The sequence below is a fragment of the Phascolarctos cinereus genome, unplaced genomic scaffold, assembly GCF_003287225.1.
Source record: "Phascolarctos cinereus isolate Bilbo 61053 unplaced genomic scaffold, phaCin_HiC Scaffold_9;HRSCAF=440, whole genome shotgun sequence".
NCBI classification, from domain to species: domain Eukaryota; kingdom Metazoa; phylum Chordata; class Mammalia; order Diprotodontia; family Phascolarctidae; genus Phascolarctos; species Phascolarctos cinereus.
This window is the reverse complement of record NW_027556402.1, coordinates 104,357,337-104,501,515: the sequence shown is the minus strand read 5'-3', so window position 1 is coordinate 104,501,515 and position 144,179 is coordinate 104,357,337. Positions and strand designations below refer to the sequence as shown.

The 144,179-nt window shown below is 35.9% G+C and overlaps 1 protein-coding gene across 1 annotated transcript; it reads right to left on the bottom strand.

Annotated features, from left to right (window-relative positions):
* Positions 1-34,016: 34,016 nt before the first annotated feature.
* FBXW7 (F-box and WD repeat domain containing 7) lies at positions 34,017-140,679 on the bottom strand. Its single transcript, XM_020994034.2, is given in 12 exon segments — positions 34,017-35,691; positions 35,694-35,879; positions 37,183-37,393; positions 39,344-39,569; positions 41,872-42,053; positions 43,268-43,381; positions 44,930-45,066; positions 46,775-46,898; positions 60,562-60,696; positions 67,419-67,560; positions 71,613-71,695; positions 140,110-140,679. Coding segments are annotated over 12 exon segments (2,124 nt in total). The 5' UTR covers positions 140,614-140,679; the 3' UTR covers positions 34,017-35,611.
* Positions 140,680-144,179: the final 3,500 nt, after the last annotated feature.

Sequence of the window (144,179 nt, the reverse complement as noted above, 5' to 3'; positions counted from 1 at the left end):
AAGGAAATTTGAGCCCAGATCGAGTTGCCCTAGGTCACACAAATGAAGAGCTAGCTATTGGTTCACTGCTTCTCAGGCTAGAGCAGCCATATATGGCAACTTTCTGTAGTTTTGCCCAGAAAAGAAGAAGCAATCAGGAGGCTAGATGATAATGATGAGTAAAGAAATGAGGGGAATGTGGGGAACCCTCTACCCAGCTGTACACCAGTGACAGAGACTATTTTTGGAATCCATCTTCTGACCTTGTACTTTTACTCTTCTCTGAGGTACAACCTTGTACATGCTCAATATGGTGCATGAGCCAGGAAAGGGCCAGCAGGAAACAGGATATATCATTCTCCCTACTGCAGCAGCGTTAACATGAAAATATAATACCAAGTAATGGCAAAGAAGTCAATTCACTCTCACCCTATAAATATTTAAAATATGCATTATACTTTACAGCTTGCAAAATGCTTGGCTATCATTCTTATGATTCTTGCCTGTGATAGGAATAAGTGCTTTGATTCCCACATGTATTAGTAGAAAAACTAAGGCACAGAGAGGTCATAGGGTCACTTAACAGACCCCCCCCTACAAGAGTTAGATGTACTCCGGACCTCTGGCTCAGTTCTTAGATTACACATTGTTATCCTGTCTCTGAGAACGTGGGCCTCTTTAACCAGCCATTCTGGGAAATGGCGGCATGGGGGCAGTGTAGACAAGCTCACATGGTAAGCATCTTGGATGGTCCAGGATTCATGGCTTGGGAGAGTTTGTCCTAACAGCACGAGTGTGTGCCCACCTCTGCCGGGTTGTTGTTGTCCTTTGTTCTTGAAGAGGACCACAATGACATCACTGTTATAGCCAAGATACAGTGTGCCCAACTGTGGTTGCTCAGACCAATACAAGCTTGGAATGCTCTACCATAGGTCAGGACAAATAATTCATGTGAATATTTGGGATGGATTCTCTAAATTTGCTCATCTTGCATTTTTTTTACCTATTTCAATTCTGGTTTGCTTATAGAGTGCAGCACCTTCTTTGATTTGGGCATGCCATGCTGGGTGGTCCTGTGCCATTGTCTCCCATGTCACACAATCCAATCCAAAGTTCTTAAGAGAGACCTTGAGAGTGTCCTTGTATCACTTTTTCTGACCACCATGTGAGTGCTTGCCCTGTGTGAGTTCTTTATAAAATAATCTTTTTGGCAAGCATACACTGGGCATTCTAACAACATGGCCAGCCCATCAGAGTTGTGCCCTCTGCAGTAGAGTTTGAATGCCTAGCAGTTTAGTTTTAAAAAAGACCTCAGTATCTGGTATCTTATCCTGCCAGGTAACTTTCAGAATCTTTCCAAGACAATTTAAATGGAAGCAGTTCAGTTTCCCGGCATGACACTGATATGCTGTCAGCACAATGGCTCTGTAGACCTTCAGTTTAGTAATCAATCTAATACCCCTTCTCTCTCACACTTTCCTTGAGAGGCTCCCAAAGAATGAGCTAGCTCTGGCAATACATGCATCAACCCCATTATCAATGTGTACATCCCTGGAAAGTATAGTGCCAAGGTAAGTGAACTTATCCACAACATTCAAAATTTCTCCATTCTACTTCTGGCTATATGCTCAACAGCAGAAATACCTTTACTGTAAACCAGACTTTAATCTAATCAACCAATAAATCAGTATTTATTAAGTGCCTACTGTGTCCTAGGCACTGGAGGTGCAGCTACAAAGAAGAGCTCTGTATCTGGAGTAAAAGGATGTGGGTTTGAATTTTACCTCTGCCACTTACTACTTATGTGACCTTGGGCAAGTCATTTGACTTTTCCAGATCTTGGTTTGTCCATCTGTAAAATTAGGAAATTATTAGGAAATTATAGTAATTATTTTTATTGAATTTTTCAGTAAAATTGGCCTTTGATGGTCCTCTCAGTTCTGTTTCTATATCTCTACATATGGACATAGATCTCTCCAGTTCTATATCTAGCTATGTGTAATAGAATTCTATAATTCTGTTATGCATCTACTATGTACAATAGGAACTAGATGCTCAGAGACACAGATTAAAATGGCAAGGAACTTACATTCTGCTCCAGCCGATGTGACATTTACATATAAGTATAATACAAGGTAATAAGTGTTGGGGGCAAACTGTAGATCCAGATGAAGTAAGTGCTCCAGGCAGAGTGAGAAGAGAGACAATACTTTCAGGTAGGGAAAAGACTTGAATCTGTTCTTTTCTTTTGGGCTAGAAACTCGTGCTCAAGTATGAGACTGCTACCAGAGTGATGCTTCACTCTTCCATTTGGGAAATCATTTGGTTTAAACTCATGCTTCTGATATGACCTCTTAACAAAGTTGCAGCCAAAGGGTAAAGTCCCTACTCTCAAGAATGTCCAGGGTTCAGGACACTTTCTGAGAGCAGTGGCAGGGGTTCAGAAAGGTTGACTTTCCTGAGCACTGAAGCCTACTTGAGTCATTGTTACCTCCTGGAGTCTTTGTGAGAGGACTTCCAGAACATGCCCTCAGGAGGAAATCACTTTCTAATTTATCCATGCTTCTGGTTCTTGGCCTCCCCAACCCATCCTTTCCCTAGCTTCCAAAAGAATCTTCCTAAAGCACCAATTTAACAAGATCATTGCCTTTCATAGCTCTCTTTTGCTTCTAGGATAAAGCACATGCTCCTCAGATTGGAGTTTAAAGTGCTTCCCAAATTGACTTCCTATGGTCACATCTGCTGTAGCAGAATGTAAGCTCTTTGAGGGAACCCTTCACTGTTGCAGTCAAAGCGGATTATTTGTTGTTTCTGTAAATAATAGTCTCGTTTTTGACTTTGTGCTTATTTACAGGCTATCTTCTGAAATAACTTCTCTTCTCTACCCTGCCTCTTAATATCCTCAGTTTCCTTTGAGACTCAGCTCCCACGCTCCTGATTCCTTAGCTCGTAGTACTCTCTCTCTACTTCCTCAAGTTATCATGTATATTTTATCTGCTTACATATTGCACATAAACATACACATACACAGACCTTAGAGTTTAAGCTTTATGAGAGGAAGGACTATATATATGTATGTATATATATATATATATATATAATATATATATATATATATATGGACACATGCATATATACATATATAAATATACATACATAAATATGTATGTATACACACATACAAATACATACATCATACACACATACATGTGTGTATGTATGTATGTGTGTATCTATACATGTCCTAGGGCCTAACATAGTACCTGGTACCTTGTAGGCTCTTAATAAATATTTGTTAGATCATAAAAGAAGTGCTCAAAGGGGGCTATTTAAGAAGGTTTTTTTAATGAAAAACTGAACTCTTGACATGGTATGATAGAGGAGAGAGACAGGGCCATAGACAAGAGAGAGAGAAAGAGAACACATTTTTCAGCACTTACTATGTGCTAGGCGCTGTGTGCTAAGTGTTAAGAATACAATTACAAGCAAAACTGAGTCTCTGTCTTCAAAGAATTTGCATAATAGGGGAAGAAAGTATGAAAGTAAAGAGGTGATGGAAAAAGTGTGGTGGATGAAGGTATCAGAAGTGGCCAGGAAATAATGTAGAGGCTTGGATCCTGCTAAGATGAGGTGAAAACTCTCCTATCAGAGCCCAGGGTGGTTCCAGGAGTCCAAGCTGCTAGCAGGGAGAGGGTGAGGATGACGACCTGAGAGCAGCCAGCATGGTTTGGAGATGGCCAGTAAGATCACCTCACCCGAGCCTGGGCATCAGGCAGTTACCACCCTCTCCCAAACACAGCCTATGCATTATTTCCTCTTGGCCTTAACTTTCAACCTTTCACACTGTCCAGTGCAGACCAACAGGAGAAGGGAAGTGGGATGGAGGCAGGGTGGTAGGAAAGGAAATCAGACATGTGTCAGCTCTGCCAACTCAAACACAGTCCCCAAAGGATTTGAGTTCAGCCTCCCTGAAAATGGAATTCTGTGGAGGACTCAACAATGGGCATTTCATTATTTACAAACATCCTCTTGAGACTGAAGTTCAGTGCTATGATATGTCTGATCAGATTTAGTTTCCATTGGGGATTTCATTTCTTTTCATCCCTCCATTTGGGCTCAGAACATGGGATAGGCTGTAAAGCAGACACCAGATTATACAGCTGCTCTTAGAAGCCACATTCATTTAGAAGGCTGAGTTTTGGGGACAGGATGCAAAGCTGATCTATTTGTTTCCCCTCTTCATTTTGATAAGGAATAATATCATGAGGCTGTACCATTTCATAGTTTCATAGATTTCAAGTGGGAAGGGACCACAAAGGTCTTCTAGTCCAACCCCTGCATCTTACAGAAGAGGAAACTGAGTCTCAGTTTCACTTTTATTAAGGGGGCTACTGAAAGGCATACAGGCAATAAGTGGCAGAGATGAAACTTGAACTCAGGGTCTATGACTCCAAACCCAGATCTTTTCCACTGGACCACAGTAATCTCCAGAGCTCATAGAAGGTTCTCTTGCCTTGACCAGCAATTCCACTTGAGCTTGATTTTTAAAAAATAATCTTATATTTATTAACTAGCCAAGCATCCCATTTCTCCAAACTGCTCCTGGTTCCTCCAGAGACAAAATGGAGGCAAAGCCCCAAAGGAAAATTGCATCCTTAATGCAGGGGTGTAGGCAGACTTTGGCTTGATTTTATTGCCAATTGAGTGGAATAAAACCCTGCAACGGCAGCCCACAAAAAGCTCCTCTGTCATTTCCTTTTGTACTTGGAATGAATGCGGAGGTATCAGGCTTCTGCCCCCACCTAAGGGAAGTCTAAGTACGGTGCTTGGACTCCCCTAGACTAATTAGATCTTTTCTATCACAGAATTGAACTCTGATTTGTTCACAGTTTAATGAACGTCACTTTGGTGCTGTAGAAGAGCTAAGTACCTGGGAGACGGACGACCGGGCCAGTCCAAAGCTCATATAGCCCAATGTGCATCTGAAAAGAGCTCATTCCCCCAACCGACTGGACTTTTTGAGTAGAGAGGCTCTTCAAGGCATGCCAACCACTTTCGGGCAGCAGTAACCATACGCTTAAATTAAAAGCCATAATCTGGCAAGAGACTTCACGCGACGCTAAAAAAAGGCTTTCCTTGTTTAGAGATGAGGGATGAACTGCCAATTTCTATCTTCATCTGATGTGAGAGCCATAAACTTTATGGCCGGTTATTTTCTGGCCTTCGGGTCTATCCAGCAATCTATCCCTAGTGAGGCTGGGTTGCTCTCATCTGATGACTCGGATGCTTCCCTAACAGGAGACAGTAAAATGAAAAGCAGGAAGAGGTAGAGGGGAGAACTGGAAGCTATGGTCAGGATTCCCATCCATTTTCAACGTCTGACATTTCAGAACTTCCCCCCCACCCTCACTCTAGGTGACTGAACTCAGTTTGCATTGGTTATGATTGGATCTCACTTGATGTAATAAATATGTTTTTGAAAATTGGTATATTTAATTTAACTTTAAAAATTAAATCAAAATGTAAAAATTTGAACCTTAATCATTGTAAGGACCTTGAGGGTTGGGGTTGAATCATTTTTGTAGTTTTGGTGTCTGAGAAATAACATTTAGTAATGGACATAGAACAGACCTAAGAATCAGGAAGACCTGGGTTCAAGAGCTGCCTTTTGACTTGTACTATGTGGCCTCCGGCAAGTCACAAGTTCTTAATTCTCCAGGCAGCTCTCTTAAGACCTATAAATCTGAGAGTAGTTGCTACCTGGATTGGTAGTGGGAATTTCTTCATCAGGAGCTCCTTCTATAAATGAATTCTTGGGTCCACTTAAAAAAATCCTCAAGCCTAACACAGTATCTTGCACATAGCAGGTAGCTAATAAATGATTGTCAAATACATCACCCCCATCCTCCTCATCAAATATATCCTAGAGAGTTTATTACTTAAAAGAATATTATCAAGAATGATTTTTTGCATAGAACTGTTAGAAAATGAAATAAAATGAAGATCTTAGGATCAGTGTAACACCCCCTCTTCTAGAAAATCATAAAAACAAAAGCTGGGTGACCATTTGCCCAATATATTATTATAGCAGCTAGGTGGCTCAGTGGATAGAGTGCCAGGCCTGAAATCAGGGAGACTTCTCTCCTGAGTGCAAATCTGGCCTCAGACACCACCTGTGTGACCCTGGGCAAGTCACTTCACACTGTCTGCCTCAGTTTCCTCATCTGTAAAATGAGCTGGAAATGGCAAACCACTCCAGTATCTTTGCTAAGAAAACCCCAAATGGGTTCATGGAGAATCAGACATGACTAAACAACATTATTATGGGAATTCTTTTTCAAGTAAGAGTTAGACCAAATGACTACTGCAATGTCTTTTTAAAAATTCCCTGGTGCTATTTTATAAATCTAGGTTTTTAGATCCTAAGATTATTTAGGTATAGCTGTGTTCCCATTTATCTGTCACAGTAACTTCTGTAGGTTTGTTTGTTTGTTTGTTTGTTTTTAGCACCTTCTATATATCTAGCCCTGAGCTAGGCACTAATTACTTCGAGGGCAAAGATGGAGGTGATGAGAAAGCCCTCTGATCGAAACTACAAATCCCTTTGGGCAGCTCAGACAAAACTATTCACTTTCCAATGACTTCAGCCCCAGGTGTTTTTCCACAGCTATCATTTCTACACTTAAATCTAACTAGGAGAAGTATATAACATAATAGATAGAAAGCCCACTTCAAAGTCGAGAAGACCTGGGTTCAGTTCTCACTTCTGACACATCCTGCCTGAGTTACCCTGGGCAATTAATTCATTTAATTTCTCAGTGCCTTGGTCAACTCTCTAAGACTGTGAATTCCAGAACAGTTTCTGCCTGCATTAAGTGTTTTCTCCCCAGGAGCTTCCTATACATCCCTACACAGAAAAAAAAATAGAATTATACTCGGAAATGGGCAACAGTGCATATGAGCGCCTCTGCCGATCAATGGAAAAAACACAAGTGGCAACTGTATCCATGATTCCTTCCCCTCTGTAAGAGTCAGTGTACAGTCGCAGAGAAGGTTCTGGGCCAGATCAATGGAGGTGTTTGATACCTACTAAAACAAGGTGATCTGGTTCCACATTTTGCAGGAATTAAGCTGCATTGGTTTTTCTGTCATCTTGTATTACCTACCCATGTCCTGTATCTCCACCATCATCCACCCCTAACAGGGAATTGCATCTTGCCTCTAATCATGGATTATATGTTTTCTCTGTAATTCTCAGAAATATTTAAAGCTACTTCACCATAATTGTTGATAGATGGATGATAGATATAAAGATATGGTAGGTGTAAATGGATGATAGATAGAAAAAATAAATTAACATAGAGCATTTATTAAGTGTTTACTACGTGCCAGGCACTGAGCTGAACACTGGGGTCGCAAAAAACAAGGAAACAAGCTTCCTCAAGGAGCTTGCCTCCTAATAAAGATGGGACAGCTCATTACCAGATACTGGAAAACAGGGAAGAGGGGGAGGGGGAAGAAGAGTGGCCAGGAGACTTCAGAAGTGGCATGGAAGCTGGGCTTGGGGAGAAAGACAATGGCCATAGGTTGGGACAATGCCTAGAGAAATAGACAACAATCTGCAGCCAGTTACACAATTGAAAACATACTTGCACAAGTGTGGATGCAGTGCTTAAAAAGAAACAGAGAGAGTAAAAACTATTCTCTCCCGCCCCCCCCCCAAAGAAGGGAAAAGATAGGATCTTATGTGATAGGAAACTCCTTCATTAAGCTTCTGTTTAGGCTTCTGTTCTTGAGGGCAATTATTGAAAGCAAGGTTTCCTGTCTCCAAGACTTGAAAAGTACTGGCTGAGCCTAGATCCCAGTTATAAAATGCAAGATAGTGAAATTTAAACATATTTGTGAAATGCAAACATATTTTCATTTACTAAGAGCCCAGTAATTAAGACAGAAGCTATTATTGGAATATAATTAATCTCAGGAATCATGAATTTGTTAATTGGTCTTTTCTGCTACTGATAACTAGGCCAAGTTGTTCTCCTCTGCTGATCATTTTGAAGAGCGTTTTCTCATTTGGATTTCTCCAGGGTAAGGGAAGAAAATGAACAAAACAGATATTTTAACAATGTGGAAATGAAATTCTGTAAATGAATTTTTTTTTCTTGGAAAACGCCCACCTTGGGTCAAGTCAATATTCAACTTACCAAATCCTGACCCTTGTCTAGAATTCCATTCCCTGGGGTTTATTAGCCAGACCACCTCTTATTAATACAGGAGCTCACACACACACACACACACACACACACACACACACACACACACACACACTCTCATGTGTACCCTGCCCACCCTCAGGCAGTAGAGACATAAAACACCCAATAATGCTTATCTGTAGTCATGCTTCTTGGACTCTGCATCTCAATCTAATTGAGTTCTAATTTATTTTCCCTAATGCAATGAGTCTTTTAGCCAAGCAAATATAAACAGCAACATTGATGTGTTTCTAGGTTCAAGTTTCTCATGAGTGAAAAGTACAAGACTATCTGTACTCCTCTCTAGAACTCAAGGGAAGAGCTTCCTGAAAAGATGGAATGAAGCTTTATCTCTTCTTAGTATTTATTTTCTGATAATGCTGGGGCTCAGACACAGGGAAATAATATTAGCAAATTCATTAGCATTATACTTACAGTTTTATCTTGAAGAATAATCATTTATTAACTTTAAGAACTGAGACCTTCAGACATACACCCTTCAGAAAAAATATATTGAAGGTGGTATATGGAGATAGATAGAAGGCCTGGGATATTCACATATACCTGTGAAACCCTTGTCTATTTCCTCTAACCAACAGGCAGCAATGACTGCAATCATTTCAGGAGACTCCCATTTTAACAAACAAATGAATTCAGTTCATGGATCACATTGCTCATCACTTCTCTGCTCAAACACCTTCAATGATTCCCCGTTGCCTATCAGGTAAAGTTCAATTGCTGAGTTGGCATTTAAGACCTTCCATAGTCTATGGTTACATATCCCTAAACATCCAGGTTTGTCTGATACTACTATTCTCTCTGTCTTCTGTGCTTCAACTGAAGTTGAATGGGATGGTTGTGAGAAATATGAAAGGAGAACCAGTAAGACTTGGTGACTGTAAATATATCTTGTCCCCCATGCTTGGAATGTGCTCATCCTTTATACTCAAATACTTGCGCCTCTATGAAACTTTCACTAGCCTCTTTCAAATTTCCCATAGTGTTTTGCCAGCACCTTCTATGCATATTTGTGTAGTATTTGTATATCTCCTGTCCTCTCCACTAAACTATAAATTCCATGAGAACAGGGTCTGTGTCTTATCTAAATTTTGTATCTCCCTGAAGCCTTCCATAGCTCTCTGCTCACAGAATTAGTTCAATTCAATTCAATAATCATTTATTAATTATGAGAGGCAGTGTGGCATCAGAGTTAGGATGTTCTAATCTTATCTCTGACACATACTAGCTAGAGGACTCTGGTCAAATCACTTAGCCTCTCAATACCCCCAGGAATTTGTCTAAGACTCTAAGTTGCAAAATAGTTGCTGATTTGCTTTATTAGAGGGAGAGAGATGCCTCACCAGGGATTCTATACATGAGGAAATCAAAGTTCCAAACTCACACTGTCTCCTTATCCCCCTCCCCAAAGTTTAGGTACTGTTCTAGATTAATCACCTCAGGGTGAACAGAACCCTAACAGAACATGCAGCTATCTCATGCCTTGCATGAAAAGAGGCTTGGTCACAATTAGGAAACCCATTCCAAGCAAACAGAAAGCCAGAGGTCCACTGAAGAGTCTCACTAAATGAGCAGAGCTTAGACTTAGACATGGTTTCACTGGTTAGACATGGTTAGACTTAGACATTGTTTCATTGCCGTCTTCTGGCTTAAGATTTCATAAGATCATGGATTTAGAACTGGAAGGAGACCTTAGAGGTAATCTAGCCCAGCCCTCCCATTTTACAGAAGAACTGAGGTTCAGAGAGATCAAGGGAGTTGTCCAAGCTAATAACATGGGTCCTCTGTCTCCAAAGTGTTTTCCACTGCACAGTGCTGATTTGTTACCTGACCCAACGCACACACACACACACACACACACACACACACACACACACACAGCCTTCTCTAATGTGAATCTACCAAGAATTCTCATGGAAATGTGTACTTTTGTTCTGCCATTTAGACCTTGGAGTAATCTTAACAACTCACATTTCTTCAATGCTTCAAGGTTTCCAAGGCTGACAACAAGAGATACATGCATTGGTAGCCTACCTAGATCCCAGCAACTTTAAAGAGCATTGTCAATGCAGATTAAGAGCTAGCAAACATGGGGCAGCTAGGTGGCCCAGTGGATAGAGTACCAGCCCTGAAGTCAGGAGGAGCTCAGTTCAAATCCGGCCTCAGACCCAACACTTGACACTTACTAGCTGTGTAACCCTGGGCAAGTCACTTAACCTCAACTGCCTTTAAAAAAAAAAGTTAGCAAACAGTATGTATGTGCCATTTGAGACAGATTGGGTATATTATTTCTAATGCACACTGACAGCTGACCTCACTTCAGCTTGGATGTGTATCAATATGGACTTGGCCAGATATATTATATGTATGTGTGTGTGTGTGTGTGTGTGTGTGTGTGTATACATATATACATATATATGTATATATGTATACACACACACATGTATTTGTATATATACTTTTATTTTTAAAAATGAAATGTAAAATAAAATATTTTATAAAATTTACATTTATATGTATATATCATATACATATATTTGTGTGTTATATAATATACTTATTATATATTGTGTTATATACCATATATCATTTGTTTAATATATTATATATGATATACTTATTATATATAATATGTAGCTCACATTCTAGAGTGTGTTAGGGTTGACAAAGCATTTTCCTCAGAACTGTCACCATTTGAATGAGGTTGCACAAGCCTTATTGTCCACATTTTATAGTAGGGCAGAGCTAACTGTGAGGAGTTAAAAGACTTACCTATTAGTATATCCTAATGAATGCCAGTAGTGAAATTTGAAACCAGGTTTTCTGATTCTAATTGCAGGCCTTCTTTCTGCAATCCTGGAGCCAGTGTCCACAGAATAGGGGAAATGGGGGAAAACCTGTTGTAATAAAGGAGATAATGAGGTCAACTTCCTGGCTCTAGGTAGAAATGGGGAATACAGACTGCAAGAGAGCTTTTCCCCTTTCTCATTTACCTTTATTTCTAAGGTTTCCATTTTGTTTCTCATCATAAACTTTTACTTAAAAGGATATGCCCATCAATTGGAGAATAGCTGAACACGTTATAGTATATAAATGTAATAGAATGCTCTTGTGCCATAAGAAATGACAAAAGGGTTGGTTTCAGAGGACCTTGGGAAGACTCATGTGAATTGATACAGAATGACATGAGCAAAAATGACAACAGACAAAAGAGCAACTCTGAAAGCCTTACCACATGTTCAACACAATGACCAACTAGTAATCCCAAGGACTGATGGTAAATCCTGTTCCTCATCTACTGACAGGCAGGTAATGGACTCAGGGTGCAGAATGAGTGAAATGGTCCATTAGATACCATCTAATCCTTTTACTCATCTAGCCATTAGAACCTTTCTTAGTTAAGAACCAAAGCTTAGAAAATTCATGGCTCATCCAAAGAGGCTTCTTGATCAGTTGTGTCCAATGTGGATAACTGAAAGCTGGATATGTACATTTTCTTTAAGACTCAGGTCTCTTCTGTTGTCTTTTCTTCTCTGTTACGTGATCCATTACTTTATAGAGACATGATGGCTGGGCTCGCAGTAGCAGTGATGGAAAGTTGTATATTTCTGCCTTTTGACTCCACCTCAGTTCCTAAATGTCTCTAAATGCCAATATTAACAACCTTTACTACTGCATTTGTATTTTTGTTGTTTTCAATGAAGAAAAATGTATTTTCTTTTCCTCCTACTTCCTTCTCTCTATTGAAGAAGAAAAACAAAACACATGTACCACACATGCATAGTCAAGCAAAACAAATTCCCACTTTGGTTATGTTCAAAAATATCTGCCTCATTCTGCATTTTGAATATATTACCTCTCTCCGCTAGGAGGTGGGTAGCAAGCTTTATCACATGTCTTTTGGAGTCATGGTTGGTCATTGCATTGATTTGTTACTAAGTCTTTCAAAGTTATTTATTTTTACAGTGTTGCTGTCATTGTACACATCAGTCTCCTGGTTCTGCTCACTTTATTCTGTATCAGTTCCCACAAGTCTTCCCAGGTTTCTCTGAAACTCTGTTTATTATCATTCTTATAATGAGCAGTCAGGTGGTAAAATGGATAGAGTGCCTGGCCTGGAGTAAAAAAGACTCATCTACCTCAGTTCAAATCTGGCCTCAAACACTTATAAGTAGTGTGACCTTGGGCAAATAACTTAACTCTGTTTCTTCATCTGTAAAATGAGTTGGAGAAAGAAATAGTAAACCATTCCAGTATCTTTGCCAAGAAACCACCAAATGGGGTCACAAAGAGTCAGACACAACTGAATCGACCCAAGAACAACATGGCATAATAGTATTGTTTAGCTATTCTTCAATTGTTGGACACCTTCCACTTAGTTTTAAGTTTTTTGCCCCTCCCCCCCCAAAAGATCCTTTTTTTTTAAAATTTCTTTGGAGAATGGGCCTAGCATTGGTATTACTGGATCAAAGTTTAATAACTTTGGGGGTATAGTTCCAAATCAATGTCCAGAATGAAGAATGGAGGGGGAAAACCCATTTCCCTGACCACTAAGGTATTAATAATTAAATTTATTTCTGTCCTGAGTAAGCTAAAAGGTTAGGTGATATTGTGTCTGCAACATTTTCCGTGGTATTTAAATTCACTCATGCTAGTCTGGTACTGGAAAGAGAATCAGCTTAGAAATCAGAGGACCTGGATTCAAATCCCACATGTAATGCTTATAGAATCTTGGCCATATCACTTAACCTCTCTAGGCCCCAGTTCCTTGTATAATTAGTGGGTCAAAGAAGATAGCCTCTGAGGTTCCTCTCAGCTCTAGTCTAGGATCCTAGGATCTAAGCAGCTAAGTGAAAATATGTTGTTAATACATCACCAAAGACTTTAGCTTGGCTGCACATGCATTTACCTATCAAAGCTAGAATAAATGAACAATGAACTCTGCTACATATGCAATGTAAACCCTTCGTTGAGATGGATTCTAGAGGAGTGAGGAAGGTTTTCTTGTTAAAATCCATGAGATTCACCCTACAGGAAAATAGGGGGAGAAGGGGACAAGAGAGCAGGGGGATGATAGAGAGGAGGGCAGATTTGGAAATGGGGTAATCAGAAGCAAATACTTTTGAGGAGGGACAGGGTCAAAAGAAAGAATAGAATAAATGGGAGGGCAGAATAGGATTAAGGGAAATAGAGTTAGTTTTTCACAACATGTCTACTATGGAAGTGTTTTGCATAACTGCACATGTATAACCTACATTGAGTTGCTTGCCTTTTCAATGAGGGAGGGTAGGGAGGAAGGGAGAATATTAGAAACCTAAAGTTTTAAAAACATATGTTTAAAAGAAATGTTTTCACATGCTACTGGGAAATAAGAAATCAGGAAATAGGGTACAGACATCTATCTTGCCCTACAGGAAAATAGAAGGGGAAGGGGATATGAGAAGGGGAGGAGAGATAGAAGAGAGGACAGACTAGGGGAAGGGATATTCAGAATGCATGCCATGCCATCTTGGGGTGGGGGGAGGGGTGAGATGGGGTGAAAATTTGGAACTCAAAATCTTGTGGAAGTAAATATTGAAAACTGAAAATAAATAAATTTATATTTTAAAAAAAGAAAGATCAAAAAAAATCCATGAGATTCTCTAGAGTACACCATCATATTGTGGCTTGAGGTAGAGGCTGTTGCAAATATGGTAGGAGAGACAGACAACCGTGGGTAGACTGTTTCTTTTGGAGTGAAGGGATCTCCAAAGGAAACACATCTTCTTGATGTCACCCCATTGTTAGCATCCAGGAACTTGTCTCCTTGCAGCAGGTACTTCCGCAGTGAGCCGGTTTTATCCATTAAATATAGTTTCTGCCTCTAAAGCTTGGGAAAGTCACGAGGGTCTAGGGTCTCTGTTGAATGAGATGGCTGAACTAGATTATCTCTGAGGTCCATTCAAACTACAGATTTATGATACCATAATCTGAGAGACAGCACTTGTCTCTCACAAGCATTGAGTTATTCCTAAAACAAGCCCACTTAATGAGTTTACAGGAGTATGGCATATAATCACAGCTCATATGTTTACATGATTTAAGGTTCACATCTTGAGATGTAAGTTTTCATTGTCTCTTTTAATAATTCTGGAGGAAGGTGTTATTATCATCCCCATCTTACAGATGATAAAACCGAGGCTGAAAGGGGTTAATTGACTTGCCCAAGGTCACATATTTAGTGAACAAAATGGAATTAAAACACAGGTCTTAATAGCCCTAAATCCAGTACTCTACGCAATATGGCAAACTGCCTCTAACAATGAGTCATGTTTACTGAGGCATATGAAACACTTCAACAACAATATGTATATAGTGTTTTAAGGGGGGCAAAGTGCTTTACATGCCTAGGTGGCCAGTCAACATGCTTTTAGCAAGCATTTAATGGAGTGTGGTATGTAAGGAACTACAAACAGGTCAGTGTTTCTGGATAGTAGGGTACACAGAGGGAAATAAAGTTTAATAAGACCAAGAGGATAGGGAAGGATCATGTTGTAAAGGGCTTTAAAAGACAGAATAGAAGACTGTATGTTTGATCCAGGAGATGATAGGGTGCCACTAGAGTTTATAGGGTAAGAGAGTGACATGATCAGACCTGAGCTTTAGGAAAAATCACTTTGGAAGCTGAGTGGAGGCTGGATTAGAATGACGAGAGACTTGAGGTAGGAAAATAAATTAGGAGTCTGTTGTAACAAATCCAGGTGGGAAGTTACCAGGGCCTGCCCCAGATGGATGGCTGTGCAAGTGAAGAGAAATTGTGTTATGATATTTCACAACAGAATGACTGTGGCAAGGGTTGGTGTGCCTGGGTGCCTGGGAGAATGATGATATCCTTGACACTAATAGGGAAATAGAGAAGAGGGGAGAGTTGGCCAGGGGAGGAAGATAATAAATTTTGTTAAATGAATTTGAGGTGTTTACCTGATTTCCAATGCAAGATATTTACAAGGTAATTTGTCACGTGGGACTGGAGCTCAGGAGAGACATTAGGACTGGATATCAAGATTTTGGAATCCTCTTCATGGAGATGATCGTGGAATTCAGACAAGCTGATGAAATCATGAGCAAGATAGCACAGAACGGAAAGAGAAGAGAGCAAAGGATAGAACCCTGGGGGACAGCTATGGTTAGGGGGTGTGACCTGGATGATGAAGGAATGATGAGTCACACAGGACGAGATCCAGAAAGGCCTGGTCACAGAAACCTAGAGAGCAGAGAGAATCAGGGAGCATAGTGGTCAAGAAGGACATTCATTCATTTGATCCCCACAACAGAATTTAACCCCCTGCCCAGGAAAAAACCTTCCATATACAAAGTAGAACACAAAAGAAGATGGCATATATGGCTATTCAACCTTGCAAATTTTTTCTAAAGCATATAATAAATTCAACCCGCTGATTTAAAAATGATCTTATTTGTTTGTGCTTTCTTCTGAACTTCCTTCTATATTTTTCTGTGCACTTTAAAAATGTTTACATGGCACTCATTTTCTTCCTTCCTTCCTTCCTTCCTTCCTTCCTTCCTTCCTTCCTTCTTCCTTCCTTCCTTCCTCCCTTCCTTTCTTCCTTCCTGCCTGCCCTCTGACCCTAATAGATCTGGGCAATTTTCCTTTATGATTTTTTGAAATATAGTGGCCAAGCTTTTTATTTTTAAATCACAGTTTTTAGGAAATCCTATGATTCTTAAATGAGCTCTTCTTGACCTGTTTTCCAGGTCAGTTGTTTTTCATGGTAGGCACTTGATTTTTTTTTTTCGATCATCCTTTGTTTATTTTTTCTAACATTTCTTGCTGTTTTGCAGAATCATTGATTTCTACTTAGTTTAACTTTTAGGGGGTCCATTACTTGAATAAAGTTTACTACTGTTCTAAGCTATTCATTCTCCTTCCAAATATTTCCTCTTCAGCTTTTATTTAATTAAAAAATACTGTTACTTTATTTCTTCTAGGCATTCAGGTATCTCTGATGGAAAATTCATTTTTTTTTTTGCCTTTGAGGCTTTGCCACACATTTGCTATGTAGGTGGATTTTAGAGTATGTCTGGATCTATTACACTTTTTTATAGTGGTCTGTATTTTTTTGTGTTTACTCATGTCTCTAGCTGTAGCTCCTGAATTTGGGCTTTGTACCAGGGCAATGCTCTACCCTCTATTAGATGGGGTTCTGCTTGGTCTACACCTGGTTCACTTGGTTTCCTGTGCTGACCTTTCCCCCCTGAGGTTATGTCACCCCCCTTCCTTCTCTGTCTCCCCCCCTTCCCCAACTCCAGCTTAGCTCTTGGATCTTTCAAAGTAGTGGATCTTTGGGACCCTCTGTGGTGTCTTAAGATAGAGTGATAGGAACTTTGGAGACCTAGAATATTTTACTCTGAACACTGTCATACTCAGACAGGCTGTTGCTAACCACTTTCAACCACTTGCTATCAGTTTCTGACCACCCTGGGCCTTTTTTTTTGTGGGGGGGGGGGTTCTGCTCTGATTGTTTTGCTTTGGAATACAGAGCATTGATAGCTATGTATGTATCTGGCCAGTCTCTGGTCAATCTGGGAGGCTCCCCTTTCATTTGCTTGTATTAGCTTTTCTGGTAGACTCCATTCCTGTTGCTCATGCATATGGCTGACTTTTTGTGCAGTTCTGAAATGCAAAAAGGCACTATAGTTTCTCATTGCATTTATCAGTCATCATTTGGTCTGGTATGATGTCTAGGTTTTTGCTGAACTAGTTTGTGGGAGCTGGGCTGCCTACTACTACTATGCCTTCTATTCAGGCAGCCATGGAATATGATTTTTGAAAGATATACCTTATTCAAAAGACATAGGATGAGTAAGAGGTACATGTGCAGTAGGACGGAAGGTTGAGTAACTTTTTATATTAAGAGAAGGTATTGAAAATATGAGAAATTCCAGCAGCCAGAAAGGGGAATGGTGGATAGCATTAGAATAAAGAACAGAGAGGCAGAGACAGAAGTGATACTATCATTAGAGTATATTACAGACCACCGGGCCAGAAAGAATAAATAGGTGAAGAGTTTGAGAAACAGATAGCACAGAGTACTATAACATCATAGTGATGGAAGATTTCAACTACCTAGACATCTGCTGGAATTATTCTGCCGAGGACAGAGAAGCTAATAATTTTATGATTTGCCTCAAAGATAATTTCATTCTTCAAAAGTTGGATGTACCAACAAGGACAAAATCTATTTTAGATCTGATTCTCAGTAAGAAGGTGGTACTTGTTCCTGGGTTGAAAATGATGTGAACCTTGTGGAGAAGTGACTGCTCTATCCTGGGGGAGAGGAAAACCAGGCAGAGTCTGGTATGTGTCCTAGGTTTTGGGAAAGTAGATTTCAAAAGTTTCAGTAAAATATAATGGACTAAAATTTTATAGGAAAAGTCAATTCTGTTGGGATATAAAGCTCTCAAGAATGAAGGTGTAAAGATGCAATGAGAAAGAAATCCCAGGAAAAGGAATAATAGAAGTTCTCAAAAAAGAATGATGTGGATGCATTGGAAATTCACCAAATTACTTAAATTCTTTTATTTTTTTCCAAATTATATTTTAAAAAGACATTTACAGAAGAAAGAAGCAAGGTTCAGTTAGTGAAGGATAAACAGAAAAGAATGTCAGGGATAAAAATATTTGTAAGAATGATAAAAATGAGGCATTCAAGGAAAGCTATGGCTAGTGCATGTGTGTGTGTGTGTGTGTGTGTGTGTGTGTGTGTGTGTGTGTGTATTAGTTTTATTTTGGGGGGGAAAGGCATAGTGGAGTTGGGATGGATTGGTCAATAATAACTGATGATGGAAAGAAGGTAAAGATCCATAAATCTTCTTTTGCCTTTTTCCTCTGCTAAAGAGAGTTATTTTTTGATTGAAAAGGACAAAACAAAAATAGCCAATAGGGAGTTAATACCCAAATAGCAAAGTATGAGAGCCTCTGGCTGCCTTTGATCAACTCAACATACCTGGCTCAGATGAACAGAATCATGTGGTATAGAAAGAACCAGCAGATATGATTGTTGAATCCCTTTTAGGGACCTCTTAAGATTGCAGAGAATGGGAGATTATATTGCACTCTTCACAAATGGCAAATGTCCTGATATTTAAAGAAGGAAAAAGAATGGAGTCTAATTTATAAGACTGTGAGATTGCTTTTGATTTCTGACAAATTCTAGAATATGCTATCAAAGGGATGATTAATGAACTTTTAAAAACATAAGTGGTGATCCCAAAGATCACTTCATCAAAAACAGAGGATGCATGTTTATTTCCCTCCCCGCCCTTTCTTTTTTTTTAAAGCAGGGTTACTAGACGGAAGTAACAAAGAAATGTTATACATATAATTTACATGGATTTTAACAAAGCATTTGATAAAGTCCTTTGTACTATTCTTATAGAAAATATAGAATAATTTAGACTAGATAATCATGCAGTTAGGTGGCTTTGAAACTGGTTGAATAGTCAGACCCAAAGTGTCATCACTACTCATTCAATGTCAACTCAGAAATCTTCAGAGGATTGTCACAGGAATCTATGCTTGGCTTTGTATAGTTTTATATTTTTATCAATGAATTAGATAAAGGCATAAATTCTATGCTGAACAACTTTGTGGAAGACACAAAGTAAGGAGTGTTAGATAATAAAGACAATCTGGATTTAAAAAAAACATCTCAATATGCTAGATCATTAGGCCAAAAAGAACAAGATGATAAAGGGATAAGAACAAGGGATGAAAATAAAGTCTTACAGTTGGGTTCAAAATAATCACAAGGGCATCATGGGTGAGATGTGCCTAGACAACAGCTCATCTGAGAAAGCTCTGGAGATTTTTGTGGATTTTTAAAAGTTTAATGTGCATCAACAGTGTCATATGGCAATCAAGAAAGATGTGATCTAAAGCTACATTAACTGCCTAATAAATACTTGTTGAATAAATAATATTCAAAACTGGGGAAGTGGTAGTCCCACTGTAGACCATCTTTGATATATTAAGCTCCTTGCTGGGCACATTGTAGAAAGGATTTTTATAAGCTAGAGTGTGTCCTGAGGGTGATCAAGATGGAGAAGAGCTTTGTATTCATGCCATATAAAGATTAGCTAAAGGGACTAGGCTATATTTATCCTGAGGAAGAGAAGACTTGGAACAAGGAATGGGGAAGATGAGATAAGCTGTCTTTAAGAATTTGAAGAAGAAATTGACTTATTCTGCTTGGTCCCAGAAAACAGCAATAGTAGCAATTGGTGGAAATTGCAAAAGGGAAAATTTTAGCTTGAGGTAAGGAAAAGTTTCCAGACAATTAGAACTGTCCAAAAAATTAGGGTCTACTCACTGAAGATCTATTAGCAAAAGTCAGATGACCACTTATCAGGAATATTGAATGGAGGGTTCTGGTTTAGGTCTGAGTTGAACTAGATGGCCTCTGAGGTTTCTTTAACTCCTGAGATGTCTTGAAAACAGCCTTGTAACAATGGAAACAGAAGGGGTAAAAACACTGAATTTGGAGTGAAAGCACCGGAGTTCAGATTTCAGCTCTGAAACTCAATACCTGTATAACCTAGGACAAATTACTTAAACTGTCTCAGGCTAAGTTTCATCATCTGTAAAATGAAAGGGCTGGAGCACATGAACTTGAAAGTCCATTCTAGTTCTAAATCTGATCCGTAGGGTGAGTGGTAGCTCTGAATGGATGAACAGTAAACAATGCTGCTTTCTCTTCTTCCCAACCCTCACTGGATTGAAAAAAAATGGATTGGCAATATTGTTTCTGTTGGCAGGTATATTCTGATATGATGGCATGATGTAAAAAATAGAATTAAGGGATGAGAACAAGGAATTCACTGGAAGGGGAAGGGAAAGGTAGAATGAGGTAAACTCTTACATAAAAGAGAAATAATGATTGCTTCTTAATGCTAGAAGGGTCCCTAAAACCATAGCTATGCAGTTCAGAGGTAAAGGGGTATTGCAGAAAGAGCACTGAGTTGGAGTGCTTCCCTATTAACCTTGGGGAAAGGGAAGGGAAAGAGAAACAAACATTTATATAGTGCCTACCATGTGACAGGTACTATGCTTCTGGCTACTGTTGCACCAAATCTGCACTTCCTTCTATCAGTGCAACCTCTCTTCTCTTATACCTCTCCCCTGCTACTTTCCTGTAAGATAAATAGGTTTTAATACCAACTGAGTGTGTATGTTATTCCCTCTTTGAGCCAATTCCAATGAAAGTAAGGTTGAAGTGCTCCCACCTACTTTCCCCATCTTCCTCTCCACTATAAAAACTCTTTTGTGCCTCTTTTATGTGAGATACTTTACCGTAGGGGTGGGGAACCTGTGGCCTTGAGGCCACATGTAGTCTTCTAGCTTTTGCAAGTGTGGCCCCTTAACTGAATCCAAACTTCATAGAACAAATCCCTATAATAAAAGGATTTGTCCAATAAAATTTGGACTCAGTCAAAAGGCTTCACCAAGGACCACATGTGGCCTTAAGGCTGCAGGTTCCCCATGCCTGTTTTACCCCATTTGACCTCTCCCTTTCTCCTTCTCCCGGTGCATTCCTCTTTCTCATCTCTTAATTTTATTTATTTATTTATTTTTGGATATCATTGCATCACATTCAATTCACACTCATGGCCTTTGCCTATACTTACTTTTTCTAACTGCCCTAATAATGAGAAAGTTCTTACGAGTTACAAGTATCATCTTCTCATGTAGGAAGGTAAATAGTTTAACCTTATTAAATCCCTTATGATTTATCTTTCCTGTCTATCTTTTTATGCTTCTCTTGAATCTTGTATTTGAAAATCAAACTTTCAGCTCTGGTCTTTTTGTCAGGAAGGCGTGAAAGTCCTCTATTTTATTGAATATCCATTTTTTCCTCTTGAAGGATTATACTCTGTTTTGCTGCATAGGTGATTGTTGGTTGTAACCCTAGCTCTTTTGACCTCTGGACTATCATATTCTAAGCCCTCTGAATCTCTAATATAGAAGCTGCTAAATCTTATGCTATCCTGATTGTGTCTCCATGGTTTTTGAATTGTTTCTTCCTGGCTGCTTCCTGGATCTATTTTTCAGGTCAGTTGTGAGGTATTTCACATTTTCTTCTACACTGTCAATTTTTGATTTTGTTTTATTACTTCTTTTTTTGTGAGAGATTCACTAATTTATTTATTTTTAGTTTTCAACATTCACTTCCACAAGATTTTGAGTTCCAAATTTTCTCCCCATCTCATCCCTCCCTCAACCCCAAGACAGCATGCATTCTGAATACCCTTTCCCCCTAATCTGCCTTCCCTTCTATCTCTCATCCCCCCTTCTCTTATTCCCTTCCTCTTCTATTTTCCTGTAGGGCAGGATAGATTTTATACCCCATTACCTGTACATCTTATTTCCCAGTTGCATGTGAAAACAATTTTTTAACATTTGTTTTAAAACTTTGGGTTCTAAATTTTCTCCCTTCCTTCCTCCCCACCCACCCTCATTGAGAACGCAAGCAACTCGATACAGTTTATACATGTGTAGTCATGCAAAACACTTCCACAGTAGTCATGCTGTGGAAAACTAACTATATTTCCCTTCATCCTATCCCACTCCCCACTTATTCTATTCTCTCTTTTGACCCTGTCCCTCCTCAGAAGTGTCTGCTTTTGATTACCCCCTCTCCCAATCTGCCCTCCCCTCTATCTTCCCCCCACTCTCTTATTCCTTTCCTCCCTATTTTCCTGTAGGGTAAGATAGATTTCCATACCCAGTTGAATGTGTATGTTATTCCCTCCTTAAGCCAAATCCGATGAGAATAAGATTAGTTCATTCCCTCTCACCTTCCCCCACTTCCCCTCCACTGTAAAAGCCTCTTCTTGTCTGTCTTATGTGAGATGTTTTCCCCCCATTCTACCTCTCCCTTTCTCCTTCTCCCGGTATAATCCTCTCTCACCCCTTAATTTTATTCTCCAGATAGCACTCAGCATCTTCAACTCATGCTGTGCCCTCTATCAATCTATCTATACATATAATTTTTCCCCCCTCCAACTACCCTAATACTGACAAAGGTCTCATGAGTTACAAATATCATCTTTCCATGTAGGAATGTAAATAGTTCAATTTTAATAAGTGTCTTATGATTTCTCTTTCCTGCTTACCTCTTCATGCTTCTCGTGAGTCTTGTATTTGAAAGTCAAATTTTCTTTTTAGCTCTGGTCTTTTCAGCAAGAATGCTTGAAAGTCCTCTATTTCACTGAATGTCCATTTTTCCCCTGAAGGATTATACTCAATTTTGCTGGGTAGGTGATTCTTGGCTATAATCCTATCTCCTTTGCCCTCCAGAATATCATATTCCAAGCCCTTTGGTCCCTTAATGTAGAGGCTGTCAAATCTCATGTTATCCCGATTGTGTTTCCATAATACTTGAATTGTTTCTTTCTGGCTGTTTGCAATATTTTCTCCTTGACCTGGGAACTCTGGAATTTGGCTACAATATTCCTAGGAGTTTTCCTTGGGGATCTCTTTCAGGAGGTGATTGGTGAATTCTTTCAATTTCTATTTTACCCTCTGGTTCTAGAATATCAGGGCAGTTTTCCTTGATAATTTCTTGAAAGATGATGCCTGGGCTCTCTCTCTCTTTTTTTTTAATCATGGCTTTCAGATAGTTCAATAAGTTTTAAATTCTCTCTCCTGGATCTATTTTCCAGGTCAGTTGTTTTTCCAATGAGATATTTCACATTCTCTTCTATTTTTCTATTCTTTTGGATTTGTTTTACAGTGTCTTGATTTTTCATAAAGTCACTAGCTTCTAATTGCTCCATTCTAATTTTTGTTTTGTTTGTTAGGCAATTGGGGTTGAGTGACTTGCCCAGGGTCACACAGCTAGTAAGTGTCAAGTGTTTGGTCTGAGGCTGGAGTTGAACTCAGGTCCTCCAGACTTCAGAGTGGGTGGTCCATCCACTGTGCCACCTAGCTGCCCTTCCATTCTAATTTTTAAGGAAGCATTTTCTTCAGTGAGCTTTTGGACTTCCTTTTCCATTTGGCCAATTCTGCTTTTGAAGGCATTCTTCTCCTCATTGGCTTTTTGAATCTCTTTTGCCATTTGTGTTAGGCTATTTTTCAAGGTGTTATTTTCTTCAGTATCTTTTTGGGTCTCCTTTAGCAAGCTGTTGACTAGTTTTTCATGATTTTCTTGCATCACTATCATTTCTCTTCCCAGTTTTTCCTCTACTTTTCTTACTTGCTTCTCAAAATCCCTTTTGAGCTCTTCCAAGGCCTGGGACTGATTCATATTTTTCTTGGAGGCTTTGGATGTAGGAGCTTTGACTTTGTTGTTGTCTTCTGGTTGTATGTTTTGATCTTCTTTGTCACCAAAGTAAGATAATACAGTCTGACTCTTTTTGTGATGTTTGCTCATGATCCCAGCCAATTACTTGAGTTTTAAACTCTTTGTTAAGGTAGGGGTCTGCTTCCAGTGTGGAGAATATGCTGTCCCAAGCTTCAGGGATTTTATGCAGCTGTTTTAAGAGATACTTCTAGGGACCTGTAAGTTTTATGTTCCTCCAAAGTGGCATGATCAAGGGCAAGGTGTTTACTCCTTTCCTGGCCTGTGCTCTGGTCTATGAGTGACCACAAGCACTCTTTTCTGCCTTGGAACTGTAAGGAGGATTCCGTCTGTCGCACCACTACAAGCTCTACCATGCCAGTACTCCTCCTTGCCCCTGGATCGCCACCCAGAACTGTGACCCATATCCAAGCACAGGTAAAGCAAGAGAATCCTGCCTCAGTGCCAGCAAAGAGAATCCTGCAATCCCTTTCTGATCAGCCACTCGATTCCTCCTCAGTCTGTGGGCCAGAAGCTCTGGAAGCAGCTGCTGCCTCAGGGCTGCAGCTGGAACTGGGTCTGGGACCAAGCTTCTCTTTCACCGCAGTCACAGACTTTTCCTACTGGCTTTCTAGGTTGTCTTTGGCATTTGTGTGTTAAGAAGTCTGGAAACCACCACAGCTGTGAGTGATTTGGTCGTCTGAGGCCTGCTCTAGGTTCACTGAGGCCCAGCACAGTCCAAGCTGAACTGTGTTTCTCTCCCAGCCTGGCGCAATAGACTTTTCTAATCAACCATCCAGGTTGTCTTGGGCTGGAGGTTTGTTTCACTCTGTCTTTTTGTGGGTTTCTGCTGCTCTAGAATTTGTTTAGAGCCATTTTTTACAGGTATTTGGAGAGGTTTGGGGGAGAGCTCAAGCAAGTCACTGTTTTTACTCTGCCATCTTGGCTCTGTCCCCCCCCCCATTTTATTACTTCTTGATGTCTTATGTCTTAAGTCATTACCTTCCACTGGCCCAATTCTAATTTTTAAAGAATCATTTTCTTCATGGATCTTTTGTACCTTCTTTTCCATTTGACCCATTCTGCTTTTTAACATACTCTTCTCTTCATTGAACTTGGACTTTTTTTTTTTGCCTCTTTTACAATTTGGCCTATTTTTTTTAAGGTGTCATTTTCTTTCAGCATTTTTTTGTGTCTCCTTTACCAAGCTGTTGACTCTTTTCATGATTTTCTTGCATCACTGTCATTTCTTTTCCCAATTTTTCCTCTACCTCTCTTATTTGATTTTTTAAAATCATTTTCAAACTCTCCCAGGGTGTGAGACCAATTCAAATTTTTCTTTGAGGCTTTGGATGGAGTAGTTTTGGCTTCATTGTCTTCTTCTGAGTTTGTGTTTTGATCTTCCCTGTCACCATAGTAACTTTCTATGGTCAGGATCTTTTTTTATTGTTGTTGGTTTATTTTTCCAAGCTCTATCTTGACTCTTAGCTTTATATTAAAGTTGGACTCTGCTCCCAGGATGAAGGGGACACTGTCCCAAGCTGTTTTCAGAGCTGGTTCTGGTGACCTGTAAGTTGTTGGTTCTCCCAAGGAGGTATGATCCAAGGAGATGTGTGTTGAATATTCTTTTGTACTGTGCACTGGTCTGAGAGACCACGAGCTCTGGTGTGCTAGTGCTCCTCCTTACCTTGGGACTGCAACCCAGGACTGCAAAAAGATCCAAGTATGGGCAATGAAACAGAATCCTGCCTCCAGTGCCAGTGAAGGTACCCCTATAATCTCCTTCTGACCAGTTGTCTGATCCCCTTACTGTCTGTGGGCTGAGGGCTCTGGAAACAGCCACGGCCATGCTCATTTAGTCATCCCAAAGGCCTACTGCTGGTTTCCTGTGGTGCTGCCTATAGAGGTTCAGCCTGCACTGGATTGTGCTCTAATCTCACCCCAGTGTGATGGGCCTTTCCGCCAACCTTTTAAGTTGTCTTGGGCTAGAAAATTGTTTCACCCCATCCTTTGGTGGGTTCTGCTGCTCCAGAATTTGTTTTGAGGAGTTAAAATCATTTGGAGGGGAATTTGGGAGTGCTCAACTGTGTCCCTGCCTTTTCTCTGCCATCTTGGCTCTACTTCCCCTCTCCCTCCCAGACATTGTGCTAAGCACATTACCATTATCTCACTTGGTCTTCACAACAACCCTGGGAAATAGGTGCCATTATTATTTTCATTTTAGAGTCAAGGAAACTGAGGCAGGCAGAGGTTAAGTGATTTGCCTAGGGTCACACAGCTGGTAAGTATTCAAGGCAAGACACTCAGTTTCCTAATCTCTAAAATGAGGGCTTTGTGTTCCATGGCTTCTAAGGTCTCTTCTATCTACAGATTACATTATTAAATAAGCTCAGTGTGATTCAACTGTGACACAGCAGTAAAAACCAAACCAAACCAAACTAGTCTACTACAACCTTAGGCTACATTGAGAGATGTATCGCCTCTAGCCATTCTGGAGAGCAATTTGGAACTGTGTCCAAAGGGCAATGAAACTGTGCATACCCTTTGATCCAGCAATACCATTACTTGGTATGTACCTCAAAGGGAAGGAAGGAAGGAAGGAAGGAAGGAAGGAAGGAAGGAAGGAAGGAAGGAAGGAAGGAAGGAAGGAAGGAAGGAAGGAAGGAAGGAAGGAAGGAAGGAAGGAAGAAGGAAGGAAGGAAAGCAGGGAGAAAGAGGAGAAGGAAGGAAAGCAGGGAGAGAGAGGAGAAGGAAGGAAAGGAAGAAGGGAGGGACCCATTTGTACAAAAATAGATAAGCAATTCTTTTTGTGGTGGCAAAGAATTGGAAATTGAGGGGCTGCCCATCAATTGAGGAATGGCTGAAAAAGTTGTGGCATATGATTGTGATGGAATACTATTGTGCTATAAGAAATGATGAGCAGGATGATTTCAGAAAAACTGAAGACTTATATGAACTGATACAGAGTGAAGAGAACAGAACCAGGAGAACATTGTACATGGTAACTGCAATATTGTACGATGCTCAACTATGAATGACTTAGCTACTCTCAGCAATATAATGATCTAAGACAAACACAATGGACTCATGATGAAAAATGCTATTCATCTCCAGAGAAAGAACTGATGGAGTCTGAATGAAGATGAAAGTATATTATATTCCACTTCTTTCCTCTTTTTTTTTTTGTTCAAGCTTTCTTCCACAAAATGGCTATATGGAAATATATCTCCAATGATTGCACATGTATAATCTATATCAGATTGCTTACCATTTCAGGAAGGAGGGAAGAGAGTGAGGGAGGGAATTTGGAACTTAAATTTTTAAGAAACAAATGTTAATAGTTTTTACATGAAATTGGGGGAAATAAAATATTATTATTATTATTATTTTTTAAGACAGCTGCATCATCTTCTGGAATAGAGAGATGACAGACCTGTTGCATTCTTTCCTGGTCAGAAAACATCTAGAGTATTATGCTCAGTACTTGGCATCACAGTTTTGGAAAGACATTGATAACATGAAGAGCATTCAGAGAACAGCACCCTGGAGTTGAAGGGTCTAGAGTTTATGTGCTATGAAGATCAATTCAAGAAATTTAGGATGTTAGTCAGAGTTAAGGTGGTTAAGGGATGACAACTTTGTTTTGGCTAATTAAAGGGTTCTCATGTGCAAGAAAGATTAGGCCTATTTTATTTGGTCTCAGAGAAGAGAACTAGATGTCATAGGATGAAGCAGAAAAGTGACTAATTTAGTTGTGATGTCAGAAAAAAAACCTTTATTTGCCCCAAGTGAAATGGCTTGCCTTGGGAAACAATGGGTTCCCCTGGTTCATGGTAGATCTTCAAGTAAAGGATGGATCACAGCTTGTTCGGTACGAGGGAGAGGGGATTCTTTCCCAGGCACAAGTTAGACTAGGTTCTTACCCATTTTTGTATCATGGACTCCTTTGGCAATATTGTGATGCCTATGATCCCCTTTCCAGAATAATATTTTTAAAAGAATTAAATACATATGATCACAAAGCAAATCAATTATATTGAAATCATTACTTATATATATTACAAACACACACACACACACACACAAAATTAGAGATTACTTCTGGGACCAAGCAGAATAAGTCTATTTCCTCTTCAAATTCTTAAAAAGTTTATTCCTTCCCCATCTCTTTTCTCCTAGCTAAATATCCCTAGTCTTTATATCATCTCCAACCTGATCACTTGCTAGACACACTCTAGCTTATTAAAATGTGCCCAGAAATGAAGACAATATAGCAGAGATGGTCTATAGTGGTCTGCAGTGGGAGCACCATCTCCCCACTTTTGAATATTAGCTTTTTAAAAATATATATTTTTAAGCATTTAATGCAGCCTAAGATCACATCTTTTTGGTTGCCACGTTTCACTGTTGACACACTGAGCTTAAAATCCACCCAAATTTCAGATGAGTTATTCTCTAGGCACATCTTACCCCGCTTGCCCTTTCAAAGTTGATTTTTGAATCCAAATGTAAGACTTTACATTTATCCCTATGAAATATCATCTTGTTCTTTTTGTCCTAATGATCTTGCCTATTAAGACTTCTTAAAAGTCTTGTTTGGCTCTGTTATCACTTCCAGCTTTTCGTCATCTGTAAATTTGATAAGTATAAAATTCATGATTTTATCCAAGTTATTGATAAAAATGTAACACAATGTAAAATACTAAAAATACAATAATTATGTGTGTGTCACACACACACACACACACACACATATGCATGGATGTATTTAAGGTCACAAAGCTCAAGTTAAGAAAGCCACTGAGACCCCTTGCAATTTGAACATTTTCTCATTCCATTGTTCACAGTTTCTGTAACCAGACTTTCTAAAGGAGGCTGTGAAGACTCAAAAGAACCACTTGATAGTTTTTTTTTCTTAGGACACTTGCAAGAAAAACCAGGCAGAATTTCTTTCTTTTTTTGGGGGGTGGGGTTGGGGTGAGGGGATGAGGAACCAGAACTGTGATTTCATTGGTGTATAGGCTCCTGGTGAGGAATCCTTCTGCCAATATACATCAGCACCTTCTCTGCAACTTATGACCTTGGAAGACTATGTGGTGGGTACTGACAGGTTAAATAACTTGCTTAAGGTCACACAGCCATGATTGGTTCAAGGAAGGATTTAATCCAGGCCTTCCTGACTATAAGGCCAGATATTTATCATTGCTTCTTCCACTCAGGGTTTCTGAATGAGATTGGTAAGTTTGGAAGGGTCTCCACCTCCTCCTCAGCCCTTTCAGTGCTAAGGAATCTTTCCTTTCCTCTGAAGGGCATTATCTTATGAATATTCTCCTCTGCTACCCTATAAAAATAGACAAGGTGGCATAGCGATGAAGTTGGCAATCACTGGCCTTGAACAGAATGAGCAGTGGGAGATGTGGGTGACTCACCAATACTAGAACATTTGCTGAGTTTGTTTCCAGCTCCAATCAATGACTAAGCCGCCTCTCTTGATATGAAGTGTTTCTGGGCTCAGCCACTTTAGAGCAAATTTAAAACCATCTCCTCAGGGATGTAGGAAGATACTGAAACAAAAAGCTATTGATTCACTCTGCAAATTCACTGTCCAGATGCATAATCTAAAATTCCAATGGTAAATACAGAATTCTAGCTCTGCTATACTCTAGCTGTGTGACCTTGAACAGCTTCATCTCTCTGGACCTCAATTTTCTCTTCCATATGTGAGGGTTGGATTAGATGGCCTTCTTGGACTAGCACTACAATTCTATGATAACAATGTATAGACAACATACATAAACTTACATATATGTTCCTGCACTGCATCAAAACGAAACAAACCTTTTTTAAAAAGCATCACCTTGAAGTTCAAGAGGTGTCAAATTACTTCTCTTAGCCAAAATGTTGTTTCTGAGAAGGGTGGGGGGAGGGGAGGAGAGAAAAAATGGAAGGAAGCAGCTATTATGGTGACTTAGTAAAAAACATCATCTCATCCCTTTGCTTCTAGGATTCAGTGTGAGTTTTAAAGAAAATATGGATTTGAAATTAAGTAAAGCAAATAAATTTTAAAGATTAATTGGTCAAGTGTTTGTTTCATACCACTAAATCAATTCGGGATTCCCATCCCTGCTCTCCCAATACAGGAATTCCTGTAGGTCTTGTGAATCACAGAACCATAGCATTAGAGAGAGCTTGAAGGTATCTTGGAAGTGATCAGGCTTCATTGTCTCACCTACAAGAACCTCTGACTAAGCTCTTTGGCCCAGCATCTACTGAACAATCCAATAAAGTTGACCCTTGATTTCTGTTGAATGAGAAGGGAAAAACAGAGGGAGAAGTGTGAGCAGGGTAGTCTTCAGAACCTTCTGATCTTTGTTCAAATCCCAACTCAGATATACCTATATACCCCTTAGCAAGTCATTTCAGACTTAATTTGCTCATTTGTGACATGGGAGTAATCATCCTTACCCTACTTTCCCTCAAAGGTGAATGTGAGGGAAGAAGTCTTGTAAACCGTAAAGCTTTTCATAAATGTAAACTATTATTATTAGTGGACAGAGCACTAAACTGAAAGTCAGGAAGACTTACTTGGGTCTGCCACAAAAGTAGCTGTGTGACCCTGGGCATTATTAAACATCTTTGGGCTTCAGATGCTGATACAATGAAATGGTTGGTTACATTATTTCTAACGTCCCCAGTAGCCTGTGATGGGAGGTAAGGGAAAGGCTGGGAGTTAGCTGCAAGATGTGGGTTTAATCTTGGACTATAACATAAGCTAGCTGTATGATCTAGGATACATTGCTTATCTTCTCTGAGTCTCAGTTTACTCATCTGCAAAATGAGAGAGGGTTGGCCCTAAATCCCCCTTTAAACTCTAAGTATCTCCCTAAGGTGACAGCCAAGAAGCACAGATTTTAGATGATGAATACCACTCATCTCACAGTGCAATGAGAGGGCATGGCATTTTAATCCTGCTATCAACCAATGAATCTCTCCCTTGGAGTTTCCTTGACCTCTGATTATCCCCACCCACTTTCCTCTCTGGAACAGTAGGGAAAGGGATCATGTATGTATAGACATATACATACTGTCTTTGCATTTGTTCAAGGAGTTTTTCAATTTAGTGCTAAAGGAACACTCTCCAGCCATATTCTATGTTGTACAAATCCTGCTTCAGACACTCACTGAGTGACCTTGAGCAAGTAACTTATCTGTCTCCAGTTTCCTTCACTATAAAAATAATAGCACCTACTTCCCAGGATTGTTGTGAGATTCAAATATTTGTAAATATTTGCAAAGCTCTTAGGACAGTGCCTGGAACAGCACAGCAGGCCCGATATAAAGGCTATCATCATCATCATCATCATCATCATCATCATCATCATTATAAGGGTAAAGAAAGTGATTTGTAAAAGACTAAGCGAAAATTGAGTAAGACACCAGTGACTCAGGTTTTTTTTTTTGGGGGGGGAGGGCAGAAATCAAACAAATCATTCAAAAGGACCAATTCGGGTAGTTGTAAGTGATACTAAGATAAGGGAGGTTTAAAAAATGTCAGCATCTTAAACAATTCACATGTAGCATAACGAGCTGGTTCACTTATTTCAGCAAGTAACATTTGATGACTACATAGAATCATAGGATATTAGGGACGTTAGAAATTATGTAGCCAACCCTTTCATTTTATCAGCATCTGAAGCCCAGAGCTGTTTAATAACTTGCCCAGGGTCACACAGCTACTTTGTGGCAGACCCAAACAAGTCTTCCTTTCAGTTTAGTACTCTGTCCACTAATAATAATAGCTTACATTTATGAAAAGCTTTAAGGTTTACAAGACTTCTTCCCTCACATTCACCTTTGAGGGAAAGTAGGGTAAGGGTGATTACTTCCATTTCACAGATGAGCAAATTAAGTCTGAAATGACTTGCTAAGGGGTATATAGGTATATCTGAGTTGGGATTTGAACAAAAATCTCTCCCAATTCCTAGTACATTGCTTACTCCTTCATATGATTTTGCAGTTTGTCTCTATGGACCATTGATTTGGATTATAATTTTATCTTTGGAATAGAGAATTTGCCATTCCAAGAACACTAATTTAAGGAACGTTAGCTGAAAGGTCAAAACCATTCTGAGCTTCAACCTTTATATTAATGTAGGACAGGATTTACAAGAAAATAATCAAACTACTGTGAAATTTTTCCCCTTGGGATTTGTTCAAAGGAAAATGTTGTGTTTTGCTTAAGTCCTTAGAACAAAGTATTTTCCTCCCCCAACATGATCATGCTAAGTATGATAAAGGGTAGTTACAACTGATGTGTAACTTTGCTGTGTAATCTTCTAACAACATGATAGGCCAAAAGATTTTGCCATCTACTAACTTCATGGTCATGGAATGGAAGCAGCCAATATTTCCACTAATACATCCTAGAAACTTTCCAATATCATTGCCCTGGTATGCAGTTAGTCTAAAACTACTTAGCATACACTTTTGACAATTTACTTCATGAGGCTAATATAAAAACTTGGAACCTTAAATTTCTGGGTTTTCTGGGTAAAGGAACATCCTATTTTCTATGGCTGTTAGACTCTAGTTCTTGTCAATCATTACTCATTCAATCAACAATTTCCTCTAACATCTGAATGGGTAAAGATATTAGCTCAGAAACAATCCATATTTGGCCTTCTATAACATAAAGTCTTCAGAACAGAATCTCAAACTTTTCCCAAAAAACTCGACTTACAAATAAAGTCAGGATTATCTTCATTTAAAAAAAACACGTATCACAAGGTACATAATGAGCCTTAAAGTATTAAAAATGATCCCACTGACAGAGGCTATTAATACGCATTTATGATATATTTGTTTTAAAAAAAATACATGGCATGAGCTCTAATGTTCCCTAAAAACTTTACAAATATTTTGATTTTAAAATCTGGACTATCTCAAATACATTTGCAACAGACTGTCTTAAGTCATGTCTTCAAATTTTACAATTTGAAGTTAATTTTTCAATCTATTACCATGATCCAATTTGAAGACCCTATTTTTCTTTTGACATTATAAAGACAGTTTTGTCTACTATCAATCTAATCTAATAAGCAATCATTAAGTGCCTACTATGTGCAAGGCACAAGAAATGGCACTTCTTCTATAAAAGTGAATTTTCCAGATAAGTGAAATAAATGTTCATATCTATATGTTTCATGATAATTGGAATCCCTTTTCTCATGATCATTTTTTGAAGTGTCTTCCTACCTTCTTAAAGAGGATCCTGAACAAAATGTATCCTTTCCTTAATGACTCGGAATTATTAATGGGAAAATTAATTATTATACTGTGTTCTTCTAAGGTGAAATTCTCAGGGGTTAGTTACTGAAGATACGTAGGATATTACCTTTTAATTTAATCAGTCCTAGGCTACTGTGTTTTTTGAGTTCATATAATTAATTTTTTTTTAGTTTTAATTTTCTCCCTTTCTATAAGTTGTCATTTCAGGACGTTTTCAATATGTCTGCCTGCAAGAACTTACTTGATTCTAATTTGCTACTTTCAAACTGCAGTGGGCTGGGAATCCATTATGTCTGTATCAAAAGTCAAGATCTGAGTGAGGGGCCTGAGGGGTTCTCCTATGAGTAATAATAATAATAACAACACTATTTACATAGTGCTTTCAGGTTTGCAAAGCATTTTAACTGTGTTCCCTTTTACTTTCTGCTTGATTCCTAATTTTGGGTTTAAATCTGGATAGTTTAAGTTTCTGGATATTGATTGAAATTACCCAGTTTTAATCAATAACCAACATTTGTGGATGTCAGTACAAGATAGCTGCATGAAAGCTTATTTAGTTAACAGAATGGTCCTTAGAGACACAAGAGCCTTAAATACTGGCTTTTCACCCTGCCTTAATTTAGTCTGTTAAATGAACTCTTAAATGATTCAAAAAGTAAGCAAGGAAGTACTGGTTACTAGGAATTCTAGAAATTTCATCTTTGAAGGCCAATGGTATAATGATTCTTTGAAAATGAAATACATCTATATTTATGTTTGTGTATCATACATGCAATAGACATCTCTTCTAGAGATTACTGAATTCAATTTCCTCTTTTTTGCAAATGAGAAAAAATGAGGCATGGCTAGGTGGAGTGACCTGCTGAGAAACAGCTAGTAATACACACCAATGTAAATAAAAGAGGATGAGTTGGTGTCCTCCATATATTTTAATGAGACAACAGAGGTGATAAACAGTTTTGCTGTTTGTTTTATGGAATTCTAGTTGCATAAAATGGACCTGGAAAATACTGATTCCCATTTCAAACCAAAGAGAATGTGAACTAAAGAAGATTTTTCTTGGTTTAAACTTCAGGAAAAAAAAAAAGAAAAGAACTATTAGCAACGAAGCAGTGCTACCTCAAGGAAGAAACAGCCATGCTAACATGAAAAAACACATTTTATTGCACTTAAGTTATAAGAAAATAAAATTTCTAAGTGAATCAAACCATAGACACAATCCCTTTAAAGGTTGTTTTCCTCCCTCATGTCAGGTTGTTACATAACTAAATTAACCAACTGGAATCTGATTGTTTTAAATCAGACTATAAATAAAACAAAAAACAGGAGGAGGAATAAAAAAACAAGATCGCCTAGGATACAGTGTTAAACCACTTTCACAGTTCAGCTTGAGTTGTGGCTCTTGGAGAATGAGGCAAAACCATTCCACTTATTCATTCATTTTGTTTGTTTGCATGTGACGCCTTTACTACAAAAACGGAATCGTTTCTGCTTTGTCAGTTACTCACAGCAATAAAACTGTAACAGTTGTTTTTTCCCAAATACTGTAGAACACTAAGACTGACCAGCAACTTTATTTTCATTTTGTGTTTTATAGTTTTAAAAAATATTTTGTCAGTTTTATTATGTATGTTCATTCCATTCACCACAGCCCTCAAAAAGAAAAGTTTCCCAACAGAACAGGCTGGAATAGCTTTGTTCTAAGGAATGTGTTTTTCATTTTTGCCCAGAAAAGAAAAAAGAAAATAAGCTTTGCACACACTCTCAATTCTTTACTTGCAGGCAAACTTCACTCTTTATTGTCTGAAACTCTTCCACTCTCAGCCTCTTAGAGGCACAGATGGCTCAAGTTTCAGTGGCAAAAAGTCTTTTTTTTTTCCGTAACCAAACTAGAGCAAATTTGGAATTCAGTCTGGGACTAAAACGTCACAGCAGAAAAAAAATAAAAAAAAATAATTTGCTTTTTTTTCTCTTTCATTTAGCAGCATAAATAAGTTTGGCCACTGGGAATACAGTACAGGGGTGGGACAACAATCCCATGTTTGAAGACCTACTTCTAGCACCAGCATCGAGAATTAAATCCATCTCAGGACTCACAGAACCCAGGACAACTTGCCACCTCAGAGCAACATATGCATTGAAGAGTGTAAATGGAAGCAACAGTAAATAGTTTAACAGAGGCTAATACTGTGATTGATTGACATTGGCAATGGTTGGCAAAAAAAAAAAAAGCTTTTTTATGATAACTGTACAAAAACAATTCACAGTAAAAACTTTTAGCTTTTCCACTCCAGAAATGACTTTTTTGTTGCAGATGCTCTAATGTGAAAAGGCAACCAGCCCACATTTCGATGTTATTGCAGCTCCTTTCTAGACCTCGGTGGTAAAAGAACAGGTTAGCAGGATTTGGAACAAGGTTTCAGCATCGCACTGCCCAATGACCACTTGAGAGGAAAATAAAGAAATAATTGCACCTGGTTTGATTTAGAAAGTCACATTTTGCAAAGCTGCCCCCAGTCCAAAGTGAAGCCTTGTACATGATGAGACAGCAGATGCCTTGCTTGTCAGGTATGGTTTGTCATCTCGTCGTCTTCCCTTTCGTCTGTAGGTCTCTACACTCTGTTGCCCCAAGCCAACATCCTGCACCACGGAGAACAAGGGATTTTTTTTTTTGCAGGGGGGAAGGGCAGGGAGTACATCTTCTACATGTTTGGACAAATTCATCTTTTCTGCTCTTCACTTCATGTCCACATCAAAGTCCAGCACCAGCAGCTTTGTTTCCTCAGTCCCATTGCGGCTTCCAACTGCACACACCACTTTGTGTTAGAGGCTCTGATCCGCCACACGACTCCCCCGCTCCCCCCACTCTCCAATGTGACTAGGTTTCGGATAAATTCACCCGTTTTCAAGTCCCACAGTTTTACAGTCCCATCATCTGAGCTGGTAATTACAAAGTTCTTGTTGAACTGTAAACAGGTCACAGCACTCTGATGTTTGTTGGGACCTAGGAAAACCAAAAGAATTTAGTTATTGGTTAGAAATTATGCATATGGGACACATATATAGTAATTTGTAGACTTCTACATTAGAACATACAGTAAATGAAATACTTAAAATTTTACATATTCAGAAACCTTGCTCTAAGTTTTTTTTTTTAATTTCAAAAAAAGACAAGTATGGATATGGGAAAATCTGGTAGCCATTTGTGATTGAACTCTTATAATCAACTATTTATTCAGAAATCTTGGTAAGGAATTTGAGACGTATTTCATTTCAAAAATGTCTGGATAAAACTTTTTCTGAATTATGGTAGTCCTAGTACAACTTCATGCATAGTGTTGAGGACCATGACCTACTACCATAAGCCTCTGAGTTGCTTATTCAAAGGTGCTGCACAACTGAATGAACATAACTCTAAGCACAAAACTCCAGAACAAGATGCTGTTATTGCTGTCACCCTGATGTCTAGCTGAAAAAACAATTTTGGGCCTCTATAACTGCTTAGATGTATGATTAATCACAAATGACTCTAAACTCCTGCAATACTTAAGAGAATGACATGATGGAAGTCTAACAAGACAGAAGGCTTGCAAACACTATTGGAAAGAATATTGTTTGAAGCTCAGGAAGAACAGAATAAATTTGAGAATAAAAAAATTAAGAATCTTACTTTGATGTTAAACATGATTCTGAGGGCATGAAATGACAGTAAAATATAAAATGAAACTCTTTAAGTGAGTGAGTGATTTCCAGATGGAGTTTTCAATGGGGCACTCTCATAATACATATTACTTCCTATTGTAATTGGTGGTAAAGCTTCAAGTGTCAAAGATTTCCTTGAAGTAAAAATATTAAAGCTATCTTAAAGAATTATATAGGAAATGAAAAAGTGCAGTTTTCATGCCAATACATCTTTTTTTCCTTTGCAAATCAAATGTTAAATTCAAATTAAATAATTATTTAATCCCAATTCTTCCTTCCACAAATCCCCTAAAACAAACTGCCATAATTGGTACATTCTGAAAGACACTTATAAGTTTCTCTTAGGTACAATATTGTTTTTAGAAAGAATCCACAGTCATGTGAGTTCTTCATATATATAATATATGTAGTAAGTCATTAAAATAATTTTCCTTTTAAAAATATAACTTAAAACAGTTTGCCCAAGGTGAATATGGTCCTTATAGATCCAGTTCAAAGGAGAAATGCTCACAGATTCATGTAAAAGCAATCATGCTTCTGTTTTAAGAAAGAGATAGCTCAATATTGCTTATAATTACCACTAAGTTTTGTTATTCAGAACTCACCTTGCAACGTCTGTAAACACTGTCCTGTTTTTATATCCCAGATTTTAACTGTGGAATCTGCATTTCCAGAGACAAGAATATTGTCCTTGAGCTCCATTCCACTAGTTAATGACTGATGGCCTGTTAATGTGTGAATGCAGTTCCCTGTTTCCACATCCCAGACACGGATTGAAGTATCAAGAGATCCACTCACCACATGGATGCCATCAAACTAGAAGAAAGAGATTCTATTAGCAATGAACTTGAATAAGACATTTGTGGATCCTAACCTTAGCCACGGTGAGAACCAACATTGCAGGGGACGCTAATTCAGTTCTCATGCAAAGTCACTCAATCCGATGAAGTGAAGCACAGCTGCACCAAACAGGTTTTCAAAAAGCTTCTGATGTCAACACATTGTATCATATATCACTTGGCTGCAGAAATATTTGAGAATTCTTAAACTCAAAAAAAACCCCACTGTAAAACACTAATTCTAATACTTCACAAATGCAAAGTGAACATGGAATATAATTCAACATTTAATTTTTAAGCCTTCTTTTTGGAAATACCCATCCCCCTAGGCATCTAGGTACCTTGAGATGGTTCTGGCATCAATGAGAAAGTCACTGACAATTACCTCCAGCAGGAAGTTGAACCTGCTGACACAGCTTGTGATAATGGAAGGGCTTATCAACATCTAAATATAGGAAAGGGCTAGAGACACTTTTCACAGTGCTCAAATCTCATTTAGAAACTGAATGGAAAAGTATTACAGTATTTACAAGAACCTAAAACTAATTAGGAAATAGGCTAACAAATAATGAATCGTGTTTCAATTAGGGATGGTGTCATTTTGATGACAGACTTGCTGCAAGATCCATATCATTCCTTGCTACTTTTGTTTCCACTGAGTAAATGACCATCAACCCAAACAAAATTAAGATGATGCCAACTAACATTGTCATTTTCAGCTCCTGGCCCAATGACTTGCTTAAATGAAGATTTTAGTGTTATTAGTGCTCACAAAATATTAAAAAAAAAAACAACACAACTTACTAATCTGACGTCCCACAAAACATTCTCTCCTCCTCTTAAATGACTAGCTTTGAAATCAAAAGAGCAAACACAACCCCCACCACCAATAACAAATCACTTATCCCGTGTCAAATCATTTTAATGTGACAATGGCCCCAAAATCAATACTGTACATCAACTAAACACATTATTAAGTTGTGAACGAAATTGTCAATATAAGCAGTCTATTATGTGCAGATCGTGGATGGATGTCAGCTAATGAATAGAAATGTATATGAAAACTTTTAAAACTGAAAATGAGGCTGTTTAGGGGGAACAGAATATATGTATTCTGTAACATCTATTTTTTCTAAAGAGTACAAAATTTTAGCTATTTGACTTTGAAAACTGTGGTGAATTTATTCAAGCATATCAAATTCAGTTTCAAGTTTAAAGGAGGGTTTCTGAACCTTTTTTATGTCATAGATCCCTTGGGCAGTCTGGTAAGCCCTAAGGACCCCTTGTCAGAATAATGTTATGTCAAGTGCATAAAATACACAGGATTACAAAGAAAACCAATTAAAATATAGTTATCAAAAAACTTTTTTTTAAAACTGGTTCACTATCACCAGGTTAAGAACCTTTGGTTGGAAGAAGTCTCCCCATAGGAACTGCGCTAGGGATGCCTCTGGCAGGGAAGCAGCAGCTTCTTATAGCAGGCTGCAGATCTGTTATGAGTAAGGATGGAATCCCAATTACACGGTCCATCAAACTCAAGCTACCAAGGTCAAGGGGAACTTTTTGGTCAAATTAATCCTTTGCTAAGGAGGGAATTAAAACCAGGTTTACCCTGGTAACAACATCTATTGTAGCACAACTGAAGTACCCCAAGTGGCAGGTTCTAACTGTTCAACACAGATATTTTTTTTTGAAGGAAATTACATAATAAAGTAGAAAATGGTCAAACAAATAATTCCAAAATCTCATGTGTTTTCTTCATGCTTGTTGTATAAGTGGCACATACACAAGTCACAGGAAAACTCTGTTCTTCTTATTTTTCTAGTACTCTAATGGACCAGCATTTACCAGACAATTAGTGCAGTTTCTACAAACATATGCTTAGTTAGCAGAACATTCCTAGGATAGAGCACACAGAATCTCTTACCTGCAATGAATATACTCTATTAGTATGCCCTTGCAGCGTGTGTAGACAAGTCTCAGTCTCTGGATCCCACACCTTCACCATGAAATCATATGCTCCACTAACAACCCTCCTGCCATCATACTGAACACATCGGACTGCAGCAACATGACCCATGAGGACGTGTAAACACTGGCCTGTCTCAATGTCCCAAACCCTAAGTGTAGCATCTCGAGAACCGCTGACAACACTGGAGAACAAAAATAACACAACTTGAAATTACATGTCTGACAGCAAGCTTTAAACCATGTCTGTTACTAATCAGAGTGAAAATGAGCCTGATGCAGAAGTTAAAATATACTTCAACAAATAATGTGGAGATAGCAAAGTAAATACGTGCATTCAGGAACCACATAACTATTAGAAAGATTTATTCAATGCCATACCTGCTATAGTGATTCTTGAAGGGCGAAATGATGTAATAATTAAACATACACCTTGGATTTATATAGTAACTTGTTTCAAAAGGGTTCAAATCTCTCACATTTTCCCATATGGTCTTCTGATATTTTTAAGAGTTTGGGATGCACAGATTATAGCCACATTTGGGGAATTGGCACACAGCAATTAAGGCATAGCATAACTGGAACCAGAATTCAGATTACCTGGCACCTAATCTAATACTCTAACCTTCCAGATTGCAGTGCCCTTCCATTGCTTAAATAGTTCTAATTCAATTCAAATTAGAAATGAAAATGAATTTTAACTGCATTCATTCATAACCACTGTGTGAAAACATTGCATTAACATTCTATATTCCTTATTACCTCTACACATCAAAATTCCAATATAGAATATGCTGAATTGTTCTTACTGAGAAAAATGTTACTGTTAATATGGCAGAAGAAGAAGAATGGAATGGTGTTACAGTAAGGGACAGAAGAGAGAACCTGCTTTGAAAATACACTGGATCTATATATTTCTTTTTTTAATCCCTGAAAATACACTGGTCTCCATCAACTGGGAGAATACTAAACAAGATGGGAATAATAACACTACCTATCTCACGGTGTTGGTGGGAGGGCCAAATAAGACAATATATCTAAGTTCTTATCACAATGCCTGCAATGTAAATCCTCCCCTCCATCTTTCCCTAATGGGAGTATAAGGCAATATTACCAAGCTGTATGTGACAATGAACATGAACCAACAGTGAAGGAAGAACAGGGAAAACAATATCAAGAATGAAAAACATGTGAAAGGACAAAAAAGCTGAAATGGAACAAGGGACTGTGTATGTATGGAAATGAAAGTGATATAGAAACTAAAAGTATCAAAAAAATTTATTTTTAAAGAAAATACATTCAACTCAGATGAGTACTCTAATAATCAACTCAATGAAATACAGCAAGCATATCTTGGGCATCTACTAGATGCTCTGTGTTGTGTTAGGTGTGATTTCCTCAAGCCAAGATAGTTATACAATAATTTTTATATTTACATTAAAATTACATTTATACAAACTTTTACATTGAATGGATCTTCAAAGAGCTAGTCCCTGAGCTAATGAGGAAAAAAAAGTTTTAAATAATTTTGGACCATTTCATCTACAAATTAGGACACATTATAAGAGGTTGAACTGGAATACAGTGGCACATAGGGGCCTAAAAGGGTGAAAACTTGTGTTTATACAAGGTCAAATTACCAATTCCAGGCCATTTTAAAGACTGTTTCCTTCACTACATATGTCTACATATTTTCACATCCACAGTCCTCTGTTATAAACATTTTTGATAAGCTTGATAATTTTTTCTTTTGAAAAATTTTTATTCCTGTGTTAACTCACCATTTTGCATATTATGCTACTTTTCTCTGAAAAGATATTCATAGGGATTCTTTTATTCTCTCTCACAATTTTCCCATGTGAGAAGTAAAGGGAAGCATTGTTGACTAACTGTACAGATAGCAACCCAGAGCATGTCATCACTAAGTAACTTGGAATCATGAAGTTTTAAGAATGATGTAACCCTAAATCCTCATTTTACAGGTAAAAACTAAGACCTGGAGAAGGGAAGAGTTTATACCACCTTAGTGACAAAGCTAGAACTCCAATTAGATTGGGGCAAAACCATGGAGGGAATCTAGCATCGCAATGGTCCAGTCTAACCCTCTCCTTTTCCCAGACCCACTTCAAAATTTATTTCACACAGGGGAACTGAAGATGCCCAGGACAATTAGAACTGAGACAACTATCTGCAAACAACTCAGTACTGATCATCATGAAAAGATAGCTAAGAAAATACATATTCAAAGAAGACTACGTGACTTCAATAATTCAGCTGAAACTAAACGTTAGTGTAAACTTCTGCTTAGTTGTCATCATCATTATCTATGGCAACAAAATAAAACTGAAAGGCAGTAATACATGAAATATGTATATAAAGCTGAAACCTGAAAATGACTGCAGAACGGATACCTAATAGTTACCAGTTGAAAGTGACTTAAGCAATGTAAGACAATCGCTTTACTCTCAATTGGGTTTTTGCTCTTACCGCTTTTCATGGAGGTGCATACAACGAACAGTGGAGGTATGTCCATATAAAGTGTGTATACATTCTCCAGTCTCTGCATTCCACACTTTAAGAGTACGGTCAGTAGATCCACTGATGATGATGTTGTCTCTCATTTGTGATGACCATACTCCACCAGTGTGTCCTACTAATGTTCTCAAACACTAGGAAAAAAAAATACTCAAGATTCTTATTTTTGGATAAAAAGCAAAATTTAAACACCATTTTCATCATTTATTAGAATTTGTGCGGAAAAACATTCAAAATTTGGTTTCCAGAAGTATCAGGAAATAATTTTTAATTTTGAAATGAGAATCATGTGACAATTCAACTCACATATTCAGCAATACGTCACATATGAATGTCACAAAAGGCTAAGTAGATAGAAAGCAAATGTTTCTTACTAAGATGTGACAGTTCCAGGCTGGCTTATTTTTTTTTTGATGAAAGAATACTAAATTGTAACTTGGTTTCTTCATGGGAATGGTTTAAGTGAAAGAATGTCAATAGTACTGGGTGTGGTTGCATACCACATTTCCTCTAAGACTGCCTGAAGGCAGTAGTTATGATCCAGCCAAGCTACTTGCAGACATGTAAAGACAGACATTAAAACATTGAAGATAAATCCCAAACTAATGTTAGACCATAGAAATGCGAAGTTCCCTTCTTATCTTCAAGTGTGACTTGAGATATTTAGAAGATTAATGATTTCTGATTGAAGTATTGCATGGGAAAAGTGTTAAAACAAAACAAAACTGGAAGCTTTTCTATATACTCCTTTCCTTTCACCATAACTGTTTTTTTTAAAAGAAAAGTGGTCAATTACTCAATTCTGTGCAATGCCACCGTACTGGACAGATAAGTGCTAGACTTTCCCTCTGGTATTGTTGCAAGGGATACTATCATGTGTTTTCAAGATTGACTGCTCAGGTTGCTTTTTCCCATCAAACTTTAATTTCAATACCTCATCTACTTTAGTATTATCTCATATAGCTTGAGATTAGTCTAATCTAACATGAAACATTTAATTTTCAAATTAGATGTGACCTATAAATGGAACAGTTTCACAGGGAAAACAAATCTCTCACAATTACGACTTTTTACAAAAGATTAAGGTAATATCATGCCATTCAGGTTGATAAAGTCAAGACAAATGCAACTTACATAAATATAAAGCACATCTGCTCAAATTCTCAGTTTATCTATGATCAGATCATGTTACATCAAGATGACTTTCACAAACTTGGGGCTTAGTATATAAACAGCTTAAAAATTCTTGCTAAAAATAAGTGGGTACCAATAATTAGTCATTTTTTCTATTCATTATCAGTACATGGAAAAAAAAATACAAATGTCATGATCTTTAAAACAAACTCACTTTGCCTGTGATTGCTGACCAAACTTTCAGAGTGTTGTCATCAGAACCACTAACTATCCTGTTTCCACAAAACTGTAAGCATGTGATCACATGATCATCATGTCCTTTGAGCACCTGATAAGACAAACAAGAATCAGAAATATAACTATGTTTTTTATATATTACACACAAGGAAAAAAGTGCACACGAACAATGATTTTTAAACTATATTTAAAATTTGCAGAAGTATGAAAGGGTACTTAGCCACCATAGGATGATTAACATCTTAAGAAAAAAATTAAATAACTATTTTCAGATGAAAAGTTTGAATAGTTTGCTAAGGTGCCATATTAAATTAAAATTGTTTGACAAAAGCCACATTTACTTAATTATATATATATATATATATATATATATATATATATATATATACACACACACACATATATCAGAATATATATATATGCATGTATATATTTAAACACACACATATATATGTATATATGTATATATACATACACACACATCAAAAGATTTCAAATATTTTCTCATTTTTCCAATAAATGAAAAGTATAGAGATATGGAGAAAATATCAAATAAGGTCTGAATTCATAGAAGTCTCACAGTAGAAAAGGAAGCTACTACAAAGTTAGAGAAAGCAGCCAACACATTCATCAGTAAAATATATGCTACATGTGTATATCTGTAAATAATGATATATGATAGGAAATAATGACATTTTAATATTACAAAATCCAATAGGATGCTCAAACCTTTTCACTTATTTGAAAATAGAAGCAGCAGAAACACATACATTATGTCATGCTCAATTTACATGCCCTTCCCTGTCAGATTTAATTCTTTTTCAGGTTAGAGGAAGAAATTTGCTATAGAAGAACTCTAACAATTACTCTTTAATTTTTTTAAATTAAATTTTATTTTCATGAAGAACCTCCTCCTCTCCTTTTCCCTCCCCCACACTAAGAGAGCAAGAAAAACAAAACCCGTTAATAAACTTACATAGTAAAGCAAAATAAATCCCCACATTGGTCATGGCCTGCTCCACTCCCCACTCCCCACCCCCCAAAAAAGTCTCAATCTGTACTTTGAGTCCTTCATGTGTCTATTAGAAGGTGGGTAGCATGTTTCATCATAAGTCTTCTGGAATTGTGGCTGGAATATGGCAACTAGGTGGCACAGCAGATTAAATACTGGGCCTGAAGTCAGGAAGACCTGAGTTCAAATCTGGCCTTACTCTGGGTAAATCACTTAATCCTGTTTGCCTCAGTTTCCTCATCTGTAAAATGAGCTTGAGAAGGAAATGGCAAACCACTCTTGTACCTTTGCCAAGAAAACTCCCGAATTCGGGATCATGAATTGGATACAACAATTAAAATAAGTAACTAAAAGAGTTGGAAAACAACTAAACAACAATAACAAAAAAGTTCCTCAGTCTTTTAAAGTTGTTTGTCTTTACAATATCACTGTTATTGTATAAAGTTGGTTCTATTCAATTCACTTCATCTGTTAGTTACCCATTTCAATTACTTTAAAAGATTTTGGTTCTTTCTTAGAAAAGAGGATGTCTCAAGTTACACTTCTCATCCAGAACAGCAATGGCTAGCTGCTAAATGCTTAATAATTCCCATTATAAATACGCATCCATTTAGAAATCTTCGTTACCTTTGGAGATTTCAGTTCTCCTCGCCGCCAGTTTGTATCAATTCTGTGTTGCCTTATATATGCACTTTTCCACGGACTATGTATGAAACCTGGCTTTATGATTTTTCTTCTTTTGATGTGCAGCGGTTCATCAATTCCTGTTTGAAAATTTTTTTAAAAATCTTCCATAATTAAGAACACAAAATTCGTACATAAAGCCATTGTTATTATTTCCTTTATGCTCAAATTGTTCTTCATTATTTTAATAACTAAATTGTTATAGTCATAATATTTTGCATTTATATAGCACTTCTAACTTTTCAAATTATTTTCATGGCACCTCTTTCATTTGAACCTCACAAGGACTTCATGAAGTAGGGCAGATATTACCATACAGCCAGGTCCCATGAAGAGGTCGCATGTATTTGAATTTGTCCTATTCAAAGTTGTAATTACATGAAATATGGTAATTGGTGACAGCCCAATGGAAATATGCAGTGCTAATTAGAATAATGCAACCACTTCACGAAGATTCATTATTTGCCCTAATTGGGACCTTGCTTAGCTGTACCCACTTTCTAGACAAAGAGTTTTTGTGGCTTGCCCCAGGCTACCTGGTCACTGCATGGCAGACATGGGATCTGAATAAAGGTCTTCTTGATCTCTGTCTCAAGTCAACATTTCAGAAATCTTAACCAACACACAGTTATCAGTATGACTTAGCACTACAGTTCCAGGGCCCCTTTAATAACCAAGAGCAGTAAACTGCTTTTGATTACCCAGTTAATAAACTTCTTCTTATTTGTTATTTCCATTAAAAGTCTTCTTCTCTTATGTTCTTTTGTTTTCTCTCAAAAACTAATTCCCAAAGGAAAACAAGATATTTGACTAGCTACTCAAAACTATAGACATAACTAATCTACTTGTCTATCTACACATACATGTACTGACACATAGTAGGCCCTTAGTAAATGGATGTTCCTTTTTCTTCCTTAAAGCTTCTCATTTCATCCTCAACAATTGTATAATGAAGATCGTACAACTATCATTATTACAACTTTTGTAAGGAAGGCACTGAGATCCAGTCAGATTAAATAATTTGCCTAGATGACATGTCTAAGTAAAGCACAGAGTTGAGACTGGTCTTTTGATTCCTTAGTTCACTGGTCTTTTCTTTCTACCATGCTACCTTTTAAAGCCACTGAATTCCACTTGGAAAAGTCACTGCAGATAGAAAGTTTTTAATTATTCAGAGAATGTTATTTCAGTTTTTTCCTTCCCCTTCTGCCTCCACCATTGCTTCTGCTTTCCTGATCAACTTCCCCTTTGGGCTTTTTCACTTTTCACCAATAACTCCACTAGGAAGGGATGAGCAACAAATCAGTCAATTTTGTATTTGTTAGCAGTGCTGGTAAATGGCTTCATAGGTACAAGTCTTGGTTAAATTAAGTCCATGAGGATTGTCTAGTTTCAAATAGTTAACACTGTGATGAATAATCCCAGTCTTAAAGTACAGATACTTTGGTGAATTTAAGTGGAGATTTCCTTATGATTTGTATCACTTAGCCAAGATTAAGCCTTCTCATTTAATTATTGTCGGAAGTTCAGTGTCACAACCTTAATTCAGTGTATATCATTTGGGCCTCTAAAACAGCTCTGCTCTTCCATATTCACTTAAAAGATACTTCTGTTTTGCTTACAAGAAATGTTAAATTAAGTTCATATTTGTCTTTGTTCATCCAACTATATAATTTACCTTTTCCCAGTTTCTCATCTATACCAAAACTACTTTTACCTTTTTAAAAAGTGTTCCATTTTGAGAATCATTTCTTTCTAAAAAGATATTTTTAAATTTTTGGCTCTTACCCTCTTCTTTGCATTTCTCTCTCCAGAGAAGGTTGTCTTCAGCCAGAATTCTCCAGTATCGGCATGTCTGAGCTGCTTGCAGCAGGTCCTTGGGTTCCAGGAATGAAAGCACATAAAGTGCCAACTGAGAAGAAAATGGTGCCAAATTAAAGCATCATCACCAAACCTTACAACTGTACACAAATACAACTTCAAACTCCCAGAAGACGAAGATTGGGATATCCAAATGTATATCAGATATGCAGTAGGACTGTTGGAAAAATCTAAAGGATCTAAAAGGGCAAGATATTATTACTAATGTAAATAGACAGATGTTTCCTGGCATTTTTTTTAATTGCAAAAAATCAGTTCTAATTATTTATTTTTTTAAGTTCTAATTATTCTTAAAACAAAACAAAACAGTCTTTCCCTCCCTTATAACTTAGTTAATTGACTCGGGTTGTTCAATTAACCCAGATCAAACTTACTTCTTTCCAAGATGTCTTTACTGATTAATCCTCTTTTCTTGGCTTTATTCTACAACTAGCAGGACTTATATACTACTAGCAGCATATTGTTCTGCACCTACGTAAATGTTACTTGTTAATACTTTCCATGTATTAAAATGAACCTTCCTTCTACATTCGATAGACTGTCTAAAGAGACACAAGAGAACTGTAGAGGCCACCATTTATTTCTCTAAACATTGATTAAATACTAGTGTGCACAGTACTATGTTAGGCCAAGGGGAAGACTTACACAAGACAGAGTCCATGCTCTCACAGGATTATCCATCACAAAACAAAGATAAGAAATAGCACATAATGCATATTTTTATATGCTAAGTACATTAAGGAGGTGCCTTATGTCAGGTCTAAGGGAGATGATAATTACTGAATTGAGGTAATGAGGATGAGAGGGAAAATCAAGAAAGGCCCTGTGAATGAGGAGATATTTAAAGGAAGAAGGAAATTCTTAGACTACAACTGAGAGTTAGACCTGCTAGCTAATATATAATTATTAAACTATTAAAGAAGCTATTTGCTGGCAAGTTGTTGAATTTCCTCAACATCTATATCCTTGGCAATGAAAGATGAAAAGCAATAATGATTTTGGCTGGAGAGTTACTTTTCCTAGACTATATCAAAACAATTGTTATAATTTCTCCAAATTGCTCTTGGGAATTCTTTGGAGGGAGTAAACAGAAATATTTATTTACTGAATTAAATGTTTTTGTACACTTTCAGTTCAGACAGCCTTCAACATAACATTTGGATGTGAATGACGAACACCAATTTATTTTTAGCATTTAGTGGAAAGTTCAGTGATATAGTTCAGAAGGGTTAACATAGTGCTTTACACACTTTCTCACTTAGTCTCTATAACACCCCTGTAAGGTAGGTAGAGCTACCTACCCTTTCACAGGTGGGAAAACCAAATCAGACAGGCTAAGTTATTTGCCTAAGACCACATAGCTGGTAGTATGCATATGTAAAATTTGAATACAGATCTTCTGAGTCCAAGTAAATAGCTCTTTTCAATATAGTATTTTGTTTACTCAAGTTGCCTCAAAATATACTGGGGGGTTGGAGGAGAGATAAAGGACATACAATGAATACAATTATAAAATTAACTTTACATAATTTGAAAATGATCAAATTTGGGGGGTGGAGCCAAGATGGCCATGTGAAAGCAGTGACTTGCTTGAGCTCTCCCCCAAAACCCTCCAAATACCTGTAGAAAAATGGCTCTAAAATTCTAAAGCAGCAGAACCCACAAAAAGACAGAGTAAAACAAATTTCCAGCCCAAGACAGCCCAGATGGATGATCAGAAAGGCATATCGTGCTGGGCAGGGAGAGGAGCACAGTTTGGCGTGGGCGCGCAGGCCGCAGCGAACCTGGAGAAGGCCTCAGAGGAATGAATCTCAGGCAGCTGTGGCAGTTTCCAGACTCCTCACTCCACAAACACCAAAGACAACTTAGAAAGTCAGTGAGAAAAGTCTGTTTTTTCAGTGACAGAAGAGCTAGGTCAGAGCCAGTTCCAGAGTGCAGAGTGTGGGCGCCGGGATGGTGCCAGCGTCCTGAGCTTCTGGCCCACAGACTGAGGGGGAATCAAGTGGCTGATCAAAGGGGGACTGCAGGGATCTCTTTGCTGGTGCTGAGGCAGGAATCTTTGGCTTTGCCTGTGCTTGCATCTGGGTCACAGTTCTGGATGGTGGTCCTGGGGTGAGGAGGAGCACTGGCGTGGTGAAGCTTGTAGTAGCTGTGGAGAGGAAACCCTCACAGTTCCAAGAGAGAAAAGACTGGTTGTGGCCGGTCACTCAAAGACCAGAGCACAGGCCAGGAAAAGAGTAAATACCTCAACCCTTATCATATCACCTTGGAAGAACTGAAAATTTACAGGTCCCTAGGAGTATCTCTGAAAACAGCTATACAAACCCCTAAAGCTTGGGACAGTACATTCTCCACATTGGAGACAGACTTTACCTTAACAAAGAGTTTAAAACTCAAGTAGTTGGCTGGGATCATGTGCAAACCTCGCAAAAAGAGTCAGACTATATTATCTTACTTTGGTAACAAAGAAGATCAAAACATACAACCAGAAGAAGACAACAAAGTCAAAGCTCCTACATCCAAAGCCTCCAAGAAAAATATGAATCCGTTCCAAGCCTTGGAAGAGCTCAAAAGGGATTTTGAGAAGCAAGTAAGAGAAGTAGAGGAAAAACTGGGAAGAGAAATGAAAGTGATGCAAGAAAATCATGAAAAACAAGTCAACAGCCTGCTAAAGGACACCCAAAAAATACTGAAGAAAATAACACCTTAAAAAATAGCCTAACCCAAATGGCAAAAGAGGTCCAAAAAGCCAATGAGGAGAATGCCCTAAAAAGGAAGTCCAAAAGCTTACTGAAGAAAATGCTTCCTTAAAAACTAGAATAGAGCAATTGAAAGATAGTGACTTTATGAGAAATCACGACACAGTAGAACAAATAAAAAAGAATGAAAAATTAGAAAACAATGTGAACTATCTCATGGAAAAACAACTGACCTGGAAAATAGATCCAGGAGAGAGAATTTAAAAATTATTGGACTATCTGAAAGCCATGATCAAAAAAAGAGCCTAGACATCATCTTTCAAGAAATTATCAAGGAAAACTGCCCTGATATTTTAGAACCAGACAGCAAAATAGAAATTGAAAGAATCCACTGATCTCCCCCTGAAAGAGATCCCCAAAGGAAAACTCCTAGGAATATTGTAGCCAAATTCCAGAGTTCCCAGGTCAAGGAGAAAATATTGCAAGCAGCCAGAAAGAAACAATTCAAGTATGGTGGAAACACAATCAGGATAACACAAGATTTAGCAGCTTCTACATTAAGGGACCACAGGGCATGGAATATAATATTCTGGAGGGCAAAGGAGATAGGATTACAACCAAGAATCACCTACCCAGCAAAACTGAGTATAATCCTTCAGGGGAAAAAATGGTCATTCAGTGAAATAGAGGACTTTCAAGCATTCTTGATGAAAAGACCAGAGCTGAATAGAAAATTTGACTTTCAAATACAAGACTCAAGTGGAACATGAAGAGGTAAACAGGAAAGAGAAATATAAGAGACTTATTAAGGCTGAACTTTTTACATTCCTGCGTGGAAAGATGATATTTATAACTCATGAGACCTTTGTCAGTATTAGGTAGTGGAGGGAAAAAAAATTATATGTATGTATAGATAGACAGATAGATAGATAGAGGGCACAGGGTGAGTTGAAGATGAAGGGGTGATATCTGGAGAATAAAATTATAAAATTAAGAGGTGAGAGAGGATTATACTAGGAGAAGGAGAAAGGGAGAGGTAGAATGGGGTACATTATCTTGCACAAAACAGACAAGAAAAGGTTCTTACAGTGGAGGGGAAATGGGAAGGTGAGAGGAAATGAGTAAATCTTATTCTCATAGGATTTGGCTTAAGGAGGGAATAACATACACACTCAATTGGGTATGGAAATCTGTCTCACCCTACATGAAAATAGGGGAGGAAGGGGACAAGAGAGCAGGGGGATGATAGAAAAAAGGACAGACTGGGAAAGGGGTAATCAGAAGGAAGTACTTTGAGGACAGACACGGTCAAAAGAAAGAACAGAATAAATGGAGGGGGCAGAATAGGATTAAGGGAAATAGAGTTGGTTTTTCACAACATGTCTACTATGGAAGTATTTTGCATAACTGCACATGTATGGGCTGTACTGACTTGGTTGCCTTTTCAATGAGGGTGGGTAGGGTGGGAGGAAGGGAGAAAATTTGGAACCCAAAGTTTTAAAAATACATGTTTTAAAAAAAAACATTTCCACATGCAACTGGGAAATAAGAAATACAAGAAATGAGGTACAGAAATCTATCCTGCAATACAGGAAAATAGAAGGGGAAGGGGATGGGGGGGAGATAGAAGGGAAGGCAGACTAGGGGAAGGGGTATTCAGAATGCATGCCATCTTGGGGTGGGGAGAGGGGCAAGATGGGGTGAAAATTTGGAATTCAAAATATTGTGGAAGTAAATATTGAAAACTAAAAGTAAATAAATTTATATTAAAAAATATATATAAAAAAAGAAAATGATCATATTTAAGATGACTAAGGCAAACAAAAAACATGGCCAAAGAAAGTAATGAAGTTGGAGATTCTATATTTTTTAAAAGAAAGCCACAAAACTTTTATTATTTTCAAATAAGTTAAAATGTCTCATATGTGATTAAAAAAATAAAAAAGGGAACGGTCATAGATATAAAGGCTAAGGCCAATGTTTTCCATTCACTGAAAGTACAGTTTAAGTTGTTTTTGTTTTTGAGATCACAAAAACCATCTAGTCCAACTTCTTCATTTTGTAGATGAGAAAACAGGAGACCAGGGTGGTGAAGTGATTTGCCAGAGATCAAGCAGATATTAAACATCAGGAAGAGGAATTTAAACAAAAGTCTTCTGACTCTGGGGCCAATGTTCTTTCCATCCTATCATGCTGCCTCTTTATTGTGTGACAAGTTGCTATATGGTAAATCTAAAGCATTAGAAGCGATAAGAAACTATTTTAGATAGCTAGCTTCTAACACAACATCACCATTGCAAAATATGATGGGTGACAACCAGAAATACTGAGGAAAGGGTTAAATTAATTAGCTTTTGTAAAGCTAATTACTAAGCAGCTTTCCTGCTTGGTATGGTAACACAAATTTGTGGTTGGGAAGTTTTGAGTAGAAATAAAAGGAAGAAGAGCTTCAACTCTGTTTCTTATGGGTCTCTTGGAACAATAATAATTCAAAAGGGTATGATGAATTATAGTTATTATCTAAGAAGTAAAGTTCTCAAAAATTTCATTGCAGTGGTATGTGATAATTCAAATCAATAAATACTTATTTACTCTGCAATGCATTGGGGATAAAAAGTTAAAAAGTGAGTCATTTTGATTCACCATATTTATGTGTATATACATATACATACATACATATACACACACACACACACACACAAATATACTTCCTGTCTTCAAGGGGAAGAATATGAAAGGTTAAAGGAAATGTGTAAAGAGCTCTAAGAAATTCTGAGAAAATGATCACTCTCAGCTTAGGGAGAATGAGGAAAGGTTTTGCAGGGATGATTCTTGAGGTGAGCCTTACAGGAAAACGATTTCAATGGGCAGACATGAAAATTATATTTTAGGCCTGGGTCTGAGTAAATGCATGAAGGCAAGAGAAGCCAGAAGATATCAGGGAACAGCTACAAGCCAGTATGGCAAGAACATAGAATACATGAAAGGAAACAGTATTAAAATAAAGCAGAAAAGGAAGGTTAGTGCCAGATCGTGAAGGGTCTTTAAATGAAAAACTGAGGATTGTGTATTTTATCCTGAAGCAAGCACCTCAGGTTGTTTTTTGTTTTTGTTTTTGAAAGAGGCAAGCTGCATGATCCCATATAGGCTTTTAGAAGATAATTTTGGCAGTTGTGTGAAGGGCAGATTAGAGAGAGGAGAGAATAGAGTCATGGAGACTCTCAAAGGGTTTTTTAGAATAGTCCAGAAGTGAGAGAGTTATTAGGGTGGTGACAGTGTGAATACTTAGGAGGAGACATATAGATTGTAAAGAAAGACACAGGAAAAATTAACAGAATTTGGTAACAGAATTTGGTTGGAAGTGAGATAAGAAAAAATATGAAGAGCCAGACATGGCTGTGAGGCATCATCAACCTTAGGTTACTAGGAAAATGGTGATGCCATCAACAAAAAGAAAAGTCAGGAAGAGGCAAGTTTTTTTGGGGGGACGAGAAATTTAATTGTGAACATACCAGTTTAAGATACTGGTGGCACATTTGGGAAGAGATATCCATCAAGCAGTTGAAAATTTGGAACTAGAGCTTATGAGAGAGCAGGGCTGGAGATATAGATTTGGGAGTTAATTTTACAGCGGGCTAACTAATGATAATTAGATCCATGGTAGCAGGTGAGACTACCAAGGGAGAGAAGAGGGTAGAAGACAGAGAGGGCCTTCAGGGACAACAGGAAGATGATGAACCAGTAAAGAAGATCAAAAACAAACTCTCAGGGAGGTAGTAAGAAAACAAGGAGAGACCAGTAGTGTAGCACACAGTTGAGGAAGGACTGGTTTTTTTGTGTGTGGAAGGACTCAGTTTTAAGAATCAGGTGGTCAATGGTCCAACACATGCAGAAAGGTCAAGGAGGATAAGGACTGAGGAAAGGTAATTAGATTTCATGAATAAGAGGTTACCTTGGAGAAAAGTTTCAGTAGGATAGTAGGGATGGAAGCCATATTGCACGAAGGTTGAGTAGTGAACAAAGGCAGTGATGATAGATAGATAGATAGATAGATAGATAGATAGATAGATAGATAGATAGATAGCTTTTATTTATGTGGGTTATATTTATCATTATTTATCATATTATAAACGAAAATACCTTAGTATTATTATGAAAATAATTTTGACCTAATGGATGCTCTAGGAGGGTCTTAGGGATCTCTAAGGATCCCTGGACCACACTTTAAGAAGTGCTGGATTAAGAGAATGGCAATGTCAAATTAAGGGTTGGTTTTTTTTTTTTGTAGCTGGTTTTTATTTTTTGAAGATAGGAGAGATCTAGATGTGTTTGCAGTGATAAGCTTTGGCAAGAAGGGGCCCCACTTTATCCCCTGAGAAAAGTACAATCAAAGCAAACTGTATTTCATCAATATCTATAAAAAAAATCTATAAATAATTTTTACTCCTAGTTAATTTATATTACTTTTTCACTGACTTCAATAGAACTCCAAACTAAGTAATAAAGTGCTCATATTTAATAACAATATGAAATATTATGTGTATAGGCTTAATGAAAATTGTGAAAATTTACTGTAATAAAAAATTCCTGGTTGCCCTAGTTACTCATTCTTTTATGAGTTAATTGTTAATTGTTGCTTAACTTAGTGATAACCAAGATAAGTAACAAGTTGGTTGGAATTTTCAAAGTGTTAAGAAACCAATACCCTTTATACTCTGGGAAAATAAAAAAAAAAGTACGCCAACTCAACATAAATGTTTTGTAAGCCAGCTATTTATGCTTGGCCTTTCAATCCAAGAAGCACTTATTAAGCACCTACTATGCTAGGCAGTGTAAGTTTCCAGAGATACAAAGACAAAAATTAAATTGTTCAAACTCTGCTCTAAAGAAGCTTGGGGAAGATGGGGGCAACATACTGATCAGTAAATACAAAACATACGGAAAGTAATTCTGAGGGGGTGAACACTAACGACCAAAAGGATGAGGAAAGGCCTTGTATAAGTGGTGCTTGAGCTGAGAATGGATGGAGCTAAGGATTCCCCCAGAAGCAGAGGTGGAGAAGGAGAGCCTTGCAGGCATGTAAGACTCCCTATTCAAAGGCCCAGAGAAGGAGACTGCATGTCCTATATCAGAAGAGAGACAGCCAGTGGGTCAGCTGGGCTGGACCACAGAGTGCACAAGATGCAGTAATGTCAAAATAAATCAAGAAATATAGGTTGGAGCCAGATTGTAAAGGCCTTTACATGCCAAAAAGGAAAGTCAAACATTTATTAAGCACCTGCTATGTGCTAAGCACTGTAATAAACACAACAAAGGATACAAAGAAAGGCAAAAACCAAACAAACAGTCCCTGCTCTTGAAGAGTCTGATGGTGGAGACTACATGCAAAAAACTACATTTGCAAGATACATACAGGTTTAATTGGAAATAATCAACAAAGGGAAGGAACCAGCATTCAGGGGAAATTGGGAAAATCTTCCTGTAGAAGGTAAAATTTTAGCTGGAACATGAAGAAATCCAAGAGGGGAAGATGGGGAGGGAGAGAATGTCAGGTATGAGGGACTGCCACTGAAAATGTCCAGAGTCAGAAGATGGAGTGTCTTGTGCAAGGAAGGGCACTTCACTGGATCACAGAATACATGAGGGTGGAGTAAAGTGTAAGAAGACTGGAAGGCGGAGGGGAGGACAGCAGCTTTATGAAGGGCTTTGAATGTCAAATAGAGGAACTTATATTTGACCATGGAGATAATAGAGAAGCAATGGAATTCACTGAATAAGGGGATGGCATGTGCTTTAGGAATATCAATTTGACAGCTGGATGGAAGATATTCTGGAGTTGGAAGAAACTCATGGCAGGGAGACCAACCACCAGATTATTGTGCAGTTCAGGAGTGAGGTGGCCTACACTAAGGTGGTGGTGATGTCAGAGAAGACATGGGGCATATATGAGAAAGGCTGTGAAGGTAAAATCAACATACTGGTAACATACCTGACACAGTAGAGTGAGAGAGGGAGCAGTTGAGGATGATGCCCAGGTTGCAAACCTGGGTAACCAGGAGGATGGTGGTATCCTAGGCAGGGCTTCTTAAATTTTTTCCACTCGCAACTCCATCAGTGCTAACTAAACTGTGGGTAGCGACCCCATGGGGTTACAACTCACAGTTTAGGAAGCGGTGCCGAGAGAAACAAAGAAGTCAGAAGTAAAGTCAAATCATAAAAACAATATCCAAGGATTTGTAGTTTGGGTCTATTGGGGGGAGGAGGGAAGTATCTGCCTTGAACTTGAAGTAATTTTTAAAAACAAAAATGGCAAATGATAGAGGGATGATGAGAAGACAGGAACACAAATGCACTGTTGATAAAATTATAAACGGATCCAACCAATCTGGAATTTGTTGTAATTCACTAACCTGGCACACCGTTTTATCCAATGAATCCAAGGGGAAAAAAAAAGAGAAGAAAAGGTCCTACATAAACAAAACTACTTATAGCAGTATTTTTGTAGTAGTAAAGAAAGGAAAATGGGTGTCCATTATTTGGAGATAGCTCCATGATTTGTGATATATGAATAAAATGGAATTTGTGTGTGTGTGCGTGTGTGTGTGTGTGTGTGTGTGTGTGTGTGTGTGAGTGATATAAGAAAATGGAGAAGAAGTCAGTGAATAAAGCAAGACTAAAGATTAGGAGAAAAGGGATGTGTGAAAAGCTCCCAGGGGAGATAAGAGATGAACTCAAGGGCAAAAGTAGAAGGGCTGACTTTGGTAAGAAGGTCAACATTTTCCTCCAAGACTAGAGGAAAGAAGGAGAGAATGGAAAAGGGTGTTAAGGAGATATCAGATATAGAATTGTGGAGAATAGGGACAGTCTTAATCTTTTTGATAAAGCATGAAGTGAGATTTTCCATTAAGAGGGAAGATGAAAGTAAATAATCAGAATAGGAAAAAATTAAGATTTAAAATAATACTGGGGAATGCAACGGGGAAATCCCCAAAGGGAAGAGTGATACAGTTCACTGACTTCATTATCTTTTCTTACCTAGCAGAAGTCTTTCTAAACTTAAAATACTTTCCTTAACATAGGGAAAGGGTGAAACACAAATACATAGTAGCATCCTTACAGAATAGGGAATAAGTTCTGAACAAGAGAATGGAGGGAAAAAGCTAAACAATTTAATACCTTCTTAACTCATGTTTTCCTCCAGTTTAGGTTATTTTATTCTGCTTATAGAAAATTCCCAAAGAACTACACGTTCATTCAAATATAAATATAAAAATACTTTCTAAAGTCGAATACAAATGAATTACGATAATTCTAGACATTGTTGCTCTTTTCATTGGTGATAATCAAGATACAACGGCATGTAAAATTGGAGTTTCCATAAATAAGCACTGAAACTATCTATTCAGAAAAAAAAATTAAGTAGTTGAGAAAATAATTTAACGATCTACTAAATGGTACAGTGGAAAGAGTGTTGGATTCGGAATCAAAGGACCTGGGTTTGAATTCCAGCTGGCCACTTATTGTGTGACTCTGGGAAGTCGTTTAGCTTCTGCTGGGCAGGCCTCGGTTTCCTCTCTACTATAACATGAAAATTTTGCATAGATTCCTCCCAAGGTCACTTTAGGCTCTAAATCCACAATTTCATCCTAAATTACCAAACACATGATCTTAAGTCACCAAACTAAATGTGATTTTATGCTGAAGGCATTCTTCCTATGGTTCTGTCTGTGATAGTTGTAGATATCTACAAAATAAATCGAATGTTTTCTTACAAAACACACTCTCTGATATTAAACGGTAAGCAAACAGCAAAGCCAGAAGGTATCAGATTTCAAAGATATGTCTAAAAAGTTAAAATTAATTCATCCAAAGTGGTTACTTTAAAAAAAAAACTACTTGACAGATTGCTACTGAACAGTTAGTATCTTCTTTATAAAGTGAAGTTTTAATTCCCACCCCACCCCAGATTAGAACATATAGTTCTTTTATTAAATAATGAAAAAAGGTTTAAAAAAAAGAAAGGTAAGGCTTTCTATCTGTCAGTTTGTTTCAGAAGAATTTTGTTTCAAATTCTCTACCTAAGATGGGAAGGAATAATACCAGACCATGGCATAGAGATAACACATCAATTTTTTAAGGTCTGCAAGATACTTGATACACATCACCTCCTTTAATCCCTATGACGACCTGCATTGTTCCCAGTTTACAAAGAGGAAATTGAGGCTTAGAAGTAAAAGTAATTGCCCAGGACCAAGAGGAGTCAAAGACTGAGTAGAGCTAGGACTCTTTCTAAAATATCATGTTGCCTTTCTAGATCAAAGACAGACAATCTAATTATTTTGCATCAAAATGAATGAGGGTATGAGGGTAAACTCAATAGGGTCAAGTCAGAATAGGAAAAGTCTAAAGTTTTTGGTTTTGGTTTTTTAATGGAAGAGATTTCTAACTAAAGGGCCTCTTAACTGGATGAAAATCCGAAAATAACACCTTGGTGACACATTAAACTACTTTGCTTAACTGAACAGGTCTGATTCCATTCAGCAGTAAGGGGCCTACCTAAAAAAGTTACCAAAAACCCTTGGAACCACAAAATCAAAGTTTTCATGATTTCTGAGAGAAAGATGATGCAGATACTTTCTACAAACCCTTAGGATTTCAACTCCAATTTGTGTAAGTAATTTTGGTCTGCTGGAACTGCTTTGGTGAACTTTTGTTTCCACTAATTACTTAGAACAGTTTAATAGCGCTACATGGAACCTCACTGGCTCTATTTCAGGGGTAAAGAAACAATGTTTCCTTAAAACGCACCATGTGGACCTAGAGGATGAAGGTGACTAGAGAATCCTGCATGTTACAGTCAGCTCATATACTTACTTGCTACATTTGTCTTAGCATAGGTATACCTAGCATAAGTTTGCCCTGACCTACATCATCTAGACAAATGTCCATTTACCATACGTGTCCCACAGAACTAACCATTCTCTGTGATATTCTTTTGCCTAGCAAAAAAATTAACCAATTAGGAAGGAGTATGTCTATATTCACTTTTTTTTTAATCTAAAGAACAATGTAAGCCTTTGTGAGATTTTGAGTGTTTAAAAGATTAATGATTTTTATTAGTTAAGGAACCTGGAAATCATAGAAAGACACTGGAGAGCAAAAAAGTATTATGTACTATTTGCTAAATAATTACAAGGTCCATTTTCCTGGCATATAGGTCATACTACGCTAACTGGTAACAGTTTTTAGGTTATTAAATATTGGTCTCAGTTTCATTACCTCAAGAAATTATGTTTTACTCATTTTTACATGTATGAAACGAACAATTCTGCTAAACTATACTAGAAGGAATTTTTATCAGTATTTGAAAAGTACAACATAAACAATACCCATCTATAAAGTTGTCTATGGACTTTTTCCCATTTCTATACCAATTTTTGATATATCTTCCCTTTAAAATGACTTTTCACTTAAACTGTAAAAGAACATTTAAGCCAAGCCAATAAAACTATAAGTCCTGTGTTATTGGAGATTTGTATTTGTTTTAGCCTCTGAAGATATTTTCCTATTATGTTTGGTTCTGACTTTAAAATTATCTTCTTTTTTTTATATAAAATGAAGTCATTATGAAAATCTGAAGTCAAATGCATTGCTCTTAGTAAAGGAGGGGGGAAAACAGCTACAAGGAAGAGCTTTATATTTTAATGAAAATAAAAGCCACCTCTACAAGGGTTTCAAGAGAAATTGGGACAAATAAAGGTGAAGAGATTCATTGGGTCCAACATCTGTGAAAGCGCTTCTCATTATTAATCTCCCTCTGAAGGCAAAGAGAGAACCCATATCACTTTCTGAAGCCAACTTCATTCAAAAGACTTACCATTCTATTGTAAGAATTATTAAAAAAAAAACTTGCTACAAGGGGACTAAATTATCTTTTATTTTATATGAAAGAAGATACACTCCATGAAAGGTATTTTTTCCAGACTGCCTTACCCCTGAATTATACTTAATATCAGTATACATTAATTATGTCATCAGGTTAATTATGTTCATATCTGAAATGATGATTATGGTACAAGTAGGGAGCACCATCAAGAACCTTAAGACATTTGGAATAGTCACATGAAAAGAATTTCTCTCTTTCAAACCCAAATTGCTTATAGCTGTAAGCATCATTTGAAATAAAGCAGTGTACTGTATTTCTTTCACAGTCTCTTTATCCTAACCTACATACAGCTAGTGATAGGCACATAAAACTGAATGAGCTATGTAAACACCAATCATAATGACGTTCACAAAATTTCCTACATATCAGTTCTATTTTCCCCCAAAGCAAATGAATAAACCTCTTGACAACATGGTGTAACTTTTCATCTTCTTGAAAATGATTTTGTATATTATGTACCCCTCACACACACATATGTGTATGCTAAAATTACCTTAAATTCCACTAATGTACTTTAAAATAAAATGCCCCAGAGAAAATATGAATCATGGTAAACATGTATGAAGCAGCTAAAATTTTTTTAAAGGATCATAAATCAATAAATTCAGAAGAAATCCTAAAAAGTCCATATACACATACAGGAGCCACTAGTCTTTCCATTCCTACCAGAATTTCAACTTTCAAAACATTATGCTAAAGAGTCAGACATCCTATGTAATACATGAAGACAGTCTGTCAATAATCTGAGGGAAAAAAAGGTCTTGATGAGACATTCAAAGTAACAGAACTCACTAGAGTTTTCCCTTTCACTTGGGACTTATCCCAGTAGTGGAAAGAAGTCTCTCAGCTCATAAGAATGCATTAATCTGAGAATTACATTATTAAGTCAAGGCAGTTTTGTTAACTTACAGCCCTCTTTAACACCAATTAACTGTGTTAAACTGACAATACTAAATACCATAATCAGCATGGAAGTGTTTGAAAGTAGCAGAAGATGCTTTATGTAGTTAAACAGCACCCAGTGCCCCAAATTCATTGATAATCCTCACCTCTTTGGGGAGCAACGAAATGAAGTCTCGCTGAAACTGAGGTTCTATTACTTGCATCATATGCTTTACTTGTGTTGGTTCACAACTATCAATAAGTTCATCTAAAGCAAGCAGTTTCTCTGGTCCACTCCAGCTCTGTCAAACAGAAAACAGCCTTAGCATTAGTATTATTTTAATAGATGCCCTAAGATAATATGAATATAAAACCTGAGGTAGATTTCTATACCAAGAAGATAGAATTTAAAATGATGAAATTCTTTGAAATTTAAGTTTTACATGGTGAGCTGCCCTTTAAAAATATTCAAATTATTATACAACTCTTGTTGACCAAATTAATTTCCACCATGACAAATGTTTATATTGTAGTAAAATATATTGAAGTAAAATAAAACTATAACAAAGAATAGCTTAAAACATTTGTAAAGTTTATGGATTGTGAACAAAGAAGCTTTTATAGAATTATCTTTTCTCTCACACAAATTTAAATGATAAAAATCATTTAGTCTTCAAGTTTCACAAAGTAAACCAGAAATTTCATTTGGAATGGCAATTTCATCTCACCAAAGCTTATTTTGTAAAATGCTTTGCATATAGCTGAAAATTATTTATTATGTTATTGTGGTTACATGTTCATCTGTAACCAGGATCCTGGCTGTAAACCAAAATTTTTATTCTGTAAACATCAATTTACATTACTGAGTAAATAGAAAATTTTGATTGGTAATTTTCCTTTCTCTACATTCTTTCTAATGGGCACCATAAAATAGGATGTTTTTAATAAGGCACTCATCTGAGAGTATAGCAGATTAACAACATCATTTGCAGAAAAATTAATAACTGAACATACTGCACATCTGACACGTGTGTTTTCCACAAACTCAAAGGCTTCTGATTTGTTATTCCAAAACAACTTCAACTAAAATCTCACAAACAATAGAAAATGGTAGCTGATTTAGTTTTAAAATTAGAGCATGAATAAAAGAGTAAAAAAAACTGACATGAAATGAGAGGCCACAATACTGGAAACCAACACGTAATCACATGTTAAACATACAAGTGCCTTTATGGTGGCCTGTATGTGTACAACAACACATAAAAGGCCACTGGGGGGTTGTTAAAAGATCAACTTGTTTTTTCAAATTGTTTCTTTAAAATGAAGACCACATTCATGAGGTCCTTTGTTTATCTCATCAGCATAAAGTGGTATTGCTTTGCATGCATATGCTGTCTTCTGTTGAAGCAAAGTTTTAAAAACTCAGATCAATTAATGTAATACTCCCATTTTTGAGAATTAATAAAGTCAACAAACTAATGTCAGACAAGTCAGGGTCAAAGTTAGATATAGAAAATGAATGCTATATTTAGTTTCTGGCTCAGACAGGGAGCTTGGACTTGATCTCACAACTAAGTGATATTGTACTGCAGATAAAGCAATCTGAAGTTACAACGTAGCTAGCTCAAATACTGATAGTAGTATTAAGTCAAATCTTTGAAGAATCTCTACATATATATATGTGTGTGTGTGTGTGTGTATATATAAAAGCACCCATTTACATAATACACATATGCTATAGATGTACATATACATAATTTATACATGTATATATGCGTGCAGTATATATATCTACACCCTCATCATCATTTTAAAGCAGTTGTTCTGTCTAAGCCACTATGTTACGCAATGAGATAAAGGGAGATTATCTCTGTCTCTGTACCTTTTATATACTATTTTTCTATACCTTTTCTATACACTATTTCTTCTCATCCTAAGTTAGGAAAGAGAAGTGAGTTAAATTACCACATTTGTTGAAATACTAATACAAATAATAATAATAGCTAGCAGTTAAATAGTACTTTTAAGTTATACAAAGTATTTTATAAATGCTATTCTCATTTTATCCTCACAAAAACTCATGGTAAGGTAAGTGTAGTTTAAATAATACCAGCCTGAGACTCTGGAGACCTGGATTTTAGTCCCACCTGGATCACTGATATACTATGTAAACCTTGGACAAGTCACTTTAACTCTGGATCTCAGCTTCCTCATCTGTAACATAAGAAGATAGCCTAGACAACTTCTAAGAGATCTTCACAGATCTAACTTAACATTCTGTTTCAAATAATATTGGATAAAGCAAAAGTCAAGTAAATGAGTTTCTTAAAGTTTGTTTCAATAGGGTTTGACATTTGTCAATTATGGACAAATGATGTCCAGTTGGGACCTTTAGAAGCTCAGTCATTTGAAGCATATTTGATTTGAAGTAATGATACAACTCTTGAGATTCCTCCTATTACTTCTTGAGTGATATCGAGGAAGGACTGTGTTTTAGGAGGCAAGAAGAGAATCAGGAAAGGTAGACTGTTCTGGCACCAAAAAACTACAATGAACTACCTTTTTGGAAAACAACAATGTGAATTATCTGCATGTACAGATTTACTTCAAGGGATAAGCCTAACTCCAAATTTTACATTCGATTAAGACTTAGCTGCAATGGAGACAATTATTGTATTGAGAAGGAAAAATGGGGAAAAGAAAGTGAGCTACTGGAAGGGTACTGGACTTAGCTATAAACCATGAATTCCACTGCTATTCATTAGCTGTGTGACTTCAGGAAGGAAACTTAACCTCTCTGGGTATTGCTTTCTTCATCTGTATAGGGATTAACTGGATATCTAAGGTCTCTTTCACCTCAAAAATCCCATAATTTTATTTGGGGTGTGTGTGTGTGTGTGTGTGTGTGTGTGTGTGTTTAAGTGGAGATAATTATCCTTTGATTTTCTCAAATAAGGGAGTACTTCTCTTTGGTCTTCTATTTTAAGATATCAAGGGGGAGAAACAGATACAACTTAAGGGTCAAGAAGCGAAACAAAGCTGCAATTTGTGGAGAAATAATGGGCAACAAATGTCAATTGCAAGTTTAAAAATTCTCTACGGAATTCGTATTTTATTTCACATACTTATGAAATTTTGAGTTGGAAGGGACCTTAGAGATCATTTAGTTCAACTTTTCAAGTCATTCAGCATCCACATGAATACTGCAGTATTCAAATGCCCTCTTCCCCCTCCAAAATCTAAAGATAGATCTATCTATCTATGCACCATATCTCCCATCTCTCTTTCTGACATATTTAGTCATTCAAATACTCTTTGCAATTTGATTTCTTAGTAATACTGTATAAAATTAATCATTAAGAAAATACTTTTAATCCTCTTTCTCTATTATATTGAAAGTCTTTAAGCACTGTGAAGACAGGTAACTAACATATAAAATTAAAAAATCTAAATAAAATGGTAAGGAGTGGCAGGGAATGCTAGGGAGCATGTATTGCCACTGTTTCCAAAGGTCAACATGAAAATGGAAAAAAAACCTTTAGTACCTTAGACCTTCTATATTATAGTCCCTCGTATCTCCACTTTTAATTTCTAAAAATAAGAGAACACTTTCAATTAATTATTCTTGTAAACTTGCTTTCAATTCAAGGACAACTCTTCACTTCTCTCATGTTTGATATATTATTAAGAAAATACATGCTCTGAACAGGTGGGCTGCTTGAGAATCCAAAATGAGTGATAATATATGGATAATTCAAGTGATGCACTGATACTCAGGAAACACTAAACCTTGAGAAGCTTTCTAATTTGTTGAGAAATTGGGGAGGATTTATGGGAGGACATGGGCAAAAACAATATAGAGCAAGACAATATGGACAGGCTGTAATTTGCACCTTTTGGATAGACTATAATACAAATACATTCATGGGCAACCCCACATCAATCTTAATAAGAAGAAAAATTAAGGAAATTAACATTTATGTGTTAAACTGATCTGAATCTTTTTAAGGGTTTGGAAAAAACATATGGAACCCAAAAGAATCTAAAACTAGCTGAAGCATTCTTACTGATAGCAGATTTCTTTGTTATAGAATATTTATGTGAAGAAAAAAAGAATTAGAAAGCAGTATGCCTTTAGGGATAATTTGAAATGTCACTGTTGCTAACCACAAACAAGTTTTGCTCATTTAAACCTTTCCCCATTTGAAACAATGATCAAATAAACCTGCATATGGACAAATGGTAGCCTACCACTTCAGATTTTGTTGGGTAATATCTGTCCTTCTTGCAGGAAATTCAATTGATCTAAGCCTCAAGTTTTACATTTTTCACTAGTTTGGTTGCCAACAAAAGTAGAATTTCGGAAAACAAAAACTTGAACTATATAAAATTTCTGTCTTATTTTTGTCTTTAACATGTACTCTTCTTGTAAAATGACCTATTTTTAAAGTTTTCTCTGACCTAAAATGGTTTATCATTGATGCTTATACAATTTACAATGAGTGAAAAGGAATACTCTGTCAGTACAGATGGAGTTGGACCAAACCAGAGCTGTAGCACAGACTTAGGAGCAATAGCAAAACAGTAAGGGGACAAGATATCCCATTATGCTAGTTATGTTACAGAAAATTCAACACTAAGTATGTCCCAACAGTGTGTTCACAGAAATCATGCCATTTTAATTATCCTTTAGCTATATCACACGGGTCAAACTTTAACACAATGAATATACCTCTTTTTTATTGTAAAATTAAATCTACTAGTTGGGCATTTAAATAAACTTTTAAGAGATATGCCTTTAGTAGAGTGATTCATTTGTAAAAGCTTTGGTACCAACACTGAAGATAGAGTATGGCAAAACAACAAGATTTGTGGGGTATGTTAGAGACATGACGCTTAAAAGGATTAAAAGCATTCAGCTACTTAGCTAGCCTTTTGTTGCTAGTAGATTTCTTTGTTATAGAATATTTATGTGAAGAAAAAAAGAATTAGAAAGCAGTATGCCTTTAGGGAAAATTTGAAATGTCACTGTTGCTAACCACAAACAAGTTTTGCTCATTTAAACCTTTCCCCATTTGAAACAATGATCAAATAAACCTGTACATGGACAAATGGTAGCCTACCAACTTTAGATTTTGTTGGGTAATATCTGTCCTTCTTACAGAAAATTCAGTTGATCTAAGTCTCAAGTTTTACATTTTCCCCCCTTTTATGTACTCTGTTTTTGGAAAGCTAGTAGTAATTGCTCACACACGGGATTCTTAATAATTAATAAGATGAGACACCATCAAAACAAGTAAACACTGTAAATGATATCATCAATAAAACACACTCTTGTAAAAGTACTGCACAGATGCCAAACACTGTAGATTGATCAATGAGGAAAAATGGGGGAATACCAAATAACCAAATACAACTTTGGTTATCCATCCACAAAACAAAAATAAAATTGATTAGGTCATTAAAATGCTGAGTAAAACTTAGCCCTGGGCTGCCTTCTGACATTATGAAAACTTGGGATAATTTGCTCAAATTCAGCATTTCTTTTGAGTCTGGGTGCAGTGATGACAATTCCAGTCATCACTAGTATTACTAATTTTCCACCATGTTGGTAACAGGGTATGAAGAAAACAGCTAGTGCTCTTCTTTGAAAACAGCATAACTCAAAGAAAGAAAAGTTTAAAAACACATACATATATAATCACTTACACCCTTGTTGCATTCATCAGAGCTATACTTAAAATCTCTTACATGAATTGTTTTCCCAAGTACATTTTGAAAATTTGTAAATGTGCTTAGTTTTCACCTCTCACTATGAAGAAATGTCTGTAAAGAAATAATAGCAACATTGGGATGTTTTATGATAAAAACTGAAATCAGAGAAAAGCACAATTTCAAATTAAAAATAAGGAACATTGCCAGATAAACAGGAAAATGTACTTCTAAACAATAAACTTAATAAATGTAATTATAAATATATCTATTTGTTTAGCAAATAAGTTTGTATTAATGTTAAGGCTCAATACTAGGGCACTGTAGGTAAAAACAATAGTGAACATTAGCCAATTTTCAGAATCAAGAGAAAAAGAATCAATTTCCATGGAAATGAATCATTATTTAGCCTTTAGTTTGTTATCTAAAATAGTATATGATCACTCCTAGTTCAACTAAAATCACTTTGGTGGATGAAAAAGAGTATGTTTAAGGACATACACATGATGTCAAAATCCATATTGCTGCCTGTGTGCCTAGAAAGCAATTAAGAAAAATAGTGCACTTCTGTTTTTCTGCTTAGATTTAAGAACCCAGTAACAAAATAAATGATGACAATTTTGGAAATCTAAAGTAATCTCTTCAAATAATTACGCTATACTCTTGTTAACCACCTTGCCCTCTACATTCCTACAACCTCTGGGAATGTAAGTAGTCATAGTCAACAAGCCATGTCTGGCCTAGCTTGTTTGGTGGTGTGCCTGGCTGTAGATCCAAGAAGCACTTTCAGTTCACCTTACTTGAAATCAGTATGCCAGCAATATTCACTCCCTACAAAATTTTCACTATTTAAGGCTTGTGAGGTAGTCAGAAAGGCCACATACATACATACATACATACATACATACATATATATATATAAAAATAAAATTTAAATGTTTACAAAGCTAGTTCTTGGCTGTGAGTTTTGTACTTTTGTAAGGTGCATTAAATCCTTTGGGCCACTAGGGGAGCTAGTGAACGCCTACTAAAGAGTAGTACTACAGAAGAGCATTGATGAGGCATCTCAAAATTAATGACTGGCTATGGAGCAATATGGTCTTAAAAGCAGTGAGGCAGCACTAGAAACTAAGTATAATGAAGGCACAAACGGTAAAAAGAAGTTTTGCCAATCTAAAACCAAAAGGTTTTATGATATATATAAACAGCACTGGATAATCTTTTAAAAATTACTGTTACTCAAAAATTAAAATTAGTCTTTTATTAACTAATGACTCAGCAAAACCATTCAAAGACTATTTAGATTTGTCACCTGAAACATTTTCAGCCATTCCTGAAGGCCTGTAGGTGGCTGGACAGATGTAATTCGGCGCCTTTGCTGACCTTGGCCATTGGCCGCTCTGAGGTCCCCAAACGTGGTAGGTGTTGCTGAGCATGGCACCAGGCCAGTAGTGCTGCAAAACAAACGACAGAGGAAGTACTACACAGATAGCTGTTCTCCCCCTTGCCCTCTTTAAAATAAGAATGACAGTTTCTTAATTCCAAAAGGCAATGGTTATCTGGCACATATACATACATTTACCATTTATTTGAAAATTCCGCAGAAAGCCTGGGGATAAGTAAAACCTATTTTTCTATTCTTAGAGTCAGTTTCCTCCCTCCCACATAACCACCTGTTACTATCACAACAGTGCAGATCCTCTCAACAGAATCAAAAAAATCTCCATGGTAAAGCTGATATCACCAGTAGGGTATAAGCATACAAATGACATCAAAATATTTAATTGTACTTAGAACTCACATATCCTACTATCTGAGGCTGCAGAGGCACTTAGCATCACCTTGTGTTGAAAGTTAAAGTTACTTTTTCAGAAGAGAACTGGGAGAGAGTTTGAATTATCCATAAGAAATAATCCAAATGTTTATATTTAATAAGATGCATAGTGTGTGAGAACCTAAAAAAAATGAAGTAATGTAGCCAATGGCTCTGAATTTTGCTAACCAAATTATTTCTGAATTTTGCCCTAGATGTCTTCACAATCTTCCCTCACTATTATGGTCTAGTCTTCTCTAATTATGTATAATAACTGACAGGGAATAATATTCCCTGGTTTGAAATTTTTTTATCATTTTTATGTAGAAGGTATCTGAGTAGAGAAGAGAGACTGGAGAAATGCAAATCTAAAATACAACAGAGAGCACCTAAATATTTTGTTCAATAAATTTAAGTATAAAGAGTATTTTTTAGAAAAAAATGAATAATTCAGTTTCCTCATTTGGAAAACAAGGGTACTAGAGTAGATGATTTCAAAGGGGACTTTTGTAGCTCTTATATGTTCTCTTACATAGAAATGCCTACTGATTGTACACTGTCTTAATTATAATACTATTTTATTTTTCTAATTAAAGTATATAAAACTTGTTTGAATTTATAAAAATCAGGAATGGATGTGATCGTTTTAATCCTTCCTTATTATGGAAGCCTTCAATGATTATGTTTAGTAATACTTCTGCAAGGGCAAGCAAATCACAATAGCAAAATACATTACATTTATTCATTAACTTTTTCTTTTAGCATCCACTACATGCAATACATTATAAATTCAATTCACTATGCTACTTGTGAAGGTTTTCAAATTTAATCAATGGAAGAAATGGAATCTCATTGCTATAGATGATTATCAATGTTTTGATAACTGATGAAAATGCCAATTCATGAAATAATTCTACCACTTTACCAATTCTCATCATTTCACAATATGTCTTATTCTTTCAGTACATTTTATATAATCTCTCGTCCTATGATTTAGATCCTTTAAGACTACAAAACAAAGACAAACTTGTAGCATTAAACTGCATTGGCTTATTTCTACTAATTTCCTATTTCCACATTTCAAAGTGAAGATCCTATTTTTCTCTTCAAGAAGAAATGATTTAATTTCACTTTCTAAAATAAAAATGATCTGTACTTATAAGTCTTGTATGCATAACACTATGTGAAAAATATCTCTTTACCCATTCTCACATGTTCAAAATGGTAAGTATGCATCTTGAAAACTGGAAAATCATCCAAAATTTGCAACTGTTCTACATTCAATCTAATCCTATTTACTGAGATTATTTGTGAAAAAGCTAGCACAACTCCTACCTATATATTTTCTTGCTCTAAAATATGATCCATGACAAATAAAAAACCTTACTAGTTGCTTTTATAGTGTTCAGAAATCACAAAAGTCTATTTTTGTTCATATATCCAGAATATTTTATGAAAAACACATGAAACTAAACCCTAAAAGCTTATATTCCTAAGAAAAAGCATAGACAGATGAATACAAATAAAATTCAAGAAGTAGATCTTTCTTTCAAATAGTTAATTACTTAGGAGAAATATCATGGTGAAGCTAAGGGAGTTAGATTCAATGACCTCTAAGAGCCTTTTCAGCTTTAACCAGGTACGACACTTCTGGGTCCCAGACTCAGTTTCACTGTTTATTTGCTGTATGACCATGGGCAAGTCATTTAACTTGAGTCACTTTTTACTCACCTGTGACATGAACCATAGTAACATTGTGTGTGTGTGTGTGTGTGTGTGTGTGTGTGTGTGAGGATCAAATGAGATAATATGCTTTTTGTTGTTGCTGCTGTTCAGTTGTCTCAGTCGTGTCTGACTCTTTGTGACTCCATTTGAGATTTTCTTGGCAAAGATACTGGAGTGATTTGCCACTTCCTTCTCCAGCTCATTTGACAAATGAGGAAAATGAGGTAAACAGGGTTAAGTCACTTGCCCACGTTCACACAGCTAGTAAGCATCTGAGGCTAGATTTGAACTCAGGAAGGTGAGTCTTCTTGACTCTAGCAGGGGTACTCTATTCACTGCGCCACATAGCTGCCAAACTATAAAGCATTATAGTATTTATTCTTAGACTAAAACAGGAAAAATAGCTAATTTCTTTCATTTCACTGACCTTACTAATAAGGCAAGTGAAGTATCTGTGCTAAAATAAAGTCTTCATGATGCTTGGAAAATTAATTTGAAATACTTTTATATAGTCCAGCTCATATCATTGCTAACAGAGAACGGGAATAACACTGAAATCCATAGATACATCCCAATTCTCACTTTGACCATTGACTCAAATTCCCCCAGACATCAGATTTCTTTTTTTTTTTTAATCAATGCAGCTCATAAAAATAAGAAGAGTTTCATTCTCTTTATCACTTTATACCCTCTGGTGCCCAAAAGCAGTGAAATTGTCTCAGGGAAGGCAAGCAAGAAGAAGAAAAGAACAGAAGACATAGAGAATCTACAAATCAGAGTTAGGCAGTACCAGAAGAACTAAGAATTGGTTATGGAACAAAGCACTTTTTTTCATACTACACTGCCTTCCCTTCAGTTGTCTTATGCTGTAAACAGTCATAATTATACAGAGCTACCATACTTTGAACAGAATAATCTGTAAGAATGATGTCTTCTAAACCGATCTAAAGTAAAGATAATTTTATTGAAAGTAGATTAGTGGTAACGGAAGTAAACTATACTAAATGAGAGATGAAGGTATGTGTATGGGTGTGGGTGTGTGGGGTGTTCTGGTTTTCTTCAAGCAGCAACTTAAGGCATAAAAATAATTTCTCCTATTATTTCCCAGAGAGAGAGAAAGAGAGAGACAGAGAGACAGAGAGATGCACCAATACGAATTCATGGGCCAACTTCCAGCCTAGTAATTCAGAGAAATATGAAGACATTTGGAAAATGTAAATTTAAATTCTGAAAAGATTGATACCTTTCTTTAATTTTTAAAGGATACACACAAACCACCAAAAGTTACTTTTAATTGGCAGCTTAATAGACAGTATGCTTAAGTTAGGCTAATTAGCATGAGAGTGGGAAAAGTTTTGTAGTGACGTATAAATCCTCAAATGATGGAATGCTTCAGTAAGACACAAGAGAACAATTGTAGCTAGTTGTTATGGTAACTATTGGACTGGTATGAAAATGTATGTACTGAAAACATGTAAGAACTACTAAGCAAGTAAAATGTAGTTTCTAACAACAATTTCAAGAAATAAACTTCAGTTAGTAATTATGAGGTTTGTATTATTAGCTTAAAATTGAGTCTTCGGTTTTGCATGTATAAATTTCTACCTCAGGATCACAGTTGCTATAGCAACTTGATACTCACATTTTGGGATTTCCTTTTCAGAATTTCTTAAGAACTGTGCTTTTAAAATTGTATTCAGTTCACATTTTAGTCTTAAGTGAAAGCTTCTATCCATGAAATGCCTTGCTTCATAGGTAATTGTTGGAACAACACAAATTCTTAAATAAGAAACACTGTCCCTCCTTTATTAAAAAAAATCTTTTAATACCATTGAAATTTGGGAATATGATAATTTTAAATCATCAACAATTTAACATAAAGTGGAAAGCTATTTTTCGTCATAGCAACTGGAAAAAGAGGCTGTATGTAAGAACTATGAGAGAAAATTAGTTATTCCATTTAATTACCTTGTATATTCTGAGACTTTGCATGGTTTCTTTCCCAAAGAAAATGACCGGACCTCAGAACCATGGTCCAACTTTCTTTTCATCTACAAGATAAAAAAAAAGTTTTAAATTTTTTTCAACTATACCATTTTTAGTGAGTATCAATGAAAAAATTTAAATTCCCATCTAAATCATAAACTCTCAGAGCTGTAAGGAATCTCAGAGGTTATATGGCATAAGTAATATATTTTTTAAAAATACATAAATGTGAAAACATATGAAAGCTTCATAGTGCATGTCCAGCTAATCACAAGATGCCCAGGTCTCAAGATGGTTAAGAAATGTGGAATGGTGTTTTTCATGTGAACATGAATTTTTTGTTGCTGTGTATTTCCTTGTCAACTGTTTTCTCTAAGAAAAGGCATATTTCATGATAGCTTATACAGTAAAGGGACAAATTTAAGAAGTACCCCTTCCCTCTTGAACTGCATGTGAATTTTAAAACATTTTTGGCTCATTTCTTAAGACTTTTTACAAAACTAAGTGAACTTTTGAAGCACACTGACATTTACTATGAGGAAAAGATAACAAAAGTTATAAAATCTTATTGAAATATCAACTGTTATTCAAATAATTAATAACAAGCAGAGAGAATATTGAAAGGAAAAAAACTCCATAAAATCAAAGGGCTGTCAGAAAAAGGAATAACATTTCTAGGGGGAAAAAATCAATTGATCCATCATTAAGTTTTCATATGTACATATATACATTTAGAACTAAAATAATCTTGTACTATTTTGAAATGCCCCAAATCTTCAAAGTAAGGGATAAAATTAACATCTACATAAAGAGTTATGCTACCCTATGAGCCAAATATAGTATCCGGGCCTTAAGTATTACATCTTGCTTCATTACACAGCACTGCACAAAAAAAATTTTCAGAATGCTGTTTTTATTATGATGATATGATGTGTTCACTTTCATATCTTTTTTTTTTGGTAGAATGGTGGAATATCAAGCTTTAGGATATACTTCAATAATAGTCGGTTGAGTTTACCCAAACTCCATGTATTTGAAAACTGAAAAGAATAAAATTTGATGGTAAAAATACAACTTTTTTCCCCAACCTTAAATGTTTCCTCCTCTATGTTTGTTCCCTGATTTACTATTTCAAGGTATATGAGAAAACCCAATAGCCTCCAAAGTGATGGATAGCCTCTTTCATTTCTATGATAAAAAAAAATAAATAGCAGCAGCAGCTTACATTATAGGAACCTTGTTTTCCTGCCTACTGCCTCACATGGGAACATCACAGAACAACATGCTATGTAACATTAAAACTAAAAAGAACTCTAAGCTCCCAAAACTGACCTGCACAGCAATGCTTAGGGATAATGAGTACCATCTTTCTAACATCATGTAGGAAAAGACTGCACAAACACAGAGAGTTTATTCCTTGGTTCACGACAGCTAACTGGAAGACTACTAACTGGTCTCTGCTATCTTGGAGAAGTTTCCTTCTTCATTAAGTGTGTTTTAAAGTAATTCTTCTTAAAGAAATCATTGTTTCTCCTTCTTGAAGCAGACTTGCTTTTCAAAGAAGTAAAATAAAATAAAAGTTGGGACAAAAATATTATTTGATATATCTCTAAATACAGATGCATACACACACGCATCCATGCACCAAAGGGCCAGTACAGAATGCCCTAAAAAATGTTATGGTCTTTGGATAACTATCTCATTAGTGCTTATTTTCACATTTGCTATTAAAAAACAAACAAACAAACTTGGGTATCTGATCTAATCAAGTTGGTGGTATTGACTTTCAGAACTTCTCAGGATCACTCATAAATAATATGGGTGCAATTGCCATTTGACACACTAAAAACAAACTTTATTCCCATCTTAGGGTTCTTCCAATGAACAAATTGCCCAACATAATACCTTAAGGAAATCCTTGTAAAGGACTGCCAGAAAAAAAATAAAAATAAAATATTTACCCAGGAATTCAGAAGTCTTTTAGATGACATACAGCTTATTGAAACAGTGACTTTCAAATAAAATCAATTTTTGCATATTTTGGTATAGAAGGATACTAAATGAATTTTAAAAGAAATGCAAATCTAATTCTCAAGTGCTGTAGCAATCCTATACTTCACCACAACCAAGTAAGGGGGAAAAACCACATATAAGATGGAAAAATCACAGGTGTAAGATTCATTAAAAACCAACTAAGGTTAGAGAATTTCCAGGTCAGCATTTAGAGAGCTACATTTCAAAGTCATAATAGATTTTTGGCGATAAATGCTCAGTTTTAAAATGGCACTACTTATTCAGATCGCTAAATTCAAGCTTTTTACAGCTCATGTTCTCTTCCTTATTTGCCTTCAATCACAGCATAAAACAGAATACCAGGCATCTAGCCACCCACCAAAATTAGAGGATACTGCAGCCATCTCTGATGATACAGATTTTCCTCCTTAGCCAAGCACACACACACGCACAACACAGGAAGAAAACAGATTACTTACTTTGTAAAAAATCATTTTTAATGTGCCGTAGAACCCCATGTTTTCTGTATTTTTCCCCTTCGTGATTCCGTGCCCCCGTGTGTCCGGCTGCTTGGCAGTCTCTGACAATATAAACCTTTTTCAGGTAGGTATGTCACAGACTCTAATGTGGACATGCTCAGGCACGTCAGAAAAGGAAGATTAGGCAGCAGAACCAGCAACAAAACTCCACTGTAAAGGCAAATGCAGCTCAGTATCAAACCGCTTCTCAGGACACACATACATACATGCAGCCCGACTGAAGAGAACTCGAGGGAATAATGAGAGAGAACGGAGAAGATTATTGGAGGAGACTATGCCCTGTCAAAGCCTTGACTGAACAGATTCCTCCCTTAGCAGCAGAGGGATCAGATTACATCTTCCCTCGAACACAGAATGGTGCAGTCCAGGATTCAGCAATGCAGACTGCACATCAATTATATGGTGATCCGCTCCAGGGAGCCCGTAAGCACACAAGGCAACGAACAGAGGGAGGATGTGGGCAGGAAATGAGACAACCCCTATGCCACTGTCCCCTCCCCAAACTTTTTGTCTCTTATCTTCATATTAAAAGAGCATAGGATTTTAGGAAAGCATTAACAGGCAGATGACATTTTACCAATTCATTCTTTTTACGCGACTGAAGTAGCATGTATTTTGGGACAGTCTAACAGTAAAACAGGCTATTTTTACTATGATCACGCTGTAGTCCTGGACAAGACTGGGGAGACTGGGTATGCAGAGTCATCAATCCCAAGGAGAGAAATAAAATATTATTTGCAGGGTTAGCAACAGAATGAGCAGGTCTGGAGGGCACAACATTTGTGATAATTATGTAACACAGATTAGAGAGACCTCTGCTTATGAATTTTGTAGTCTGTAGTACTGAAGTCAATTAAAAATTTAATGAAAATAGCAACTCTCCATACTTTCCCATTCTGTACCCTACCCTCCAAGAAGAGAAGGCAGGAAAATTCGCCCTTCTCTTACATTTCCATGAACCCAAGTCAAAAGAATAACATATAAAAGTTTTACTGAAAGGTGTTCCCCCCATTCCTTTACTTTGGCATACAAATTGTGTTCATTTTATGACTTCATTCCCACCAGTTCACACAAAGAGGACAGGTCTATTTCCAAAATTATTTTTTAAAATGTATTAACTAATACAGTGAAAGTTGCCTAAAAGGTAAACTTTTCCTTGATGGTTTATATTGTATGTATAAGTACAAATCTGGACATTGTACCAATTTTCATCTTGTAAAATGTTGAAAACAACTTACTTTGGAGGTAATTAGAAGATTCCTTCGAGTAGAAAGGTCCATTATTATATAGTCTAGTTAATTAATTCCTACTCTCCTCATTAATGTACTACATTATAAGCAGAATATTGTGCTCTGAAAGTTTCCACATATTATTTGGATTTATTACTCTTAAATATCCTCAATTGCAGTAGTAATTGATTTCCTTTAGAAAAAAAAATTACTATTTTTAAAGACCATACTAAATCTTTATTCCGGATAACCAAAAAAAAAATGTTTTTACTCACAAATTTTAAGATTTCAAGACAGTCAATCCAGGTTTGAAATGACTGTTGGTACAGAATTGGTACTGCCAATTGTCGTAACTCGATTTTAAAAATATTAGGTGTGTATCACCTAATATTTTCTGTATTGCCAGCATTTTTAATAATTTGTCATTTGCTTTGTGTAATTAATATAGTATTTCTTTTAATGCAACATTAGATGAAAGAAATACAAAACCCTAGGTCAGTGATTATAAACATAAAAACAAGATTCCAAATATAAGTTCATCGAATAATAAATAGTAGTTCACATTTATATAGTGCCAGAAGGGCTTTCCTCACAACAACCCTGAAGGGTATATGGTTATTATTGTCCCCATAATATAGTTGAGGAAACTGTAGTTCAAAGGTTAAATAATTTGCCCAAAGCCACATAACTTCAGTCAGTGGTTAAGGCAGAACTTCAAGCCCAGCCCTAAATCACAATTCCCATGTTCTTTCCACTATACCACATTGCTACTCATATGATTGTCACTTGAAAATTATATGAACAGAATCAAAGAATATTAGATCATTTTGAGACTGCCATTTAAAAATCTCATTGCTGGCAATATATGATTAATGACATGATATTACATGATATGTGACACAACACAGCACAACAGAAAATAACATAAAAATTCTTGATTTTGAGGGAGAAATGTGTATAGATCCAGAAGAAGAGAATCTTCTAAATAATTTACTTTAAAAATGAAATGTCTTTGCTTTCAGCAGGAAATTAAACTGCTACAAGAATATCCATAAAGTCCTATTAATATTCTAATTATCTACAATTCTTAGAATTTTTTTTACTATGAACAATTCATTTATTTATCTAAACATTTAAAAAAAATTTATGAGGAAAAGAAATTTTTATGATAGATTTCATTGATACACACATGGAATTTAAGATGATGGCCCAACATTTTCTCTCTGGAAAAGGTAGTCAACCCTTAGCAGGATAGTCATTAGGAGATATGGTAGAAGGGAGCATACTAAACTAAATTCCTTGCTCATAACTGGTGTGACATTTTCTTACCATCTTTACACTAGTTGCTGCAGAAACTAATCTTAAATAGGTGATCATGGAGTAGATGTCCCAAAAGCTCATAGGTTATTAATGAGGTGGAAATATCACTAGGATCTCATAATTATGGCCACAAAAATTAAAGGAAGCCTACTCCCACCCTCATCATTTAGAGAACTTTAAAACCATTCATTTAACATATTTAAACATTTCTCCCAAATGTATGTAGTATTTATCTTCACCATGAAGAGGTTGAAAAGTAAAAGTTTTCTTAGCTAGCACCTATATGAATTTCAACTAAGCAGAATTCAAATCAATGAATTTTTAGTGCTATGGCATCAAGTTTTTCAAGTTAGTACTAAGTTATAATCTAAATCCGAACCACATCACTTACGGTTATGGAAGTCTCATCTAAAATGTTAATTATTTAAAAGAAATACAGGCAGTGCCCAGTCTATAAATGAGCTGAACATCAGGTTAGGCCTTTCTAAGTTTGGAACCTGTAGAATATTTCCACATAGAGACAAGTTATAGATGGTAGTTAGAGTCCTCACCAGCCCATAAAACTTGAAAACAAAACAAAACAAAAACAAAAAAACTCAAAACCTGAGGGTACATGTATAAATAAAACATTTTTCTATGTAGACTCCAGAGATTCTGTGGAACAATACTTCAGATCGTATCAAAGAAATCAACCAGAACAATAGGAGAAAGAAGACAAATCAGTGCCAGGGTTTACCATGTCCCCTATGTCATCGTCAAACTTAGAGCTGAAGTAGAAGCTCACTGGCTAGGAAAGTCAAATCCTAAGTAGGCAAGCCAGGACAGAGTAGCTTGCATTCCTGTAGCCAGTGGCCATTTTCCAGGTGGTTGCTCAATGCATAAATCCAGACTATCTGCAATTGCTAAATTACCTAAAATGATATCAATTTAATATGAAGAACACATGATTAGATCAACATGGAAGAGCTTATACCATACCTATCAAGCAGACATAAAAGTTTTCAGAGTAAAAGCAGCATTTTATCATTGTAAACTAGTACCTTATCTGATTTTTAAAAGTTAATTATATAAAATTCTATTGTTAACATTCTTGTATATAGAATTATTGGAATGTAAATAAGTTTACCAAAGGGGGAAAAAATAAATAGCTACAAGGAAAAAATGTATTCATTTCTTTTTCAAACAAATACTTATAAGTAAAGCAGTAATTATAACCTCTTCTAATACGCTTGTAAATAGCTAATTTCACTCATCTAAATACGAATTTAGCTTATCCTATATCTTAAATATAAAAGTTAATTTTTTATGTTGGGCTAAAGTCACAAAAGTTTCCATAGTGTACATATTTATTTAGCAGTTTCACCACCCATAAACCTTTTTGAAAAATTAAGTAGTTATCAACAGAGATCAAAAAATGCACACAATGCTTACTGCAATACAACTCCACTGGACTAGGTATATACAGAGAACGCATATTAAGCAGGGCTTCCAAACCAGCTGTTTCTTGATGAACTGAAGTGGGGAAGATAGCCATAAACAGGAAGGCCAGTAGAAAGGTTCTAAAGATAATTGGAGGCACAGCTTCATCATGACATTGCAGTGAACTTCTGGGAAACAATGGCAATAAATTACCCAGCTACACAGCTGTTTATCTAGTAAGAAGAAAAGTAACTCTTTTTGGAGACTGGGTTTGGGCTGGTTTCAAGCTGGACACACTATCAAATAATATTAAACAATGAATGAAAACCCAATGAACAACCTTCCTAGGATCACAGCATTAGAAAATAGTGCTAGATGAGCCATTGGTCTTTCATAGCTATACTCAAATAGAAAATTACCTTAATTGGTGGTATTTGTAAAAGCAAAGAACTCATCCACCTTTGCTATAAAAGAATAAGATAACAATGCTGATATTTGGATCTTTTAAGTACTATGCTTGCTAATCCTGAAATACTTTTATATTCCATTTTTAAACCAGTAAGAGAAAAAAGTCCTAACTCTGAGTGTCAACAATCCTTTTGGTTTTATTGTCATGACAACCTTTACTCTGCTGTTATAGTGGGAAAACCACCTGCTACAATTAAGTTTCTGGCCCTGGGCATCCTCTCTGGATACAGGAGAAGCCGTTTAAAACTTTAACCCAGAAAGAAAGGAATGTCGGGCATGTAGAGGTCATACCCAATTCTGTGAAGCTTCACTAACTCACTATCATTAACCTTCTGGTATGCAATTTCATACTGACAGGGTTACAACTGGATTTGGCAAGCTAATGATTTTGTTCAATAACAGTAATCATTAGTTAAAACAATATGTATGTCTATCATTCATTTTTTCACTTGGACAAGGAGGCATCTGTATACCTTATCAGAATATTCTCCAGGTCAGCTAGACTACTTATCAGTTAAGGAACAGATTTGGAGGAGAGGTGTCAGGGGCATTGATTTATTGTAGATCAAAATACAGAATAATATAAATCTTATAACATCACAAAGCCCAAGATTTCATATTGAAACAAATATAAGAAAATTGAAGGAGTGTGGTAAAACACAGAAACCATTTTGTTGTTAAATAAGGATTTAAGTTTCAAGAATTATTTTAAAGGTAAAAGGACTATTAGTGAAGTGGGACTGTAATTTCATTGACTAGGATATTACTTCCAATGGTGTAAATTAAGGTCTGTCCATCCTGTGTGACAGAAGTCCTCATCACAATACCACAAGCTTGTTAAGGTGGGCAGTGAGATGCTTTTTCACTTTCTACTGACACTTCTCTAGGGCACCACTTGAACACTTGGCTGCCCCACTGTGAACCCTTGCCTTCACCATGTGACTCATCCTTTTTATTCATGTATTCCCTGATGACATCCTATACCTCAGTTTTTCTCAGAAGTTCCTTATTTGTGTGTGTTGTATTCTGCTCCTATGCACCATATGCCTCTTCATTTCCCTTTGTGTAATATTTATTTTAAATTCCTCAGACACCTAAGTGTTCCATGATAATCATAAAAAACTTGGGAAAATTGGCTTTTGTTTCTGGGATAAGTCTGAGACTAGTGAAATAAGGAGAAAGAGCAAAAATAAATAATATATACAAAAACAAAAGAAAAATTGGGGGGAAAAATGTTAGAAGATGATATAAGTCATTCTCCTCTTCATACCCTATACTCTCACCCTGAAAAATATATATACAGGTAGAGACTTAGAGAAATAAACAAATGGAAAGAACAATGGTCTTGTAATCAAAGTCTTGGTTAGAACCTTGGCTCTGATTTGTTGGGCCACATCTTAAAAACAACTCTGTGACTCAGCTTCTTCTTCTGTAAAATAAGGTGGGGGTGTTGGAATAGATAAACTTAAAGGTTTCTTTTGAACTTTAAATCAATGGGAAATGGTAAAATCATGATATTTCACTACACATTAGAACTCTCATTTAAAAAAAATTGTACTTTTTCTCTAATGTCCAAGCTACTCATGCAAATCCAGTTATGGAGAGTCAGTACATGAATCTAGGTTTTCTTGATTCAAAGCCAGTCTCTATCAACTAAGCCAAGGTTGCCTCTAATTCTATTCATGGCTACCTCCCCCAGGAGGGGAAATTACAGACAGGTTTTCAGTATTAAATGCTTACCAAAGATCCTCTTAATTCAAAGAATACTGTGCACCTTGTCCTCCTCACAATGCCAAAGAAACCATTTGACATGAAGCCCCAGTAAGTCAATAGAGAATACCTCAGCTTGTCAAGAAAACCTAAAAATTCTTAAAAGTTTCAGGTTGATGTGGAAACATATTGAGATACCAAGCTTCTCATGTCCCTCCCCCCTCTATAAGTGGTCAAACTAAGAAAAATATTTAATTACTAATTTAGTTAAGAAACATCTCTTGACTTTATCTTTTTACAGATGGAAAAGAGAATTCTTAGATTGAGTCATTTAAGAGGGATTGAAAGGTTTTAGGAAAATTTTTCTCTAAGGTGTACCAAACATTAAGTGACTACTATTGTGCTTGATGAATCAAAACTGTTAATTAAAGTTTCACTTGAACTCTATAACTATGTTTTGTTTGTTGTAGGACTTTGTCCCCATTTGGGAACAGTAGACATTGTAAGTAGAAATGGCTTGGGTCAGGGATATTTACAAAAACACAGAAATGCCCCTTCTGGATTTATCTCTAAGCAGAGATGCTTAGAATTAGAATAACTCAATTAATAAATTTGTCCCTGGCAGACTTTTCCCAAAAACACAGAATAAAGGATTTTTCTTCCACACTGATAAATGAATATAACATTTCAGGAAGAATCTCAAAGATTCATGTACAAGTCTCTTAACCAAAGAAAAGAAAATCCAAACAAACATGAAGAATCAAGTTGGGTCCAAGAGAATGAAAAAGTCTCTAAGTGTGGGGCATAAAAGTTTTGTTTTAACAAAGAATAAATAAATATCCACTTGGTCATCTCTCTTAAACAGTACATTGTTCCTGATGGTACTTCTGGGACTCCAATTTGACTCCTGGCTGACAAAAAGTTTTGAGAGCTGGAAGGAATCTCAGAGAACATTTGTCTCAGCTTACAAATGAGGAAACCAAGGCCCACTCTGTACATTTCTTGTAGAAACCTAGTTATTTACATATTCTCTCCCTCATTTGAAAATGGAAGCAGAAGTGGCATTCATTTGTTTGTTTCTGCCCTTCTTTGTATCTCCAGGAGTTAGCACAGTGCCTGGCACAAATGCTTGGCAGGTAAGTGCTCACAGGTTAAGCATTAAGCTTGTCCAAGGTCACAAAGCAGCCTAGTTTAATGAATGCCAGTTCAGTGCTTTTTCTGCTATTCCAGGAAAACTCAAAGATAGGGCTCCAACTGAGTCTCCATAAGGCTGCCTATGAGTGAAGGCAAAAAAGGCTATAGCAGCAACATTTTACAATTGGCCCTTGTGAATAATGGGTAATAGTCTTGATTTTTCCAGCACTGGGTACACAGTCTAGAGATGATAAGCCAACTGCTACTTTCTCTCTTAAATGCTATGTTTATCCTCGTCAGAAGGTAAGAAGGAAAAGAAAGGTGTGGAACCCTGAATTAGCTAATTTAGTTGGCAGTGCAAAATAGGAAATGAAAAGCAATGGATAAAGAAAAACTGTAAAGTATGAAATCAACTGAGATGAAGTGTGGTGTAATGGATTGAAAGCCAGGCATGGAATCAGGAAGACGTAGGCTGAAACTCAATCTCTGACATACCAGCTATGCAACCCTGATGAAGTACAAACTTCTCAATGCCCCAAACCATAAAGTGACAGATGAATGGTCAATCTGATTGGTAGAGGGAATTCCCTAAACTAATGAAACCACAGAATCTGACCAAAACAAAACAAATTAAATCACCAACCAACATTTTGCCAACCATCTACAAAGTAATGCTTCTTTGCAGGGCTTAAACTTTTTCTACTTGAGACACCTTCAGCACTTCTTAAACAGCTAGAGTAGCAGTGTCTAAATTGTATTTACCCTATTAGTTCAAAAAAATTGGCACATATTTCCAATGTGTATATTTACCCATTTATAAATATATAAATGTACTATCATACTAAAAGAAGTAGTATGGGACAGTGAACAAAAAACTGCCCTTGGAGCCAAGAAGACATGGGATTCAAGCCTTACTCCTGATATATAATGGCCCTGTGATCCTGGGGCAAGTCAATTAACCTTTCAGTGCTCTAGGCAACTCTTCAAGACTGTAAGTAGAAAAGAAGGTACAAACCTACAAAGGTAAAGGAATTTCTTGACTACAGTGATTCCAATAGCAACAAGTTAAGTCCCTTACCCTACTATTGAACTAATAATTATCTACATTACAAACACCCCCCCCATATGAATTAAAGGATGAGATAAAGATGACATAATATCTGATCCTAAAACAAACAAGGAGCCACTGAAATTTATTGAGTAGGGGAGTGGCACAGTCAGGCCTGTGTTTTAGGAAAACCACTTCACTAACTGTGAGAAAGACGAATTAAAGAGGAGAGACCTAAGGCAAGGAGATCAATTAGAAGGGTATTGCCAAAATCTGGGCAAGAGATGATAAAAGTCAAAGTTATAGTAAGTGGCCATGAGAAGGGGACAGATAAGAGAGATGTTGCAAAGGTAGAAATAATAAGATTTGGTAACTGATTGGACATGTGTATGAGAACAGTGAGAAGTAGAAGATAATACTGAGGTTGGGAATCTGGGTCATTGTTAAGGATGACAGTACCCTCAATAGTATTAGGAACTCTGGAAGATGGGCAATTTGGAGGGGGGGGGAGATAATGTAATACGATTTGTGCTAAAGAACATAACCCATCCAACCTATTCACTCTGTGAGACTCATTCTGTCCCACTTAAAGTGAAAAGGGGAGAGGGAAGACTCTTATTTTCACATTACTGATGCCCAGTGATGCTCATGAGGGAATCTGGGGAGCAAAGAGTGAGGCAGATATTTCCAATGGCACCTGTGCAGTTGCTATTATGCATGTGTCCATGTAGAAACTGTGAGGCTGGAAGGTTACAGAAGGGAGTGGGAAGAATGGGGGATGATGGTAGGTATGATTGTGCTAGACATACCCCTCCCAACACATACAATCACAGTTTGAGGAGGGAAGGATATGATCTGTCTTCCTTCCCCCAAACTGACTGAAGCCATGGCCCTCACTCTGCAGACCACTGTGACTGAGGACAGAAAAGAATTGCTGGACATGATAGCTGCCTGAGAAAAAGCTTACAAACTAGTTGAGGAGACAAGAAGCTAAGATGGACAATAATATGACAATATAATCAAGTGCTAAATTGTGTAGTAAGAATTTTAGTGTTATGGGAATTTAGAAAAGATTAATATGGCCTGAAGTAGTCAGAAATGCTTGATATTGGGCATCAGCAGGGGCTTAAGAGCATTATCTGTACATTTAAACTATTTATGTAGTTCCTGTTTCCATTACTATAATTAGTAAAAACTGCATGTAGACATGCAAAACATTGAAAAAAGTATTTTAGATCATTACTTTGTTGGGGTTTTTTCCCAAAAAAAATATATACTGGAATAATTCAGTAACTAATAGGATCATAGGTTTAGAATTAAAAGGGACCTCAGATATGGACAATGATTAATAATATTACTATATGTTCACTTACTTTTCAAGAGTCCTTTCAATATACTTGATTTCATGCTTTACTCTTTAATTTCAAGGTATGTTCTCCATCACATCACGTCTCCAGGAACAGTTGGTCTAGTTAACTAATTTCTGGGAACATTTATTTTCCACTGTGAAAGACTTGTAACTGTAACTTCTGGACTTAACAGAGCTTATATTCCTACTTATTCTCTACTACTTTACCCTACTAGGTTTTAGGATAAAATGTGAGGATTATAGTGTTTTCCTCTTTAATAAAAATAAAATCATTAAAAAGGATTTTTGCATTTCATTAAGGACATTAAAAGAGAAAGATTATCAGTACAACGCTCTGAGAGAGTTAATTTTCATTAACAGTTCTCATAAAAATCTTACACATAAAAGACTTGAAAAGTACTTATTTCTTATCAGAACATCAGTGCAGTAGATACACTGCTTCTTACAAGTAGGTGGTCAAAGGTTCTGCCACCCAAAGATACTCAGAAAATCAGTAACTGGCCTTGATTTATTATTCCTCCTGATATGAGGTCTATCTGAAATCCAAGTATCAACTTGCAAATTTAAGTCACAGAATATTTCTCTATAACAGGGGTTTTTATAAGCTAGAGAGTAGAGTGTTCATAGTTTGTTGGTTGTTTATTTTGTAGGAAGATGATGGTTATAGCAGGAGCTACTACTATTATCAAGGCTCTCTTACTAAACATTGTGGTGGTAAAAGTATATAGGCAACAGTAAAATTATTCAGCAAACAAAATGAGATTTACACAAGACCTTAAAGTTTATAAAGAATTTTATATTTGTTATTTTACATGAACCAAGAAGTAACCCCTATGAGTTAAGTACAATGAGCAGAATTATTCTTATCTGACAGAACAGGAAACTAAAGGTCGGGGAGGTGAAGTAAGCTACCCAGGTGGAAGGTGGACAGCTGGTGGCAAACAAGGGAATGGAACCTAGGCCTCTGACTCTAAGATTCCTACCTCTATCTAAAGTACAGAGAATGAAGCCCTGTCCATAAGAAAAGTTAAGAAAATGTATTTCTCTTGCCTTTTTTTCAGGTGTTGTCAGAAACAGTTGACATGTTATAACTTTTAAATGTGTTAGTTTGCGAAGCTACTTTGTTTTTATTTTTTGGTTAATCTTTGTCACAAGGAATGGCCTTTGAGACAGAGGAAGGAGAAAATCAGGAATTTAAATTATGTAAAATCAAAAGATTAGGTACAAACAACAATTCTGTCCCATGACCCATCTCAATCTCAAGCCTAAATTTAATCAAGAAATAGCAAATAACATTTTATTTTCTAACAATAAAGCCAGCTCTTATAAATGAAAAAATAACCCACTAGCTTCACATGCTATAAATACATTAATTTTAAGTACTGAAAGGCCATTTTATCATTAGCTTAAAATCTTCAGGATTTATGGTTCATTAGTAATTTTTTTTACAGTGCTAACTTTCTCTGAGGGAAATGATTACAATAAATTAAGAACAAAATGTTGCTTTAAAAGAATCAGCTTTCAATCAACATCTCATATGAAAAATCTAGACTCTTTTTTAAAATGGGTTAAAATAAGAATGCTTTTTAAAATACGAGAAAAATTTGCTATAATAATTTACTAGTTAAGGTACATTTTGCTCTTAACTATTGTAACTTGAAACCTGAAATCTCTCAAAGAGTTCTTTTCACAAATCAGGATTAAATCTATTAATAAAGGATTCCAGTTTTATGGAAATGTTTTTGCGGTATGTTGTATCCTTCAGCCAATCTGGTAAAAAGCCTTCCTAAACTTAGCTTGGGGCTCAGGCAACACACATACTGTCCATCACCAGAACCACACTTGTTTTAAATGATTACACTTTATTAATAAAGAAATAATGTATGTAAAGTACCTTGCAAACATTTTTTTTAAGTCAGTAGTCTACTCGTTACAGCACAGGTGGATAAAACAACTTTTTGTAGTTGAATAAAGTATTAGGAATGTAAAGTCACCATCTACTGTAGGCTTACTGAAAGGATCTTTGGTATAACTTAAGTAGCAGACAAGAAAACAGGGATGAAATCCACCTCATCTTGTTTTGTCATGACTTTTCTTTCCTCTTCTAGGTGTCTCTATTTTGAAAGCTTTTCATTCCATATCACTTGAAGGTTATGACTTTTGGTATGGCAATATCTATTAAAAAATGATGTTCTTGAATTTTATGGATGCATTATTATGCCTGGGTAATTGTGAACATCTTTGGTCCAGGATAATGATTTGATGCCAGTATAGTTTGTTGGCAGTTATCCGGGATATTTTGAGCTCTGTACATGTATGAAGATTTGTTATTTGACAGCTTATGAAGAACAGAGAATTTCTGATGTATAACCAGCCACCAGGTCATGTCTTGCTAGGTTTTCAGCAGTTGCTAAATTTGTAAAGCCTACAGTGATATGATGCATAGTTTTTACTATTTATTATTGTTCTTGTTGTTATCATTATTATTGTTATTTATACAAAAGCCTTTGGACCTACTAGAACTTATTCTCTTCAGGCATAATCTTTAAAAACCCAGTCACCTCCATGCCACAGGATAAAGCATTGGAAGAGGATTTTTTTTGGAGCAATTAAAGAATATCTGAATTGAAATAATGGCCTCCTTATCTAAATAGCAAATTAAGGGGAATCATTTTTACAAGTTTGTCCTAATCTATATGTAATAAATGTATATAATGGCACTTCTCCCACGGGCTGGGCTACCGTGACACTAATTTAATGAGCCACATATGCAGTGCTAAGGCAAACTTCTATCAAACGAACTAAGAAAGCTTACTGACTTTCTTTTGTAACAAACTTTCCTACATGTAATAGTCATATTTTCAAGTAGAACTGATGCCTAACATCACTGCAGTGCTTAGAGTACTTGGCACATAGTAGGCACTTAATAAATGTTCACTGATTTATTCATTATTATGGCAAAATGGTAAATTTAATAAACTAAATTTTTTAATGGTTTCAAACCCAAGAGATAAAAAGTATACATGTTTTGGGCAAGAAATACTTTCTTTTGTTGAATTCCTGGATCTTAATGTGCATTCTTTTTCTCTCACTTACCCACAGTGGTCAGTTTAAGTGTGCATTATTTTTTCTGATGAAACTGTAGGGATCTTTGAAGTAGAAGGAAGTTTCTTGATAGAATGAATGACAGTAGAGCTCTACTAAGGCCATGATCAACTACTTTCTTGTATTAATTGTACTGTATTAATAAAAGATGGTGATTAACACAGGAAGAAATGTCATATAGTACGAAATCTCTTGCTATGAAGAATTCAGTTTATTCTGAGATCTCTTGGAATAACTGATAAATCTATAATTGGGTTTCTTACGTAAAAAAGTTCATTTAAACAAGCAAAAAGTTCCATAAAACAAAGAATGCCCCAGCAAGTGGGCTGAAGCACTAATGATTTAATTACTATGAGTTCAGAACAACTTTTCTCCAATCCTATACAGCAGAAAAGAATACAGGTAGCATAAAAAACAATTCTCACTCATTTACCATAAGTTATAAGTGAAGTTAAGGCAAAGAAAGGAGCTAGGTGTATACTTGAACTCTTTGCATTTCTTTTATCTGACAATAGCATTTTCATTCTTCTCATACATTCCTAATTCAAAAATCCCAAAGTTCCATTTAAACTTCCAAACTGCTCACCAAAAAGAAATATGCCACATCAACCCCACTCAAGGAAATAGAAAAGCTCCAAGAGTTTGGAGGAAGGAAGAAGAGTTAGAACAAAAGTAAGTGTTCTTCATGCCTCCCATAACCCCCCACTCTCACCTCAGATTTGGGACCTTTTTTTTTCCTCCTGCTAATTCATTGGTCCATTTAACAAAACAGGGTGCCCTAGAGGAATCAGCATTAAAAGGATTTTATCTGTGATATAACTTTATCCATAATGTTAAAATGTTATCTTTATTGTTTCTAATAATGAAAATAATCTAATAGTATATGTTGTTCTCAACTTTTATGCACTTCAAAGTGGTAGTTGATTGATTTTTTTATAATTACATCCAAATACCAGGCTGATAGGCCAATAAATTTAATATTTCTGAAGACAGATACCATAATTTAACTTTTGTCTAGTAGAGCCTCAAACATCATAGTAATATATTATAAGAGTGCAAAAACAATATCAAGTGAATCTGGGATGGGATGACTTCAAGCAAATCCTAACACATTTCAGTATTCAAATCATAAGTGAAAGTCTAGAGATTTATAAAAGTCATAAAATTTTAGAACTGGGGAAAAGCCTCTGCTTGAAAAGCTCTAATGACGGGGAATTCAGTTTAAGAAGTGTTTCTTTCTATTTTTTTGAGTTGTAACTGTAGGAAGCAAGCCTTTTCTTCTAATCCAGTTGATATCTCTTTTTAAAGAGTTTCTTCCATTACTCCTTGTTCTGCCTACATACAAACACACACACACACACACACACACACACACACACACACACACACACACATGAAGCCCCTTTTTCAGTGATGACTCTTCTTAAACCGCATCTCTTACTTAGACTTCCTATTCTTTTTTTTAAAATTAATTTATTTTTAGTTACATTCACTTCCATAAGATTTTGAGTTTTAAGCTTTCTCCCCCTCTCCCTCTCCCCTTTCCCAAGACAGCATGCAATCTGCTACTATAGGCTCCACAAATACATTCATATTAAACATATTTTCATATTAGTCATGTTGTAAAGAAGAATGAGAACCAATGGGAGAAACCACAAGAAAGAAGAAACAAAACAAAAACAACAACAACAACAAAAAGAGAGCAAATAGTATGCTTCCATCTGCATTCAGACTCCAAAGTTGTTTCTCTGGATGTGGACAGCACTTTGCATCATGAGACTTTTGGAGATATCTTAGATCCTTGCCTTGCTGAGAAGAGCTAAGTCTATCAAAGTTAGTCATCACACAATGTGTCTGTTACTGTGTACAATGTTCTCCTGGTTCTGCTCACTTCACTCAGCATCAGTTCATGTAAGTCTTTCCAGGTTTGTCTGAACTCTGACTGCTCATTATTTCTTATAGCACAATAGTATTCCATTACATTCATATACCACAGCTTGTTCAGCCATTCCCCAATTGATGGGCATCCACTCAATTTCCAATTCTTTGCCACCACAAAAAAAGCTGCTATAAATATTTTTGTACATGTGGGTCCTTTTCCCGTTTTTATATTGTTTTTGGGATACAGACCTAGAAGTAGTATTGCTGGGTCAAAGGGTATACACAATTTTATAGCTCCTTGTGCATAATTCCAAATTGCTCTCCAGAATGGCTGGATGAGTTCACAACTCCAGCAACAACACATTTGTGTACCAATTTCCCCACACCCTCTTCAACATTTATCATTTTCCTGTTTTGTCATGTGATATGGTACCTCAGAGTCGTTTTGATTTGCATTTCTCAGTAGCAGCTAGGTGGTACAACGGATCGAGCACTGGCCCTGGATTCAGGAGGACCTGAGTTCAAATCCGGCCTCAGACACATAACACTTAGTAGCTGTGTGACCCGGGGCAAGTCACTTAACCCATTGCCTAGCCCCCCCCAAAAAAAACAAACAAAAAAAACCTGATTTGCATTTCTCTACTTAATAGTGATTTAGAGCACTTTTTCATATGCTTATAGATAACTTTAATTTCTTCATCTGAAAACTGCCTATTCATATTCTTTGAACATTTATCAATTGATGAATGACTTATATTCTTATAAATTTGACTCAGTTCTCTCTACATTTTAGAAATCAGGCCTTTATTAGAGATACTGGCTGTAAAAATTGTTTCCCAGTTTTTTGCTTCCCTTCTAATCCTGGTCGCATTGGCTTTGTGCAAAAATTTTTCAACATAACATAATCAAAACCATCCATTTTGACTTCCTATTCTTCATGCACTAAATGCATCTGAGTTTTCAATGTTCTAATTAATACAGTATAGAAGCTAGAAGGAACTTGCTAATCAACCCTTTATTCCAATTAGAAAAGGGAAATATGAATATTGGTTCAATAAACAACTATTCACATTTTAAAGTGACCAATAGGTGTGTATATGTGGCTCAAAGTTTGTTTTCACTTTCTCCCTCCTCAACTCACATTGTTGAGATGCTTTCTGCCATTATCTTTACTTTCACCGCTCCCCCCCGCTTCTGACATAATGATGTGGCCATTTTTCCTGCCAGAGCAAACTCCTCTACATGCACAAATGATCCTCCATCCTGTCATCTCCAGAAGATTACCCTCTCTCATCTCCACTACCTTACCTGTACTCAATATCTCCTTGTCTATCAACTATTTCTCTACTGCCTGCCAATACATCCATGTTTCTCTCATTTATAAAAAAACACTCACTTGAAATAATACCCCTGAGAAAGCCATCTACAATGAAAGCCTATACATCCTTTCCTCTTACTCTTTTTAACTTCTGACAGTATGGCTTCCAACCTCATCATTCAACTGAAATTGCTTTCTACAAAGTGATTTAATCTCTTCATATCCAATGGCCTCTTCTCAAGCCTAAACTTTCTTTATAGCCTTCTCCTTAACACTCTTTTCTCCCTAGGTTTCTATGACACTCTTCAATTTTGGTTCTCCTCCTACGTATCTGACCTCTTCTCAGTTTTCTTTGCTGGATCTTTTCCCATGTTAGTGCTGTTAACCCTTGGCACCCCGAGGATTCTGTCCTGGGCCACCTTCTCTTCTCCTTCAATGCTATTTCACTTGGTGATCTCATTTGCTCCCATGGATTCAATTATAATCTCTAACCTAATGATTCTCAAATCTACTTATCCTGCCCTAACCTTTCTGCTGACCTACAAGCTGGCATCATCAACAGCCTACTAAACATCCTGAACTGAATGCTCCATAAACATCTTAAATTCAACATGTCCAAAATTGAACTCATATCCTCCCACTTCCCCCCAAATCTCCCCTCTTCCAAATCTCCATTACTATAAAAGGCACAACCAACTGCCCAGACTTGCAACTTTGGGATTATCCTTAATTCCTCACTGTCTCTCATCTCTCATATCTAAGTCATTGCCAAGGTCTGCCAAATTTACCTTCATAACATGTCTTGCAAAGGCCTCCTCTTCTCCTGACACTGACACCTCTGACAGCAGGAATTGTTGTTTGCTTTTCTTTGCAACTCCAGCACTTAGTCCAATGCTTTATCCACAGCACTTTGTGTTCCCCATGTCAGGTGGGGGAAGAGGAGGGGTGGTGGTGAAAGTGGAGATAATGGCAGAAGGCATCTCAACAATATGAGTTCAGGAGCGAGAAAGTGAAAACAAAACTTTGAGCCACATATACACACCTACTGGTCACTTTAAAATGTGAATGATTGTTTATTGAACCAATATTCACAGTTCTCTTTTCTAATTGGAATAAAGGGTTGATTAGCAAGTTCCTCCTAGATTCTATACTCTATTGGTTAAAAGAGCCACTTAAAAAATGTTTATTAACTGATAAGCAGACCATGGGGTAGGGCTTATTAAACTTTTTCTCACAAAGATGTTCCTATTATAATTATATTTATTGTGAAGGGATTTGATCTGTATTTGTCCCACTTGACTGGTAGTGAAATGGCATGGCTTATGTTGAAAAGATTTCAATTCTTCATACAATATTTTGTCTAGGTGAGAGGTCTGATTTTCAAGCATGTTTTCTTTAAAAGACAATAATATCTAAATATTTTGGCAAACTAACGTTTTTTAAAATGACTATAAACGGAGAAAAAAATTTAAAAATTATAGTCATGCATTATGTACATAACATATGGTTCTTTTTCATATAAATTTTTACTAAAATGTTTTGATTTTATACTATCTATATCTTGCAACGTATCGCTAATCACTCTCTCAGAGAGTCATCCCTTCATAACAAAGAATGAATTAAGAGTGATGAAGCAAAAGTTCAGCAAAACTAAACAAGACATAAAAAAAGTCCAAAATCATCAATAATGTTCTACCCCAATAGTCCCCCATTTCTGTAAAGAAGAGAGGGAGGTATCATCTCTTTCTTATTTGGGACCAAGCTTAGTAATTATAATTTGATAATAGTTTCAGTTGTTTTGTCATGGTGGTTGTTCTTTCCATTTACATTGCAATCATTGCAAATACTGTTTTCCTGGTTCTGCTCAGTTCACTTTGTATCAGTTCAGGTTAAGTCTCCACTTGCTTTTCTGTATTCATCACATCATTTCTTATATAACAGGGTAATATTCCATTATATTCATATACCACAACTTGACAAACCTGGGTGGATTTGACCATTCTCCAGCAATGGCTATCTACTTTGTTTATAATTCTTTGCTAATGCAAAAAAGTACTGCCATAAATATTTTTGTGAATATTGGACCTTTCATTTTACCATTGATATCCTTGGGGTACTTAACAGAATTGGACCAAAAGATATGGACATGTTATTGACACATAGTTCTAAAGGCTTGTCTGTGCTGGACACAGAGATATTGTATTTCTTAACCACAGGGAATAAAGTGAATAAACATTAACATAATAATAATTATAAACATTATTATATTACTGTGTCACGCATTTTACAACCATTACCTCATGTAATCCTCACAACAACTCTGGAAAATAGATGCTATTATTATTCCCATTTTACAGTTGAGGAAACTGAGGCAGACCTTTGTTAAGTCCTTTCTCAGGTCATCCAACTAGTAAGTATCTGAGGCTAGATTTGAATTCAGATCTTTCTGACTACAAACCCAGTGTTCTATCTACTGTGTCAACTAGCTGCCCTAAGAAGAAATAGAATAGAATGACAGCATAAACATATCAAGTGTATTTTTTGGTCTGAATTTATGATTTCAATGGTATAAGAAACTCCCTCTAGCAAGACAGATAAGCAACTATTCTACAACTATGGTCTTTAAGAGAATGTTCGGGGACATGGTGAGGTTAAGGGCCCTGCCCAGATTCCATAGCCAGCACTAGGCAGACAAAGGACTCAAAGCCAGGTTTTTTGGACTCTATCTCTCTATCCACTATTCTATATATGTTCCTACATTTACAGGGGACATAGCATTTTAATTAAAATCCTTGAAAATTCTGAAATGAATATACAGTACTTTTTTTATATTTTTACATTGGTAGTCAAAAGCTAGTCACTTGAAGGATACTTTTAAAAGCTTACTTCAAGCTTTTTTAATGAGTCTATTCCAGTTCAAAAGAAGAGCAATAAGAAAAAATAAATTTCTATGAGGAATAGTAAATATACAAAAGAATATAAAGACAAAGCCAATACAAAGAAATTTTGATCTTTCTGATGCTCTTAGAACTCTGATGTCAATGGTAAATATTTTGTTAAACCTTGCAATATATTCCTATGCACCTCTCTCAGGAACACATTCTTTCGATTTTATCATCATCAAGGTTCTACTTTCACCTAGGAATAAAAGACATTATACTTTCCAAATTAAGAAAAAACTTTGTAAGATTAAACAAGTAGAATAATTTCCAAGAGCTTTTAAGGGAAGAAGTGCTAATAGTTATTAACATAACATAAACAGCATAAGCAGAATGATTTAAGGTATTGCAGAAAACTGAGTTTATTGGGTAAGATGTAGTGTACCTGAAGGATATATTTTAAATAGCTGATTTTATGAAATAAACAAAAATCCCACTGTGGGCAAAGAACTATTTTTCTGATGAAATGATGAATTAATTAATGAGATTAATTCAAACAATCAGAATCAATGTATGGTTAGCTTTCCACCAAAAATTCCATTATAATATTATCAATATCATTTGTAGTTAAAAAATTGCTGAGCTATATGATACAAAAAGACACGTATTTAGTGGCTGATAAAAAAGGGAAATAATTTGAGCTTCATTTCAAAATAATGGAGCCCAAAAATGGTAATAATTTTAAGTAATTTCTTTCTTTAGAGCCATGCTAAACATAAACACACTTCAAATGGTACTAATGTACTCTAAAAGACCTAAGAAGGGGGGGGGGGAACCAAACTCATGCACATACCTAACTTGGGAAACTCATATGTCAATATTTTATGTAATGGAAAGAACAGTAGATTTGAAGTCAAAAGACCTGGATGGAATCCCGGTTCTGTTATTTGCTTGGCCTTGGTCAAGTCATTCAGACTCTGGGGTTTATACTTTTCAAATGTGCAATGAGGTGATGTACTCTCTAAGGTTCCCTTCTCGCCCTAAATCCTATGATCCTACAAGACATAATTTTAAAATTAAGATTTTGAGAAGGAAGCTCTCTGACCTTGGTACCTAGTATTTAAATTTGATTTGACTAGTATTCAATTTTATACACACACACACACACACACACACACACACACACACACACACACATCCATTGCTCTAGAAAACTTCACCTAAATTTATTAACTACAAATTTATCAAGCCCCTCATTATTTACAATGCATCGTATTCTGCCATAGAGATACTAAGGTTAAAAAAAATTCAAGTTTCCTGCCTTCAAAGAGCTTACAATCTATTAATGAAAGACCAAATATGTAGATAAGTATATTACAATCTAGAAAATGACTGCATAAAAGAATAAGGTATTCTCAAATACAAAACGAGTGAGAAATCACTTCCAGATATCTGAGTACAGGGAAGAAAATGAAAGAGGATGCTGGAAGGGCAATGTTGGAGAATTTATCTGCTTTGTGACAAAGCACTTGATGTCAATCTAGGAGTGTCACTTCTGCCACAATCTAGCCCACATAGTCTTTTTCCATTCTTAGAATTCTTACAGTATTAAAGACTATACCAAATAATAAGCATGTGACTATGCAATGTCTTGTATTGTTTTCTCTGGCCTTCTCATTAATTCACATTTCAATTTCTCAAGCACACAGTAAGCTCCACAAGATCAGTGAACAAGTTCTCTACATCTTTTTGTCCCTGCCATAGTCTGACATAGTACTTAAGTAAACAGTGATTTTAGATAGACCAACGCAGACAGAAAGACAGATAAAGATAGAGATAGACAGATAGCCTGTGGTCCTCTTTCACTCTGTGTACATGTGAAATAAATAGATGTCATCATTGCTATGACTTGAGTTCATGGGATTAGGCAATATAGTTATTCATGAGCCAATCCATCCCCATTTAATTGGTATACTAGGTTGATCATGACAAATGAATGTTTCAGTGACTCCCCCACTGCCTTTAGGATAAAATTAACATTTTAGCACTTACCGAAGGCAGTGTAATTGATAAGATCTCTGTTCTAACAATCTAATTCAAGAGGTTCATGACTTTCAGTCTTTTTTTTCTTTTAAAGGCAATTGGGGTTAAGTGACTTGCCCAGGGTCACACAGCTAGTATGTTTGGTCTGAGGCCGGATTTGAACTCAGGGCCTCCTGACTTCAGGGCCAGTGCTCTATCCACTGCGCCACCTAGATGCCCCTGACTTTCAGTCTTAAGAAACAGATTAGTAGGCTATGTTGACACTGATTACATTATTTTTTACTTTTAAATGCCTATTTTAAATTTTCCTAAAGCTTTAAAATTACTACTACCAAATAGTAGTTATATGTATAAGAAGATATTGTATATGGAACAGAAAGGTCAAAAGGACTAGGGGCCCTTAGAAAAACTCTACAATTTTGGCAGACAATAAATCATTATAAGCATTAGTACATACACTTAGACCTGGGAGAGTACAAGACATCTATTAAAATTCCCACATTTTCCAGATGAACCCGAGGTAAAGAGAAGTTAAATGACTTGCTTAAGGCCACATGATAAATAAAGTGTTGGGTCCTCTGACTTCAGATCCAGTACTTTTCTTACTATATCATGCTCACAACATACTTCTTTAACAATGAGATTCTGAGAGCAATTTTAATACCACATATATAAAGTAAATATACCATTGACATCTAATTTTCAACGCAGATATATCAAACTACCAAATGCAGATATATCAAACTACCAAAATATATAATGGAGCTAAAAATTATTAGAGTGGAAATATCTTTAAAAGGAATGGATGAATCACCTTTTAAATGTACTATCCTTCTTATGATATAACAAAGTCTAGGCATATTTTAATACTTTTATAGAACATACCCTGAAACAGTTTGCCTATATGTTCTCAGGTGAAAAAAAAATTCAGTAAATGTAACTAACTAGGAATATGAAATCCACTGCAAGATGAAGAAAAAGCCCAAAAGATATGAATACCTTCAAAATTTATTAAATCATAAAAGAATATTAAAATGAAGAGGAAACAATATGGATGGTATCTCCTCACTCCGTAGGCCATTTATCACTTTCATGTACCATAGTTAATTAATATTCTATAAAGATTTTCAAAAGGCTGAAACCTCTCAAGATTTGAATTCATGGGGCTTGACCTTCGACTTCCTTAGAATGATTTTTAATGCACTCCGTTATCAGTAAAACCCGTTCAAACACATGCCCCATCTGCTAGCACCCTGTTTGCAAAAGAGCTTCTTAGACTTGCAGACAGAGCAGCTTCTGCCTATTTCCTTCGCCCCTCTACATACCAGCTGTATGGTAATGCACACAAACAGCTGAAAAATCCTGCTCAGTAACAAAGCTGGTGCAAAATAGGCAGAACAACGCTTCTACTCAATCAAGCAATTGCAGCTCAAATTTAGCAGATTAACTATTTGGGGCGGGGGGGGGGGGGGAGAGGTTTGTGTTTAAATTAAGGGGTCTTCAGATAACTACAGAATGATAAAGACCAAAGGGACTGCAAATTCTCCCCCTCCCCCAAACGTCTAAACTGTAAATACTTTTGTTAAAATGCATGAATCAATTCTTCAGAGTTTTTTAAGTTCTTATTTCTTATGTCCTATACTGATCAGTAAAGTTTTCAAAGAAAGCAGGTTGTTCATAAATACTTGCATTCCTTAATTCACAACTCATTTGTGAAACTGCAGAAATGCAAAAGGTTTCAGCATCTAAAATTATTGTTTCATTCACAGTATATTTCAGTAACATACATTAATCCATTGGTAATATACTTTCTGAACTAACAAGTTAGGACATTTAAGAAATTTTTATGCTGAAATAAACCAAATACAGGGAATTAAATACCCACTAAAATATCAAGAAGGTATGCTATCTTTTTCATATAGGAATAAATAAGGGAGCTAAATTTAAGATTCACAATAGTTTCTCCTCTCATTAGTCTTTACAATATGCCCACAAAATAGGTCGGCATAAGTGATATTTATTATTTTTAGCAGTTAAACTCTCCACATGATTATTAATGTTATTTTTGCTTGATAAATTCAGGGGGGAAAATTCAAATTTCTGGAATTTTAGGGAAATATTCTAGAATTCCAAAATAATCAGGGAGTTGATAATAATTACTGATTAATCATAAGTTTAATTCCATGTATTTTCTTTTTTTAATGAAATCAGAGAATCACAAAAAATAGTCAAAACTAAACTGTTGTTTCAATATGATAGAGCACTATTTTCTCATTTTGCTAAACAAATTCATTAGTAGAGCCTATAGAGTGATTATACTAATAGCATATGGAAAAAGTCTAAAATGTATTTTAAAGGATCAATTTTAGGTATCCTGAGTTGAATATTTTTTTCATCTGTTAAACAGAGTACCTTATAAGACAAGAAAAATTGGTAATAATAACAAAAATAAAGATAAAATACAGAAGTTAAGATTGTTAAGAAAGTATTAATTTTATTTTTAATGTCTAGTTATAGAAATATAGTTTTATTACTAAGACAATATATTTTTTGGTTTAAACCACAAATAACAAAGTAAAGACAGTCTGTGTCAACTAGATGCTATTTTCAACTAGATACACAGTAAATGGCAGGAAATAGAAAAATACTACTCAAAATTAAAAAACAACAACAACTAATTGTACCATACACATATCCCTTGCTTTGAATAGCTGGTATACAATGAATGAGGGCAAGATTCTGCTAATTTTAAAGAGAGAGGGAGAAGAAAGGGACACATTTTGACTAAACCATTACAAGTGGAATTTGAAAAAATATGAAGCTCATTTGGATTTATGTCTGTTGTATATACATTTTCCTCCTAACATGTTTTTTGATCACAAGCAGAAATGACAGACAAAAGTTTCTATGATATGAAAACTCATGTCTAGCAGTGGGTAGCAATTATGAATTCTGTATAAAAACTGAAATTTGAAACCCTTTTTGGCTATTAAAATAGCTTTCAGTTCAATTTTAAGTACTCAAGTCTATATTTTCTTTGATATTTTTGTCAGTAATACTTCTAGTTTATATATATATATATGTATATATATATATATATGTATATATTCAGCAAAGTAGCATGAAGATAGTACAATACTGCCCCTATACGTCCATGCCAGTAACTAACAGTGCAATTTTAAAATCTGAAATAATAAAAAAAATACATTATGGTGGAATGCCTAAATTATTTAACTAAAATCACTCATATATGAATTGATACTAATTTGCCCTCATAGAACAATAATAAGATATTAGACAAAGGATAAAAAGGTCTTCCCCCCAATCTGTGGTCAAGAATAGCAAGTTAATTTTCAAAAACACTACGGAAGTTCTATTTAAAATTCAACAAGCATTTATTTTTATCAACCATCTACTATATCAGGCACTTTCACAGGCACTGGGGAAATGAAAGAAAAAAAAATGAAACAGTTCATTCCTTTAAGAGTTGATATTCCACTAAAGAAGTTTTGGAGTACAATTAGATATAAATATCAGTTGTATAAACTCGCATTACTTGGGCCTGTGAAAGGAAATACTTTTAATTGCATGGGGAAAAAAAATACAGATTTGGTCATTTTTCATGATTCTAAACCAGAGGTTCCTTTTTTTTTCTTTTTGGAGGGGGTGGTCACAGATCCCTTTGGGAATCTGGTGAAGCCTACATTTGCTTTTCAGAATAATGTTTTAAAATGCATAAATAAAGTGAACAGGATTACAAAGGAAAGCAATTATACTAAAACAGTTAAGAAAATATATTTTAAAAGTTCATCGACCCCAAGCTAACAATTTCCATTCTAGAAAAATGTTATATTAGAGAATTTAGTTCACTGGTTTCAACGAATAAACATCTCCCTCTAAATTAATTTCTCAGTAGTAGAGATGTATCATTTTTCTATCACAATTGTATTGCTATCTACTGCTAGAAAATTTTTCTTTCAGAAAAGTAGCCAGTAGAAGAAAACTGGCAACTGGCATTATTTCTATTTTGTATGTGATGTACAGTGAACAATTACATAACTTGCTCAAGTTTCTATGGCAAGTTAGTAATAGAACCCAAGAAAAATATTTAAAGATAGATTTAAAAAATGATTTAAAGAAAAAAAATCTACCCTATTCTTCTTGAAATTTGATGTTTTTAATTCAGCATAAGATAGTGAGCTTGAAGATGTACGAACTAGCCAAAAGACTACTGAACAAACAGATGAGGAACTGGTGACTGACTCCCTGGCTTTCGGGTATTCAAAGAAGATCTACAGCTATGCACTGTTATCCCAAATAGTCTCAAGTGCATTGGTACTTCCTACCCATCAGGACACCTATAAAGTGATAAGATTACTTGAATGTTCTTCTAAGGTTAAACACTTTTTAAAAAAATGTAATCAAGGCTCTGTAGAATTATTAATGACATTTAACAAAGAAACACTTTAAATATACCCATGGTCAAATGAAATAACATTTGTAAAAGTGCTTAGTACAGTTCCTGGCACATAGGAGGTATTATATAAGTGCTTATCACCTCCCCTAAACTCCACCTAAATAAAACTTAAAAAAGCAAAAGTGCACAGTCTAAATTGAAGAAAGATTCCCTGGATGGTGAAGCCATCCAGTGTGCATGTATTCAGATTACATCTAGTTCTGGAATACTGCAGAACAGGCTGAAAGAGATTCAAAACCCACTCAAATGAGTTTGTCTTAACCATCCACAGAAAAAACTAAGTGGGTAAACAATTTCTATTGCTCAGATTATGATATGCACTTGGATGGACAACCTATGGAGCTTATCCACTAGTAATATATGTTGTTCATCCTTCATTTCGAAGAGGACCAATGACATCCTAGGGTGATGCATTGGATTTAAATGAGGCAGCGTTGCACAGTTGTCAGCCTCATTCTCTCTTCCAGAGTCATCAAAGTCCAGTGACAAGACAAAAAGTCAAGACAACCAGCAATGGCTGACCAAGCTCTAAGCGCTCCACAGAGCCTACTTCAATCATCTTCATGGCCGTTGGAACAAATTGTTCTCATCCACCCATTCTATCAGTTACCCTCAACCTGGTTTAGCCCATCTGCTGAGATGACAGAGTCTGGCCACTGCCCATGCTATAGCTTCTTGGAGCCACAGGTGACAGTCTGATGGCAGGTGGACACCAAAGGGGGATGAACAGCCCCCAAAAATGTTCAGCAAACCCTTATACCAGAGGTTCTAGTCCAGGTTAAACACAGAAACATGTAACACTCCCCACCTATATACACAGAACAAATGGATAATGAGTTTTGCCAAGAATTAAACAGGAAGAGAGAAAGATAGTACAAAGTGCTTTACTGTTATCCTCAGAATTTTCTGGAGAAAGTGAGGACGACCACTACCCCCCAACCCCACTCAAACACCAATGGGCAGACCTCTTGCACGAAAGGCAAAGACATACAAGACGAACAGATATGGAAGGGTTGTATAATCTACTATCACTGTGATCTCACCAAAACTGATAAAATCAGAGATCTAGCTGTGTAGTAGCAAGGAGCACTTGAATTAGCCTGGGGGAAGTAGATCAAATCATCACAGCCTAGTGGGAAATGAAGAGATATTTGGTCTGGCCACCTTCCTTAAATGGATTCTGAGAAGTTCTACTCTTCCTACAGAGGAAGGGGGCTCCAGGGGCAGAGGAAACTTATGAGGATTGAGTTAGTGAATTACCGGGCTGAAGTGATTTTACAGGATGAAGAGCTTTCTGAGGCATGATGGAGTACAGCCAAGTGTGAAATAAACATTCAAAACTAAACTCCTTATTTTCCCCAAACTCTTACTTTTTTTCAAACTTCACTATTTCTACTGAAGACACCACTATCCTTCACAGTCTTCCAGATGTGTAACTGTGGCATTTACCTTCAACTCCTCATGCTTCTTCACCTTACATTTCCAATCAGTTGCCAAATCTTGCCAATTCTACCTTCACTGCCTTAACTATGGCATTCACCTGCTCACTTACTGACCGATCTTCCAGCCTCAAGTCCTGCACTCTGGTCCAAACTACACACTGCTGCCAAAGCAATATTCCTTAAGCACACAGTTGACCATGTTTCTCCCCTAACTCAATCAACTGAAATGGATGAAACATAGCCAACTCTGTTCAGTTTTTAAACTTCTTTACAGCTTGGTCCCAACCTATCCCCAAACTATCTTCACAACATGGTCCTAACCTATCTTTCAAGCCTTACTGAACATTATTACACTTCTAAAATAAAAACAAACTGGCCTTCTCTCCTTCATAACAGACACTCTATCTTCATCTCCTGTCTCAGTGTCTTTGCACTGGTTATCCTTAATACCTGGAAGACATCCTCTCTTTGTCCCTGCCTCAAAGAATTCCTCCCTTCCTTCCAGGTACAACTCAAGCTCCATCTTGCCCATGAAGCCTTGTCTGATTCTCTTCCCCCACCCCTCTAACTGATGGTTTTCTCCCTCCTAAATCCACTGTGCTTATTCTCTTTATACTGATACCTGTCATTGTCGTACATAAGCTCTTTGTGAATAGGGATCATTTCATTCAAAGTATTTGTAGCCCTAGGGTCTGTCACAGTGTAGGCATACAGTAGGTATTTAATAGAAGCTTGTTAATTTCAAATAGCTAGTACCTTAAAATAAAAAAAATACTACTAAAGCAACATAAGGGAAAATCAGAGCATTTAATTAAAGTGTACATTTGAATATGAAGTCATTCATTAGGATGTATCATCATATAATGTTAAGGGCTAGCATTTGTATCATGCTTTAAGGTTTGCAAAGTACTTTGTAAATACTACCTCATTTGATCCTCACAACAATCCTGACAGGTAGGAGCTATTGGTAACCCATTTTATAGATGAGGAAACTGAGGCAAGAAGACATGGAGTGATTTACCTATAGTCACAAGGCTATTAAGTGTATCTGGACAAATTTGAACTCAAGTTTTCCAGACTCCAGGCCCAGTGCTCTCTCTAATATGCCACAAAGTTGTTTCATTTTTCCCAGTGGGGAAAGACCTAGCTATTTACATGTTTAATAGTTCATATGTAAGCTATTTACCTCAAAACCATAGCATTTAATTTTATACCAACTACGCTGCTTTTGTAGATTTATTCAGGCATTACCAGGAGTTACCAAATTACATTTATTCTAAACTTTATAAACACAAAAAATTTGTCAGCATTACTTTTTACTTTATCTTCTGAAATTATAATGAATTATACTAAGCTAAAGTGTAAAACTGACAGCTTAAGTTTTTATAGTTCTTACATTAGTCATATTTCTTAAGAAGGAGACCACAGTATGTGGCCCTAAGTCAAATGACTAAAGCATGACTTAGTCAAATGCAAAAAGAAGATCAAACAAGAGAAAGTTAAAGCAAGCTTGGAAAACAAAAAAGGCATCAAAGGATCATCTGTTTAGAATGGGGCTTCTTAAACTTTTTCCACTTGTGACCCCTTCAGTGCTTTTTAAACTGTGGGTCTGACCCATAGGGTCACAACCCGCAGTTCAAGAAGAGCTGGACCTTCGACCTGCAAGGTCCCTTGACTCATTTCATCCAAACCCCTGATTTTTCAGATGATGCAACTGGGCCTCACAGGCTAAATGACTTGCCCAAGGTCACCCAAGAAATAAATGGTAAAGCCAGGAGTTCCCTGGGTTTCCAGTGCTCTTTCTAGTATGAGCTCTTCAAAGGAAACATAAGCAAATACATCTGTAGCAACAAATATCACTTATGTTGAAGGCATTTTTAGAAAACTCACATATGCTGTCATAACATTAACTGACCTTTTCTTCATTTGAGACATATCTTTATATTTTACGCTGGTTTACCACCCTCTCCCTCCCACATTATCTAATGACTAGCACAGAAAATTTAGCATGAAAGATAATTTCAAAATGTTCCATTTTGCAATTCATTCATTCCAAAATTAACATTTATCAGCGGGTCAGAATTTGCAGAATCCCTCCCTTCAAATACAGGTAGGTCAGATGATCTGGAAGTAGGAAACATTTCAAAGTAATGAAAGCATAATATGTCACAGAATTATGCTGTGAAACTCCCCTTTTCAGGCCAAAATTGTATTGTCTCTTAGAACCTGAACCACCCTATCTCACATATTTCTTGGATATGAAAAGATAACTGTTTTGTTTTAAAAGTCTTCCTACTGAGCCTGTATTATCAACTTTGCTTAACCATATTCTAAAGAATTTGAAAATAAAATCTAAATGGGTGGTCTGTAGCAAAGGCAATCCACATTGGGGGTGGGGAGAACCAAGATCTGAGACTTAAATACCACTGTATTAATAAAGCAGTTGAGTTACTGAGTTCTTACAGGATGAGAAAACTGAGACTGTTAACTGGAAGGCACTAATATTAATGAATGTACTGATCTTAAATAGCTGTTTTATTACAATTATCTTTCAAAATTACAAAAATTTTAGAAAAACTATAAATAGTCAAACATTATCTTTATACAACTTAATAATTTCTAAAATTCTTAAGACATGTAGAATGGCTTAGTGGATAGAATCAGGAACAGCTGATTCCAAATCCCACCTCTGACACTTATAAGCAGCTTCCTAAGATTTAACTACTAAGTTACTGGTTGGGATCTATCTTGGTGGAAAGAGTTCCCTACTCTAAAAACTGATGAAATCACCGAGTCTTTTGGATTCTTGGTTGTAAGATTACTTAATCAATTCTGAGTCTGTAATACCCAGGAGAAAGAAGAGAGGTAGTATAATATCGTAGGAAAAGTGCTGAGGAGGACTTGACTTTGACCTTAGTCAAGTCATCAAACTCTCATGGACTCCAGCTTCCTCCATCCGTAAAATAAGCGAGCTGGACTGCCATTCTTTCTAGCTTTAAATCTATGGGCCTGAGTTTAGGAACTTATGTTAAATTGTTACTAAAGTATAATATCAAATTTTATTATTTATGTTAAAATAATATCACACAGAACATGGCCAATAAAAATCCTTGGTAGTATAAGATAAGGCAAAGTAATTATCAGGTTCACTTTTTCTTTTTCTCCATATACATATTTCAAAACGATTTTGGTTAATAACTACTAGAATGTCAATGCATGGGGTGCTCAAGAGGAAAAAACAAAAACCACATACATATGTACAGGTGCATACGTGGCAGCAGCATGGTAGAAAAGAAAAAGCGATGACTTTGGAATCAAGATGACCAGGGTTCAAATCCTGCTTCATATACTTACTACCTCTGTGTCCCTGGGCAAGTCACTTAACCTTTTCCCTAGGCCTGGGTTTTCCTCATTTATAGGTTTGACTAGATAGATGGCTTCTGAAGTTTCTTCCAACTCTAAATGTACTTACTCAAGGGATAATGCATTTAATTTATGACACCTGCTAATTTCTAGCAAGGTTTCTTTAGTTGGTAAAATGCTTGGTAAAAACTGAAATTCAGGCCACAATGACACTAAATAATCTGGAAAGGATACACAAAAAAAGGTGCCAAGAGAATGCAGGTATGGAAACCTTGATTTTAAGTAACCTCACAAATCAATTTCTGTGACTAAATTTTCTCATAAATAATGAGTATAATTCGACATGGGATGATTTGAGAAGTAAATTTGTAGTTCTCAATTATTTTTTCCAAGAGATCTTTCAACAACTGACTAAAATTCTTGGAAATAAACTCACCTGCACTATATTCTTTTCGGTAAGCATTGATTTTTCCAAATAGAACACCACAACATCACAGGATTTTCCCTCAAACCTTTTAAATCTTTTTATATTAATTTCTTCTAAAATTGATTGTCCTCTCCACTAAAACAGATACAGACTAATTTTTAATATTTTCTGACACTCCCAGAATTAAAACCAACTAAATAAATGATTGTTCGTTTACCTTTTTTTAGTCAAGCAACTCATACTAAGTAAATTTGTAGTACTTTACAAATTACAAAATAATAATCATTTTAAAAATTAAACATCAAACTACAGTCTGAATGAAAAAATGAAAACATTTTAAAAATTCAGACTCACACCTGAAGCAATGGTTTGAAAATATTCAACAACAAAAAAGATATGTATTCTTACAGAAATTTTCTTTTGAAAACTCTCAAAATAATTTTTTTTTGAAGTTTAACAAATGTTTCATACAACTAATTGAATTCCTACTCTAAAGAAAATCACATGGATATCCTAACACTCCAGGAACTTTCAATATAGCCAGAGCATGTGAGTAACAACATTAAGACAGGATACGATCAGTATCAAGATACATGGAATAGAAAAAAAGGCACCACAGTAATTTGGAAAGAGGGCAGATTGGTGGTGACGGGAATGGTCAAAGAGGGAGGGATCTGAGCTGGGGCTTTTAAGAATGGACGTGGTTTGGCGAGGTAAAGATGAAAAGGGAGGGAGGGCATTTTAAGCAGGGGCAACTGAACAAAAAAGACACAGAGGTAGGAAGGACAAAGCATGTTTCTAGCACATCTAATAAACTAATTTGGCTAGACTAGAGAGTTTTTATAAGGGAAGCCAATACAAATAAAAAGAAGAGAGGGTCCTGAAAGTCAGGTTAAGTTGCTTAAATTTCATCCTGTAGGCAACAGGATTTTTAATGGGGGCTATGACAGGATAAAAATAAAGAGTTTTAGGAGATTAAATTAGTAACTTAAAACTATTTACATCTAAGTAGCTTTTATACTTATTAAGGATCTAGATGAGAGTGTTCCTAACATGGGGTGGGAGGTAACAACACCACCTATCTCCCAGGATTGTTGTGAGCATCAAATGAGATAATAATTATAAAGCACTTAGCACACTGTCTGGAATATAGTAAGCACTACATAAATGTTAGCTATGATGATGACGATGATGGTGTTTAACTTTAGTATCCAGCAGACTGCCAAATAATCTTTAATAATGATACTGATCTTCTGATTTACTATACAGTACAAAGTTTCCTGATTGTACTATGCATAACCCTCTCTTAAAATATCTTGTTAGGTTTCCAAAGATTCTTGACTACTTGTGTGACCTTGAGGAAACCTTACTCAGAACTTCTTGACTTCTTCCTGTACCGTTGCAATAGCCTCTTACTTTTTTTCCCCTTCTGTCTCTAGTACCTCCCCTTTCCAATCTATCTAATCATGTCATTCCCCTACTCAGAAATCTTTAGTGTATATACACACAAAGAGTCTGAAGACTAAATATCTGCTGAAGTTTACAGTGGGGGCAGATGAGCAAATTCATGAATTATTCTTGGTTTGCATATAAGAAGAATGGTTGTGGGCTATGCTTTAATGATAGGCCAACAAACATCATTAATAAATGAAAGTGAAATGAATTAAACAAACAAAAATCCTTCATGGGGGCAGTTTGAATTTTCACAAGTCATACCTTACCAGAAGAACCACGTTCAGTCAATATTTCATATGCAGAAATGTCTTAAAGACTTAAAAACTTTTATTCTGGGGTAGCTAGGGGTGCAGTGGATGGAGCACTGGCCTCGGAGTCAGGACGACCTGACACATAACACTCACTAGCTGTGTGACTCTGGGCAAGTCATTTAGCCCCAACTGCCTCGCCAACCCCCCCCAAAAAAAACAAAAACAAAAAAACCTTTTATTCTTCAATTATGTTTTATTTTTTTGGCTAGGCAATGGGGTTAAGTGACAAGTGACAAGTGTCAAGTGTCTGAGGCCGCATTCGAACTCAGGTCCTCCTGACTCCAGGGCCAGTGCTCTAGCCACTGCGCCACCTAGCTGCCCCTATTCTTCAATTATAAACAAAAATATAATGCTTGCTGTCCTCTGATATAGAGATGAAGATTTCTGTCTGATTATCTGACACTAGTAGCCAAAACAAAAAAAATACTTTCACAATAGTTCAGAGCTGCCAGTTTAGCAAAATTCCAGGCAGAGGTTTGGATCTCTGCCCTTACTTAATTTTTTGTTTCTTTCAAGATAACCACTGGCCCAGGGGTGGGGAACCTGTGGCCTCTAGGCCACATGTGGCCCTGTAGCTCATCAGGTGTGGCTCTTTGACTGAATCTAAACTCCACAGCATGAATCCCCTTAATAAAAAGATTCTATCTGTAAAACTCGGATTCAGTCAAAGGGCCACACTAGAAGACCTAGAGAACCACATGTGGCCTCGAGGTTCCCCACCCTTGTGCCCAGCCTCTTTATATTTAAGGCAAATACTGGGACATAAGAAATGTTTAGGTAAATGTACTGAGCAATTTATGTTATAGGATTTGTTACAAGACAAGCTTGGGGAAGAGGAAGACAGAGAAAGAACAAGTCTTTTTTTGTTTGAAACTACAACCAATAGCTTCAGCTCAAGTTTTCTGCTCCAAAAACCCCACATGGGCCTGACAGTTCTCCACTACTGCTCAAAACTCCTTTTACTTTCATCCCTTCAGTTTCCCCATACTTCTACAGGCTAACTCTTTCTAGGTCATCTCATTAAGTTCTGGGCAGGGCTGGGGATGCTATCTTGCTTCTTCTGAAGCAGCTCAATTCTTGAAGTCCCCATTCCTTCCCCTCAGTCTGTACCTCAAAGGTTGTGTACACTTTTAAGAACTCTCAGGACTGACTCGTTTACCTTCTTTCTCAAAATGGAAACAGACCCAAAATTTTCCAAAACTAACAGGAAATGCCTGTCAATCCAAATTACAAACCCAAGAATGGCAATCAGTTCTCAGATCTCCATTACAACAATAAGTTGAATTATACAAAACTTTACATCTATGACCTATGACCTCAACTGATTCTCACAACTCTGTGAGGCGAAAGTTATTTTTACCCTATATTACAGATGAGTAAACTGAGACTCACAGAGGTTAAGTGACTTTTATTTATGCAGCTGTAAAGTCAGTTTGGATTAGAATCAAACACAAATAATATTATTTAAGTTTACTTAAATCTTCTCTAAAATAATTTCTGTGTTCAGTTTAATTTTTATGATCTCTTTTGATTTTATAACATGTTTATTCCCAAATAAAACCCTATCCTAACCAAAGAGATAACTTTTATAACAAAGAAATTTTAAAAAGGGGGGCGGGGGGAACTAACCAATACTAGATTCAATTTCTCAGGGAAAAATACTTTAACATGTTAAATTATCAACAAAAGCCTGATTTTTAAAAAAAATATTAAAATTCCTTTGTTTCTTGTCCAGGTTGATGTTCAACTAGATGGTTTCAATGTGCTTTCCAACTCTAAGATGCTGTGATTTGTCTCCTATATTAAGAAGGTTTATGTGCTTAAGCTATATTAGTCTATCCAGTAGAGCAGTCACTGTGTGAAGCTGAACCAGGCATTAATGTAGGCCTCTAATCAGGGTTAAGATAAAGTTATGGAATGTGACAATGACTATCGTTGTCTCATTCCTGGAATTTCTGTACTGTCTGGATTAATAGGTAGCAGCTAAAGTGGAAGCTGCTGCTGCCACCTGGTGTTGATTTGGACAGAGACATTCTTGGCCTGAACCTTGAAATTCTAATTCCACTGGAATTTAGGCGTGCTCTAAGGGAAGGATTCTTAACCTGGGGTCTATGAACTCATTTAAAAAAAATTTTAATAACTATTTCAATAATCATTTTTTTAAATAATCATAAATATTTTATGTTACTGAAAGAAATTCTGAGAAGGAGGGCCAGAGGCTTCAACAGACTGTCAAAGGAGTCCTTGACACAAAAAGGTTAAAATTCTCTGCCCTGTTAGATAGAAAAACTAACCCTGTGGTTCCTGTTCTCAAGCACACAAATTGTTTCTGAGATGTTTCACCACCAAAAAAAAAAAAAGACAACTATAGCCTGCACTATTATGATGCAGTTCCTTCCACAGCTGATTCTGACACTTACCTACAAAATTGTCTCATTCCTTCTTAGTAATGGAATGATACACATACAGAAAAACAAGTCTTGACTATCACTAACCATCTGTGCAAACTTGCATAATTCACTTCAGAGGACCTCAGTTTCCTTATCTGTAAAATTAGAAAGATGTATAAAATGGTCTGTAGTGGCCCATCCAGGTCCAAAGTAAAAAATTATTAGGAACAGTTGGTAGGAAGAAGGGAAGGAGAGCCTAGCACATAGTAGGTACTTAATATATATTGAGTTCTACTGAAGAAAGGCAAACAAAACACAAGGGAAGAATCAATGCTGACAGTTGTAATAAATTACAAAATGTCTCCAAAAAAAGAGGAAGCTTCAATTTGAAAAATGTATATAAATATGCACATGACAATTTGCAATGCTACAAATTTGTTATGAATACATAGTAATAAAGTTGAGGATATATTACCAGTAGTCTACAAAACCAAAAAAAAGTTAATACATGAGTCTTCTTAAATGACATAGCTATGACAGAAATGTTAAGATAGAATGCAGTGGTGCTCTAAGAAATATGCCAGCATTCCGGTCAGCTGCTGCAGTTAATGTGAGAAGTAATCTTATGGTGCTGTTTATTAATAGCAACATGGTTGGAGAAAGGCTACCATTTGCACTGTATACACAATGCACTAAACATTCCCAAGTCCAGTAAGCAGTAAGACAATGGAAATAGAGATTGAAGCACAAAAATTGGAGAATTAATGAAAGAAGCAACCTATTCCAACATTTTAGTTGTTTCATGACAATAACAAAGCCATGCATAGAAGAGTATCAGTTCAAAAGAGAATACAATTCACTGGTTAGTTGTTTGCTTTAAAGTGATAAAGTTATTTTTTAAAGGGACTTTACTAACAATAGTACTCTCAGCTAAAAATATTGTGAATCACCTTCATCTCTTTACATGACAATACAAATAATTTATATATAAGGAAATAAAAAGAAAACACAGTATACAAAATGTTGTGATGGAATTTGTCATTCTTAAAAAAAATAGTAATAGCATTATTCCTTTTTTTAAATATCACCAAAAAGATTGTTTTTGCTTTGTTTTTGCTATAAATCTTATCTATTATCTTCCAAGGAATTTAGGGAATATGCAAATAGTAACCCCCTATACACAATTTATTTCACTAGAGATACTGATGGTTGACTTTTCATGTCCATATTAACTTTGCAGAGGCAAAACTGTTAAAAGGAACTCCCAGGATGAAAATTCCTTCCACCAATGCAGATCAGCAGGTCCTCTATAATTCTGAAGTCTATGAGAACATGCTGGGACACTGAGAGTTAAATAACTTGCCAGTGGTTATGTGCCAGAGAGAGAACTTGAACCAAGTCTTCCTGACTCTTCACTACCCACTAGACCACAGTGCTTGCACTCTTGGACATAATAACACTACTGACTGAACTTTAAAGTACTGTAACTTGAATAGTTGCTGTCTGAAATATGATCAAATCCTTTCAGTTCTTTCCCAGAAATGGGTTTCAATGGGCTGGTTGGCTGAATGCTGAATTATTGGGAAGATACTAAGGAACACAATGAGTCAAAGGACTAGAGATATTTAACCAACTTAAGATATTTTCAAATTGAGGTATGTGCACACATATTTTCAGGCCAAAAAAGGCACAATGGATTTAGATATCTCAGAGTTAGAACAAAGCAAACTGTAATTGTTTTTTTAATATAAGTTCCTCCAAGATCAAAGTAAACTTTTTCAATAATGAACAAAAAATTTCACTAAAAAGCAATCAAAGTTTGTTTCCAATTTTCTATATGAAAGTTCTAACTGTGCTTCTCTACTCATACCAGGATAGTAGAGTAGATAGGGTACTGTATTAGGAGTCAGGAAGTTCTGGACCTTGGGTAAGTCATTCAACTCTGTGCCTTGGTTTTTTCACCTATAAAATGAAGGGGTTGGACCTGATTGGCTCCAGTGTCTTTTTCAGGTCTAAATCTATCTTAAGCAATTTTGCTAAAAAGTATTAACTCAGCAACCGTGATGAGTATGGGCTATTACAGTATAAGGCTGGTTAAGATAACATAGCCCTTGGGGAAGCTAGGTAGTGCAGTGGATAGAATACTGGCTCGGGAGTCAGGAGGGCCTGAGTTCAAATCCGGTCTCAGACCAGAAACTTGTCACTTACTACCTGTGTGACCCTGGGCAAGTCACCTAACCCCAATTGCCTCAAAAAAAAAAAAAGCTAACATAGCCCTTGAAAAATCATTTGTTTATCAACACCAAGGTCTTCCAAACAGGCACAAGTTTTGAAACATTTGTAGCTTATACAAGCATGAAATTTCACCCAACACGGGAGAAAATTTTCTAAGTGCATAATGTTTACAGGAAATCTCTAATTTATATGCACATATCTGTAGAGGCTTTGTTACAAAATATTTTTTCTAAGTCAATTATCTGAAGGTCAGAATATACTCTCCAAGAGAAATATTAAGCATAACCATTAGGTTTTCCAGCTATTTAATTGCATAACATCTGAAGCATTAAACATTTGCAATGAAAATAATCGCAAACAATCCTATAAAAGTGATCAAGCAAAATTAGCAAACAATACCTTTTATTAATCTTGAATACTGATGCTTGACGGGAAAGCAAATGCTTTATTACAGAAGAACAGGGAAACAAGATGTGTAAAGGTTTTGAAGATTGACTTCTAGACACCTTCACAGATTTTAGAAGTGGAACATAAATTCCTTGAGGATAGGGACTGTTTTGTTTACATCTTTATATTTGCAGCGCATTTCACACAGTAAGTACTTCATAAATGTTTGTAAGTCTGAATAAATAAATGCTGAATTGATGACACTGATTCTTTTCATTATACCTAATTTTGCTTTAAAATTTAAGTCTGTTGGCTATTCTGATTAATACAGTGATCCAAGACAATTCCAAAAGACTCATGATGAAAAAATGTTATCCATCTCCAGAGAGAAATGATGAAGTCTTAGTGTAAACTGAAGTATAATTTTCTCACTTTCTTTACTTTCCTTGCTTTTAAAAAATATGGAAATACGCCTTTCATGATTTCATCTGTATAACTGATATCATGTTGCTTGTCGTCTCAGTGGGTGGAAGAGGGGGTAGAAGGGAGGGATAAAATTTGTAACTCAAAATGTAAAAAGAAAACGCTTAAAATAAATGGGGGGGGGCGCGCGCCCCTTTACAAGTCTGCTTTTCCCATGATACCAGTATGTTATTACCTCTATTTACCAATCATAATCTTTCTATTTGGACTTACAAGTGGGAGAGAAAAAAATTCCTGAGATCTCTAGACAAGAACTGGGGAGATGTACATAAATAACTCTTTATGAGGAATAAAAGACCGGGAGGAAGGGAGGAAGATGGAGGAGTGGAAGAGCACATAGCACACAGCACGAGCCCAAGGGGAGAGAGAGGTGGTAACTCCTAGTTTAGTTCCCTAAGCCAGCCACTAAGCAGTGCCATCAGCCCAAGATAGCTTGGTAACTGGCCTGAAGGTCTGTATTGAGATGGAATGGATAGAAGAGTCACTTCCTCCCTCTACCTGCCATCAAAAATTGTGGGCAATCAGCTGCTGATTCTACCAGCATGACATCTCACAACCAGAGACTGCTTTCCATTTGTACTATCAACATTTATGTTCAGGGCCCCTCTCATTACCTTTTACCTAGTCCTAGTCATTATGGTATCTTTCTAACTGGTACTACCTACTCCATTCTATTCCCTCCAGAATGAATGAATTAAAAAGTTATCTAAGTGCTTACCACACACCAGGGCACTGTGATAAAGGCTGGGGTCACAAAAGAAAACCAAGCAAGACAGTCCATGATGCCAAGCTGATTATACTGTAATAGGGGAGAACAACACATACAAGGATGTAGTCTAGGTCAGGGAGGAATATTCTGGACAGGTAAGACAAAGGGAATGGTTACTGGAGGGCTAAGATAATTGACTGATGCACATCTTTTCCAGAAATGGTACTGTTAATTTTTTTTGCTGTTCTCAGAGAAGATAGTATAGTAGAGAGCTGGCCAGAAAATGGTGTGGTGCGTCAGAGGCCCAGGGTCCCAGAGGTAGCGCTTGAGCTATAGATCTGAGGTGGAGGCTGGGTTCAGGCAAAACAGCATGGACAGAGTCCATTGTCCTCATCATCACCTCACTAAACTTCCTAATGTATCATTATGGTCAAAATAATTTCCAATTCAAATCTCAGTGATTACCCATGGCCTCATGAAATATAAATGACTAATTCTGCCATTTAGGACTCTTTACAACCAAACTCCCTTTCCAACTTGTACTACTTTCCTTCATGTATTCTTCCAGACCCACTTAAGCCACATTTGCTGTATCTCCACACTTTCTAGCTGTGGATCTCTCTTTATAAAGGACTTACGCAGGCTGAGACTGGGACTGGGGTCCAACCGCTCTTTCTTCTATTAGGCCTTCCTTCACTACTTGTCACTCTCTGAAATGACAGCTCACATTCTCACTCTCATCTCCTTTGTACTCCATTATTCCCCTGGAAGCTATTTCTTCCCTATATATTATAGCCACTTTAAGAACAGAATGTTTCATAACCATTTTTGTAACTCCTAGGCCTAGCACAGTGTCCTAAACATAGCACATCCTTAATGAATGTATGTTTAATTGAATCATATTATGTTCGAGAAGTTTCACATACAAGTGTCTATAATTTAGGGAATGCCTTACGACAAAAAGTGTATATTTCACATAATATAAGGCCTTTAAAATGGTCTTTAAATTAATTGTCAACTATTATATAGTTCACATAATTGTCTTCTTTGGCCAACTTTCTGTTTAGCTCTTGATAACTTTAAAATCATCATTAGAAAGTCCATCAGAAATAAACAAGAGAAAAAGACATTATTTCAGGAAAACAGCTCTGGAGAAATATGGGAATATTGGATAAGTTGAAGTTTCAGATTATCTGTAACCAAGTTCAAGTATATCATGAAAATGAGACTGTAAACCCCAATTGCACAGGAGCATGCCCCCAAATTCTTCCAAATGATGTTCAAATATTTTTTCTTTGAACGTTTTATATTTTTGATGTAACTTGACGTTGATTTTTTTTTTAACAATCTAAGTAATATATCTTGGAAAAAAATACACTTTGAGGCAACACTGTTTGCCATCCTTCTTGGCTCCAGAGCCCTGGCCGGACTTTTAGTTGTTGGCTGAGCCTCAAAGATTTCTAAAAAAGCTATATACTTAATTCTTTGCCATTCTCCCAAGTTCCCCACTGTTCTCTTTCTCTGAACTGCCTCTGTTCAGACAACACAATGAAGGGTCCAATAAACTCCAAACCCCTGCTGCGGGATCAGTATGCCCCACCCACCTTCCTTGGCCATCCTCCTCATGTTGGCAGGAAATGATGCTGATGCCTCCACTACGCATTTAGTACATGATTCATATCCAAGGGCATATGAGGCACTAAAGGGCAATATTTATCTATAAGCTATGACAGTAGACAACCCTAAAAAATATAGAATAACCAGTATTTACCAATTTTTATTCAACACAGTAATACATTAAGATAGCATTTAGAATACTTAAATATGGGAAATATGAAATTAAAAAATCTAATTTTACTTTCAAAAGGTAAACATATACTAATTTATGCAGTGATATTAGCACTAAATATAAGGAACATACTGAGTATACACCTATTTTACTATCAATTTATCATGTATGCATGACACTAAGATTATAAATTTCATGAAAATATTTCTATAAATTAAATTAATTAAGACTACAGTTGTTGTCATAGTCTGGTGTAACGCATTTTTTAAAATGTCACAGCATTAACCTTTACACTAGTCATTTCAAGTATTATTTGATTCAACCCATAAAAGAACACACTAACAAATACGTTATAGTTCAAGACAACCCAGAATCTCACTAAGTCAGTTTTTAAATCTACCACACTAATTTAACAAATGCACCCCACACAATACCACCATCAAAACACCCTCCAAATGAGAGATGGTAATACACTTTATGCACTGTGGCCATTTATAGTATACTGCTTGAGAGAAACTGAATATATTTAATGTACAAGATTTGAAGGACAAGATCAGATTAGCAAGCTCTCATAACAATCTTTTTATATACAAAGTATCACAAAATGCACTGATGAGATTTTTTTCCTTTGAAGAATTTAAAGGGAAAAACATTTCAACTGAACAAGAGAAAAAGTTATTCAACCATGCATAGCTGACATAACCAAAAGGAAAGACATAAGGAAATTATGTTAGCATACTCTTCCCATAATGCTAATACTCTGGATTTGAAATGACATAGTAGCCAGGAATCAATCTGGAAGCAAACCAGAAGTATAATCTATACATTCAAATGTCAGCTTTATTACTTAGAGTTAGCTCAATAATATTGCTGAAACAAGCTTATCATCTATATAGCACTGGGAAAAGCTAAACGGGACACTTCAGCAGCAATGTCCTTACACAAATACTTAGAACTACAAGGTTAGTTCTCACTAAAACAATTACCATATTCCAAAAACAAGATTAAGGCTCATCTTTTAAACTTAGTTTAAATTGGTACAACATGAAGGGTAATAACTTATGGTGCTTTTTAAAGATGCAGCACTAACAAGCATTCTACATTTAAAGAGTCAACAAACTTGTCTCATCAAATACTTTCAAGAATATTTTAATAATAAAACCACCAGACACACTCAAATTTAGAAAGTAAGCCAGAAAATATATAATGAAGTCTATTGTAACACAGCAGCCTTTTAAAATATATTTAGAATATTTAAAATATGAGAAAAAAAACAATTTTGTCAGAATTTCAACTCTAGAAAACAATCTTTTATTTTCTTAACTCAACATAATAGTTCTATAAGTTTTACCTACCAAAGTGATAAATTTATTATGATCTGAAACCTATGAGAAGCTTTCATGCTTAAACCACAGCAGTAGTACTCATTTACTAGACAGAGAATACCAATAATTTCTGTGAGAATAAGCAAGAGAAAAGGACCAGCAAATTCTTCAGAGAAGCACAGCAATACTGGAACAGAGAATGTGGCCAGCTAAAGTTGTAATATCTGAATCCATTCAAAACGTTTCAAACTCTATGTACATAATATTTTAACACTGTTGTAACATGGCTCCCTCCCACTAGGGAAAACAAGGTTGGGACAAGGTAAATGGGGGGAAATTTCACACACACACACACACACACACACACACACACACACACACACACACACGAGAAATATGTAAAACTGAAGAAATAATTAATAGAAAATAGATAATAATCAATAGAAATTAATAGAAATAATTAATAGAAAAAGGATTTTCATGAGTTTGTTTTATTTCTAAATATGTAAAAGAACACTGAAGTTTTTCTTTCTTTCATTTACTTTTAAGCTTATACTGTCAACACTAAAGAAACAAAAGGGTCACAACTTAACAGTTGTATGCAAACATCTACCTCAATTCCAGGCACTCAAGCTATCTTATTTGTTGAAAAATTTACTGAGCCTAATAACTTAATATACAAAGAAAACTCTCATGGTAAAAAACTAAAATGAAAATAAAATCACCATACTATTTATGATTTCTAAGAACTATTAAGTTGTTATACTGCACACCCACAAAGAGACAGATAAGAATTTTAATATGAGGGCTAGTCACAAAATAGCATAAATCCAATTCTACAGTTACTTCAGTCCAGGATTGTCTATATATAAACTGTATCACAACTTCCACAGAGTAACATGCTATTTTTATTTCCTGCAACAGCAAATATGTGTGTGTGTATGTATGTATGTATGTATGTATGTATATCTATCTATATCTTAAGGCTTAAGTTTGAATTTAAGAAATGGAATAGAAAAAATAATGCACAAAATTTCAAATATTTGGTTCCTGGAAAACCTTTTTTAGGTACCAAAACTGTAGCTTTCATGAGTAAAAAATAACACTTAATACCTTTTTTTCCCTACCAAAAAATGAGAAAACTGAAGAATTTATTTTTTTGTTTTCTACTTTCTTTTGTTTTCTTTTATTTACTTCATAAGATTTCAAACTGTACATTTAGCAGTTAGTTACATGATCCTTACCACATAAAAACAAATACAGACAAAAAAAAATATGCATTAGTACACATCCCCTCTCACTCCAACAACAAAACAATCCAAACATTATGAAATGATTAGATAGGGTTTCAAACACTTGAGTACTTTGATTTACAAAATTCTGTAATGGTGTGCTAAACCATTTCTTTGCATGTACTTCTCTTTAAATAACGATTACATGTTCATATTTCACAACCTTTCCAGACTTACCCGTCTCCGGCAAAAGGGGAGGCCCTGGGCAATGATGCTAATGCTAAATATCTTCATCACAGTTTGGTGGGGTAGAGGCTCTTTTGCATTTTTGAGATCAACAGGAACCAAGCCATGGTTTATAGTAGTTTTTCCTGGTTTTGACATTTTTAAAAAAACTCACGGTTGTTGATCACTTTAAATATAACTCCAGCACATTGCTAGGTCCACTAGCAACCGAATAAAAATATTTCTTCAAAATGCAAATAAAAGCTAAGAACCAGAGCCTGCTGCTTATGTCTTTCAAACTTCTCCTCCTAATGTCCTGACCTGTCTGCTGCTTGGTAAAGTGCAAACTATCCTAGAATAGCCAGGAATTATAAATGACTGAAGTGAAAGCAGTCTGCTACTGCCAGTCAAACAGCTGGTAGACCTCCCATTCGAAGTCAGTAAAGTACACGCTACTGAAAGCTGTGCTGAATTGCAGTGCCCACATTCTAACATGACAACCGTGAACTAGAGTGTTTCTTAGAAAATGAAAAACCTTCCTTTGCCAATACCTGGAAACTGATCCATTGTCTTCCCTACCTAATTATGTGAAATTGATAAATATTTAAAGAATACTTTTAAAATTAATCAGAGGTGTACTAACTGAAGCATCATAGTGTAGTGGATGATGGATTTGAAGGAAGTCAAAGGACCTGGGTTTGAATCCTGGCTCTGGCACTTCCTACCTGGGGACATAAAGCAAATCATTTCATGTCTTTGGCCTGGAGTTTCTTCATCTGCAAAATAAAGAAACTGAATGGAATGACCTCCAAGGTTCCTTCCCGTTCTAAATCAATGATTCTACTTATATAAACTCATAGACACAGACACACTTCCATATACAAATATGGTCAACAGAAAGAATGCTAGATTTAATGTTAAAAGATGTAGGTTTCACTCAGAGCTCCAGCACTTGGTCACTCTAAGACTGTGGATAAGTAATTTGACCTAAGCCTCTCATCTTACCTACATCATGAGCTGTTATGAAAGAAGCTCTTTGTAAAATCTAAACCATTATAATGTAAAGTATGTTACTATTAATATATGTACATACACATATATGTAAATATGCATGAATTGACAAAGTTAATTTAAACTAAAGGTCACAATGAACACCATTGTCTAAGTTTTAGAGCATGACTGAAAGATTTCTTTCTTTTTCAATACATTCATTTCACTCTTCTATGATACTAAACCCACTCTAATGAATTTAAAAATTTGATATTTATATTTCTTTCTAGATTAAATAGCATTTATAAAGTACTATGAGGTTTGCAAAGCACTTTAAATATTATCTCATTTGATTCTCACAAAAAACCTGTGGGGTAGGTGCTAGTTTTATCACCATTTTTACAGGTGAGGAAACTGAGGCTAGGAGAGGTTAAATAATTTACCCAATAATAATTTGTGTCTGTGGTATGATTTAAAGTCAGATCCTCCTGATGCAAAGTCCAGCACTGCACCACCTAGCTGCCTATAATCTCATTCATGTTATTTAGGAAAAAAATTTTCCTTTCAAACACACTCATAATACAGCTAAAATATATGTTTTTGTTGTGGTTCAGTTGTTTCAGTTGTGTCCAACTCTTTGTGACTCCACTTGGGGTTTTCTTGGCAGAGATAATGGAGTGATTCGTTATTTCCTTCTCCAGCTCATTTTATGGATGACAAAACTGAGGTAAACAGGATTAAGTGACTTGTCCAGGGTCACATACCTAGTAAGTGTCTGAGGCCAGATTTGAACTCATGAAGACAAGTTTTCTTGATGCCAAGTCCAGTGCTCTATCCACTGCATCACCCAGCTGCCCAAAACATATGCATGCATTTTAAATTTAAATATCTAAATTTAATACATGTAGCAACTATTTCTCTGTACTTGATTTCCATTTGAAGGACTCATCATGGCAACACTAGGTTCTTGAAGCTTGTGCCAGCAGAAGTGTAAGCTCTGGCAAGAGCCATCAATTAGGACTCTCTTGGAATCTAGGCAGGGGCAAAAAGGCTTGCAATCCTCACTAGGGTAGTGAGTGATCACAAAAGTGCAATCACAGAAAAGGAAATGTCTAAAGGAAATGTACTACCTGATCTACTTCAAAGCCTTCTGCTAGTCTCCCCAGCCTTCAAATGGGTTTAACAAGCATTTCCTGAGCACTAGGCCTGGAATGTGGCCAGGCACCAGAGATAAATAAACCAAGATAAAAATGAGTTTCTAAAGTCAAGGAATTTAAGTTCTACTAGAGGAAAACAATAAAGATGAAGATAAGCATAACAAAACAGAGTAAATACAAAGTAATTTGAAGGGAGAAGGTGGAAGCATTAACCACTGAGAAATCAAGAAAGGTCTACTAAAAGAGCTGTCAGTCCTAGTGTACGCAGTGACTATGCCAGGCACTGGGGATACAAAGACGAACCAAAAAAATCTTTGCCTTTGAGGCCATTCCATTGATATTGGTATGTACAGTATATTGTGTGGGGGTGGGGAGTGGATTGTAGGATAACATGTAAGAAATAAGCATAGAGATTGGACAAGTAATTTCCTTCCTCCTCTCTGTCCTCCCTCCCTCCCTCTCTTGGTACTTCAATATAGAAAATCATAAACTAAACTAACACTAAAAATGATAGGGCTAAGTAGGCCTAATACCCTTTGATTAGACAAATGACTTATAATTCTGAGCTCTTACTATTCAAATACCACTGGTGGGAGGTTAATGAAAAAATAAATTGATAATTCTGAGCAGTAGGATATATCCTTGATGTTTATTATGCCGTTCTATAAAAAGGGGGGGGAAAAAACCCAAATGCTCAACTAAAGTCGAGTTTTCAGTGACTCAGCTATAAAATAAGGAGACTGGGCAAGCTTATATCTAAGGCGTCAGAACTGCACAATGTTAGAGCTAGAAAGGACTTTAGATCATCTTATCTAAGCCCTTCATGTTACAGATGAGGAAATTGAGATCCAGAAGAAATGTGACCCAAAGACATATGTCTAGTTAGAACCAGGATTCAAATCAAAGTTCTAAGGCCAGTGCTTTCCTCTCCATCTCTAGAAACTACAATACTGTGAAAGACACATGTGTTTACATTGCATACAACCAATATGACTATTCATCAAATTAGGAAGAGTAGTAGATTTGGAGTTAGAAGCTTCGAGTTTCAACTACCCTGTCACTTACTACCTGTTTGACCTTGGGAAAGTCTCTTCACCTTGTTGGGACTCAGTTCCCTCCTCAGTAAAATGGCCTTTTCCACCCTCTCCAGTTCTAGGTCTATAATCCACTATTACTATTCTAACCTGTACCTAAACAAAAATTACCCTCATAAGATCCTCAGCCATGACGTGAAGATGCCCAGAGACAAGTATACCATCTGCTAAGATATCCCATTCTATTTCTGGACACTTTCTAAATGCTAGCAAGATTGTCCTTTTTTGCTTAAATCTGGTTCATTCAGTTGAATCTGACAATTATATAGACCTGAGTCCTAGTCCTGCTGCAGATGCTTAATAGCTGTCTGACCATGGGTCAATCACTTAACTGCTCGTGGCCTCAATTTTCTTCATCTATGAAATGGAGATAATAATAGCTCCTACCTTCAAAGGGCTGTTATGAAACTCAAATGAGATAGTAACTATTAGCTATTATTATTAACTGATACTTCTACGCCAGATTCCTTGTCCAATTAAAGAAACAGATACAGAGGAACACAGTAATGTGACCAATGCGGCTACTTGATCATTTATATCAAGGTTTTCCAACCTCTAGAATTATTTTAATTTTCAATAACACATTTTTTTTTACTTTGACAAGTATGTTTTTAAAATAAATGTGAGCTTATTTTTTTAAAAAATATATATATTAAGGGGCAGCTAGGCGGCACAGTGGAGAGAGCACCGGCCCTGGAGTCAGGAAGACCTGAGTTCAAATCCGGACTCAGACACATAATACTAGCTGTGTGACTCTGGACAAGTCACTTAACCCCAACTGTCTCACACAAAAAAATTTATACATACACACACACACACACACACACACACACACACACACCACACACACACAAAATGTGGAATAAAAGCCTTTGTATCACTCATTTCCCTGAGACCAGGTCACATTAAAAAGGTAGTTAAATTAAAAATTAGTTTTTTATATTTGCAAAGAATTAGTACCTAGAAAAACAAGTATAAAGAAAAGATGACAAATAAGGCATATGTGTGATATACACTGTGCTATAAAGGATCAAAAGTCCACAACTTTGAAGTTTCAGTGGACATAAGGGAGGTGAATAACTTGATCTTAGCAAATATCAAATTTAAATCAGACTTACTAGGTGACAACTGCCCTCAACTGGATAGAATAAAGCATTGCAATCCCATGAAATAAAAATGAAAACTAAATTGAATCATTTCTGGCCATTTATTTTCACCTATTAGAAGCCTTACAATCACTGGAGTCACGTGTGTGTGTGTGTGTGTGTGTGTGTGTGTGTGTGTGTGTGTGTGTGTGTGTATGTCTGGGTGACAATCAGGCTATGCAGACAAAACTGAGTTGGTTTTTTCCTACAAGTTTGAAGATAGAATAAGACTAGGTTACATGGGGATTTAAGTTAAATGAAAAGAAAAATAAAATGATCACAAATGGTCACTAATACTACATCAAAACATTATTACTGAAATAAATCAGGTGAACAGGTAGGGAAAGATGAGGAAATTTCCAGGAGGAATAATAAATGACCTAGAACTTAGAGTAAGGATTAAAATACTACTCTGACTGGAATTATAAATAACAGTTTTGAATAACTGCTTTAAACCTCAACAGACTGGATGGCTAAAGGCTATAGTTATTTTAAAGGTATGACCAAGTTCCCCAGAAGACAGTCCCAAAGTAGTCAGTTCTGCTTGCTGGGAACTATTTCATCTTGAGTTATTCTAGGATTATCTTGAGGGTGGACCTTGAATTTGTTTGGGGGAAAGAGTGTTGTTATTTCTACTATGACCCATTAGCCCTTTGGCATAAGCTTAAATTCTGGGTCAACAACAAAAGTTTTGCTTTACTTTTTAAATCTCCTTTGTCCTTCAATTAATTATGAACTACAACAGTACACCAGCTACCCTTTGTAATGCAGAGCCTATCCTTGGTTGGTCTTAGCATATATGGAAAAAATAAACACAACTTTTAAAACTGTCTCTTTTGTCAACTTTGACTTATTTTCCTGTTCTAGCAGTAGGCTGATGGTTGAGATTTAAGTGAGAGGATTAAAAAAAGAAAGAGAGAGCACACTACATTTTCACTAAAGGGAGCGCTAGGAAAGAACCTTCCATTACCAATGCAGATCTGCAGCCTTTCTGTAACAGACAGTCATAGAGAAGAACCTGAGACCATTAGTGACTGGAATAGGCCCCACCATCAGTATACCTAACAGGCATACTTTAACTCAAGCCTTTTTGCCCTCTATCTTCTCTGCCAAGCTACTTCAAAAGAGAGGATCTGGGAAATAGTTTTGCTACCAAATTTAAGCATCCTAGCTCGTTCGTTATAATCTTCAAAAACTCCATACTAATACACTTTTCATCATAAAGCATATGCATGAGAAACTTTCAGAAGAATACAGCAAATGGGATAAGCATGACAAAACCCTCAGCTTAAGAAAACATTTCAATGTCCATGCTGAAGTGAAAAGTGACCTCTAGGGATGGCCATTATTTATGAAAGGCAATATAAATAATAAAAAACAACCCCTATATAGCAGTTTAGGGTATTTTATATACATTATCACATCTAATTCTCAAACTAATCCTGTGAGATAAACAATTGGTATTATTAGTCCTATTTTATAGATGAAGAAATTGGGGATCAGAGAGGTTAAGTGATATGTTTGTGCTGAGTTTCGGAGGCAGGATTTAAACCCAAGTTTCTCCTTAGTCAAAGTCCAGTGGTCCTTTCACTACATTATGCTGTTTTTCCTAATAACAGCTGATGTATTTGTAGCCCTTTAAGGTTTGAGAATTATATTACAAAATATTCTTGCTTTGGGTTTTTCAGCAACCTTGTAACGTACATAGTGGAGATACAATTGGGGAGAATGAGGCTTAGAGAGTGCATGTGATGCAAATGGTCACAGAGCTAATATGGTCGGGGCAGCATCTGCGCCTAAGTTTTCCAGCATGTCTATCCCACTATGACCGTTACTTCTCAGAAAAATAAAATAAGAGTTTTCCATCAAGGAGATTATAATCTTGAATACTCAACAATAACAACAGCAAAATAAAAGATTTTAAGGTTTTCAAAGTTCTTTAGAAATATTTTCAAGAATAATTACAGCTTAAAGGTATTATCCTATTTAAAATACCTATTTCTATAACCTTTTAGGAAAATTATAAATTATCACTTCATTTACTTTATTTCTATTTCTCAATACTTATAAAAATAAGTCACAGACCTGACAATGATCTGTATATTTAGAAGTCAAACTTCTAAAATAGCAACTAAGGTTAAGGGTAAGCTACATAAGAAAGATATGCTTGCTAAAGAGATTTTAAATAAAGTTCTACCAGTTAACAGATGAAAGTCATTTCAATCCTCAGATTCAAGAACCAGTGAAGCCGCTTTTCACAGCAGTTTGCAAATACAAAAGGAAATTTTTTTTTCTTCCTTTAAAGGAACTTATTTAAAATTGAGAAATCCTTTGAGAATGAGAGAAAAGTTTATCTGTATAGTAAAGTCTAAGACCAAAATGGTAAAGGCTGAATAATCTGCAGAGTTCACTATTTGTTTCTTATTTTGACCTAGTTGAAAGTATTTGTTAAAAAAAGTAAACACATTTCATATTTTCTCTGTTATCAATACAATTAATGTTTACAAAGTGCCTTAAAATTTGCAAAGTGCTTTACAAGTATTATGTCATTTTATTCTAACCCTGGGAAGGTAGGTGCTATTATCTCCATTTTACAGATGAGTAAACTAAGGCAAACAGGCCGAGTAACTTGCCTAGATTCACACAGTCTTAAGCCTATTTCTACTTATGTCAAAGAAAATAACACATTCAATATTTCATGAGTAAACCTAGTTTTTTTGGTGACAGCTATCATTCTAAAATAGCATGCTCAAAAAACTATTAAATTATCCATAAATCTAAATTTGAATTAAATGTTCTGATTTTGAGAAATCATCTAATCTATGAAAAAGATTGAACAGTCCAATGAGCAAGGCTTTCAATTAACTGAGGTCATACCAGGCTAACATACCAGACACAGTGCTGGGGCTAACCAGTAAGGAAGAGCTTTGTTTGAATATCTGCTTCAAGATACCTAGTTGTGTGACCCTGAGTAAACATATTTTTTCCCCACTTATACTAAGATAGCCATGCAAATTTATCTTAACTTTATGGATTTTTCCAACAGTAATCAGCAGAAGTTTTATGAAGTAAAACTTTAAAAGGTGGTGAGAATAATTTATTCCATTATATGTGACATTAAAATTATTCAATTTAAGATCTTATCTGAAATGTGATTTCATTTCCGACACATTCTCATTGTTTAGATGTCCCATTTTAACGGTTATAGTTATCTGAAAGCTACCTTAGCCTGGACTATTGCTACTCAGAATGTAATCTCTTAGAGGTATATCATGGCTTGATTTTTTTACTTTGTTTTCTCAGTGCCTTGCACATAGTTGATGCTTATTGAAATGAACAGAATATATCCCCAACTTCTGGCAACCTAGAGTAGAAGTTACATGAATAGAAGTAGACAAAGCAGAGGAACAGGCATTCTCTTAGCTTACTGTCAAGTGAATAAAAGTGGAACCTCTCCCAAAAGGGAAAAATATTACTATCACTTCATTAGTCAAAAATAGTTACAAGTGCCCACTAAATGCAGAGTCCCATTCTAGCTTCCTTCCCTCTTTAACACATTCTGGGATTGGAGAAAACCCAAGCGGGCAAGTTATAGGCAGTAGGAACACATTCAAGAGAGCCAGAGTCTCTGAGGCCAACCAAAGCTGGTATGCCCCACAATTAATGCATGAGACTATGGGGATTTGTGTTTGTAGTAGAAGCACAAACACCTGATACTTTCTATGATGAATTTATATTCAAATATTCTTGAATTTATATTCAAATATTCTTGAATAGATGCCAACAGTACATACTATACCACACTGAGTGCTTTAATGAATGAGAATATTCAAGAAGCTTACAGTCTAATGTGTATGAGATTAACACAAAGAATCCAAATACTAGATACACAGCATGGACATAAATCAGCTACGTAAATTATAGCACATCTAAAACTTCAAATAAATTATAACATTATTAGCACATATGAACGGAATATTCTAAAGTAGTTTCCTTTGGTTTGGGCAATTAGTTTTTAACGAGTGAGATGTGAGTACTTTTGTTCTTGTGGCTTAATGAAATGTATATCAGCAGAAAAGAGTGTCAATATCTAAAATAAGAGGGTGATATTGATAAATTATGGGTACTGGATGTCATTATTTTAGGAGTTCCCTCCACTGATGCAGGTCACAACACATCCAAGCTAGCCATTCTGAGAAACTCTTGTACATGTCTTTCCATAAGTTTGCCAAAATTATAGATTAACTATAAAACTTTTCGGTAAGTAAAAAATGTGGGTAGGTAAGTATACAATGTCTTTGAAACCATTCTTATACTGGCATAAATTGTTGTTGTTGTCGTCCTTCACTCTCGAAGAGGACCAAAATGACATCACTGTGCTAGAGTCGAGTTTAAGTGTGTCCAACTGCGGGTGATCAGATCAATATGAGCTTGGAATGTTCTACCACAGGTCAGGCACAAATAGTCTGTGTGAACCTTTGGGGTGGACTCTCTAAGTTTGTGTATCTTGTGTTTCTCTTGAGCTACTTCCATTCTGCTTTGCTCATAGAGCACAGCACCTTTTCTAATGTGGCCATGCCATGCTGGGGGTCCCTGTGCCAGTGTCTCCCATAAATAGTTTTTTACAGATACTTAAACAAACATTCTGTGACATGAATTATTTACAAATTTAGGACTTAATTTAGAAACTTTGAAAAAAGAGAAATTGGGGCAGCTAGGTGGCGCAGTGGATAGAGCATAGGCCCTGAAGTCAGGAGGACCTGAGTTCAAATCCGGCCTCAAACCAAACACTTGACACTTACTAGCTGTGTGACCCTGGGCGAGTCACTTAACCCCAACTGCCTAAAAAAAAAAGAGAGAGAGAGAGAAATTAACTTCATTCACTAAACAGTCATACAATAATACCTTTAAGCAGGATGAAAAATTATTCTTTCAGTACTCAAAATTATTTAAATGCAGAAAAGCTACTTTACCATGACTTCTTTCACATTAGATTGTCTTTTAAAAATTTCATACTACAGTTGCAGAGTTTCCTGAAAAAACACATTCAACTACATAATAGCACATTTCTCCCATTAAAAGTAAATAATGAAGATTCTGCTTTTCAAGCTGGTTAAATGCAGGAAAATATCATCCAGCAAAATAATCTCTAATGGTTCTGTAATGGATATCTCTCTGCTGATGGAATGGGGGGGGGGAATCTAAATATTATTAGAGCCAATTTAAAATTCAGAAATAAGTATTCCATGAAGAGAAATAGAAACTTTGAACTGGGCAGCAGGCATAGAAAGAGGAAAGTAGTATTTGTATTAGATGAATCAAACAATATTTGCTACCCATTAAAGATAATAAATATCAAAATAGCTTTTGGTCCTTTTTCCTTTAACTTTAAGCCTTTTAACTTAAGAGTTACATGGAAGCTGTGAGTCATAGTGGATAAAGTTGTAGATTTTGAAGGAGAGACTTGGGTTTGATTCTCACCTCTGAAATTTACCAAAAAAATAAATTAACTAACCTGTCAGATAAATTTCTTCATTTATAAAATGGGGACAATATTTATAGTACCTATTTTCCAAAGCTGTTATAAGGTCCAAATGAGAATGCATGTAAAGTGGTTTGCCACTTTATATAGCACTGTATAAATGTCAATTAAGTTCATCTGTAAAATGAGAGGCTGAATTAGAAGACCGCTAAGGCTCCTTTCAAGATTTCAATCAATTATATTAACCATTTCTCTAAAAATAAAATACAGATGTAGTTATCATCCCATCTGAAAGCTTTATGTTTTATCACAGAATCAGTTAACAAAGTGCAATCAGTTGTCAGAAGCATGCATAAAAGCCCATAAACTGAATTTTAAAAAACATAGGAAAAAGACATACCCATCACTTTAAACAGTCTTACATTCATTAAATAGGAAGGCAAATGGCAGTATATTCAGTGAAGGGCATTTACTTCAAGAAGTTTCACTTACAGTACAGAGATATAAAACCAACACCACTAGCTTAACAAGTAAAATACTGTTAAGATTCTCAAAACTTAGCAGTAGCAGTTTTACTTCCTTCCCACTCCTGTTGTCCATTTTATATGAAATTTCATAATCAATAAATGCAATTAAAGGCAAAACAGAAAAAAATTAAATTCTTCTTAGTTCTGAAAATAACAACATTCATTAAAAGTACTTTTCTGTTTCTAGGCTGAAGAAGCTTAGCCTAATATTTGCAACCATCTGCTGGAAGGATAAATGACATATTTAAATAGGACAGATTTGTCAAATATCTAAAAAAGCTACAGTGATCAAACATATAGTTCTTAACCTTTTTTGATCCCTGAAAATGATGATCATTTTTACTGTATAGAATTATAGTTCATACAATTAAATGTTCTTAAAATTTTTATTTGTAATATTATCCTGCAAATAATTCTTATTGCCAGAAAAAAGACTGAAGTTAAAATTATACTTCAGAAATGGCTCATAAGCGGTCCATTATTTGGAAGAATAAATGTGGTTCTATCCTAGCATCTAAATAGAGATGCTTTTAACCAGAGTGAAATTATGCATCCATTGTTAACAACTATATTTAATTACTTATTATCATCTCTATTAGATACCATGAAAATGTCTGGATAATCCTTGTTTACTATGTAATGATTCTAACAATCTTGTAAAGTTTTTAAAAATGTACAGAAAATTCTCTTTGTTTGTTTTTCAAGCCACCCTTAATCAAACTTGAAAAAAATCTAGTTTTTCTGTTTGGTAAAACAAAATGATGCTACAGGAAATATTTTCATGTGACAATTCAAAACCTCCAAATTAAGAAGTCTTGGGTTTAAGTCCTCTTTCAGATTTTTCCCAGGTGAAGCATGACCAGCCAACAGGAGATCAAATTAAAATTGGTAAAGATAGGATGAATTTCATGTTCAATAGGAATAAAGCTTACAATAAATGATTATATAACAGAGATTAAAGGAACTACTCCAACCCTCTCATTTTATAGAAGAGGAAGCTTAGGCCCCAGAAGGTCAAATGTCTTCTACAAGATCACATAGTATTAGTAAATGGCTGTGAATTAACTGAAATTTTGTTCCTTTTTATCAGCCAGTGATAAGTTTAACAGATCACTTGAACAGTTTAGCCTTTTAAACAGATAGGCATCCTCAGAGCCAAAAACATATACTAGATGGAAACAGGATACTTAAAATTATTTTAATTTACCTTTATATGATTCTGTGAGATTTTATTTGGCTTTGCAGGCATTATCTGGGCCAGTTAGCTAAGCTGGTTATAACTTGATGAGGCAAACTTGGCTGGGTTTAATTCTCAAAAAATGTCTATTAACTTCACAAAGAAAAAAAAATTAAATGCCAAACATTACTCATTGTATTAGAGTGCTAAATGTACTACTGAGGATTTTATGTACTTTCACTGCAACAGCTCAGGGCATCTGTTACACCTGCTGAAGGTACTAAATGCAATCTTGCATCAGGTGGCAAAAAGTCTATTCTTTCTTTGAGCAAGGGATATGAATCCATCATCATCTCTATCCCCAACATCATAGCATTTAGATAGTGCCTACTATACATGCAAAACACTGTGCTAAGCACTATACAAACATCTTATTTGATCTTCACAAGCAGCCTGGGAGGTAGGTGCTATAATTATTCCCATTTCACAGTTGAGGAAGCTGAGGCAAACAGAGGTTGAGTGATTTGCTCAAAGTTACACAGCTAATAAGAGTCTTCAGGCTGGATTTGAATTCAGGTCTTCCTAACTCTAAGCCCAGTGTTTTATTCACTATACCACCTAGTTGCATCCTCCTTCTGGATTTTCACTAACCTAGTATGTTTTACCACATAGAAACTTGGGTTTAAAAAGTCACCTAAAAAGATAATTGCTACTACCATGTCTTCAAAAGAGAGACTGCATCTTTTTGCCAAGTGAACATATGGTTCTTTAACTTCTTTTGGTGCTGAATAAATACTTGAGTATTTCAATGTGAGAGTATTATTTTCATTGCATAAATTATTTCCAGACAAATGCTAGGAAGACAAAGTCATGATGCTCTCAAAGAAAGGACCAATTAATTCTGATTATTCTGACACTCTCTTCCCCAATCCCTGCCCCCAGCTTCAGCAAGAGAAGTAACCCAGGAGCATGCTCCCATTCCCACGTAAGAACAGAAGCCTTGGCATTTTTGTTTCACTACTTGGATGACTTTTAAGATTTTAGTCATCTATTTAGCACCACTAGCAATGACTGTTATCCTGCTCTCATAAAGAGATCAGAATCCCACTTTACTATTGAAGTGATTATTAAACCACAAAGAAAATAATTTCAAGGGATTAAGTCTACCCCGTGATGCACAGGGAATAATCAACTCATCTAAAAGTTCCAGAAACTAATCCTCAACTTATTTTCTTAAGTAAACTCTCCTTTTCCCTTTTTGTTCCCCAGCTCCACTCCTGATTTTCCAAAACTCTGTACACACATCATTCTCTCCTTAAAGATGATTCCTCTGATTCATGATTTCTTGCTTAGCCCACTATTTTCATGAAGAGTCTGGCAGGGGTGGGGAACCTGCAGATTCAGTCACAAGGGCCACACCTGAGGGTCTAGAAGGCCACATGTGGCCTTGAGGTCGCAGGTTCCCCAACCCTGGTAGGTTATCCATGTTCCCCTCTCTCCCCCACTCCACTCCTGATTATCTGGATTCCACTGTACACCACTCTCCCCCACCCCATCTCAGGCTCCAGGTTCTATGTTGTATTCCCCTATTACAACATGAATTCCTTGTATTAGTATTCCTAGTTCATTGTATGTAGGGCACTGACTTCATGACACAATAAGTACTTAAATGTTCTCTATCAATTTATCTATCTATATATCCACCCACCCACAATATATCTTTGGGATTTTAAGAACATGAACTTAATTTCTTTCTCCAGACGTCATCTAAACCATGTTAAATGAAAGCAGAAACAAGAAAAAATGATGTAAAGACTGAGGAATTTGTTATAAGAAAATTTTGTCAAAGAATGACTTTTCTCTAAAATCTTTTTTCAAAGTGAAAAAGTAAACTTTAAGGCTTCAATTACACTAGGGGTTCTTAAACCCATGGACCATGAACTTTTAAAAACCTATTTTATGATTATAATATAACTGGTATCCTTTATAATTCTATGTATTTTATTTTTTGCACTTGAAAATACTATTCAGGGAGGGCTCATAGGCTTCATCAGACTTTCAAAGAGGTCTATGACATAAAAGGTTAAGCACCTCTGATCTAGATACTAGACATCTTTGAGGCCTAGGGCAAGTGTATTGTTTTCCATGCCATTTAAATTTGAATAGCCAAAAGAAACAAAGGAACCTACAGATTAACAAAAACCCAGGCAAATCTCCAAGGGATATATGCATTTGATTAAATAGTCCTTAAATTCCCTTCTAAAAAATCAAGAAATACAAAAATGATAAAACATAATAAGTAAACACTTTAAAATGATACTCTGTACTTGAATAATTCATCAAAATTTATTTTATACAGCACCATAAAAAAACAGAATATACTACAAATAAATAAAACCATAGCTTACCACATTTCACCTCACCAAACCCCAGGAATATGAGATTTTCCCACAAGATAACTAAGAGAATCAATTGCCAGATGTGTTAGGGATATGAGAAGAAAATTTTAGTTAAGGAAGACAACCTTACCTGGAAGAGACCATTCTAAACCACCCACTGATGTAGGATATAGGATACCAAAGAGCAATGCGCTGTCCACTGCAACAGATGGTGGAAGACTCTTAACCTGCTTTGGATAGAACTTTTTCAGTGGGCTTCATATTCCCATGACCAAAAATAGTTAGACCCAATACATACACATGCTCCAAAAACTCTTTTAATCAGCATTTGTTTTATCAAAGCAAAGTAAAGCTAAGCATAAGGGTGTCTTTAATTCCTCATCAAAACGCAGGGCCAAATGCAGTATTACGCACTATTCCAACATCCGCTTTAGAAATGTTATATTACATCAGAACACCAGAAGATGAGAAAAGGAAAAGAGCATTTATCAAACGCCTTAGGTAACTTTGAACGCTAACTATAATACGGTGCACATTTACGCCCTCTAGTGCTTAACAATGAAAAAGACAGTGCTCTAATTGCTTCCAGGTCTGGATCCATGAACCTATGACCCATAAAACATCATAGCAGAAAGGGATCTTCGAAGTCATTCTACATACACAGAAACTGGAGAAATTAAAAAAAAATGAATTATGCAATGTTAAAGAGTTAAGTTAGTGACAGGGCCAAATCCCCTGTTTCTGGTCAAATGTTCTTTCTACTACATTATAATTCATTCCTGGTTTGTTTTTGGTTTTTTAATCTATTCTTTTCTACCAACCCATGCACCCACATTAGCAGGACATTTCAGGAAATAATTGGCTATGTATATATTTTCCTTGAGAGGAGAGCAAAAGTATAAAGGCCAATTCCATAACTTAAGGAGTCATAGTGACAAGTCCTGACCCAAAGAGGCATGTTTTCTTTTAAACACCCTCCCCCCACCCTCTCACACACACATCTCAAATTTTAGTTCAAGTCATTCTCAATCATATACTTTTTGTGGATTCCCCCAATAGCACACTGAAGGCTTGGAGCTTGGGTTTGACAAACACAATTTAAAAAGCTTAGTTTTCTAACTTATACTATGTGCTGTACATGCTAATGGTAGGATCACTAAATAATTATTCGCATTACCCCAGCATAGTGCTTTGTCCATTATCATAATAATTATTAATTTTAAAAACTATTTAACAAACACTTATTTAATATATACAGTCTAAGTAAAACAGTATAAAACAAAGTAAATGTAAATGATGTAAAACAAAGCAAAAAAAAAAATAAGGTGCTTTATTGAATTCACAGAATTTCTGAGTTAAAAGGAATTCAGAAAATCTAGTCTGGCTGGTACCTGAACAAGAATCCCTTCTACAATATAGCTGGCAAGTGGCTATCTAACTTTTACTAGTAGTAGAACGTTGCACATAGTAGGTGATCAATGTCTGTTGAGTAAATGAAATAGTGGGCTGAAGGGTAACTTGACTATGATGAGTTTCTGACTACATGGTTGATTAACCAGCCTTCTATGGCCCTTCCCATTTCTAAAACAGATTTGAACCCTCAATGACATTTTGGAATTGGACTGTTCTACTGTGGTCCTCCATTGAAAATTATTTGTAAAAATCAAAATGGGTACACGATTTAGACATAAAGGCTGATAGCCACAAGCAAAACTGAGAGAGCAAGGAATAGTTTACCTGTCAGATTTATGGAGAATGGAAGAATTTGTAACCAAACAAGAGATAGAGAAACATTATGGAATGCAAAATGGATAATTCTGATTACATTAAATTGTAAAGCTTCTGCACAAACAAAGCCAACCAAGATTAGGAGGGAAGCAGAAAAATGAGAAAGAATTTTTACAACCAGTGTCTCTGATAAAGGCCTCATTTCTAAAATATATAAAGAAATGAGTCAAATCTATAAGAATACAAGTCATTCCCCAACTGATAAATGGCCAAAGGATACGAATAGGCAGTCTTCAGAGGAAGAAATTAAAGCTATCTATAGTCATGTGAAAAAAATGCTCTAAATCACTACTGATTAGACACACGCAAATCAAAACAACTCTGAGGCACCACATTACACCTATTAGATTGGCTAACACGATGAAACAGGAAAATGATAAATGTTGGTGAAGATGTGGGAAAATTGGAATACTAATGAATTGTTGGTGGAATTGTGAACTGATCCAACCCTTCTGGAGAGCAATTTGGAACTATGCACAAAGGGCTATAAAACTGTGCATACCCTTTGACCCAGCAATACCCCTTCTAGGTCTGTATCCCAAAGAGATCATACAAATGGGAAAAGGAACCACATGTACAAAAATATTTATAGTAGCTCTTTTTGTGGTGGCAAAGAATTGGAAATTGAGGGGATGCCCATCAGTCGGGGAATGGCTGAACAAGCTGTGGTATATGAATGTAATGGAATACTATTGTGCTTTAAGAAATGATGAGCATGCAGACTTCAGAAAAACGTGGAAGAATTTATATGAACTGATGTCAAGTGAAGTGAGAAGAACCAGGAGAACATAGTACACAATAACAGCCACACTGTGTGATGACTAACTTTGATAGACTTTTCTCTTCTTAGCAATGCAAGGATGTAAGACAACTCCAAAAGACTCATGATAGAAAATGCTGTCCACATCCTGAAAAAGAACTATAGAGTCTGAATGATGATTGAAGCATATTGTTTGCTCTCTCCCTCTCTCTTTTGTTTCTTCTTTCTTCTCCCATTGGTTCTAATTCTTCTTTACAAGATGACTAATGTGAAAATAGGTTTAATAGGAATGGAAATGTTGATCCTATATCAATTTATATGTCATCTTGGGATGGGAAGAGGGGAGAGATGGTGAGAAAATTTAGAACTCAAAATCTTACGGAAGTGAATGCTGAAAGCTAAAAATAAATAAATAAATTTATTATTTTTAAAAAAAGAAAATCATTTGTAAACCCTTTAATACAATAAACTGTTTCTGTCATATTCTTTCATTTCTGTATGTTGTTCTCATAATCATATTCATACCTTACACACCTTACCCTTTCATTTTGAAGTTTGAGCCCTCATTAAGATAAAAAAGTAATTAAACATATATATGCATGTACATATGTATGTACGTATACACACATATATTATCAGGAAGATAGCATCTATCTTTGATTTTTAAAAATTCTACCTGTCATTGTTTTGGTTCCTATCTTCTCATAAATGGAAATTAAATGGAATAAACAATGCATTTTTGTTACAACACACACAATGAGAAGGGAAAAAAAGGTTAATATGTAGCTTGATTTATGATATTTCCTTTATTACCATGATAAAGGAAATAAGAAAATGAATAAATGCTTCCAACTAGTGTTGTCAACCTTAAAAATATACATATTGTTAATTATTGTTCTAAAGATCTTCTCTAAAATTCACATATTAAATTGCTCCATTTCCTTCAACTTTAAAATCATAAATAATTATAAAAATCTTTTCATTATGGGCTGTTAAATAAAAACAGAAATATTTGGTCATCTTCAAGGAAAAACAAAATACCAAAATAAGTTTAAACATATCCACAACTTTTAATTGGCTGATTTATTCTGAAAGAATGAAGATAGATTTACCCAAGTCTTTTTCTGGACTAGACCATCATTCTCAAGATGTCACTCTCAAGTCCAGCAACTGTCAGAAAGGTACCTGATTCACAACTTAATACTGCATGGTTTTGGTCAACATTTATTAAGTGACTACTGTATGAAAAAGACTGTGTTAGACTTTAAAGGAAAGAAAAAATTTTTTAAAAAAAATACAACATCCTTACTTTCTGTCCTAAAGGACTTCATAGTCTAATTGGGTTTGTATCTTTTAGAGCAATGGAGTTTTCAAGTGTTGTCTGGAGGACCCCAAGACTCTTTCAAAGGTCAGAACTACTTCATAATAATACTAAGACTTTTATTTCTAATATAGTAAATACTGATAGATATAACCCACATAAATTAAAGCTCTGGGCAGAGGAGGTATTCAAGAATTTTTAAAAGTATAAAGCAGTCCTGAGAACAAAATTTGAAAACTGCTTACAAGAATGCCATAAAGTTCACATACACTTGAAAATTTAGTGACAAATTTAAGTTCAAAACTACATCGCACAATTATAAGAAAATATATTCTTATTAAAAACTATGGGAAAAATGAAAACTAGCAACTGTAGAGAAGATAGTATGTCCTGGAAGCAGCAAAGTGAAGTCCATCCCAGCCATAAGAACATTCAATCTGCCTTTAATGCCACTAATCATTTGTTTGCATTTTAAGTGTAACAAGTTATTAAAGTTTAGGGTGGACAATGACTTTATGATGAGCCAAGACTTTATCAGACCAGTTCTTAAATGTTAAAGAGGAGTTGACAACGGTTTGGACTTCAATTTACCAATTTTCCTTCCAAATTAGCCTCTTAGCTGTCAAAATACAATAGGAACCAACCACTGAAAATAAGAGATGTGATTAAAAGGTAATGAGAAAGGTGTTTAAATGAGCATAAAAACTTACACATCCAATGATTTCACTGTCATTAAAAGCAATAACCTTGTGAAGCCACAGCCTTGTGCCATGATGTTGTGATTGCTCAATATATTTCCAAAATTTATTTTTTGAAGTTACCTCCAAAGATATTTTATGAACCTTACAAGGAAATAGTTGGGGGTTGGGAGAGGGGGGAGTATGAAGCCAAGATAGCAGAGTAGAAAGAACCAAGAAAACAAAACTCCTGGCAACACCTCTTTCATCTATAAAATGCATCAAACAGAATACTAATGAAGATATATAGAAAAAGTCTGAGTTCTTTGTCCGACCCAGGTCAGCCTAGGGAGATGCAAAGAAAGGTGTGCCGACCCTGGAGACAGAGTTAGAGCAGGAGCATGTGGTGTCCAGGGAAAGGCTGCGCACCAACACAAAAGGAAGTCCCAGACCTCCTTTGGACCATACCCAGACCCACACAGGGGCACCATTTTCTTATTTTATTTATTTATTTGTTTGTTTGTTTAGGCAATTGGGGTTAAGTGACTTTCCCAGGGTCACACAACTAGTAAGTGTCAAGTGTTTGGTCTGAGGCGGGATTTGAACTCAGATCCTCCTGACTTCAGGGCCTATGCTCTATCCACTCCCACCTAGCTGCCCCAGGGCACTGTTAATAGGGACAGATTCCAACTTGCTGCTTTGGTACCCATTATTTAGTCCCAGTTCACAAATCCAGAACAGAGTGCTCCTGCAGTCTACACATTTCCTTTCCAAGGGAGGTCCTAGGTCGTGTACCAAGAAAAAAGGAAGTTCGGCAGTCAGGAGCAGCAATGTAAGGCCTCCCTTTCCAGCATCTAACTCCGTCTGCACAGGAATAACCAAGGCAGGAAACCCAGAACAAAGAGATGCCTACAATTCTGATGCTCTAAAACAAAAGAGCTTTTCAGCTGGCTGATGCAGTTGGAGTCCAGGAGCAAACTACCCTTGCTCAGATCCAAATCCAGGTTATGTATTTGCAGACTTCAGATCAGGAAGACAGCAAACACTTTGCCCTAGATTAGATTTCTTTGGGAGCACTGAAAGCTTGCAAGTCCTCAGCCTGTTCCTGAGATTCTGGAGTAACACAACACTCAATACACCAAGAAACCAGCAATAGAATCAGGCTAGACCTTCACTCCAAAATGTAGCAGAGCCGAGATCAAACCAAATCTAAAGTTGGCTGGGAAAAGCGGGTGAATAAAAAAGAACCTTAGCTAAATGATATTACTTATCATATCTCAGAATGCCTTGTGATTTTCCACTTTCATGCCTTTGCTTTTGAAGTTCCCTCTCACTAGTGTAACCACTTGCCAGTCCTGTCCATCCTTCAAGGCTCAGTCTATGTGCCATTTCCTCCAGATTTCCCTGATATCTCTGGAACATGATTTTCCCCTCCAAACCTTCTATAATGTTTTATTATTAATCTTCTTTGGAGGCACCTAGATGGCACAAAAGATGGATCACTGGGCCTAAAGTCAGAAAGACCTAAGTACAAATCCAGCCTCAGACACTTATAAGCTGTATAATTGAAAGGAAGTCACTTAACTTCTGTCTGTCTCAGTTTCCTCAAATGTAAAAAGGAGATAATAACACTACCTATTTCCCAGGGTTATTGTGAGGATATTTGTAAAGCACTGCACAAATCTTAAAGCACTATATAAATGCTACTTATTGCTATTATTAGTGTTAACACAATTTATGTTTATACATGATCCTGAAGTCACTGGAAAAATTTGAAATTATGCATTTGTATATTCCCGAGGAAGAAAATTAATAATAAATTTTAGAAACATTTTTGTTTATGAAAAACTCCAGTGCATAAAGGGCTAAATTCAATTCAAACATCAGAGAGGAAACATCCCTAACCTTGTAAATTGCAAAAGAAATGCCAATTTACATTAGTTACATGATTTTCCTATACTAATGTAATCGTAGGCAAAGTCTAAAGGAGTTCAAATTTTCTAAGCATCTGCTGTGGGCAATGCAGTGTGCTAGGTTCCAGAAGACAAAGATGAAAATAATAGTTCCTGACTGAAGAATTTACCTTCTTAGAGGACCAACTCCCAACTTCAGAGAAAAATCTCATTCAAGATTATACTGAAACAGTAGTATTATTGTGCCTACCTACAGTACAATTCATCACAATTGATTTAGTTTGTGTATATGAGACAGAGTGAAACAAAACTCTGGTTGACCATTTTAGTTTAGCAAATAATTATTCAGCTGTTCTTACCTACCTCAAAAATCCATTATTCTCACCTAAACTCAAAACACAAACAAAAAAAACCACACACACAAACAAAAAACAAACAAACAAAAAACAACGGGACACACATATTCATACATATACATGCTCAAAAAAGAAATTTGGAGAAAACAAGGTAAAGGCAAATGTACAAGATCTCTTTTCTCTATTCAATATGAAAACATTAATTTTTTTCATTTCCTAATTCTATGATACTTAATAAGATAGCTATATCCCTATTATTCTACAAAGAGTTGATGGTTTTTTTCTACTAAAACTCTGAGAATAGAATTCTAAGCACTATCCAAAATACTAATGTCCTAATTGAGTTTCCTGTATTGTCTGATGTTATTACCAATATACGAAGAACATAATTTAAATTATATAGAATGAGGGTCAGCACTGATTTGACTCAGGTCCCAGTCAATAAAGCCAAGGTCTAGGAGAATTCTGCCTCCAAGTTCCTAACTCTGTGGCTGTGAGCTGGTGAGGCCAACAGAGTATATAGAAAATGTTGTAAAGATTAACCAAGTACACTTCTCTCTCTGATTCCATTTCCATATTCTTGTCTAATACAAGAGTTCTAGGTGATGCAAGCTCCAGGAATGCAGGCTTTTTCAGGGGTGGAGAACTAGATAGCTCAAAGGTATAAGTACACACTGCCCATTCCACTTTTATTGTGAATTCCCCATTTCCTCCTCTTTCCACGTAATCTCTTATTGTAATCTCTATTCTTTCCATCTCTAAAATAGGAAAAGTGGTGGTTGTCTGTCAGAGGTGTTTATCTGACCAGCAAGACCATTCTTCCCAAACCGCTAGAGACTTGTCATTAAAGTCCTGGGTTAATATGGTAATTAGGTAAAGTAGGATAAAGCATATATATGCTCAGAATGCCTGGCTGACCCTTATAAATTGTAGGAGAGCCAAAGTCAGGCACAGCACTGCTACCATGAGAGAATGAACTGACAGCAGAATCTTTCTATAAAGTTAGAAAATGTACTTGATCCCAATTGCCTATTGGATCTACACTACATCCACTGCAACACGTCAAGCAAAATGCCTCAGTAGTAACAGGTATGGGAACAGATGTTTTTTGAAGACCATATCTGCACTATTAATGACATTGAGTATGCTCAATTGTTGTATAAAAAAACTTTAAGTAAAATAGTTAAAACAAAAGTACTAAAGAACTCTATATTATATGAGAAGAAAAAGGAAATAATACTCCAGCGAGCAAACAATATATCAGTAACTGATATTTCAAATACTTTTAAAAATTCTCATTTCATGCTGATACTTCAGAACAGATTCTTTTTGAAGTAACAGCCTATTTACTTAGGTATTGATGACTATTTTCAAACAGAGGATTAAGTTCTAATCACCTTAATAAGTGAGAAAATTTTGGACTAACCATAACAATTTATAAATCAAACCAAAGAATATAATTTTTATAAGTAATATCTTCTATGTACATAGCACTCTAATAGGAAAAGGAAATTCTAAATGATTTACTTACCAAATATTACAGATAACCTAAACTAATATTATAAGTACACATCAAACAAAATGGTTTGTAGTAACAGGTATGTGAGCAGATGCTTTTTGAAGTCACAAACCACAAGGTAGTTTATAGCATATTAAGAGCAAAGAATAACCAATTTTCTGGTTTTCAAAGAAATCTGTCAAATTACTTTACATTCATCTGTAAGATGACTGCTGAATTACTACTACTAGTATGCTCTGAAATTCAGCATAACTTGTATGATCATTAATGTTTTATTTCTTAATTTAGCAAATGATAATTTGGCAGATAAATATATACCCTTGGGTTTTAGTTCTCTGAGTGAAACCAATTAATACAACTTAAGATGATATATATTATAAGCCATGACAACACAAGATGGGTTTTCCCTTCAGTTACCAAAAGCATAGATTGAAAAATAATGTACTTACTTTTGATGTCTTTGTATAGAAAGGGGAGGAAAGTTGGTGAATAGGCAAGTCCATGATACTATTGGAATTTGTGACACTGTTACTATTTGTGTGTTCATCTTCTCTGCTACTGTCATCAGACTGATCAAAATCATCACTCTCCTGGTCCATTTCCTCCTCCTCTTCGTCCTCTTCATCTTGTTCACCAGCATGTTCCTCATCATCCTCCTGTTCTTCTTGGATACCTGTGGATTCTTCATCTACTGAAATAAACCGATTATTATTTTCTTCTAAGTGTTCTTGCTGGGAATCATTTTGGTCTCCATGTCTGGGTTCTGCACCAATAACTTCCCCGTTCCTTGCAATGTGTTCCTCCTCTTGTCGTAAATGTTGGTGCTGATGTTGTTCCTCCTCCACAACTCGATTCATCTGATCCTCATCTACCTGGCTTGAGGAAGAATTACCTCTTAGAGAGCCTCCAGTTCGTCTCCTCTTGCTGCCCACAGACAGCAGTTCTTGATTCATTTCCAAAAGCCAGCTTGCTACTTCTTGGACCTTGGTTAGACTATCTGAAGATGCAAAGGTTTTCACATTCTGTTGGGGAAATGAAAACAAAAACACAGAATATCATATATTTTTACATTCATATATTTTTCTTTCATTCTCAAACCAAAAATTTCTCGGTCATATCTCAAAAGTGTCTTTAAAGGCTATGAAGGCAATACTTGTTTGAGGGTCATCAAGGCAGCATGCTCTCTAGATAACAAGGCATTTAAATAATAGTGCTTAAGATTAACATTTCACATCTATTCTAAATATTCAACATACTAAGCACTTTTGTCTATCCTTTCATAGTTGTTGCCACTTATACATGTAATTTTCTAAGTTATTTGAACAATAACAGATACTTTCCATAATTATGAACTAGAATGCTTTAACTTTAAGAAAAACAAATTTAGTATAGAACTCTTCAAACACCAGTATAAAAAAGAGAGAATTAAAATTGAATGTGTGAGTATGAGAACATCATAGTTGGAAATATAAAACATAGGTATAACATATCTAAAGTAATCTGGTTTCAGTAACTTTTCCTACTGGCCAGACTACAAATTATACCTTTAACTGAGACAAAAAGAGAAATGCAGAAAATGATGTACATAAATTTGCATGTAAATGCTTGCTTTAGTCTTTGTATTCTCAATCTGCTAACATTAACTTTCTGTTATCCTAAAGTATTAAAACCATCACAAAAAGCTTCAGGAGGAAAAAAAACAATCCTCAATTTTGCCATCTGTCACCACTAGATGGTGATCCCATCCAGTCCATAGTTCCCTGTACAATCTTTTACGTGGATTTTATATAAATAAAATGATCTTTCACCATGCCATGGTCACAAGCTGTCTTTAACTGCTGCTTCTTCCTAAAATGGCATCAGAACATCTTTATTAAAGGCCCCATAGGAATGTTATATATACATAATAATAATTGATCTATTTCTCTGTAACATTTGGAGAATTATTTCTATTTTTTCAAAAATCTACTGAGTAAATCTTATATTCTTTAGCATCAATTTATCAAAGGGTTTTGGTTTTTATTTTTAAGTTGTCCAAGGTAGGGGGTTTGGATTCAGTCAAAGGGCGATAGGTACTTGAAGACCTAGTGGGCCACATGTGGCCTTGAGGCTACAGGTTCCCCATCCCTGGTCCAAGTTTTATCTCCAAGGGCAATCACAATACTGATTTACTAACCATGTCTACCCATAACAGATGGTTAAAAAAAAAAAAACTTTAACATAATCCCAATGAAGGCAAATACCAATAACATCATATACATTTTGAGAAGTTTAACATAGTATTTCATCTACAAATTGAAATGGATAATCACTAGAAGGATCTCCTAACTGTTAAGAGTTCATGTCTTTTTATTATCCTATCATTAACATTTCACATAGAAACAAAGTACATTTTGAAGGGAAAATGAATTTAACTATAAGTTAACTTATAGAACATTAAAAAATAAGAATATATCTGTCTACTCAAGCAAAAGAAGATGAATTACTATACATAAAACTTTTTTCTAGCTAGGAGATTAAAAATAACAAAGCTTTTTATCTTTTTAGATGTTTTACTTACAGCCTAAAAACCACTTCCTCTAATTTCTACTCTAGAAAGAACTAAGATATTTTAATACTTTTTTGCTTTTTATAAAATAGAACAAATTTCATTACTGATGAAGACAAGGCAAGAAACTACATATAGTACAAAAATTCCATTTCTTTGAAATTCAAATAAAAAATCAGAAACATTTAGTAAGCACGAACTTTGTATAAGGCAATATGCTAGGGAACACAAGACAAATACAAAATTAAGACAGCCTCTGATTTCAATGATTTTACATTACACTGAAGGTATATAAGATTCACAGAAAAGCAAACACTGGATATATGCAAAATAAATAGGGTGATGGGGGAGAAGGAAGGAAAGGATTGGAGACACCACAGTGCCAAATTTGATGTTACAAGGATACCAAAAATCAAGATCATTGAGCAACAAAAAATATCTTATATCACTAACTCTTTATAAATGTCTTTTTAATGTAGCCATGTCAACCTCTATAGAAACACTACATTTTCAGGATATAAAATATTAGGTTAGAACCACCATCAAGTCATGAGTATTATAGAATTTTAGACTTGGAAGACATTTTAGGTAGAGGCAATTCGGCCTAATCTCATTTTTACAGGGAAAGAAACTGAGAGCCAAAGAAGTTAAATGAAATTACTTGCTTAATGATACAAGGCAACAGTATTTTGACTTCCAATCATTATTTTTTTTTCGAACATTTACACTTCTTTCATTATTCATCATCCTAATCCTTTATAAATGATGTTGCTGAAATATTTGGGTCAAATTAATGCATATATTTAAGGGATAACAAAAAATCTACAAACCTCCACTAGGAGAAATTAAGTTTAGACCAACATCTTACAACATCTATCATGATTAGCATAAAATGGTTATAAAACCTGACAAAGGTCACTTTTTTTTATTTGAAGAAAATATGATTAAGTACCTTTTTAGCCATGGTTGAGGGGTGAATTCTTAATGAAACAAGACACACAGATCACAAAAGATATAACAGTTAACTGATGATGCAAATGTGGTTTTTTTGGTTTGTTTTGTTTTTTTACATTGGGCAATGGGGGTTAAGTGACTTGCCCAGGGTCACACAGCTAGTAAGTGTTACGTGTCTAAGGCCAGATTTGAACTCAGGTCCTCCTGAATCCAGGGCTGGTGCTCTCTCCACTGCACCACCTAGCTGCCCCTGATGATGCAAATATGAAGCTTTTATATTTAAAAATCAATGCAGCTATAATAGTTTTCAAATAGGAAAATCTTTGTATCAAATATTTCTGCTGATGACTGATATTCAAGAAGCATAAAGGGAACTAAGACAATTCTCTAAGACCAAAGAGCCATTCCCCAAAGGATAAATGATGAAAGGATATTTTTTTAAAATAGTTCTCAAAAGAATTACTGAAAACTATTAGCAACCAATTAAAAAATGCTTGCAAATCAAACATTTCATTTCATCCTCATCAAATTGGCAAAGAAGACAAAAGATGAGAAGAGTCAATGTTGGAGATATTATGTAAAGGTAAGAATAATTATATTTTGTTAGTATAAACATGAATCAGTCAAAACATTCTAGAAAGCAATTTGGAATTATGCTGAGTAACTAAAATGATCTCACTCCTAGGTATATGCCATAAAGAAAGGTCCCATATACATTTAAAAAAGAAAAACCTTAAATGAGCCCTTTTTTAAATCAGAAAAAAAAGCAGAAACCATAGATGTCCATCAACAATGGAACACTAAAGAAAATAAATACAATAGGATATTACTGTCCAATAAGAAATAATGAATATGAAGAATACAAAGGAAATACACTTATACTTTTTCATAATTTCAGTTTCACATAAAATCCTCTTTCATTCTCTGTATAACGAAATATTAAGCTTGCAATAAAAAAGTACCTAGGAGTGCAGAGAAGCATAGGAACATTACTAATATGAACTGATGAAAAGTGAA